The sequence below is a fragment of the Rhineura floridana genome, chromosome 18, assembly GCF_030035675.1.
Source record: "Rhineura floridana isolate rRhiFlo1 chromosome 18, rRhiFlo1.hap2, whole genome shotgun sequence".
In the NCBI taxonomy this organism is placed as follows: Eukaryota; Metazoa; Chordata; class Lepidosauria; order Squamata; family Rhineuridae; genus Rhineura; species Rhineura floridana.
The window spans coordinates 16,752,751-16,896,053 of NC_084497.1; the positions used below are offsets into that span (position 1 = coordinate 16,752,751).

At 43.9% G+C, this 143,303-nt stretch overlaps 5 protein-coding genes across 8 annotated transcripts; 3 read left to right on the forward strand and 2 right to left on the reverse strand.

Annotated features, from left to right (window-relative positions):
• Positions 1-3,560: 3,560 nt before the first annotated feature.
• Positions 3,561-28,112, forward strand: OTUD3 (OTU deubiquitinase 3). Of its 2 annotated transcripts, XM_061601510.1 has the most exons (9): positions 3,561-3,856; positions 9,214-9,362; positions 12,537-12,649; positions 13,306-13,428; positions 14,291-14,419; positions 14,867-14,963; positions 16,421-16,596; positions 17,217-17,301; positions 26,134-28,112. In XM_061601510.1, the coding sequence occupies exons 1-9, from the start codon at positions 3,669-3,671 to the stop codon at positions 26,310-26,312; spliced, it is 1,239 nt and encodes a 412-aa protein (XP_061457494.1). In that variant the 5' UTR covers positions 3,561-3,668; the 3' UTR covers positions 26,313-28,112. The 2 variants fall into 2 exon arrangements, with proteins under 2 accessions (XP_061457494.1, XP_061457495.1); XM_061601511.1 differs by lacking the exon at positions 26,134-28,112 and having other exon boundaries at positions 3,565-3,856; positions 17,217-19,722.
• On the reverse strand, positions 27,908-35,384 carry LOC133372819 (group IIE secretory phospholipase A2-like). Its single transcript, XM_061601899.1, has 4 exons — positions 35,345-35,384; positions 33,663-33,849; positions 30,941-31,047; positions 27,908-28,096 (listed from the first exon to the last, which is right to left on the reverse strand). Exons 1-4 carry the CDS (start codon positions 35,382-35,384, stop codon positions 27,960-27,962), a joined length of 471 nt encoding a protein of 156 aa, XP_061457883.1. The 3' UTR covers positions 27,908-27,959.
• A 14,414-nt stretch (positions 35,385-49,798) lies between these two features.
• Positions 49,799-74,457, reverse strand: LOC133372635 (basic phospholipase A2-like). The gene is made up of 5 exons (XM_061601513.1): positions 74,370-74,457; positions 65,630-65,673; positions 60,793-60,937; positions 59,173-59,273; positions 49,799-49,957 (listed from the first exon to the last, which is right to left on the reverse strand). Exons 2-5 carry the CDS (start codon positions 65,667-65,669, stop codon positions 49,815-49,817), a joined length of 429 nt encoding a protein of 142 aa, XP_061457497.1. The 5' UTR covers positions 65,670-65,673; positions 74,370-74,457; the 3' UTR covers positions 49,799-49,814.
• Positions 74,458-86,874: 12,417 nt separating this feature from the next.
• LOC133372820 (basic phospholipase A2-like) lies at positions 86,875-104,329 on the forward strand. Its single transcript, XM_061601901.1, has 4 exons — positions 86,875-86,914; positions 95,410-95,554; positions 98,881-98,987; positions 104,076-104,329. Exons 1-4 carry the CDS (start codon positions 86,875-86,877, stop codon positions 104,327-104,329), a joined length of 546 nt encoding a protein of 181 aa, XP_061457885.1.
• A 5,417-nt stretch (positions 104,330-109,746) lies between these two features.
• MUL1 (mitochondrial E3 ubiquitin protein ligase 1) lies at positions 109,747-123,293 on the forward strand. Of its 3 annotated transcripts, none has more exons than XM_061601247.1 (5): positions 109,747-109,842; positions 112,106-112,253; positions 114,126-114,213; positions 119,346-119,466; positions 122,004-123,293. In XM_061601247.1, the coding sequence occupies exons 2-5, from the start codon at positions 112,134-112,136 to the stop codon at positions 122,692-122,694; spliced, it is 1,020 nt and encodes a 339-aa protein (XP_061457231.1). In that variant the 5' UTR covers positions 109,747-109,842; positions 112,106-112,133; the 3' UTR covers positions 122,695-123,293. The 3 variants fall into 3 exon arrangements, with proteins under 3 accessions (XP_061457231.1, XP_061457230.1, XP_061457229.1); XM_061601246.1 differs by having other exon boundaries at positions 109,798-109,899; XM_061601245.1 differs by lacking the exon at positions 109,747-109,842 and adding an exon at positions 109,851-109,958.
• Positions 123,294-143,303: the final 20,010 nt, after the last annotated feature.

The following is a 143,303-nucleotide window of genomic DNA, read 5'->3' on the forward strand; positions in this document are numbered from 1 at the left end:
CATACATGTACATGCATCTGGATGCATGGGTGCTTGAGATAAGATGTGTTCATTCCCTAGAGTGACTTCTAGAGACCCTGAGGGCATAGAGCTGAACCCTGAAGACAACTCTAGCAACTCACACTATTTTAACAAGAGTTCCCCAAATTGCAAAAATAGGGAGAGTTTATTATTTAATTTATGCATATAGAGGCCCACATGGTTCCATCCATTGGCCAGAGAAAATGCTGCAGAGTTTACTTCTCCTCCTGACCCTGAGAAAAAACACTGTGATCCATCTGCAAGTTACCAAGGAAAGCAGACCTGAAGAGAGGCAGTTTCTGGTCTCTGCCACTAGCCAGGTGACCCATGGGGCCACAGGGAGGCTGCAGCCTCTTGCCTCCAAGGAAGAACATCATGGCAAATGGGAGACTAACCTGGCCCCATCTATCAGCCAGAGAAGGAGCAGCAGCTTTGCTTTCCTCTTCCCTCCTTGGTCATTTTTTCTTAGGTATTGTCTCTCTTACAATTTGTGAGCTAATGAGAAGAAAATGTCTAGCACTGTTATGTTAAATAATGACTACAACATAATAGCAGCAGAAACAATAAAACAACTGAGATTTAAAGTCAACATAATCAGTTAACAACAACAAAAATCGCAGATGACATGCTGGAAAGCCTGGGCCAACTTCCATGTGGCTCTAAAAAGCCTCCTTTGGGAGGGTATTCTTCAGATACTCAAGCTGTTTAGGCTTTTAACGATTAGGGGCAGCACTCTGAATTATGCTTATAAATAAGTCAACAGCCAGCAGAGTTTTTAAAAAGTCTGGTAAGATGTGATCCATTTGTCCAGTCCCCTAACTGGCAGCCTCGCAGTTGTACTTTGAATTACCAGTAGTTTCCAAGATGGTCAAAACATCTGAGTGCATAACCCATTGGTCTGGAGGTTACCAGGCCATGGAAGACACTTGCACGTGATCACCACCCGAACACAGCCATGTGTCTCAAAGAGGGAGAAAACAGAGACTTTGTTACAGCACATAAAGAAACCAAATGTTATTTTACAACTGCTTTAATTCTGCTCTTATGTCCTTCTTTCACATGTCTACCGTCATCTTTTGAGACACACAGAACTATAAACTGACTGGAAAGAGCCAGAAGGAGAGGTCATGAAACTGGGCAAATTCTATTAATGTCAGCAGGCAGCTAATAAGAAAACAAGGCAATAAATAAAGGGCGGAGGTCGGGTGATAAACTGAACATGAGATTGATTTGGGAACAGCATATAATTCCAGCTGGCAACAGATGACTTGGCTTTTAGGAGACTCGAGGATGGCAGTAATGGTTCCCATTGCCTCAAAGTAGATCACAACCAGGTAGCTTGCAGGACTGTCAGGCTGAGTTCCATGAGAGATGGGGCGTGAGGAATCTTGTTTTTGTGTATAAGGAGAGTGATGGTTCTGTAAGGTTTAGGGAGAAGGAATGGTTCAACTTGAACCCTAGAACTAGCAAGTACTAGATACAGGTGCTTGGAAGTATGATGCCCTCTTTTTTTCAGCCAGACTACCTCATTTTCTAAAAAGTGTTATGTTTTGTGGTTAACACAGTGGCAAGGTATGACAGGTTCTCTGCACATGTTCAGAGGCACTTGATTCCAGGGCTCAAATTGAGCCAACATCCTGCACAGTTATAAGGTGGGGGATACTTGGCTCAGAAATATGACACGTGAGAAGGATCTTGGAATTGTCGTTGATCACAAGCTGAATATGAGTCAACAGTGTGATGCGGCTGCAAAAAAGGCAAATGCTATATTAGGCTGCATAACGGAAGTATAGCTTCCAAATCGCGTGAAGTATTAGTTCCCCTCTATTCAGCACTGGTTAGGTCTCATCTTGAACATAAGAGACCTGATGCTGGATCAGGCCAACATCCTATTCTCACAGTGGCCAATGAGATGCCTGAATGGAAAGCCCACAAACAGGATCTGACCGCAACAGCACTCTCCCCACCTGAAGCTTCTCAGAGGTATACTGCTTCCAACACTGGAAATAGAGCACAGCCATTAGGGCTGGGAGCCACTGATAGCCTTGTCCTCCATGAATTTGTTTAATAAACTATGTAATATTTTGAAAGGGTTGGTGCCTGAATTGGCTTATCTACCTCTTCTTCCCCCTTCTCTTTTCCTATCTGTATTATGCCTAGCAGAGTGAAAGCCATTATTTACGCTGTAAAGTACATTAAGCATGCTGACAGAAACTTTAAATCTAAATGTAGTTAAGAAAATCAAAATATATCTTGACCAATTCCAGTCTGGGTTCAGGCCTGGTTATGGGACTGAATCTACCTTAGTTGCTCAGCGTGAGGGTCCCAAGCCACGCCCACCTTTATTGGGAGAAGGACAGGGGGAGTGCGACCCTGTTATTCTTACTTGATCTCTTGGTGGCTTTTGATACTGTTGCGCACCTCCCCCAATCTCCGAGCGGTGAGATTTCAGGGGGTTCCTGCGCCCATCCAGGGTTTGGTTTCCTTTGGGAAGAAGGTCAGCGAAGACTGTGGTGTCTTTATGAAATATGGTTTATTTATGTACACACATTCCAACCTGAGCTTAGGGTGGAGGGGTTCAAGGCATCAGCAGTCTAATATCCAGCTTTTCCATCTAGGTGCAGGGGCATCCTATCGCCACCATGCAGGGAGCCAGCCTCTCCGCATGCCTGCAGCCCTAGTTCTTCAGTACACCCACTTTCAACTCCAAACACACTTCTCCCCGCCCAGGAGTGGGGGGGAGACTCTCCTCCAGTAGAGTTTAAAATGACAAAAAGGATCTTCCTAGCCCCATTCACCAGTTGCCGGGGCACCTAAATAGGACCATTAACTACCTAGCCACTCTATTTGATTAACAAAGGAGATTCATCTGGCTAGCAGAGCCAGCCTCCCAGGCATAGGATTCCAAATCAGAGGCTGGAAAGGTGACCCACAGAAATCATCCATTCCAGCCCCCCCCCAATGCTCATAACAATACCATTGACCATGGTATCTTAACTCATCCCTTTTCTGCTGTGCTCTTTCCCCAGTGAAAACACCTCCTGCCTAAAGCTACTTTCACCACTACTGGGGGAAAAACAACTAAATATGCATTTTTTTCCAAGTAGAAGTAAAAGCCAAAGCAGCTTGTGTGAATTTCAAGCAGGAAGACTGTTAGGAGAACAAATGAGGGGGAAAGAGGCTCCCCCAAAAACATCAGGGGGCATCAGTAACGTGTAACCCTCCACCTGGTCTACCTCACAGCGATGTTGTGAGAACAAAAAAAAAAAAAGAGGAAGCCCCATACTTTGACTTCCTTGAAGGATGAACAGGATAAAAAATATAATCCATCCAACATACAGCTTTTCACACACACCTCCGCTCCTCCGCGCCTGAAAAAGTCCCACCCACAATACTATTCCCTTTAAAATTTTAAGACAAGTTCCAAAGAGGCCTCGCACAGGCTAGGGCAGCTAACTGTTCTGGAACTCCTCTCTATGGCCACATCGCTTTATCTTCCTCTCTATGGCCACATCGCTTTATCTCTATGATCCCCCACTTCCGGGCTACTTCCTCTCTATGACCCCCCCCCGCCTGTTCCTACTTGGGGGAGAGTGTTTGTGCGTGCGGAGCGCGCGCATGCGCGGTAGCCAGAGCAACAGAAGACGATGTCTCGCAAGCAGGGGTCGAAGGCTCGGCCCGGGAAAGCGGAGACAGAACGTAAAAGAGACGAGCGGACGGCCCGGAGGGCGCTAGCCCGCGAGAGGCGGAACCGACCGCAGGCCCAGGGTGAAGGAGACCTGGCCGGGCAGCTCCAGACGCTCGGGCTGCGCCTCAGAGAAGTGCCGGGCGACGGGTGAGGCGAGCCCTGCCCCTCAGGTGGCTGCGAAGGGAGGGGGAGGGGCTTGTTGTTCCCCACGGCCCGCCCACAACAGCTCCTGCGCGAGGGTCCCAAGCCACGCCCACCTAGCTGAGGCGCCGGCCGCGATTCTGCCCCGCCCTCACTCAGCCGCGTTGCTGGAGAAATAAGCTCCACCCACCCCGCTCGTGTTTGGCTTCAGGGCCTGCCCACACGTCCCGGCGGCTCCGCCCACAGCCCTCCATTCGTAGGTTTTTCACGGGGAGGAGGGGCGAGAGGAGGCTGAGGTGTTCCCGCCATCCTATCAGGCCCGCTTTCGGCCCGCCCCGCCCCCACCCTCAGCATCTCTTTCTTAGGGGAGGAGCCCAGGGCGGCAAACAAAAGCCCTGTAAAACATCATGAAAACAGACTTTAAACTATGTTAAAAGAAAACATCCCTAAAAACATAAAAAACTTCTTCTCAGGCCTTTTTTCGAGGTTCCTCTACCTTCAAGAGTGTGAGGAGTGTAGCAGGTAAAGATTCCTCTATGATGGGGAGGACGACATGCTGCTGAATTTCCATCTTTCCTTCAGCATAGGAGCAAGTGGGGAAAGGAAGCAGAATTCTATCTTTCCTCTCTCTAGGTGGCTTTGCTCAACTCTCCCCCCTTTTGTCATTTAGACAAAAGAATTTTGATCCCACTCTTCAGCCAAAAAAGGCTCCAAGAGCAGCTTGTGGAATGTTTTTAAAAAAGAAAAGAGTGCCCGGACCTCAGGCTCACAGTTTAAAGAGACACAACACAAAAGGAAAATAGGTTGGGGTGGAGGAGGAAATAAGCAAACTCAGCTACCAGTTCTTAGTTACAAGTTTTTCTAACGACCAGCTGGGGTGGAAAAGTTCAAAAAAAGAGGAGGAGGCAAAAGCTGCTGGCCTCTCAGCTGTGACCATGAAGTGGGCCTGCATCCCTTCTCTCCTCTATTACAGCCTGATACATTGGCTGCTGTCAGGTGACAGTTGATGGATGGGAAGCCTCAGCAGAACGGGCAAAAATAATAATAAAATTTTATTTTTAAGCCGCCTATCTGGCCGAACCAACGGCCACTCTAGGCGGCGTACATAAAATGAGAATTAAAATACAAAATATGAATACAAAATAACATCTCTGATCAATCAACCCCCCCACATCAGGGTCCGCCAGATTACCCAGGAGTCCCGTAGGCTCGCCGAAACAACCAAGTTTTTAATCCTTTGCGAAAACCTACTAGGGAGGGGGCATGACGAAGTTCATATGGCAGAGAATTCCAGAGGGTGGGGGCCACAATCGAAAAGGCCCTCTCTCTGGTCCGCACCAGCTTAGCTGTTTTAGCTGGTGGGACCGAGAGAAGGTCTTGTGAAGCAGCTCTCGTCAGGCGGCATATTTGGTGATGCTGAAGGCGCTCCTTTAGATAAATTGGACCGAAACCGTGTAGGGCTTTAAAGGTTAAAACCAACACCTTGAATTGGGCTCGGTAAACAACTGGTAGCCAGTGTAGTTCTTCTAACACAGGAGTAATATGATCATAGCGGCAGCCGTTTTTAATCAACCGAGCCGCCGCGTTCTGTACCAGCTGTAATTTCCGGACCGTCTTCAAGGGTAACCCAACGTAGAGCGCATTACAGTAGTCTAAGCGAGAGGAGACCAGGGCATGTACTACCCGTGGGAGCAGATGGACAGGAAGGTAGGGTCGCAGCCTCCGTATCAGAAGTAGTTGATACCAAGCTGCCCGGCTCACCACAGAAACCTGAGCTTCCATGGACAGCTTGGAGTCAAGAATGACCCCGAGGCTACGAACCTGGTCCTTCAGGGGCAATTTTACCCCATTCAGCACCAGGTCAATATCCCCCAACCTACTCCTATCTCCCACAAGCAGTACCTCGGTCTTGTCGGGGTTCAGCTTCAGCCTATTACCTCCCATCCAATCACTTACGGACTCCAGGCACTTGGAAATAGTATCCACAGCCAACTCTGGTGAGGACTTAAATGAGAGATAGAGCTGAGTGTCATCCGCATATTGGTGACACTGCAACCCAAATCTCCTGTTGATTGCCCCCAGCGGCTTTACATAGATGTTAAATAGCATGGGAGAGAGGATAGAACCCTGTGGCACACCACAGTTGAGAGGCCAAGGGTCTGAAACCTCATCTCCCAAAGCTACCCGTTGATGCCTGTCTGAGAGATAGGAATGGAACTACCGTAGAACTGTGCCCGCTGTTCCTATTCCCCTCAGGCGATCCAACAGGATACCGTGGTCGACGGTATCGAAAGCCGCTGAGAGATCAAGGAGGATGAGGAAAGAATGTTCTCCCCTGTCTAACGCCCTCCTCAAATCATCCACCAGAGCGACCAAGGCTGTTTCAGTTCCATATCCAGTCCTGAAGCCCGACTGGAATGGATCTAGATAGTCTGTTTCCTCCAAGTGTGTCTGTAACTGCTTGGCCACCACTCGCTCAATCACCTTGCCCAGAAATGGTAAGTTAGAGACTGGGCGAAAGTTGTTCAACTCTTGGGGATCCAAGGAGGACTTTTTTAAAATAGGTTTTATTACCGCCTCCTTGAGGGCAGATGGCAGTGCACCCTCTTTCAAGGAAGCATTTACCACTGCCTTGATCCCTTCGCTCAGTCTCTCTTTGCAGCCCACAATGAGCCACGTGGGGCAAGGGTCAAACAGACAAGTGGTCGGCCTCACAGTAGAGAGCACCTTGTCCACTTCCTCGGAGGGAAGAGGCTGAAACTGATCCCACCGGACCGGGCTACAACTAGCTGCCTCTGGCACGCTACCTGTATCCACGGCGTACGGAATCACGTTCTTTAGGCGATCGATTTTGTCAGCAAAGTGTTTGGCAAATGTGTCGCAGGAGGCTTTAGAATGTTCCATGGGTTCCTGTGCAACTGGACCGACCAGGCTTCGGACCACTTGGAACAACCTCCTGGGACAACACTCTGTGGATGCAATAGAGGCAGCAAAGAAATCCCTCTTTGTTGCCTTTGTTGCCACTTGGTAGGCAGCTATTGCTGCTCTCACCAGTGTTCAATCGTCTTCAGAGCGAGATTTCCGCCACCGGCGTTCTAGTCGTCTCACCTCCTGCCTCAGACCCCGTAAGCGTGGTGTATACCAGGGTGCAATCTGAGTTCTATTCAGGGGGAGAGGACGTTTCGGAGCCACCCGGTCTATTGCCCCGGCGATCCTCCTATTCCACTCAGCCACCAGGGTTTCGACCGGGCGACCTTCTGACAACTCCAAATCTCCCAGCGCATTCAGGAATCCCTTTGGCTCCATCAGGCATCTGGGGCGGACCATCCTAATAGGTCCCTTTCCCCTGCGGATGGTGTGCGGCAAAGAGAGATCCATGTTTACCAGATAGTGATCTGACCATGACACGGGGTTCGAAAAAATAGCCCCCATTTTCAGAGCACTTCCTTCCCCTCCCGAGACAAATACAAGGTCAAGAGCATGACCGGCTACATGGGTGGGCCCAAAATTACTAAGGTGCAGTTCCCAGGAAGTCATGGTTTCCAAGAAATCCCGAGGAGCTCCTGTGAGGGCCAACTCAGCATGTAGGTTAAAATCCCCCAAAACCAAAAGGTTGGGGGAGAGAACCCGCACGTCTGAGATAACCTCGAGCACCTCAGTCAGGGAGTCAGCTGTGCAGCGGGGCGGGCGGTACACAAGCAGAATCCCTAAACTGCCCTTAGGGCCCAACCTCCAGTACATGCAATCAACAAACTTGGTCTCGTGGAGAGGAAGTCTGGTAAAACTCAAGGACCCTCGATAGATGATTGCCACACCCCCTCCCCGCCTACCAATCCTCGGCTGCTGCGCAAATTGGAAACCGGCTGGGCACATGGCCTCAAGCATAGGGGCTGAGGCCTCGTCCAGCCAGGTCTCCGTAATGCATAATAGGTCTGCATGTTCATCCACGATCAAGTCATTGATGAGTGATGTTTTTTGCACTACAGACCTGGCATTACATAACAGCAGTTGAAGATTGGATGGAGTCGTACATCCCCCATTTATCTTCTGGTGATGGGCAGGCCCGGAACAAGGGATAGATATTAAGCATCTATCCCTTGTTCCCCTAAACTGGCCTGGTCTGCTCCTCATACCCCTCCAGCATCTTTTGCCGCCTAGCCTCTTAATATTGTGGCCTCCCACCCGCCCCCCAGGAGTCCTCTCTGCTATACACATGTCCCCCTCCCGTCTGGGACTCAAGCAAGAACCCCTACCCTCAGATAATGCCACGCAAAGTGCTAAAGTGCTTCGTTGTCTTCCACCCTCTGCCTCCTCCTCTCCTCCATATACAGCCCAGAGAGGCTAAATAGCACCACAGTCCACGGGTAGTGGCCCCGTGCCCCTTGTCTTCCATCCTCTGCTGCGGCCTGATGGAATGGCTGATGGACAGCTGCTTCCTCTTCCCTTGTGGTCTTTGAACACACATCTTGCCCCACTTGGCCACTTTTCAGTCATCATCAGGGATTGTGTAAAACAAAGCAAAACATTTACATGCACTCTGTTAAAGTGTTTCCTGTTAACAGGAAGAACGGCACAGAAAACAGGCTTGTTATTTTGTTTTGTTGATGAAGATTGCAGTAAAAAAGTGTTGGACTAAATAAATTAGAAAATTAGAGTACTTTAAGAGGTTTTCACTTCATATGACCTTGAACTTTCCTCAATGTGCTGTGTGGAATTTTGGGGATTTTTTTAGCTTGTTATTGCCTACACTGACTGGCAGTGACTCTCCAGGACTCCAGACTGGGTGCATTCCCTGCACTTACCTGGAGATGCTGGGGATTGAACCTGGGACCTTCTGCTTACAAGGCAGATATTCTACCACAGAGCTACGGGGCTTCCCAAAGATGAGTACAATGAGGAGAAACATTTTAAACTCTGGTTCCTACAAATGCCAAGATCGAGGGCATGCGATTAACTAGACAGAAAGGAACAAATCTTCATTGTACTAGAGGCAAAACCATGCATGGTGCGATTCAGCAGTGAAAGTCAGTGTAGCTGTCTTAGAGAAAGGGTGTAGCTCAGTGGCGGAGCATCTGCTTTGCTTGCAGATGGTCCCAAGTTCAATCCCTAGCATCTCCAGATAGAGCTGCCTGAAACCTTGGAGAGCCACTGCCAGTCAGTGTAGACAGTACTGAGCTAGATGGGTCAATGGCCTGACTGTAAGGCAGATTCCTATGTTCCTGTGTTGGATCGCTGCTCAGTCCTGCCCTGTTAGTAAATCATTGACATGATGTCAGTCCAGCATTCTCTGTCTCCCCTGTCCTGTCCCCCACTTGACAAATCTGCTTCGGATAAAACTCAGTTGGGAATCTGTCTTCCCACAGGAACTGCTTGTTCCGGGCTCTTGGGGACCAGCTCGAAGGCCACTCCCGAGATCACCTCAAACACCGCCAGGAAACAGTGGACTACATGATCAAGCAGCGGGAAGATTTTGAGCCTTTTGTGGAGGATGATGTTCCTTTTGAGAAACATGGTTAGTACCCTTTGTGAGGCAAGACGGTTGTGTCTGGTGCCCTTGAAGAGGGCTCAGAAAGAGTTGTTAGTCCAAAATACAGCTACTAGCCTACTAGGTGGAATTAGCCAATGGGAATATATATTTCACCAGTTCCGAAACATTTTCATTGACTGCTGGATTGATGCCAAGCTCTATTCAAAGTGCTTGTGCTTATCTTTAAAGTCCTTTATTACAGGCTACCCTGTGGCCCTCAAATATTCCTGGACTACAATTGCTGTCATCCCTGACAGTGCTCTGGAGTCGGAGTCGGAAGCAATTTTGGGTGGAGTCGGAGTCAGTAGAAATGTACCGACTCTGGCTTCAAAATAAATTTTGATTGACAATTTTTTTAAAATATAAATTCAAAATGTCAAAGAAGCTTCCCATGAAGTCAGCTGTAGTTGAGCATTTCACCATAGCTCAAGATGGGAAACATTTTGTGTGTCAGTGTATGACACAGGACCCAGATGAAGACAAATGCTGCGATGCCAAGATCAGCGCATAATAATAATAATAAATTTAATTTCTGTGTCGCCTATCTGGCTAAAGGCCACTCTAGGTGACGTACAAAACAGTTAAAACACAATGAGATAAAATACAATAATACAATAAAAAACAGTATGAGAATAATACAGCAGCAACAATATTAAAACAGGGTAGGAGGCATTTCAGTCACAGTAATTAACCCTCCCCGGAGATCCCAAAGGCCTGTTGAAAGAGCCAGGCCTTTAAGGCTTTACGGAATACATTTAGGGAAGAGGCGTGCCGGAGATCTTGTGGGAGGGAGTTCCAGAGAGTGGGGGCCGCCACTGAGAATGCCCTCTCTCTTGTACCCGCCAATCTAGCTGTTTTTGTCGGCGGGATTGAGAGAAGGCCTTGAGTGGCTGATCTTGTCAGGCGGCATAATTGGTGGCGTTGAAGGCGCTCCGTAAGATAAACTGGGCCGAGACCATATAGGGATTTAAAGGTTAATACCAACCCCTTGAATTGGGCCCGGAAAACAACTGGAAGCCAGTGTAGATCGAACAACGCTGGTGTGATGTGATCCCGGCGGCGACTATTCGTAAGTAGTCGAGCCGCCGCATTTTGTATCAGTTGTAATTTCCGGACCGTTTTCAAGGGTAACCCCACGTAGAGCGCATTACAGTAGTCCAAACGAGAGGTGACCAGGGGGGGAGCTGATGAGCAGGAAGGTAGGGTTGCAGCCTTCGTATGAGGTGTAGTTGATACCAGGCTGCCCGGCTCACCGCCGAAATCTGAGCCTCCATGGACAGCCTGGAGTCAAGTACAACCCCAAGGCTGCGGACCTGGTCCTTCAGGGGTAAACTCACCCCATTGAACTTCAGGTCAACATCTCCCAACCTTCTTTTGTCCCCCACAAGTAGCACCTCGGTCTTATCGGGGTTCAGCTTCAGCTTGTTCCTTCCCATCCATCCACTCACGGATTCCAGGCACTTGGACAAGGTCTCCACAGCCAACTCTGGTGAAGATTTAAAGGAAAGATAGAGCTGAGTGTCATCTGCATATTGGTGACACTGCAGCCCAAATCTCCTGATGATTGTCCCCAGCGGCTTCATATAAATATTAAATTACATGAGAGAGAGGATAGAGCCCTGTGGCACACCACAATTGAGAGGCCAAGGGTCTGAAACCTCCTCCCCCAATGCTACTTGTTGGTACCTATCGGAGAGAAAGGAACGGAACCACTGTAATACAGTGCCTCCAATTCCCAATCCCTCCAGGCGATGTAAAAGGATACCGTGGTCGACAGTATCAAAAGCCGCTGACAGATCGAGGAGAAGAAAGGTGAATTCTCCCCTATCTAATGCCCTCCTCAAATCATCTACCAGAGCGACCAAGGCTGTTTCAGTTCCGTGACCGGTCCTGAAACCCGATTGGTATGGATCCAAGTAATCCGTTTCATCCAAGTGTGCTGACAACTGGTTGGCAGCGATAAAAATGCTCCTATGAGAGCTTCCAATGTAAAAAGACATTTACAGCCCTTTCCAGGGCTGTGGAGTTGGAAGCAATTTTGGGTGGAGTCGGAGTCAGACAGTAGAGAAATAGAGGAGTCGGAGTCGAAGGTTTGGCGTACCGACTCCACAGCCCTGATCCCTGACTATGAGCTGTGCTGTCAGGAATTGGAGTACAACGTCTGGAGGGGCCAGTGGTTAGCTACCCCTGTTTTATGTCTTTGCATCGGGGTCCATGCATTGAGGTTTGCCTTCAGAGCTACAGTGGTTGGTTCATCTCACCTTTGGAACTGCTTCCCTACAGAGGTTTGTCTGGTGCATGTCTCTTTAATTTCTCAGGCCTGTAAAAGCCTTAGTTAATCTATTTTTATTTTGCTGTTGTGGTCTTATGCTTTATTTGCCCTGCTCTTTGCACTGTTGTTGTTTAACTATTTTATCCACAAGTTTATCCACTTGTTCTGATCCACTCTTCCTCAACCTGGTACTCTTCCAACAAGCAGTTGCTGGCTGAGGCTTATGGGAGTTAGAGTTCCAAACATCTCAAGGGTGCCAGGTTGAGGAAGGCTGTTCTAATAGTTTTTGTCAGCTGTTAGCTACCCTAGGGGCACAGATCCCCAAAATGCATACGGTACGAGGGTGCTTTCAAACCAGCAGGCCTGAAAGAGACTTGTTTGTATCTCTTTGTATGAAGATGTTTGTCTGTTGTGTCCCAGAGCGCTATCTTAAGGCTGGCACTTGGGTTTCCGGTGGAACTGCATTGGAATCAGTCTTCATACACATTCACATTGTATTGTTGCAGGAAACCATTAATGTCTCCACACATAATTTTTAGCTGTTTTAGAGTCGTGTGTGCGTGTGTGCACGTGCATGTGAAGGAAGGTGCTGCAAACTGATTTTGGAGTTTGCTGTATTAAGCTGGGAGTAAACTTCATAAGTAACACAGACAAGTGTATTGATAAAACTTCTCTACAGCCCTTTCCAGGAGTTGCATTGGATCCTACAGCTGTTAGTTGCTTGGTGTTATGCCAAGAGATTGCCCCTTAGTGACTGTTCCTCTCTTCCTGACTAAAGGGTCTCTTCTGTGCAGTCACCTTTGCTGTATCTGTGTGGCATCTTTCCCCATGTTTGCTTTTTCTCACTCTCTAACATCGGTTTCCCTCTTCTTCTTTATCTCTTCCAGTTGCCAATTTGGCACAACCTGGAACTTTTGCTGGCAATGATGCTATTGTAGCCTTTGCGAGGAACAATCAAGTGAATGTTATGATCCACCAGGTCAATGCCCCTCTGTGGCAGGTACGCCTCAAAACACCAAATGAATAATAATGTACTATTACACCACAATGCAGATTTTTCCTCCTGTTTGCAAAAGAATTTTCTAAATTTTGGAAATGCAGGGAGTGGGGGGTGGGAAGGGATGACGCCTTCTTATGCAAAACAGATGTCTGAGTTAGATTCTTGTAATGCATCCTACATGGGCCTGTCTGACAACTTGTTTGGAAATGATATCTAGTACAGAATGTGTCACCATTCAATTTGTGTTATATGGGGTTGGTATAATCATATCTCCCCTGGTCCTGAAATCCTTTGCCTTACCACAAGCTGAGCTTAAGCCTGTCCAAATTCAAATCCGGGCCTTTCTTTCAGTGCGGCTGCCTGTCCAGCCTGACCTCCCTGACATTGTTCACCCTTCCATGGAAACTTATCCTTGCTAAGGATGCAGATGCTGGGCGGGGGAACAGGCATGGGGAGGGCTTATTGTGGGCGTCCCCTTCACTGAGCCAAATGGAAGGTATAGATCATACAAATCCTGTGAATCCACGTAGGGAATGCAAGTGTCTGCCTTAGTGAAAGCCTAGCTTTTTTCTGAGGATGTTGTATGCTCTTGAGAGCATTAGACATAAAGCCTCCCTCATGTAGCCTCTTATCAAGTATCACCCCTCCTTTCTCAGATTCACGGAACAGACAAAAGCAATGCACGAGAGCTGCACATTGCGTATCGGTACGGAGAGCACTATGACAGTGTCCGAAAGATTAACGACAATTCTGAGGCTCCTGCCAGACTACAAACAGAGGTTGGTTCTGTGATCCTGGGTCATTCAGAAGGCTTTTGGGATTTGGGAGTGCTAGGTAAACTCCAGAAACATTCCTGGGGTGGGCCTGTCCCTGCTTCATGCTTCACTGTGCAAAACAGTGTGCTTGTAAAAGTAAAATTGTGCATGTAACAGATTTGCTACCCTATTTAACACACATAGTGGAGCGGGTCAAGCATAGGGTGGGAGTCTATGATTTAATTCTTCGAAGGAGTTTGACTAAGCCACAATGGAAAAACACTTCAAAGGGTGGGATGGAAATTCCTTAACGAGTAAATAAGGATACGTAATCACCCTTGAGAATAAACTATTATCAAAGCCGGGTCAGACAAGGGCTTGGAAGAGATACATAACTTGGCTATAGTGCACTTGCTTTGCGTGCGACGGACCAGCTTTGGTTCCTGGTATCTCCAGGTAAAAAAGGATAGCGGGTGCCAGAGTAGACCAACTAACCATCAAAGGTAACGGATGCTTTCCCTAAAGGGTGTGACTACTGAGTTTGATGTAGGATAGCCATCATCATCTGCTGGTGATTGGCTTGCAACTGAAATTCCTCAAGAACACGCACACTTTCTCTCTCGCCCCAGAGTGCAGAAGCCACTTTAGTGTGGGGGTGTCCTCTAGACAACACTTGAGCAACTGTGCTTGGTTCTTTTCCACCTGGTGAAGTGCTGATTAGGCAGGGAAAGTGCATAATTTATTTATGTTTTTGTGAACCAATCTGAGAAATATTTGTTTAAAATAAATAAATCTGTTTTGGGTCCTTGCTCACATGATGGTTTAATTCACTTCTGCCCCTCAGTGGCATAGGACAGCATGTTGCAATGCTTTTGTGTTATTCCAGATGCTGTGTAAAAATCAATCCAATAAAAAAGAGAAAATCCAGCTGAAGGAGGAGGCAGAATCTGAAGGGGAGATACAAGATGAAATTGAGGATGCAGTCCAGAAAGTTCGGAATGCAACTGACTGCCTGGTTAGTCTTTTGTTGAAGCACTCAAGGCTGTTTACAGTAATGGCTTAACACTTAACAGACGTGATACAAAAGGAATGCAGAGGGAAGAAGAAAACAAAGCAAAATCCAGGTTCCAACACTTTTGTGCTGTTAACTGATGACGCCACGTAACGACCAGGTGAAACAGTCAGCGCAGGAGGCAATTCTGGGAGAGGGGAACTGAACGGCAATTGGTCTCAGCCAGGCTGATGCATGGGATTTCTCTGTCATGTCTTTCCCCTGATGCAGCCAGTGGGGAATGTGTCGCTCTGGCTACTGTAACCCAGGAGTATTTGCTTGGCTTACATCACGGGGATAAATAACACCAGCCTACCTTCCAAGGGATTCCTGAGAGAATGCATTTGAAGAACTGTTGCTAAGTCTGATGCTGATAGTTTCCAAGAACAGTGTATTTTGTTTGCCTTTCAGGATGCTGATTTAATCATCCGGATCCTTGAAACGGAGGACTACAATATTGAATCTACAATATTTGCTGTTCTTCAGATAAATGAAGTGAAAAGGCTCCGTAAGTATCAGAGCGTTCTTTCCTTGCTTCTTGTGTTGGAGCCTGCGCAGCATTTCTGTTGAGTAGAAGAGTGAGCAAAGCAGCAGCAGGTTTCCTTGTTCAGCATCTTTTGTGTTCTTCAGCCCCCTCCTCTCTTTTTTGGGGGGGGGGAAGGGAGTGGTTTTCTATCCCTGCTCAGCTGTTGAATGAGTCCAGAGGGAAACCAAACTGAGCACTAGGAGATCATCTTGCTAACATCAGAAATATTAGCATAATTGTGTTCTGGTTTTGAGGTGCTGGATTTTTTTTTGTTTTAACATAGGGTTGGAATAACTGAGGGCATCATGTTTGCTTATATATTTCCCATATTTTATAAGTCACCTTTCAAGACTACAGTCTCCGACACTGGAGGCATTCCAGAGGTAGCTGGACGGTCACCTGTCGGGTATGCTTTAATTTGCATTGAGCAGGGGGTTGGACTCGATGACCTTATAGGCCCATTTCAACTCTATGATTCTATGACTACAGTCTTCCCAATGCGTGTTACCATGATGAAACAACCTAGTTTCGTTCATGACAAATATTAAAACCACAAAATTACCAATTACATTGAGGAAGACTAAGGAAAAAACAAGGAGTGGGGCAACGTGGAAACAGAACCTGGAACCTTCTGGAGGCTGAGATTAAGTAAGTTCATGGTTCACAGATATCCACTGGGTGCCTCTCTGACAGGCAATCTTTGCGTGTTATAAGACAGATGCAGGATTCTTACCCCCTGCCCCACCGCCAAATGTGCCCTGTCACGTCTGGGCTGGCAGGGATCTGCTGGAGAGACAACATGAGATAATAGGTTATTGGCCTGATCCAGCAGGCTCTTATGTTATCTGAAGAGCCCTGCTGGTGGAGGCCAAAGGCCCATCTAGTCCAGCATCCTGTTCTCACAGGGGCCAGCTAGATGCCTCACTGGGAAGCCCACAGGCAGGACTTGAGCAGAACAGCACTCTTCCTATTTGTGATTCCCAGCAACAACTGGTATTATTGAGGTACTCTGCCTCCGGCAGTGCAGAAAGAACATAGCTGTTGTGGCTAGTAGCCATTGGTAGCATTCCTCTCCACAATTTAGTCTAATCCTCTTTGGTGACCGTTACTATGTCTTGTGGCGGGTGTGAGTATGCTTATTCCTTCCACCTACCTGCCGCATTTCCTTAGCGAACACCCTGTCCTGGGCAGCTGCAAAACCATGAAATAAGATCAGCTGGGGAAAAACTGCTTGTGTGTGTGCAGGGGGGAGATTGGTGGATGGGAGAAAAGCTGCTTAGCCTTTCTGCTAGTTGGCTCTGCCTTGCAATCATGGCCCATTCCTCCACCTCTTCTTTATGTGGAGGCTCCTTAGCTTTCGTGCCTCTTCCTTGGTTCTGCGTGTGCCTAGATGCCGAGGCCTGGGACGTGTCCCTGAGAAATGGCCCTTCCTCTCTTAGATGCTGAGGCAGCCCAAGAAACCCAGGAGGCAAACAGGCAGAAACAGCATCCCAGGCCAGTCCTGTGGGAAGAGAATGGAAGCGGCACCAGGATTTTTGGGAGCCAGGAAATAGGAAACAAGCCCCAGATGAGCTCCGTGGAAGGAAACCAAGCCAGTAAAAAGCAGGCGCCAAAGGTATCTTAAGGAGGAGGAGGGGAAGGGGAGCCTGCTTGGGTACTATAAGAAGGAGTTCCACAAAGGAATCTGCCTAGATGACTTCTGAACCGTGTCCCAAATAGAAATTGTGAAATCTGCACTCTCCCCATTCCTCCTTGCACCATTGCCATCCAGCTTTTTGTCCAGACGCTTCAATGAGTCTTTTTTTAAAAAAGTCCCTCCTCCAAGCCCTTCTCTTTTTCCCATCTAAAACAGCCTCCCCCAACTTTGTGCCCTCAAGCACGCTGGGCTGGGGCTGATGGGAGTTGTAGTCCAAAATGTCTGGAGGGCACCAGGTTGAGGAAAGCTGATCTTAAAATGTCGGTCTTGCCAAAATCGGCTTCTTCCTTCCTACAGCTCCTACTCTGCTTCCCAATTGCAGCAGCTTCTGTGCTTCTTTTGTGTTATGTCATCACTCTCTCCTCACCCTCCACGATGTTGGTAAGGTCCCTTCCTGCCTTGATATCCCCTTTCTTAAGGCCTTGGGCCCTGCGTCAGTCAGTGGCTTTCGTTGCTCCTGCCTTCTTCTGACACCTGCATCCACAGACTCTGCTGCCTGGTTTTCCCTTCATCGCTTTGCTAATTCTCCCCTTTGGCAGGTATCCAGCAAGCAAAAGAAGGAGCAGCAGCGGCTCGAGAAGAAGCGGCGGCAGGAAGACAGGCACCGGCGAAAAGTCCTGACAGGCAAGAGCAACCTCTTGGACAATAATAAAAACGCGGCAGAGTCTGAGTCGCAGGTCACCCTGGTGAAGACCTTTGCGGCTCTCAGCATTTGATCTAATGGTCTTTCCCCTTTTCTGATACATGGGGAAAGATAAAACTATGGGTGCTGAACTTTGCACGCAAAACCACCCTCTTAAGAGCGAATTCCTCACTCCTGTCGGTCTTTGTAAGCAGAGGTATCTACTAGGCTCTTTTAAATTGATGGTTAAACAGATCTTTGGTCACGCACATAAACTCTGGCACAGGAGGGCTGAGCAGGTATGATGCTGGAGCCTGGACCACAGAGGCATTTGACACAAATCCCCCGTTGTGGATCCCATCACTGCAGATCTCATGGAACTTGCTTCCAAATCTTCAATAGCTGGCTCCCAGTTTGTCTTATTTTAAATGACAACCTGCAGCAGTGTTAAAAAACGTCTTTAATCAGAGATACCTCCTCCGAAAATCAATAGGAAAAAAACTGTTCCCAAGTCAGATCCCAAAGTGAGAAGTATCTGCCAAAGTTTCTACTGAGCCTGTCAGGCTGTTGCTTTTCTCTCTCCCCCATCCCCCGTTTCAATATTGTTAAATTCTACACAACGATCAACCTTGCATTTCAGCATATGGAAATAATGTTGGCTTGTGGGTGGAGGTGCAAAGTAGCAAATTCTATACAAACAGGAGAAGGTTAAGTGCACCATCGACCTATCCGTAACAGGGTTTGTAAGATACATTACTCGTTTGCAGCCCCATCAGAAAAGGGGAGGTCTGCTTCTCTCTAACTCTTGAATCTAACCTAGAAGATTAGATTGTTCTGAACCGTAAATGTAATGAGATGTGACCAAGGGGCTTTGTCACCTACTGTCAGTGATGCCTTCCTCAGGTAGGTACAATTGTGCTACAGCACCCAGTAGGCAGCTGTTCACTGTTATGGCCTTGTAGGGAAAGAACCAGATATTGGAAAGCGCCTGTCCTTGTGAGATTTTAATCCTGCCCCACTTACGTGGTGGAACATGCTCCTCCTATAGAGATGGAACAAGACAGGGATGGGAAAGTGAGTGTGTTAGGTATGAAGTGGCTGAGCAGAGCTTCCGAAGTTGGCTTCTAAAGTGTGGCTACTTCACTGAGGAGGGGGGTAAAATGGGCAACACCCCCCCCACATACACAAACACAGTGCAAGCTAGTAGTGTATGATACAAGCAAGGCCAACCAAAATTGTACTTTCATCTTCTGAATGTTACGGCCTTCGTCCAAAGACACTAGCAACTCAAAGTGCCTCTTTCTTCTCATGTTAGATTTTTAGACTCAAATAATTATGATGGTAAACGTCCAAGGCATGTTAGTTCCTTATTTTTGTTCCTTGAAAAAAAATTGTCTTCCTCCCTGGAGAGTGTTGTTACGTTAAAAAAGGCAAATTCCAGCAGTTATTGCAGGGGTGGGGAAGCTGTTCCCTGCCCCCCCCCAGCAAGCTGCTGTCAGATTCCAACTCCTACCATTCTGGACCATTTCCCATGCTGACTGGGGCTGAAGGGAGTCCAACAACAGCTGGAGGGCCACAGCTTTCCATCCCTACATTCGCTGATCACAGTGGATGGAAACTCAAGGAGCAATATTAGACTAGAGTGTGCATGTTTGCTTTTTTAAAAAATATATTTAGTGTGTAATCTAGAGTTGCCATAAAGAATGGATCTAGTGTATCTTCATTGATTGATTAGAAGGAGAATTCTGGGTGAATGCAATTTTTTCTCATCCTAGTTCTATAGCAGTGGGAAAATGTGACCTGACATTGGTTTGGGAGTAGGGTTTTGGTGCCTCTACATAAGAGCCAAAGGAGGGATTTATCCAACTTGTACTAGAAAATATGCCATTCAGCTGGAAGAAAGGGGGAGCAGAAGCTTAGGTCAGAGTCTGATTGGGCCTCTGGTAGGAGCATTCAGCATCAACCTCGCTGGTGTCCTCCAGATATTTTGTACTGCACCTCCCATTAGCATGCTGATGGGAGTTGTAGTCCAAACTATCTGGAATGCAGCAAGTTGGTGAAGGGTGCGCTAAAGCAAGTGGTGGCACTTGCCCTTGAAACAGAAACTCAGGCCAGAGCTGTAGATCATGGGTTCATCTGTGCCCTCAAGCCAGGTTGATAGGCCAGCTTTATGGGTTTTCTCCTTGCAGTTAGTTACACAGTGCCACCTATCTGGCCAGCTGTTCAGCAACCCCACCAACCTTTTCATTTGATAACATAAAGTATGGACAATCATCTTGGTTCCGATAAAGGGAGGTGTAGTAGTGGTTTAAGCCTGTTGGGGGTCATAAAGCTATTTGATGGAGTACTGGAGGGGCAGAAGTTCCATATGTTTGTGGTTATCAAAATAAACTTATCCTCGTTGAGGCTGTTGACCAGTTAAAGCACCAGCATCTCCCTTTTACTGGCCCATAACACTTACTTATAGTAGTCCACGTCAGTATCCTGAGAACAATCTCCTGTACTGGCATAGAATTTCACAAGCTGTAGCGTTCCCCATCATGCTTATTGTACACACTGTTGCCCCACCCAATGGCATGTGGCCCCTGGAAAGTTCCCCAACAGGCCAAAACAAAACCTAAGCAAAGTAAAAAGCAACAATAGAGGCAGTGAAGACACTGAAGGCAGGAATAAAAAACAATCTGTTTTAAGTTGCCTTCATGTGGTGCAGAAAAACTGAGTAGATAGCTGCTGAATGTCTCTGGGGAGGCTATTCATAAGGAGGCTTAACAGTTACAAGGCCCCAACGTTGTTTTGTATTTGGTTTTTTTAAAATTACGTTTATATCCCACTTTCACCCCAAGGTGGCGCACATGATTCCTCCCTTTTATCCTCACAACAACCCTGTGGGGTAAATTAAGCTGAGAAACTGAGTGGTCAAAGGTCACGTAATGAGCATCATAACTGAGTGGGGATTTGTTCCCTGGTCTCCCAGGTCCTGGTCCAACACTCCAACTGCTATACATCACTGTCTCCATGTGGTATAATGGGTTGCCACTGGTTGCCACTGGTCTTACTTTTGAAGATAGTTGAGTCTTTGACTCGAAACAATTCTCAAATTATATCTTGGAAGAATAGGGGGATTCATACAGGAGCAGCACCCTTCACATTTCCTAATGAAAGATATGGTAGCCACAACCAAGATGGACCAGTCCACTTGATGTGAGGGACAGTTTGCAATATATTTTGAGAATCATCAGAGGAGACATTCCAGTACTAACCTAAGTACAAGAAATTGCAAAACTAACAGAATATGTCCATTTGAAAATAAATGTAAATATATACTGCCTTCAAGTTGATTCCGACTTATGGCGACCCTACGAATAGGGTTTTTATGAGGCTGAGAGGCAGTGACTGGCCCAAGGTCACCCAGTGAGCTTCATGGCTATGTGGGGATTCGAACCCTGGTCTCCCAGGTCATAATCCAACACCTTAAAGACCGTAAATTATTTTGGTTAAATTTGGAATCCCAGTACTGACTTCATGAAGTCAAGCGACAATATCAACATTGCACTGAACTAATGAACTGATGTCACCCTGAACTAATGTGAGCTAATATCCCAGTGCAAACTTGTTTTGATGAACTCAGCTGTGCAGAGCAAATATTTTCTTGCCTGCTGTACTCTGTAGAAATACTGTTCACAGCCTACAGTGTTTGACCTGTGAAGTTCTCCTTTGGGCCATGAATAACCCTCAGCTCCCTTATTTAGTCTGTTTTGGTTAAATAAATATTTGGTATTGACATTTGTTCAACCTTTGAGGCAGGGCAGGATAGCAAATCACCCAAGAAATATTCTTTCGTCCATTTTGGGATCACAGATTGGACTCTGCTTGCTAACAGTAGCTGCTGTCTTCATTAATTTGGGGGTATAATCCAGCAAAGCTTCCCCCAAATGGATTCTTTATGGTTGTCATGAGTACTGATTGGCTAGTACCCCTGCCCTCACTGGTGACGTGTGACAAACACCTCCCCTCCATGCTGTAGTGGTAAAGCATCTGCTTTGCATGCAGAAGGTCCCAGATTCAAACCCTGACATCTCCCAAGTAGGGCTGGGAATGTCCCCCACCTGCAACCCTGGAAAGCCGCTACCAGTCAGTGTTGACAATACTGAGCTAGGTGGACCAAAGGCTCCTAACAACCTCAGTAAATTAAAACCTCTTGCAGGGTAAACAGCATTGGCAACTGGTGCCCACTAGACCTGGTAGGGCTGCCAGCATGTCATGGGGGTGTGGCCCAGTTCTGGTTTTCTCCCCATCTCCCTCCCTTGCAATACTGCACATTGTGAACACTTAAGCATTGCAGTTTTACAAAAAATCACCTAACTAAACTGCAAAGTGCCTTACTTTGGTTCAGAACAGGGCCCTGCTGTCACAGTTGCTACGCTTGTTCTCGTGGGTAAGCCCCACAGAACACAGTGAAGTTTACGTACTTCTGAATAAGATGAACAGAATTGTGTTAGTAACCAGCAGCGCTTGGTGTTAGAGTTTTCGTTGCCGCAGAGTGCAGAAATCTGTTAAGACTGGTAGTTGAAAGAATGAACTTAAGATTTATTACTACAAAGTGGTAAAGCCATGCATGCTGAAGCAGCCATGCGGCTTGCGTTCAAGGAGCCATTACTAACAGAGCAAGGAAAGAAGGGAGGAAAGGCCTACAAAACAACAAACACTTTTAGAGGAGGAATCAGCAGAGGGAAGAATAGATTGCCTTGCTTTCTGTCACCCCTCACTGGTTCAGGAAGCCACATGAAACATGGGCTGGTGCTTTACTCCCAACACTTGGAAAGTTCTTTTAGAAAAGGAACAAAATAGTTCAGTTCAAGTTCATTTAAATGTGCTTTTAGTTCACAATAATTTCTGCCTGCCACACAGTTGTTAAAGGCAATAAGACTGCTGATCTCCCCCAGTGCCAACCCTGATCCATGCAAAAAAGAGTAGAAAGAAAAGAAAACACATATTTGGGCAACTTAATAATAAAGTTTTAAATAAAAATATTTAAAGTGAGCATCTGTAATTATATAATATGGTTAGACCAGGGGTTCCCAAACTGCAATCCATGGACCACCAGCGGCCCACAAGCTTCATTCAGGTGTGTCTGTAATAAATATATTGATTTTTTAAACTGTATTTTTTTGCTTCTTTTATTTCTTAATATTTTACTGTATTAGTTTGAATTCCATGGAATAAAATATATAAGAAATAAAGAATGCAATTAAAATTCCTGCAGGAGTGATGGGCAGATTAAGTTGGTCCACCCCTGGAGACTAATGGAATCCATAGGATTCCTGAATGCCCTGGGAGAGTTCCCAGTAGATAGAGCACGTGACCCTGTTAAAGCCCTTGTCACGCTGTGGAACAGCAAGACGCGTCGGGCTCTTGACACGGTTGCCCCCGAGCGCCCTCTCTGGCTTTGTGGAACCCGGTTTGTACCTTGGTACACCAGTGATCTAAGGGCAATGAAACAGGCTGGACGATGGCTAGAGTGCAAATGGCAAAAGACGTGCATATTCCCTGGTATGCAGAGAAAACCTCCCTGACCTGGAGCAGTGTATTTAAGTATCATGGATAATAGTCATTGGTTAAATATCTCCAGAGTTTGTTTTTAAAGAAATAAACCAGTCCTGAACACTAAACTCCAGTAGCTCAGAGAAGAATATATGGCGGGGGCGGGACAAGAAGCCAAAATGCTAGAAAAAAGAGTCTTTCACACCATATGCTCAGTTCTAAATACTGTAGCAGGACTTTCCATAAGTTCCTCCGCTTTCCCAATGACATTCACACAAAGTGTCTTTGTAAGTTTCTTGGCTTTTATAAATCAGGGATTTGCTCCTTCTGATCAACCACATCCACACAGGTCAAGATGCTGTTCCACCTCCCCACTCAAAGTGAAATTGGACCTGGAAGTGTGATACACATGCTCTGCCAATACACATGCTCTGCTAATTGGATTACTAATGCCAGGATGTCTGCTAGCTGCTCTCTTTTCTCCACTCCCCCCCCCCCGCCAAAAATCATGAAAGAGACAGTCGTGGGCTCAGAAAAAATAAACATCTGGACCTCTTCAAAGTACTGCTAAGCTTTTCGTTTTAATTAAAATAATTAGAATAAGTTCTTGGTCTTATCCGTAATGGGAGTTAATTATCTTGCAATAAGCCCTATCATATTTTCAGATACTTTAAATAAATAAATATAAATAAAAAGGTCCAGCCCAGTTCATTCTTGAGCAGTATGCCACCAAGAATCTCCTCCCCACTGTGACAATAAATAGGGCCTAGTCTGGCCTATGAAGAACCCAGATTCTGTCCCCCCCATGCCAGCCAAACATGCTTTTTGGGGTAGTTTGCACCACCCTTCTCACTGAAATACACCTGTGTATATATTTATGGCAGTGATGAACCCAGAAGTTGAATAATGAATTTACAGAGATGTATTGTGGATTTCAAAAACTGGTAGGCTGGCTAGCAGGGCCGGCACCAGAGGATGGCCAGGTTGGGCCCTGGCTGAGGGCCCCTGAAGGGCCCCTCCTTAGGGTGAGTGGGTAGTGCTTCCTTCTGCAGCCATGTCGGCTCCCGACCCTGCCATGGATCGCAGAGAGGGAGCTCTCAGACACCCCCCCTACTGCCATGCAGGCCCCACCTACCTCTCCCGACAAATGTTGGTTGCACTGTGGGCACAAGCCTGCCATCAACCAAGATGGCGGCTGAGGTTTCCTTAAGGTGCTGATTCCTCTTCCGCCATGATGGCAGGGATGAGTGCGCATCCATCAACCAAGATGGTGGTGGAGGCATCAGCCTCTTAAGGAAACCTTGGCCGCCATCTTGGTTGATGGCAGGCTTGCACCTGCAGCACAGCCAACATTTATGTCAAGGGAGAGGTAGGTGGGGACTGCGCGGCAGTAGGGAGGGTGTCTGGGAGCTCCCTTGCTGCGATTCGTGTCAGGGTCAGGTCAGGAGCCAATGCTGCTGTGGATCAAGGAAGGTAGGTAGGTGGGGTGTGCATGTGGGTGCCAGGGTCCGGGGCAGGCTGATGCCAGCCTTACCATAGAAAAGGAAAAAAAAGAAAAAGACTGCACTTGCTGCCACCTTAACTTGGCGCTTGCAAGAGGATAAAAGTAAGTTGGTCTCAGACAAAAGCAACAAGCAGCTTGCAAATGCATGTATCTGATTGGCTCAGATTGAAATGCATCCATTTGTGTCGTTGGGGAGGCTCCTCATAGTCCTGCACTAATGCTATGGAACTTTCAGTGCATTTCTGAGGGACTCCTGATTGGCTAGAGTTTATTCCAAAGGGGAAAAAATCAAAATAGAGGTTCAGAGGGGTCCCATGCCCTTCTTAAGCCACTCCTGCTGGAATTTATTATTTAAAAACATATTTTCTACCTCTGGATACAGGAGTGGGCTATAGGAATGGTTTTGACTGGCTATGCTGTCCAAAGATGATTGGCCAGCACAGCATATGGATGGAAATAAGTCCAGATTGTCTGCAAATGAGAGGGAATGTACTAAAAATTAATGTAAGAAACAGAGATGTGACTGAGGGGGCTGGGGGTTTAGGGTGGGCAGTGTCCCATTTGCAATTAGTGGGGGGCCTCCACTGGTAAACACTGGTAGTAGTAATGGGGGACTTCAGTTACTCTGATATCTGTTGGGAGACACATTCTGCCCAGCACAGCCCTCTCCTACAGAAAGTGGAAGGAGGAACTAGAGGATCAGCTATGCTTGACTTGATAGAGATGACTTGGTGGATGAAGTGGCAGTTACAGGAACTTTGGGGGAAAGTGACCATATTATACGAGTTCTTGATTTTAAAGGAAGCAAAAGCTGAGAGTAGCCATACGTGTACTCTGGACTTCAGGAAAGCCAATTTTAATAACCTCAGAACAATGATACATAAGGTCCCATGGCTAATGACCCTAATGAGAAAAAGAGTCCAAGGTGGATGGGAGTTTCTAAAAAAGGAAATTGTAAAGGCACAATGGCAAATAATCCCAACAAGGGAAAAAGTGGGAAGCCAATGTGGCTTCACAAAAAGCTTAGAGATGACCTGAAACCCAAAAAGGACACATACAGGAAGTGGAAAGAAGGCCAGACAGGTAGTGCAGAATTGCAGAGATGGTGTCAGGAAGGCTAAAGCTGAGAATGAGCCCAGGTCAGTTTCATTTATCGTAAGCATGATTGTACAGGAGAAAATCCCGTGGAATTCAAAAAGCATGCAAACAATCAAATCTGTCCTCCTCTGCCCTCCTCCTCCCCTCTACTCATGTTACCTAATTCTTGCAAGCTACACAGAAGTGGATTTGACCGCGAAAGATGAAATCAAATTGTGTTTGCATTTTTACAGATTTGTAGGGCAGTACACTATCTCAGCGAGGTCAGGTCTCCTGCTCCCCTGGTGGTGCATTCGCTATAGCTGCCCAATTTCCTTGCTTTTTAAAGTTTGGTAGAAATATCTGTTGGCTATAGGTACGTTCTTAAACTGCAATGTTTTTTTTGCCTATTAGTGAATATAATTTAACAGTGCAACCCTATATATTTAATTAAGCCCACTGAGTTCAATGGGACTGACTCCCAGGTAAGTGAGTATAGGATTTCAGGCCTAAAAGTGATTCTGAGCCATTTGGAAGCTGGCCGAAATGGCAAAACTATATCTGTGCGAGAGACAGTAAATAAGGTTGCCAATTACATATCATCAAAAAAAGAAAATGGAATATGCTTATATGCATAATATTTGTATATGCTAATTTGTCCCTATAGGTGCAAGTTCAGAAATAATGCCCTGTAATTTAAATCACTGAACAGGTGTCCTGCAAGATTGTTGTTCAGACGCTATTGATGGACCACTTAAAGGCCCCGCCTGCTCTCCCTTCTTTGCGTTCTTTGTCTCTGAAGCGGATTTTGACAGGACAGCCTGCAAGCTGAGGACTACTTCAAACAGAGTACTATCCTTTGTAAAGTATGACACATGGTCACCCTACTGACAGATTATTGCGGGAACGATTGCCATTCCCTTATTGACTTTATGAAATCAGTGTTGACAATGTCAGCATTAAATTGGACAAACATTGTGTTAGTGTTGAAACCCATGAACCTAATTGGGTCCCTTCCACTATGTTACTGTATGTTTTATTTGTTAATTTATTGGAACATAGGAAACTGCCTCATTCTGCGTCAGACCATTGGTTCATCTAGTTCACTACTGTATACACTAACTGGCAGCCAGTGGCTCTCCTTTTCTGACTGGCAGTAAAAGACAACCCAATCTTCAACAATTTAAACCCAGATGAGCACACAAATCATGTTGGTGGTTCATGTCTAAGGCCTGGACTATAACATGCAGCAGAATGAAATGGGAGGGTGGTCTGCACCACTTCAGATCACAGGTGTGAGCTTCTCATTTTTTAATTCTCCTTTGAGAAAAACAGCTGCCTGTCAGTAGAAAGCTTGTCTCTCATGCATACAAATTCTAGCCTATCTCAGTCTTTGTTGTGCTGATTCTCTTTTCTATTTGCATTAATTTTTAACTGCAAGGAATCATTCGAAAATGTTTTCTCCCACTTGCAATTTAAAGTAGCAGTGCATTCTCCTAACCTCATAGACAAGAGCTAACATTTCACTAAAGTTTTATTCATCCCAAAAACACTCTGTCCCAGTTTGGGAGAGAACAGAGGAGACCATGATTCCATTGTATTTATTTATTTATTTGGGCAACTTCTAAATCACCCTTCATCCAATATAGATACTGGGACAGTTTACAAACATTTATAAAAACAAACAATTTATCATTAAATCATTTGACAGTTGTGAAAACCACATTTTTGCAGTGGCGTTTGGGGTTGGAGCCAGATTAGGTAACAAGGCAGTTCCAAGTCTGGAGGGTGGGAGAGGCTGTAATTTAAATTTCCTGTAGTACCCTAGTGTGACACTACATCAAGGCCATTGTGGTAGATTAAAATAGCCGGCACTTTGCAGACAGGGCCGCCGCCAGGCATGACTGGGCCCTTGGGTCCGCAGCACCCCCTATACAGGCTGCACAGAGCTAATAAGCCAGCCCATGTGGCGCACCAACTCGTGTCATGCGAATGACTTGAGAACATAGTTCACATGCCTGCAATCAACCAAGATGGCCCCTTAGGGAAGTCCCCACCACCATCTTGGATGATGGCAGGCACGTGCACATAGCATTCGTTCTGATGAGAGAGGCAGGTGGGGCATGCATGCAGGCTTATCAAAGCCTGCGCTGTCTGTATTGGGGGGGCGGCTGGGGGCTTCCTCTCCACGATCCACAGCAGGGTCGGGTTGTAGAACCCGATGCTGGTACAGATCATGGAACGGGAGTACCACCCTCCCACCCTAAGGAGGGGCCTTTAGGGCCGCAATCTTGTGCCAGCCCTCCTCCCAGACCTAGTTGTCTGGTGCAGGATGTCCAGGGAAAGCAGGATTGGTGCTCCCTGCCAGGTTGCTCAGGCCTCTCAGGGACTCCAGGTGATGATGTCAGCCCTGCGAGGTTGAATTCCAAGAACTGATGAGCTGAAATAAAAATTAAGCAAGAGGAGTAAAGCAGAGTGATAGGAAATTTGTAACAGCACCCCCTTCAGGGAGGTTGAAGCAAGGCAGTTTCTGAGGTCCTAGCAAGGAGGAGTGGTCCCCCTGCATAGAAAGTTTGGGTAATAGATGTTTTTGATATTATAGGTGGCTTTATGGAAACAGAGGCCGGCGGCTTTATCACATTCACAGATCATCTTTTGGCACATAGTTTCTCCATCTGGAAAAGAAAAGAGCAAAGAGTTTGGATAGACCTATACATTATGCAACCAGAGTGTTGACTGTTCCAGTCGTTGCACAGGTAGATGCTATAAAATGTGTGAATGAGAATATGTGTGTGTGTGTAAACAGTATGGGCACGCACCATGGTTCTCCTTGGGGTATATGTCAGCTGCTTCCACACTCACAGGCACACAACTTTGTGGTTTTACCCATTTGTAAAAGCACAACAAATGTATATTTAAAAAGTAAAAATGTCATCACACTGCAGTTCTCTTGGCCACAGACAGCTTTGTGATCTACAGTGTGACAAGAGGTGCTGGGTGGGTGGCCAGGTGAGCTGTGGAAGGACAGCTAGGATGGGCTGCAGCAACCCCCAGCTCTGCTAGCTGCTCTGCCTGCCAGTCTTGGGATTCCTGCCTCTGGGATCCAGATCCCCAGGCCAGCTGGGGCAGTTACTGGCCACGTTTCTCCTCCCTGGTCACCTTGGGGGTTACATTGCTTCTGCCTGGCCGATTAGGATGAAGAATCGGTCTGGCAAGAGGATCAGCTTGGGAAGGAAGAAGGTGGCCATAAGCAGGGGTCCGCCAGCTTGCTAATCCTCCCTACATCTCTCCATCCTCCTCCTAGACAAGCGGCATAATCACAGTTCAAGACGGAGAACGATGCAAGGAAGGTGTGGAGTAGTGGGTAGTCACCTGGGGAGAGTCCCAAGGGCTAGAAAGAGTGACCTGGAAGTCTGCATTTGGACCCCAGGCCTGACATTTCCCACCCTTGCCTCCGAGGGAAAAAGCTGTACTAAATAGCTACATCTGAGCATAGAGGGAGCACCTTTCCCTCACCGTTGAGCTGGTTCCCACAGACTTCAGAGGTGACCTGTTTTGAGACAGGGATGAAGCTATCTAAGCTAGTGAACCGAAGTGATGGGTGGGCTAGTGATTTATTTTGCTAGCCAAAAGGTGCTTTGTTGGCCATTTGTTGTTTGACGTGTACTTATTTTGAGTCCTGTGCTTAGGGAAAAAAAAGGATGCTGCAAATGGCATAAATCATGCAAATCAAGCCAGTTTGTGTGTATTGGCTTATTTTACACAATTCGTTCTGCTTCCCTTTGATCCCTGGGAAATCCTGTGGAGTTCCTTGGCTTCTACGGCACTGGCCATGCTCTCTCAAGCTCATCTACACAACCGTGAAGGCTAGAAATTTGCATTTAAATAGTGAAAAACAATGGAAAGCAACCAGTTGAATACTGTGCCTCACTTCTCAATATATATATATTTAAAAATCTAAGTATTTAGATTTGTTTTTAATATTAAGCCCAACATTTTATTTACAATTAAATGTCACAATATTTCAATTATTTTGAAAATTAAAGTAAAATAATTAGGGGGACCAGGTTTGAATACGGCTGTGGGGTTTTTATGTTGGCTAAAAGGGGGCATGGGTTAAAAAAGGTTGAGAGAGACTGTCTAGATGCTGTGACTAGGTATGGTCAAATTCCAATCTTATGTTCTCTGCATAAGTTTGTAATTTTTTAAAAAATAAAACTCATGAAAATTCATCAGCATTTTAGTGTGAAATTCTCCTAATACATAATTTTGCCTAATACGTCATTTTAGCAGGTGAGGCCTTGGTGGTGTCGCCACTGAGCACTGCCCAGTTGGTGCTATCTTGTGACAGGGTCTTTTTATTGGTGGCTCCCCATTTGTGGAATGTCCTCCCCAGTGAGGTGTGTCTCCATCACTGTTTATTCTCAGGAGGAATGTGAAAATATTCTTATTTACCCAGGCATTTAATGGCTGAAGGGGACTGTTGCTGGCAACTCAAAGATCATTGATGAAATAACATTTTTAACTTTAATTGTAATTGTGTTTTGAAATGCTTTGAAATATTCTTAGTATGCTTTTTCTTGTTAAATTGTTTTGTTTACGTCTTCCGCCTTGGGCTCCTTCGAAAGGAAGGGTGGGACATAAATTCAATAAATAAATAAATAACACTCAGGTTTTTGCAAAGCAGTTTTGTATATTATTTTCAGTAACATGCATTTTTGCACAGCCTGGAGAACCGCATTGCAAATCTTGGAGAATGTCAAAAGATTCCTACGTTTCAGTTTGCATATTGTTCAGGAAAGTGCAAATTAGATAGATTTGCTTTTAAATGAGAACTGAATTGAATTTCTCCTCCAATCCTAGCTGTGAATCTATGTATTATGTGTCCATTCATCCATATATTATACTTGCTAATTTCCATCAACATCAATATGTTTTTAAAGATGTTTGTTTATATTTTAAAGTCTGTTTTTATGATGTTTTAGAGTGTTGTTGTTTGCCACCCTGGAATGGTGGAATATATATCTAAACCCTAAACCCTAAACGGTTTCGGCCCAGTTTATCTGAAGGACCACCTCCAGTATCATCAATTAAGCCGCCTTACAAGATCAGCCACACAGGACCTCCTCTCGGTCCCACCAGTCAAAACAGCTAGGCTGGTGCGGACCAGGGAGAGGGTGTTCTCGGTGGTGGCCCCCACTCTCTGGAACTCTCTCCCTTATGATCTTCGACATGCCTCCTCCCTGATGGGTTTCCGCTGAGCTTTAAAGACCTGGCTCTTCAGGCAGGCCTATAATTTCGGGATGGATTAGCTTTTTGCCATACTAATCAGATGTTGTGATATCAGTTGTACTGTATATTGTAAATTGTATTTTATATATTTATATTGTATATTGTATTTTAATTGTTGTTGTAAATTGCCTAGAGTGTCCGTAAAGTTGGACAGATAGGCGACTAACAAATAAAAATTATTATTATTATCTATATCTGCAGCCACCCCACTCCATGATTACACATACCGCAAACTACACTGCCCTTCTTGAAAGAGTAGGAGTATATCTCCATTTTGGGGTTGCAGCCAAGCAATGTCATCTTTTCATAGCAACAATCGTGGGTATGGCAGCACCTGGGAACAGCATAGATCAAGTAGATTATTTCAGACAGGAAGAGACAAAGAAAACAAAGGACTATCAAGACCGTGGTGTTAGATGCGTATGTATTTCTTCATTGCTTTTTGCAAAATGTCTCAAAGCAACATACAAATGTTAAAATACAGAACAATTTATCAAACGTTTCAAATCAGTAACACAATCCATCAACAACAATAAAAAGGAGAAATTCTGCTCCGCTAACAGGTGAGCACCAAATCAGGCCAGAATCATCCCACATTATGATTAAATTAAGATCCAAAAGCCTTGGTAATTGGATTGTTTTTGCCTGGTGCCTAAAGGCCAACACTATTGGTGCGAGGTGAGTTTCTCTGGGGAGCGTTCTATACATTTATCAAGAATAAATCCTGCTAATCTTATCTCATTTTTTGATTGGGTAACCTCCCTGGTAGACTGTGGGCATGCTGTGGACATAATTGCTCTGTTATTTAATATACTGCCTGCAGGCTTGTAGGCAGAATTCCCTTTAACAAATCTGTGTTTGGGGTGCTTCTTTCTAGAAGGCGGACATCCTCCCTCAGCTTGGTTCTCCACAGCTTGGAGGGCTTGGCTGTGCATTATCTTTTCACCATGCAACCATTCTATCTCCTTTCTTCAACTGAATCCTCTATTCATCATCTTCGTTTTCTTGCTAGATGTATTAGTTACTGTTCAAGATTACATATGAATAAAACAGAAGATTTAAGTTACACAAAGTATGGATTGGACATGCTTGGATAGGCACACGGCTTAACGTGTATTGAGACCAGAACAATAATATATCTCGATTTTAGCAAAGCGCCCCATGATATTCAGATTAGCAAGCTAGTTAAATGTGGGCTGGACGGAACAACTATCAGATGGATCCACAGTTGGCTACAGAATTGTACTCAGAGTGCTTATCAATGGTTCCTTCTCAAACTGGTGGTAGGCAACGAGCGGGTTACTGCAGGGCTCGGTCCTGGGCCCAGTGCTCTTCAACATTTTTTTTAGTGACTTGGATGAGGAGGTGCAGGGAATGCTTATCAAATTTGGAGGAATAGCTAATACCTTGGAAGACAGAAACAAATTTCAAAGGGATCTTGATAGGCTAGAGTATTGTGCTGAAAACAACAGGCTCAAAGGAGGGCAATGAGGCAGACTGGAAAAAAAGCCCTGTGAGGAGAGACTGAAAGAACTGGGCATGTTTAGCCTGGAGAAGACAAGACCGAGGAGGTATATGATGGCACCCTTCAAGTACTTGAATGGTTGTCATACAAAGGAAGGCCAGGATCTCTTCTCGATCATCACAGAGTGCAAGACACGGAATAATGGGTTCAAGTTGCAGGAAGCCAGATTTCCACTGAACATCAGGAAAAACTTCCTAACTGTTCGAGCAGTATGATAATGTAACTAATGACCGAGGGAGGTGGTGGGCTCTCTGACACTGGAGGCCTTCAAGAGGCAGCTGGAGAGCCACCTGTTGGGGATGCTTTAATCTGGATTCCTGCATTGAGCAGGGGGGGTGGACTTGATGGCCTTATTCCAACTCTACTACTCTATGATTCTATTATTTAGGTGTAGAATCTAGTAGGATTTTTCTATATGTGTGTAAGAGAAAGAGTTTTGTCTTGATAGTTGTAAAAATGAAGAGGCACAGGAGAATGAAGCATAATCCCAGCATTTACAAAAGTACAGAGAGAACACAACAATGAAAAAATAAAGTTTATAGGGTTGTATCCAACTAAGTTTTACACAGAGAAGACCCTAAGTTAGTTATATCCATTGATTTCAATGGGTCTGCTCTGAGTATGACTAATGTTAGATACAAAATATTCTTTTCCACTCGCTTAACATGGTTTGTGAACTGTAATTGTTGGGACCTGGATGGCATACTTATGAAGCTGCCTTAATTATTGGTCCATCTAGTTCATGGTTCTGAATAAAGTGTTGATTTAATTTTTTAAAAAAACAACAACAACTCAGAACTGTCAAAACTGATTGAGAGCAGTTGCTCTTTAGGGTTTTGGGCAGGAACATTCCCGGCCCTGTGCTATGTTCCTGTGTAACCCTTTCTCCACCCCAGAAGTATGCTTTTAGATTGGAGACCAATGAGGTGAGGTCAGTGGGAGTTCTCAAACAGGTACAGGTGAATCTGTCAATTTAGGTTTCTCTCAGTTTCTCTGTTTTCCAATCTTAAATTCACTTTTCCACATCAGGTTGTGATTTAAAAAATGCAGTGTCCTCATCAGCATTTTAGTGCTCCTAATCTACATATTTTGGTATGCAATTTTGCCTAACTTGCACATTTTTGCAAAGCAATCTCCCTTATTGTAATGCATTTTTGTGTGTCGTTTTCAGTAATACATGCATTTTATGCAAGGTTGGTACTTGCACACATTCCTTGGCTGGAAAACTGCATTGCAAAATTGGGAGGAGTGCAAATTTCAAAGGGCGGCTGGATTTTGGTTTATGTGTTGTTTTGGAAAGAGAAAATTAGGCAGGATTCCCTATAAATGCAAACCGAATCTTGTTTCCTCCCCATCCATAGTCCTTGTTGAGGGGGAAAGGTTCTGTTCTGGGGTTTCTCACTTCCTCCTTAAATCCCACTCACCAGTCAGTTTCATCCAGAGGCTGTTTGGACCCTCCGATTCCACAGTAGCATCCGTACCCGTTGTAAAAGAGAGATGGCAGCTTCCCAGTTAGCTGTCGAATAATATCTGCAAACTGGACGAGGTTGCTGCTTGCTAATGGGAGAACTGAAAGCAAGAAGGCTGTTTCAGTCCCGCTGTGTTGTGTTGCTGTTGTGTTTGCATGGGTCGAAAGTGTGTGTGTGTCAAAATTTCTCCCTCAGGGCCCGCTTGAAACAGCTGAAAATCATGGTGCATCATCACCCACAAAATGCCATTGCAGGGGCGTGCAGGGTGATGGTGTTTGGGCTAATCAGCTGGCAGTGGCCAACAACATTTTCTGTTAACTTCTAAATCCTCTTTTAAATGGCTTTCCCCCCTTAAGATAGGGAGTTCCATAGTTCAGCTTTCCTCTTGCCTTCACTTGTCACTTGCCTTCCCCATTTTAGGCAGAATTTGCTGATCCAAGGGCTCTAATTTTAGTATCCTTTTTATTTTTTATTCTTCACCTGACCCTCTTGTCTCAGACTTCTGTCATTTCTTCTCCTCCCCACCCCCCTTTACTTGCATTTTTGCATCTCCAAATGCCCATATCTTTCATCTTTCCTCCCTGGCTCCTTTTTACATTAAGCTCTTCCTCTTATAATGGGGGTGGGGTGAGGAGGCACTGGTCAGGCTGTGGTACTGAGGCCCTCCTGAAAGTACATTTGGGCCCACTGGTGGTCTATACTCAAATCCTTACCACTTTGCACAAGTGTTGCACTTATGAGCCTGGGTACTTGGGAATTACTGGATCATTACATACAAAACACAGTTTCTGCAGATGATCTAAGTGATCATACAGGTCTCTACAGGGGCAGGTGTGTATGTCTTCCATTTATCATGCTACAATAAAGGTGTCAAATGCAAAGAGTTGCAAACAGGCTAAAGTCCATGCACTTGTTAAAAACTATTGTATAGTTAACTTACAGTACAACATATATATATGTCTACTCAGATACAGGGGTGTAGTCATACAGGGTCTTGGGGTAGCAGGTCTAACAGATCATTACAACATCCAGATACACTGCCCCCTGTTCGGCAATAGATTTATTAGACCCCCTTAAGAAGGGTACTCAAAAGGGTCTCTAAGGCTTAACCGGGAAACTGCCATACAAGGAGATAAATAGTATGTTCTCTAACTCTGTTAAAAATTAAATCTACAGAAGAATAACACATGAGAGTCTGTTTCAACCACTAAATGGTTGCAAGGAGGGCACCTATCCTTAAAGGGAACATTGGCAAATTGGCCATCTAGGATCTTCAAGGACAAAATGTTAAAACAGGCCAACAAAACTGCTCTTGAGTGATTTAGTTTATTTATATACTGCCCTTCCACAGAAAACTGGGCCCAAAGTGTCTTACCACAAACATCCACTTATTATCAAAATACAAAACACTGGGGGGTTGAAATTAAAATACAACAAAAAATCAACAATTTAACAAACAGAATAAATTCAGTCTTACAAAGAAAAGAATTCCACTTAAATGCACTTAAAGAATTACACGTAAAAGCACCGTAGATATTTAAGTTTAAATTATTTCCTTTAGATTACTGTCTTGTTAGAACATTTAGATGTGGTGTACATTACAAACACAACACATACTGTCTTGAACATGTACTTACCACAGAGGAGAAGCAAAGGGACCCGAAATGCACCCTTCATAGTTGCACAGCTACCCAAACAAGTAGAAAACAAGTATTCTCTATAATAGGACAGAAGAGTTCAGGAAGTTGTGAGCCAGATTGTGATTCTGGTGTATGTCTCATATATATATATATATATATATATATATATATATATATATATATACACACACACACACACTTAGGCTATTGTTCCATGCCACTTTAATCCATGCCCTTAGGAAGGATATATCAATATTGACAGTTCTCATAAAGGGCTATTTAATACTTTATTTATTTATTTAATATTTGCATATAGCCATAGGCTGTTACAAAAGGATAACAAATGTTTGTACAGAGTAAAATATAAGATAAAATAAAATACAATAAAATCCCCTGTCTGGATTGAGATAAATAAAGTTCAAGCAGTTTGGTTACAGCATCTGTTCGTAACATAAGTAGCTCTGAGTTTCTTTGCTGCCAAGGCAAAGTTAGCAATAGAGAATATTATATGTGGCTGATTGGAAGATAATAAAAAGGTCACTGTCTGAGTCTTGGTGTCGTCATTATTTGAGTGGATTAATGGTAGTATAAATCTAGCTCTGGGGAGAGAAAACAATGGACAATCTAACAAATAATGTGTTAGATCTTCTGGAACTTTACACCCTACTATGCAAAGCCTTTCGGCGTAGGGGATACCGAGGTATCTACCGTGAAGATATGCCGAAGGCATCACCTGAAAACGAAGCTCAGTATATGCTTTTCAAAGGGGTGCACTAGTTAGAATGTCCAGATAGGGAGGCCACGCATAGTTGGATTTGATCTGGGGAAACCATTTAGAAAATTTGGAAGTGGCGATTACTACACTATCCTGGTTAGCATCATGATCATAGATCTGTTGTCGCAGAGCCTTAGGGTTTAGGTTGGCAAGCAAGGGAGGGGTCAAAAGATACTGGACGCCCAAAACAGCAAAATTTTTAGCCCAGCCCCCTTTTTCCAGCTGGTCCTCCCAACAAAGTTTGGCCAGAGAAGGAGGATCAGCGACCAAGAATTTCTTCCATAGGCGTAAGTACGCTAAATCGACCCTAGCCATTAGAGAAGGAGAATTAAGTTCGGCTCTTAGGTGAGCCGCCGGGGTACCCTTGGGTAGACCCAAAATTTGTTTGTAAAAGGTGTTTTGAATCAGTTCAAGGGATGATCGCAAATAAGGGCCCCAGATCTCACATCCATACAAAATAGTCGGGAGAATTTTTGTTATATAAAGTTTAGACATAGGTCTAAGCAGCTGGCCTCCCTTAGAATAGAAAAATTTCTTCAGGAGGCCAAGAGCCCTGAGTGCTTGCAATTTAATATGTGCCAATTGATGTGACCAGGACAGTTTGTTATTGATGTATATCCCCAGATATTTAAAGGTATGGACCTGGTCTAAAATATGGCCATTTAAACGCCAAATATTATTGGCTTTACTATGTTTCCTGCATATCATTATTTTAGATTTGTTATAATTAACACATTTTCTTCCTCATCTCTAAAACAGCTGCAGTCTGCTTTGATGCCTTCCTGATTATCGGAAAAGTGCTTCCTCAGGATGTGGTTTTTGGGGACCAGTCCATCCAGCATCGTACCAACTCCAGTGGTGTGTCCATCTTGCAGGAAGTAAGACTCGTAAGGTACTAGATCCAGGTAAGCAAGGAAAACTCCTTCGTTTAAGGAGCATGGGTTCGGGGGGACAGCCTGGGAAGTCCCTCTGCTCAGAGGCAATGAAGCCTTTGTCAATAAACCATGGGAATCTAGCAGGCAAACGGAATAACGTTTGTCACGCTGCCACTGAGCCACACCACAAGGAATTGTTTGTTATGTCTGTTGAAAGAGAAAAAGAGAGGAGAGGAGAGAAACAGAGGTTAGTACAGGCAAAAACAGGGTGGTGAACATTTTTCAGCCTGAGGGCCGCATTCCCTCCTAGACATCCTTGTGGAGGCCTCATGTCAGTGGTGGCTTGAGACGGAGGCAAACGTGAGCGGGTCAACTCTTCCTTTTGTACAGTAGGCTACATTCCAGCCATGCAGTGGCTTTTACGCACCCATCACTCTAGTTGCAAGAGGCATTATTGCACCTCACGGACACATTCCAGTTGGGCAAAGGATGATGTGGAGTGTTTGTGTGTGTGTGTGTGCGCATCCTGAAGTTATGGATGTGGCCTGGGGAGAGAATGTGGTCTAGGGAAAGTCTTGAGGGCCAAATGGAGAGGCCTGGGGAGCCTGGAGGCTCTCAGCCTTGAGGTTTCCCACTCCTGGACAGGGAAAGAGCTTGTGCAAGATTATGGCACTACATGAGGGAGGCATTGCTGCAGCCACTACTCCTTTCCCCCCTGTTCTTCCTTTTTCAAGACTGCTGATAGTAGTGCTTGAAAAGAGTTGCTTTTTGCAGCAGAGTTCATTGGAGATATAAAAAGAATATGAAAGAGGATGAAGAAGCTTCCATTTTCTCCCCTTTCCATCTGGATTCCAAGATAGTAATAAAATAAAATAAGTTTATTTTGTTTAAGATAAACACCACTCTCTTTCATATTCTTTTATATCTCCAGTGAACTCTGCTACATAAAGCAATTCTCTTCATAGGGTCATGGTGTGGTTGTGTGTGTGTGTTATGTGTGTGTTATGTGCCTTCGAATCAATTACGACTTACGGTGACCCTATGAATCAGCGACCTCCAATTGCATCTGTTGTAAACCGCCCTGTTCAGATCTTGTAAATTCAGGTCTGTGATTTCCTTTATGGAAACAATCCCTCTCTTGTTTGGTCTTCCTCTTTTTCTACTCCCTTCTGTTTTTCCCAACATTATTGTCTTTTCTGATTCCATGGACTGCGAAAAAGACAAATAATTAGGTGTTAGAACAAATTAAACCAGAACTATCACTAGAAGCTAAAATGATGAAACTGTGGTTATCATACTTTGGACGCATCATGAGCAGACATGATCCACTAGAAAAGACAATAATGCTAGGACATCTGGCATTTCTTGCTCCATATATGGTAAGAGCCTTTGTTGTAGAACCTTGAGCATTACTTTACTTGCATGGGATATTAAGGCAATAGGTCAATAATTACTGCATTTCCTGGGATCCCCTTTCTTTGGAATTGGGATGTATATTGAATGCTTGCAGTCTGTGGGCCATTGTTTAGTTTTCCATATTTCTTGACAAATTTTTGTCAAAATTTGGACAGATTCCGTCTCAGTAACTTGTAGCAGCTCTATTGGCATGCCATTTACTCCTGGTGATTTATTTCTTCCAAATATTTTAAGAGCAGCTTCCACCGCACATTCTAAGATTTCTGGTTCTTCTTCATACAAGTTCCTCTGTGAATGAATCTGTTATCCTTGCATCTTTTATATAATTCTTCCGTGTATTGCCTCCATCTTTCTTTTATTTTATCTCGATCAATCAGTGTGTTTCCCTGTTGATTATTAAACATCCCTACTCTTGGTTTGAATTTCCCTTTGATTTCTCTAATATTTTGGAATAGAGCTCTTGTTCTACTTTTTTATTGTCTTCTATTTCTGTACAATAGTTATTGTAGTAGTTCTCTTTGTCCCTACATACTAGTCGCTGTATTATTGCATTTAGGGTTCTAACCGTGTTTCTCTCTCCTTTTGCTTTCCTTTTATCTTTAACCATGTGAAGAGTTTTGTCAGTCATCCATTGAGCTCTTTCTCTCTTTTTAATTAGAGGTATTGTCATTTTGCATTCTTCCCTGATAATGTCTCTGACTTCACTACATAGTTCTTCCGGTTCTCTGTCAGCTAAGTATAAAGCCTCAAATCTGTTCCTTATTTGATCTTTATATGCTTCTGGGATGTTATTTAAATTGTATTTTGGCATTACGATTGCTTTGTTTTCTTCTTTAGCTTTACTCTGATTTTCGATACAATCAGTTCATGATCTGTACCGCAGTCTGCTCCTGGTCTTGTTTTTGCAGAAAGTATGGAACTTCTCCATCTTCTGTTTCCAATTATATAATCAATTTGATTCCTATATTGACCATCTGCTGATGTCCACGTGTACAGTCGTCTTTCTGGTTGCTCAAAAAATGTGTTGGCAAGAAACAAATCATTGACTTCACAGAATTCAATAAGTCTCTCTTCTGCTTCATTTCTAAGCCCCATTTCCCCACAATTTCAAATTCTCTGTTCCCTGCTTACACCTTCCAGTCCCCCATGATTATCACAGCATCCTGTTTTGGTGTGTGTTCAATTTCTTTCTGTACTTCTGTGTAAAATCTCTCCATTTCCTCTTCTTCTGTGTTTGCCATTGGAGCATAGACTTGGATGATCGTTATGCTAATAGGTTTCTCATTTAATCTCATTGATATACCTCACTCAGACCTTGCGTTATAGCTCCTAATTGCTTTTGCTACATCACTTCTCACTATTGAAGCAGCCTTGTTTCTTCTTAATTTCTCATTTCCTGCATAAAATATTTTGTAGTTGCCTGATTGAAAATGTCCCATTCCTGTCCATTTTAATTCACTCACACCAATTATTGTAACATTGATATGTTCCATTTCTTGCTTGACTTTCTTTCTAACTCACATTCCGTGTTCCTATTATGTGCATTGTACAACTCTGGACTCTCTTTTCACATCTGTGCACTTCAGTCTCTGGGCTTCCTTCCAGCTTTGACCCAGTTGCATCATTAGTCGCAGCGCTACTCATACTTGTCTGTTGTTCTTCCCCAGTAGCTCGGTGAGTGCCTTCTGACTTGGGGGTCTCATCTTCCAGCACTGTCTCATGTCGCATCTTGGATATTCTATTCATAGGGTTTGCCTTCCTCTGAGTCTGGATGCATCTTAGTCTGGTGTCTCAGCTTTGACCATTCTGCCTTGGGTGCCCCTGCTAGGAGTCTAGCCTCTTGGTCTAGGCTCCTGACAGCATTGCTCTCAGCTACTTCGATACTCTCAAACCCCCTCACCATGTTAAGGTGTGCATCATGGGCCCAGACATAATTGGAGATTTATAAAAGGAAAAAGGAAAAGGATTCTGTGGAGTCTGTAATATAGACTGTTTAGATAAGAAAGGATGGCTATTTCTGAATTTGCTAGGAGGCCTGATGTCATTGAGCTGCTAAATGACTCAGACTACAGATGATGGTCCTTTGAGATGAAAATTCTGCTGAATACTTTTGGGTTAGTCTTTGTCCTCGAAAAACCAAGGCCAAAGGCATCTGGAAAGAAACAAGATGAATGGGATGCTGCAAGCAGGAAAGTCATGGGACACATATCTCTAGCTGTATGTGATAATTTAATTTACCATATTGAAGATTAGCAAACTGCAAGCAAAATGTGGAAAAGGTTGAGGCAAGTTTTTAAACAAAACACAATGAATACTCAAGTTTCCTTGATGCTAAAACTCTGTAACAAGAGGCTTAAAAGTCCAGATAATCTATCAGAGCATATTTATTCATTTATTTATTGCATTTGTATACTGCCCCATAGCCGAAGCTTTCTGGGCGGTTTACGGCAATCATATGAGCTCTTTCTCGGGAACAGTAAGAGAACTGGAGCAACAGAATATAAATTTACCCGAGGCAGTTAAGATTGGCCTTTTGCTCAATACTTTGCCTCCAGAGTATGAAGGAATGATTAATTTACTTCAAGTTAAGGAAAATGTAACTTTTGAGTTTTGTCCAGGAACGTTTGCAAGAATTTAAGCTAAGAAAACAGATACAAAATGAGGAAACTAAAAGCGAAGCCTAGAGACTGACTCAAGGAAAGGATTGTTTCCTTTGTGGAAGTAATCAATATTTGAAAAACCCCTGCCCTCACCTGAGAAAACCCCTTCATGGCAAATTCCAAGGGAACAAGTCAGCAAGGAGTAAGTATTCACTGACCTTCATTCCAAGGAACCCAAACCCTGGGTAAGTGCTGGCACCCCTGGAAGTCTCACACCACTCAGATTGGGGTGTGCACAACAGCATACTTCATTGGCTTTTGATTGTGGAGAGCACAGAAAATTTCCATTGATCAGTTGGACCATCGGTCCATCCAACTTAGTGCTATCTGTTGGTGTTCTTCAGTTTTGGGATTCCAGAAGTTGTTGCAACTACATCATTCCAAGCCACTTTAGCCAATAGTCAGGAATGATGGGAGTAAGTCCAACAATATCTGGGATCCCAAAGTTGAAGATCACTGGTGTATATTGACCAGGAGTGGTTCTTTCCTAGCCTTACTTGAGGATGCTAGGATCAAACCTGTGACCTTCAGTATGCAATGCAGGTGCTCCATGTACGGAAATGGATGCTTTTAACAAACATAATAACTTGCCCTATATAGAATCCAACCACTCATGCATCTAGTTCAGTATTGTCTGCACTGACTGGCAGCGTCTCTGCAGGATTTCAGACAGTGTCCTGGATATGCCAGGGATTGAACCGGGGACCTGCATGCAATCCAAATGCTCTACCACTGAACTATAACCAGGGGTGTAGTCCTCCAGGGTCTCAGGGGGTCTTAGACCCTTGACTTTTTTGGGAGCAGGGTTCCTATGTCTCCAGCATCCTGTGACTGTGAAAGGGGAGTGTCTTAGCCACTGAGAAGAACCTTCTAATATGCTTCCTTGTCCTTTCCTTGTCCCAATCAGAGTGAAAGGAGGTGAGTCAGCCACAGAGAAGACTCTTCTCAGTAGCTAACACTCTCCCCTTTCATGCTTAATGGCTCCTAGGGATGTCCATTGTAAGAGAAGGCATTAACAAGGATCTCATTCTCAGTCCTGCAGCAAAAAAGGGGAAGGGGCGTGGCTATGACTAACATGAAGGGACCCTGCGCTTCTGAATTTGCCACTACAGTACTGACTATAGCGCTTCCCTAAAGGTTGACAAGTGAGAAAGCCATGCAGTCAATTTATTATCAGAGCTCTAGATGTTCAGGCAAGAGGCACAATGTTCAGGCACAACATGGTACAAAAAAGAGCTCCCATTTCCTGGAGGGCCTGTGTAAAAAATATTTTTTGCACAATGGAGTCTTGATACGGCAACTTACAAAAGAACAAAGCCGTTCTCAGAATCAGGATCAGCATGTGCTGGGTGAGGAAGATGAGGGTAGTTGCCACAGGTCTTTGAATCTCAAAAGGACACACAGAGACACCCTCCCTGAGCAAGCTTAACTTGGCTTCACAGTCTGGCACTGGTTGCTTCCTCCTGGAAAGGGTCACACTTACGGCAGAGGTTGCTTCTGAGTAATGAAACACAATCTGCAACATTTCAGTTCACCTTTAAGAGCTAGTGGCATACAGTCCTAAAATCAAGTAAAGGGGAACAGTGATGTTGCAGAGATTGATAATTTGAAAATACAAATTGTGACAACTTGGAACACTCATCTCAAGTAGGTAGCAAACATTGCAGTCCCCAAGAGTTCATCTTTCGGTCTGACACAGAAAATGGCTCCCCCTGCACACGACCCACCTGCTTGCCGTCAAACTTCTTTCCATTCCCCACACACCTCAGGGCATTCTTTAAAGAATTGTTTCTGAGTGTCCATTTTTTCATTCAAATGACTTGCACATGGAAGCTTCTCTACTATGCACAAGCCCTGACATTTGGATTAAGGCTACAGTGGTTTAAACTAAAAACAAAAACAGGAAGGGAATAACAGCCTGGCAAATGCATTTATGCAAGTTACTAGCCTAACAAAATTCTTCCTAGCCTGCCTACCCACCAGTAAATACATGAATTAAAAAACATAATCTTAATATCTAAAACTCTAATTTCAGAACTTAGAAAAATTTGTTAAAAACAGTAGTGTGGTCAAAGTGTTGGACTAGGACCTGGGAGACCAGATCCCCATTCAGCCATTGAAGCTTGCTGGGTGACCTTGGGCCAGTCACAGTCTCTCCACTTAAGTGCTGGTTGTGACTATGAGGATGGTTGTGAGGATAAAATAGAGAGGGAGGAGAACCACATAGGTGACCTTGCTCTCCTTAGAGGAAAGATAGGAGATAAATGTGATAATAAATAAATAATCAATCAAACAAATTGTTCTGGTATTACAATTTTTTTTTTTTAGGGATTATTGTTGTTTTTGTTTTACAGTTAAAGAACATTTTTTAAAAAAATTGTAGAGCACACAGTGAAATCTAAAAACACTGAATCCTCCTAATGCCAGAACTGTAAGGTACAGAAAAATTGTTCTGGGATTACACGGGACTGAAGAGAAAATATTTTATTTCATTTTTATATTTTGTAGTAAAACAGATCAATGCTTTACATTTCTGCAAAGGTTTTCTCTCCTTCCACCAGCCCCCAACATCTCTTTAGAAGAGCAAGGCTTTGCAGTTGAAGCTGGGCGCATACACACAGAGACACCGTATATAATTTCTCTCAGAACAAGTACGGGCTGAGTTCATGCTAGATTTCAATCCTGGAGCAACATGATTTCAATACCGAGTTACTAATAAAATCCCTCTGGACCCTCTAAGCATACTTGGAGGGCAGGCCCTCCCCTACCCCCCCAAGTAGATATGTACATTAAATCAAATTAAGAGCAGGGTTTCCAGGGCAGATGGCATGGTCTTCAGGCATCTTTAAGCTTTTGAGCCCCAACATTTTCTTAGGAATTAAGGCCTGGCCTCTGAGCATATACAGAATTCTCTTCCCATATCATAGAAAGTAACCTTAACCAAAACAGAAAAAGCAACCGCACACGGAGTGGGGTGAAATAGTTTTTCTAGGTCACTTTTCACAGATCAGATAATCACTCATTAGTCAAACCAACATCATACATCTTGGGAGGGTGATCGTAAGAGACACCCTGCCACTGTCATAAAAGAATGATAGGCCCAATCTGGTGTTGCTGGTCAGCCAGCAAATCAAGTTCCCTGTCCCCCTGAGCACCCCCTTAGTGGCTGAAAGATGGAACTAGTAGCTCTATTTGTGCTGTACAAAAGGGGATTTTTGCCTCTAGTCTGCCCCATGGATGAAAGAGGTATTGGCTCTTTTAATATGACTCCTATGGCTCCCTGTTTGGGATAAACATCCCTTCCATCCCAAGAATCCGTTAGGCATCCATAGCTTGTAAGGTTGCAATGAAGCTTGTAAGAACAATATTGACAATATGAGGTATTCAAATTTGAGTGATTTGGACAAGGAGGAGAAGGAAGAAGAAAACTGTGGAAAGATACTCAACAAACAATTCAACAGAAAACAACCTTAGTCCAGAGCTTGCCTCTGCACCACTTAAGCCAAAATCAGACTCAAAATCAGCTGTACTACGCATTTCTCCAGAACCCACTTCAGAGAAAACCATCATTGCTGCAATTTCGTATGATCTGCAGCCACAGGGTGAAGGGTCATCTGTAGTGGTGAATGCAAGGAGTTGATTTGTTCAGAATCTATTGAAACCAAATCTAAGTCTCAGTCAACTGTTGTTGCAAATGTACATATTAACATGGTCACCCATACAGAAAATAAGGTAACAAAAGAGTCACAGCCCACAACCATGACAAAAATAGATTATTTCAGTAATCTTGTTCTTGAAACTTCAAACACATCATCATTTTGGTATAAAGGTCATAAAATGGACTTGGACTGGCTATTGAAGAAATACTGTTTTCTAAACAAGTCAGCTGAAGTTGATGGAAAGCACAGAGGGCCTTACATCTACTGCATTACCTATAAAACATATGAAACAGAAGCTGCTAAATTTTCCAAACATGGGATTGTTCTACTGGCCAATGGGATCTGGGTTGAAAGCAAGCAGAAACTTCAAAGAATGAAATTTAACAGGTATAAGTGTGAAGTTCTACACCTAAGAAAAAGAAAATAAATGCACAGTTATAAGATGGGGGATACTTCGCCCAGCAATACTACATGTGAGAAGGATCTTGGAATTGTTGTTGATCAAAGCTGAATATGAGCCAGCAGTGCTATGTAGCTGCAATAAAAGTGAATGGTATTAGTATAGTTTCCAAATTGCATGAAGTACCCTGTTTGGCACTGCTTAGGTCTCATATCAGAACCACTGTCTATTATTTCTGCAAAACTGCAGAGGATGAAGTGCCAGATGACTGGAGGAAGGCTATCTTCAGACAGGACAAAAAGGAGGAACCTGAGAACTACAGACCAGTCAACCTGACATCAATCCCTTGGAAAATTCTGGAGCAGATTATAAAGCGGTCAGTCTGTAAGCATCTTGAAAACAATGCAGTGAGTACTAGAAGCCAATATGGATTTATCAAGAACAAATCCTGCCAGACTATAATCTTATCTCATTTTTTGCTCAGGTAACCTCCCTGGTAGACTGTGGGGATGCTGTGGACATAATATATCTTGACGTCAGCAAAGCTTTTGACAAAGTGCCCCATGATATTCTGATTATTTATTTTATTTTATTTTATTTTATTTTATTTTATTTTATTTTATTTTATTTGTATCCCGCCCTTCCTCCCAGCAGGAGCCCAGGGCGGCAAACAAAGCGCCAAAAAACTTTAAAACATAAAAACATATCTTAAAATACATTAATACAAAACAGTATTAAAAACAATGAAAAAAACAACCTTAAAAAGGGTTAAAAACATTATTAAAAACATATTAAACAATTCTAACACAGACGCAGACCGGGATAGGTCTCTACTTAAAAGGCTTGTTGAAAGAGGAAAGTCTTCAAAAGGAGCCGAAAAGATAGCAGAGATTGCGCCTGCCTAATATTCAAGGGGAGGGAATTCCACAGGGTAGGTACCGCCACACTAAAGGTCCGTTTCCTATATTGTGCAGAACGGACCGCCTGATAAGATGGTATCTGCAGGAGGCCCTCACCAGCAGAGCGCAGTGATCGACTGGGCATATAAGGGGTGAGACGGTCTTTCAGGTATCCTGGTCCCGAGCTGTATAGGGCTTTGTACACCAAAACTAGAACCTTGAACTTGTCCCGGTAGCAAATGGGCAACCAGTGCAATTCTTTCAGCAGCAGGGTGACATGTTGGCGATACCCTGCTCCAGTGAGCAGTCTCACCGCTGCGTTTTGCACCAGCTGCAGCTTCCGGACCAACCTCAAGGGCAGCCCCACGTAGAGCGCACTACAGTAATCCAGGCTAGAGGTTACCAGTGCGTGGACAACAGTGGTCAGGCTATCCTGGTCCAGAAACAGTTGCAGCTGTCTCACCAGCCGAAGCTGGTAAAAGGCACTCCTAGCCACTGAGGTCACTTGGGCCTCTAGCGACAAAGATGGATCCAGGAGCACCCCCAAGCTACGGACCTGCTCTTTCAGAGGGAGTATGATCCCATCCAAAGCAGGCAACTGACCAATTATCTGAACTCGGGAACCACCAACCCACAGCACCTCCGTTTTGCTAGGATTCAGACTCAGTTTATTGGCCCTCATCCAGCCCACCACCGAGTCCAGGCAGCGGTCCAGGGCTTGCAGGGCCTCTCCCAGTTCAGATGTTATGGAAAACAGAGCTGGGTATCATCAGCATACTGCTGACACCTCACCCCAAAGCTCCTGATGACCGCTCCCAAGGGCTTCACATAGATGTTAAACAGCATGGGGGACAAGATGGTACCCTGAGACACCCCATAGCACAGTTGCCAGGGGGCCAAAAGACAGTCACCCAATGCTATTCTCTGAGAACGACCCTGGAGATAGGATCGGAACCACTCTAAAACAGTGCCTCCAATACCCATCTCACCAAGTCAGCCCAGAAGGATACCATGGTCAGTGGTATCAAAAGCCGCTGAGAGATCAAGTAAGAACAGGGTCGCACTCCCCCTGTCCTTCTCCCGATAAAGGTCATCCATCAGGGTGACCAAGGCTGATTCAGTCCCATAACCAGGCCTGAACCCAGATTGGGATGGGTCAAGATAATCTGTTTCATCCAAGAGTACTTGCAATTGCTGCGCCACAACCCTCTCGATCACCTTCCCTAAGAAGGGGGTATTTGCAACCGGTCGGTAGTTGTCACAAACCAACGGGTCCAGGGTGGGCTTTTTCAGGAGTGGTTGAATCGCTGCCTCTTTCAAGGTGGCTGGAACCACTCCCTCTCGCAATGATGCTTTGACCGCACCCTGGATCCACTCAGTCAGACACCCTTGGCGAGCTTTAATAAACCAAGAAGGGCAAGGGTCGAGAGGACATGTTGCTGACCGCATCATCACAAGCACCTTGTCTACATCATCAGGCCGCATCAACTGAAACCGTTCCCAAGAAGTTGCAGCAGACGTTGCACTGGACACCTCATTGGAGACTACAGTAGATGTGGATGGGGCATCAAGACTGCTACGGAGGTGAGCAACTTTACCCTCAAAGTGCCTTGCGAACAATTCACAGTGGGCCTCCGAAGGGTCTAAGACTCCATTTCCTGGAGTTGATGTCAACAGACCCCTGACAATATGGAAAGGCTCCACCGGATGGCTACTTGAGGATGCAATGGAGGCAGAGAAGTGGGCCTTCTTCGCTGCGCTCGCCGCCACACAGTAGGCATGGTTATGATGTTTTACTCGTGCCCGATCAGCCTCACAGCATGTCTTTTGCCACTTGCTCTCTAGCCATCGTCCAACCTGTTTCATTTCCCTTAGCTCACTGGTGTACCAAGGTGCAAGCCAGGCTCCACAGTGCCGGAGAGGGCGCTCGGGGGCAACCGTGTTGAGAGCCCGACGTGCCTCGCTGTTCCACAGCGTGACAAGGGCTTCAACAGGGTCACCTGCTCTATCTACTGGGAACTCCCCCAGGGCATTCAGGAATCCAGTGGATTCCATTAGTCTCTGGGGGCAGACTATCTTAATCTGTCCACCACCCCTGCAGTGGAGGATCGGAGCCATAAAGCTCATTATCTTCCTGAGCAGAGTACTGCAGGGCTTGATCCGGGCCAAGTGTTATTCAACATTTTTATTAATGATTTGGATGAGCAGGTAGAGGGAATGCTTATCAAATTTGCAGATGATACAAAATTGGAAGGAATAGCTAATACCCTGGATAGGCTGGAGCATTGGACTGAAAACAACAGAATGAAATTTAAGAGGGATAAGTGCAAAGTTCTACACCTAGGAAAAAGAAACCAAATGCACAGTTATAAGATGGGAGATACTTGGCTCAGCAATACGACATGCAAGAAGGATCTTGGAATTGTTGTTGATGACAAGCTGAATATGAGAGAACAGTGTGATGTGGCTACAAAAAAGGCAAATACTATTTTAAGCTGCATTAACAGAAGTATAGTTTCCAAAATATTTGGCACTGCTTGGGCCTCATCTTGAGTACTGCGTCCAGTTCTGGACACATCACTTTAAGAAGGATGCAGACAAACTGGAACTGGTTCAGAAGGGGCCACAAGGATGATCAGGGGACTGGAAACAAAGCCCTGTGAGGAGAGACTGAAGGGAGTGGGCATGTTTAGCCTGGAGAAGAGAAGACTGAGGGGAGATATGAGAGCACTTTTCAAGTATTTGAAAGGTTGCCACATAGAGGAGGGCCGGGATCTCTTATTGATTGTCCCAGAGAGGGATCAAGTGAAAGGAAGCCAAATTTCCTAACAGTTAGAGCAGTACAACAATGGAACCAATGACCTAGGGAGGTGGTGGGCTCTCCACAGGGCCGGTTCTAAAGGCGGCCAGGTTGGGCACTGGCCCGAGGGCCCTGGAGCTACAGGAGCCCCTGAGGGGCCCCTCCACTCCCCTTCCATGATCCGTGCCCCCCCACGCCCCCACTTACATGTCAGTCGGCTTTTTAGCATTGCCCTTAATGAAGATGGCGGCCATAGCTTCCCTAAGGTACTGAAGCCGCTGCCGCCATCTTAGTTGATGGCATAGATGTGCACGCGTAGCACGCAAGTGTGCCATCAACAAAGATGGCAACAGAGGTTTTATTCCCCTTAGGGAAACCGTGGCCGCCATCTTCATTAAGGGCAATGGTAAAGACTAGAATCATAGAATCATAGAGTTGGAAGGGGCCTTGTAGGCCATCGAGTCCAACCCCCTGCTCACAGCAGGAAATCCACAGCTAGAGCATCTCCTGCAGATAGCTGTCCAGCCTCTGCTTGAAGACATCCAGCGAAGGGGATCCCACCACCTCCCTAGGCAGTCGGTTCCATTGCCGAACTGCCCTTACTGTCAACAGGTAGGGGGGCCATGGGGGTGCATGGGGGGGCCCTCGTGCATGCACGTATGAGTGCACATGCACACCCACCCACCCACCGGGGGCCAGGGCAAGCTGAGGCCCAAGGGCCCCCGCATGCCTGGAGCCGGCCCTGGCTCTCTCCAACACTGGAGGCCTTCAAGAGGCAGCTGGACAGTTCGGTTCCTGCATTGAGCAGAGAGTTGCACTTGATGGCCTTATAGGCCCCTTCCAACTTTATGATTCTATTATTCTATGAAATGAAATTATGAATTCATTTTATTTCATTAAAAGAAAAACATAACACTATGGTTGAAAGAACTTTATTTTATTTTGGAATACAAGTTATAATGCATCTTTTGCTGAAGGTTAGCTCAACATTTCATTGTGCTTTCTTTGCAGTTGATGTTGTAGTAAAAGCGATACTTCACATCATAAGTGTCCAGGTTTTCGCGAAAGCAGAGAGCCGCTGTCTTGTCACATTCACAAATCTGCTTCTCGCACCAGCTTCCCTCACCTGTTGAGAGAATGGATTGGACTATGTCTATCATGTCATCAGGCCATTGAGGAAGGGCCATAGCTAGGTTTTAGGCAGTCTATCCCAGTACGGAGTTGCCAAGGATTGAATTCCAATTGCGTGTTTTACCACTGAGCTACGGCCCTTCCCCTAAAAATAAAGTAAGATTCCAGTCCTTGTAGTTCTGAATAAAGGAACACAGGAAGCTGACTTGTAGTGGTTCAGACCATTGGTCCATTTAGTTTAGTACTGTTGACACTGACTGGCAGTGGCTCTCCAGGATTTCAGGCAGGGAGTCTCTATCAGTCTCAGTTGAAGGTGCTATGGACTGAACTTGGAACCATCTGCATGTAAAACATGTACTCTAGCACTCAGCTACAACTAGGGTCACCAGATCTCCAGTTTTTAGCCGGGGACTCAGGTTTTTGGGGGTCCCCTCTGTTGGGCTGTGACCCATAGGCATTACTGTTTCTAGTAGTTTTCCATAAAGCCTACAAGTTTGGAGAAGTAACACTGTTATGTCTTTGCTGGCTTGAGAGCAAACACTCCAAGGCCAGCCGTTGTCATGGTAACGTGAGATAGCAACTGGAAAAGTTCTCACAGAGTCTGTAAGTTGTGTCCTTCTGTATCATGCCTCTGAACTGAGAGGTTGTGTTCTGTGTTTACCTTTGGAGAGAGATGGACCAGAAGGGGGGGGTGAATGAAGAAACTCTACATGTGTTTACTCTTAAGCAAGTTGGCCTTAATGTCTTGGAATAAAGACTCTTAACCTGATCTAATGCATCTGATAAGTTTCTTGAGCAACTTAACTCCAACGTAACGTATGCTGTTTCATGCAAGAACCACCACACGTCAACAAGGGTTATGGGCCCAGATCCACAGCGTGTTACACAAGAGTAAGTTGCTGGTCTGAATGGCAGACGGAGTTCCAGAGAGGGCAGCGTGATTGATTGTGCCAGACAGAGGTGAGCAGGATAGCTACTATAAACATGTCTGGAGGCTTGCCGATGGAACGACTTAATGAAATGAATTATGGCAGTTGGAGGCCAAGGATGCGTGCTTTGCTGATAACAGAGGATTTATGGGACATTGTTGATGGAAACCCCCCGGCGGTACCGACCGCGGCCTGGAAGCGTCGAGACCAGAGGGCGCAGGCGTTTATAATCTTGGCTCTATCGGATTCTCAACTGATGTGTGTGAGAGATGAGCCGTCGGCTAAACAGATGTGGGACGCGTTGCAGGATTTGTCCCAGGAATGGCAGGGGAGGCAGAAGGCGCAGAGAGCCGAGCTGATGGAAGCTGTCGGAAGCAAGGAGGCAAAGAAAAGTGCCGTGCCGAAGGAGGCAGTCAGAAGCAAGCAAGAACAGCAGAGGCTAAAGGCGTGTTATTTTTGCGGAGCTTGTGGGCATATCCAGAGGGACTGTGCAGTCAAGCGAAACTCCAGGGACGGAGGCTGGAAGACGCATAGCGGCAGTGTGGACTTTGTTTGTAAACAGAAGTCTCAAGATTTAGGACCTATTGACTGGCTTCTTGACAGCGGTGCAAGCCATATATTAATCAAAGACAGGAGTTTGTTTTACTCTTCAGAAAAAGTGCAGGATTTTGTGCAACTTGCGGATGGATCACAGAAAAGGGTGGAGGCCCGAGGACTGGTGAGATTTGATAAACTTGGAATAATGTCAGAATGTTTGTTTGTTCCAGAATTAGCTCATAACATTTTGTCAGTCAGAAAACTGGTGAGTTGTCAATTTTCAGTCTTGTTTGATAGAGGGAAATGTTTTGTGCAGAGAAGAGACAAAGTTGTCTGCCAGGAATTCATGACACAGGGGCAGTTTAGAATGACCGTGGGTGTGAAGTGTGCTGATGCCTTGAGTTTAATGGGGCGGAAAGAGAATGACGGTCAGAGCTGTAAGAAGACAGCTGTTAAAAGCTCACAGCCACAGTATTCATATAATGCAGTCAGGCTGATGCCTGAAAGAGTGCATCGCAGCCGAGTTTACAAGCCACAGGGTAAGAGACATGGCAAACGTGCACCTAGAGCACAAGAGAATGCATATTTCTGAGTTTGGTGTCCAGAAACACAAGCACAACCATTTAAACCAGATCTTGACATAAATCTGAAAGGCACGGAGACAAAAAGTCTGGTTTTGACAGGAGCAAAGACAGGAGGTCTTGAATGTTTTGTGGATGCAGATCATGCAGGGGAGCTGAGCAGTCGTAAGTCAACCTCTGGCATAGTTGTGATGTGGCACGGGTCATGCATTGACTGGAGCAGCAAGAAACAAAATGTAGTAGCAACCTCAAGTGCAGAAGCAGAGTATGTGGCTCTATCACAGGCCTGTAATGAGCTACAATGGTTCGCAATGCTCATGCAGGAGATAGGCATTGATATGCAATTTCCGATTACTGTATATGAAGACAATCAGACCTGCATCAGGATAGCCACATCAGAAGCTCATACCAAAAGAACAAAACATATTAGTGTCAGATACTTTCATGTAAGGGATTGTGTGCAGCAGGGGTTCGTTAACCTGACATTTTGTGACACTAACAACATGGTGGCTGACATAATGACCAAGCCTTTGTGTGAGGAGAAATTTGGCAAACTGGTGACAAGGCTTGGAATGAGCCGAAATTTGATTGAATAAAGTTCTAGCTAAATGTACAGAGATGTTCTGAAATGTACTGCAATGTATTGAGATGTAATTTGGATATGTATGATGCAATGTAAAGTGTTACTGTAGTCCAATGTATTGTGGAGATGTATTGCTAAACATGATGTGTATTATGCAGTCTTAATGGAAAAAGGGGGATATGTTGGGCTGTGACCCATAGGCATTACTGTTTCTAGTAGTTTTCCATAAAGTCTACAAGTTTGGAGAAGTAACACTGTTATGTCTTTGCTGGCTTGAGAGCAAACACTCCAAGGCCAGCCGTTGTCATGGTAACGTGAGATAGCAACTGGGAAAGTTCTCACAGAGTCTGTAAGTTGTGTCCTTCTGTATCATGCCTCTGAACTGAGAGGTTGTGTTCTGTGTTTACCATTGGAGAGAGATGGACCAGAAGGGGGGGGTGAATGAAGAAACTCTACATGTATTTACTCTTAAGCCTGTTGGCCTTAATGTCTTTGAATAAAGACTCTTAACCTGATCTAATGCATCTGATAAGTTTCTTGAGCAACTTAACTCCAATGTAATGTATGCTGTTTCACGCAAGAACCGCCACACGTCTGGGGTCTCTGGGTGACACACCTTAATCTCCAGACTTTCAGCTTTCATTTAAAAAAAAATTAAATTTGTAGGTGATCTGGTTCCAGAGATATACACCAAAACATCAGCCTCCCCCCCACAACTTCTTAGTTGCTCTAAGTTCTGCCCTAATACCTGCCCTTTCAGGTTTTTAGCCAATAAGAAGTCAGGGTTGTGATTGACAAGGAATTATAGAGCCAAAAATATAGAGTCAAATTGAATTGTCTGCCTTCAAGGCTATTCCAATTCGATTCAGTTCTCATTTAAAGCTGAATCTATTAAATTTAAACTTTCTGAAACTCTCTGAGTACTGAATTGCCATCCTTTCAAAATTCACATGTGTGTCTGTGGTATGTATGTGTGCAATGAGTGTGTGCATGTGCTGTGTGAGTGTGGAAGAGACAGTATGTGTGCTGTGGCCACCTTACATGTTTTTCCTGGCACAAGGGAATGTTCCCTGTTTAGACAGCAACAGCATTAAGTGTGTGTAATCAATATTGTGTGATCTCCACAATCAGGACCAGCAGGACATAGTAGATGTCCCATGGTAAGCATGAGGTTGTCCAGGAGGCTGGGTGGAACAGCAATCACTATTCACTAATAGGCAAAAAACCTTGCGGTTTAAGAACTTACCTATACCCGACAGATATTTCCATCAAACTTTAAAAAGCAGGAGAATTGGGCCCCTATAGTGAATGCACCAGGGGAGCAGGAGACCTGACCTCCTCTCTGAGATATTGTACTGCCCTACAAATTGGTCAAAATGCGAACACAATTTGGGCTGGTCTTTCATAGTCCAATCCACTTGCTGTGTACCTTGGAAGAATTTGGTAACGTGCCTCTGAGCATATGGGGAGTGGTGTTACCAAATTCTTCTAAGCTACACAGGAAGTGGATTGGACTGTGAAAGACCAACCCAAATTGTGTTTGCATTTTGACAGATTTGTAGGGCAGTCCAATATCTCAGAGAGGAGGTCAGGTCTCCTGCTCCCCTGGTGCATTCACTATAGCTGCCCAATTTCCCTGCTTGTTAAAGTTTGATAGAAATATCTGTTGGCTGTAGGTACATTCTTAAACTGCAAGGATTTTTTGCCTATTAGTGAATTACTCTGCTTTTTAATCCGGGAGGTAAGAAATAGGATCCCATGCAAGTTTGCTGAGAATAGATTGATCATTTGCATGCTTATTGAGTTCAGTGGGATTTACTCCCTTGCAATCATGCTTAGGATAGGTGAAACTGACCACAGGGAATGGGAAAGGGAGGACTGGGATGGGAGCAGGCAGGAGGGGGAGGAGGAGGGCATGTTTGATCATTTGCATGTTTATTGAGTTCAGTGGGATTTACTCCCATGCAATCATGCTTAGGATAGGAAAAACTGACCATGGGGAGGGAAGCCTGGAGTGGGCAGGGGAGGAGGAAGAAGAAGGGAGGAGGAAGAGAGAGGGGAGGGGAAGGAGGGGAAAGGCAAGTCTGATCATTTGCATGCTTATTGAGTTCAATGGGATTTACTCCTGTGCAATCATGGCTAGGATAGGTAAAACTGACCATGGGGGAGGAGTGGGGAGGGGAGAGTAGAGGGAAGGAAAAAGAGGGAAGAGGGGAGCAGAAGGAGTGGTAGGGGAAAGGAGGGGATTGGAAGGGGAGGGGGGAAGGTGAAGAAGGGGAGGGGCAGAACGGAGGGGAGGGGAGGCAGGAGGAGGGAAGGGCAGGTTTTATCATTTGCATGCTTATTTTGTTCAATGGGATTTACCCTTGTGCAATCATGCTTGAAAATGAATTGAACTGCATTTAAGTCGATTCCGACTTATGGCAACCCTATGAATAGGGTTTTCATAGTAAGCTGTATTCAGAGGAGGTTTACCATTGCCTTCCTCCGAGGCTGAGGGGCAGCGACTGGCTCAAGGTCACCTAGTGAGCTTCATGGCTGTGTGGGGATTTGAGCCATGGTCTCCCTGGTCATAGTCTTAGGATAAAACTGACCATGGGGGGAGGGGGGAGGGCAGAGGGGAGGGGGATGGGGAGGAGAAGGAGGGGGAAGGAGGGGTTTGGAAGGGGATGGGAGAGGAGAAGGGAGGAGTGAAGGACTGGGGAGGGAAGGGGCAAGAGGGAGGGGATAGGAGGGAGGACGAGGGGAGGGCAGGTTTGATCATTTGCATGCTTTTTGAGTTCAGTGGGATTTACTCCTGTGCAATCATGCTTAGGATAGGTGAAACTGACCTGGGGGAGGAGGAGGGCAGGAAGGGGAGAGGAGGGGAGGCGGAGGAGAGGAGATTGGGTGGGTCGGCACTGGGCACAGGGAAAGCCCCTTTCCTTTCCAAAAGGAAAACATCGTGAACATGAAGCAAGAGAGGAGGCTAGAGTGCAGGTGGAGGCGAACTCCTGACGGATGTAATCATTCCTTGGTAAGTGCTTCCACTAAGTTGTACGTAAAAGCGGTTAGGGCAGCGAAAAAGTCTTATTTTGCTACCACCATTAGATCATCCCTTTGCCACCCAGCGGAGCTTGTTAGGGTGGTACGAGGGCTCCTACATTCTGGCCCTCATGATACTAAGGAAACATCGGAAGCCCGCTGCAACGAATTTGCGGAGCACTTCCAGGACAAGATTGCGTGCATCCGTCAGGACTTAGACTCTGATGTTATGACAGATGAATCCAGTGAAGTGTCCAGAGCGCGACCTTGTCCTTTATTATTGGATGAATTTCAGTTGGTGCAGCTCGAGGAAGTGGACAAGGTGCTTGGAATGGTGCGAACGACCACCTCTGCTCTGGACCCTTGCCCATCTTGGCTGGTGAAGACTGGCAGGACTGTAACCGCCGGCTGGGCCAAGGAGGTAATAAATGCCTCCTTGAGAGAGGGAGTAGTCCCTGGCAGTCTCAAGGAGGCAGTAATAAGACCTCTTTTAAAGAAACCTTCTTTGGACCCAGATGTTTTGAACAACTATAGACCGGTGGCGAATGTCCCCTTTTTGGGCAAGGTGTTGGAGCGGGTGGTCGCTGGCCAGCTCCAGGCGCTCTTGGATGAAACCGATTATCTGGATCCGTTTCAATCCGGTTTTAGGTCCGGTTTTGGCACTGAAACAGCCTTGGTCGCCCTGTATGATGACCTTTGTCGGGAGAGGGACAGGGGGAGTGTGACTCTGCTGGTTCTCCTTGATCTCTCAGCGGCGTTTGATACCATCGACCATGGTATCCTTCTGGGGAGGCTCGCGGAGTTGGGAGTTGGGGGCACTGCTTGGCAGTGGCTCTGCTCCTACTTAGCGGATCGTCGCCAGAAGGTAGTGCTTGGGGAACATTGCTCGACACCCTGGACTCTCCATTGTGGAGTCCCTCAGGGGTCGGTTTTGTCCCCCATGTTCTTTAACATCTACATGAAGCCTCTGGGTATGGTCATCCGGAGTTTTGGAGTGCGTTGCCATCAGTATGCTGATGACACGCAGCTCTACTTCTCCTTTTCACCTTCTTCAGGTGAGGCTGTTGATGTGCTGAATCGTTGCCTGACCGCAATAATGGACTGGATGAGGGCTAATAAACTGAAACTCAATCCAGACAAGACTGAGACACTGTTGGTGAGCTCTTTCCCTGCCCAGATGGTGGATGTTTATCCTGTTCTAGATGGGGTTACACTCCCCTTGAAGGAACAGGTTCGTGGTTTGGGGGTCCTTTTTGACCCTTCCTTGTTGCTCCAGGCTCAAGTGGCCTCGGTGGCACGGAATGCGTTTTACCACCTTCGCTTAGTAGCCCAACTACGCCCCTATCTGGACAGTGATGATCTCGCCTCTGTTGTCCATGCTCTGGTAACTTCTAGATTGGATTACTGTAATGCGCTCTACGTAGGGCTGCCCTTGAAGACTGTTCGGAAACTTCAGCTAGTGCAAAATGCGGCAGCCAGGCTGTTGACAAGGACCAATCGGTCTGCGCATATAACACCTGTCCTGGCCCACTTGCACTGGCTACCTATTTGTTTCCGAGCTAGATTCAAGGTGCTGGTGTTGACCTATAAAGCCTTACATGGTGTGGGACCGCAATACCTTGTGGAACGCCTCTCCCGCTATGAACCTACCCGCTCACTTCGTTCAGAATCTAAGGCCCTCCTCTGGGTACCAACTCACCAGGATGCCCGGAGGACTGCTACTAGATCTAGGGCCTTTTCTGTGGTGGCCCCCGAATTGTGGAACAGCTTACCGGAGGAAATACGCCTGGCGCCTACGGTTCTTTCCTTTAGGCGCCAGGTTAAGACCTGGCTATACTCCCAGGCATTTTAATGTTTAATGTTTTATGTTTAATGTTTTAGTTTAATGTGTTCCTTTCTGTTAGTGATTTTATTCTATATTGTATTTTAACCTCGTTTTGTACACCGCCCAGAGAGCTATTAGCTATGGGCGGTCTAGAAATGAAATAAATAAATAAATAAACAGTATCATTCTTTTTCAGGGTTTCCCCCACCTTTTTATTCTACAGTAGGCACATGCAGCCTTCCACCCAAACTTAAACCAAAGCTGTCATTGGCAACATCCACACGAGACCTTTATTTCACTTTAGGCAGTCATGGCTTTTCCCAAACAATCCTGGGAAGTGTAGTTAGTGAAGGGGGCTGAGAGTTGCTAGGAGAGGAACTTTTCCACTCACAGGGCTTCAATCAGAGCAGCTGACTCTTAAACCACTCTGGCCACTGGAGCTCTGTCAGGGGAATAGGAGTCTCCTCTTCACAAACTATCTTCACAAACTCCCTTCACAAACTACACTTCCCAGAATTCTTTGGGGGAAGCCATGACTGTCTAAAGTGAAATAAAGGTCTGGTGTAGGTGTGGCCCCGATTAGGCAAACCAAGCAGTTGTGAGTCTGGCTTTTAGAACACTGAGAGTTGGTTCTTACTGAGCATGCCCTACATTATCATTGAGTTCAATGCAAAAATTCTTAAATTAATTAAAATTAACTTTTAAACTGCAGAAGATGATGGTCAGAGTATGGGGCAAGGTCACTAATAGGATTACAGGTACTCTGTGAAGATGGCTGATTTTTAATGGATTTCAACAGATTATGAGAACTCTGAAAGAAAGAAGTCCAAAAGGGGTCTGGTTTTTCTCTCTTTTTACACTTTGAACTCTCGATTCTCTCTGAATGTTTTGTGTATCGCCATGAAAATTTAGAGGGTTGTTAAGCAAGCGTTTCTGAGATCAGGACTATAAGTTTTGTAAGGCTTTGTTTTGAAATGAACGTATGGGAAGCATCAGAATGGCACGTGGGGGTATTTTCAATTTAACATTGCGGAATGCGAAAAATCCATGCTGTCTATAGTCACTCTTGTGGCTGTATAATACTCTGTCTACCTTTGTGTCGTGTTACGTCCCTGACAGCCATTTTGAGTTGTATCCACTGTTAGTTGCATTCAGAGAAGACCTACTGACATTAATGGAGATGACTGACTTAGTTGGATACAACCTTTTGTTCTACAGCACTTTCTCAAGGCTGGTCCGAAAAGGTTAGTGGTCCTTGCTACAAAGGATTTGAAGCATAGTTTCCAAGACAACTCACATCACTAGGGATAGATGAATCTGTCATTTCAGTATCTCATTTTTCTAATATAAAATTCAGTTCTCTACAATTCCACATCACTTTGCAATTTTTTTTAAACCCCTCATGAAAACTCATCAGCATACTAGTGCACATTTCTCCGCTTATAAAAGTTTGCCTAATATATCCATTCTTGCAAGTAATTTCCCTAATATAAAGCTTTTGTATATTATTTTCACTAATACTTGCATTTTCATATATGCTTTTCCCGAATACTTGCATTTTTTGCACACTGTTTTTGGTTGGAGAACTACACAAAATTCAGAGAAGTGTGAAGTTCGGATGGCTGTATCTTCATCTGTGTACTGTTCTGGGAAGTGTGAATTGGGCAGGTTCACAATATTCATTTGTTCTTCCTCCAAAGTGAACCAAATTTCTCTCCTATCCCCACTTACCACAAGTGATTACTCCGTTCTTGTTGGTATATTGATATCTGTCTGTTTTGGTTTTACAGTCGCTCAGCTTTCCGTAACAGCAGTCATGGGCCTGGCAGCAGCTGTGCAGAAGAAAGAGAACTCTCCTTTAAACAAATCAGTCACCACCACCATCTAATTTATATACTGCTTAATGCCAAAATAGGCACATCCCATAGTTTAACTGTGTGAAGAACTGTGTGAAGAAGTATCAAAGGACTCAAGTGCATATCTGCATCTGGAAAACACTATTAAAAAAACAAAACCTTGTTACAATCATGCATGTGATCATGTTGTGCATATATTCCCCTCCCTTTCACATCACTGGTGCTCAAATGTGCATTATTTTTTTTTTAAAGTGGAAAAACAGCAATCTGGATGTCATATCATATGGTTGTACCAAGATTCTTTTTGTGCGCGTGTAAACATCAGTAGAACACAACAGAAAAAGAATCATGATAAAGGCCAATCACACCCAGACTGCTTGTTTGCAGCTTTTAAACAATGCACACTGGTATGTATCAAAAATTACAGCATGAGCAGGGCTTCCCAAACACTGATCTGCAGACCACGGGTAGTCTGTGAGCTTCGTTCAGGTGGTCTGCATCAATCTGTACAAATACAATTAGAAATCATACAGCATCTAGCCCAGTGCATTACAGTTGCTACAACAGGCAGAAAAATAATCAAGCAGTCCATCAAGTGATCCATGGGAAATATTTTTGTTTGTGGGAAACCACTGATCTAATTCCAGAATTAGATACAAGGAGAGACTTAATGTTGACTACCATTTGACTTGGCACAGCCATTTTGGTTAATGGAGACAACAGCCAAGAAATTAGAAGGCTAGGACTGGGGAGGGTAGCTATGAGAGAACTAGAAAAGGTCCTCAAATGCAAAGATGTATCACTGAACCCTAAAGTCAAGATGATTCAGACCATCGTATTCCTGGTCTCTGTATGGATGTGAAAGTTGAACAGTGAATAAAGCAGATAAGAGAAAAATCATTTGAAATGTGGTGTTGGAGGAGAGCTTTGCGCATACCATGGACTGCGAAAAAGACAAATAATTGGGTGTTAGAAGAAGTTAAACCAGAATTCTCACTAGAAGCTAAAATGATGAAACTGAGGTTATAATACTTTGGACACGTCATGAGAAGACACGTTTCACTAGAAAAGACAATAATGCTGGGAAAAACAGAAGGGAGTAGAAAAAGAGGAAGGCCAAACAGGAGATGGATTGATTCCATAAAGGAAGCCACAGACCTGAACTTACAAGATCTAAACAGGGTGGTTCATGACAGATGCTATTGGAGGTTGCTGATTCATAGGGTCGCCATAAGTTGAAATCGACTTGAAGGCACATAATAACCGTTTGATTTCCTGTTTGAAAAAATTTTGACTCTCCTGTGGAGTTTCTGAAGTGTAACCCAGTGCATTATGGGATATCCTAGAGAAAGCTCCAGTGTGGTAAACCAACCCAGCCCCTGGACTAGCCACAACAAATGATTCCACACATAAACAAATCCGTTCCAGGCAGCACAGAGCTGCTTTGCTATGAGGTGAGTGCATGATATATTAAAAAAAAAGCACATTCATTTACCGGTCAGTAGCATCTCGGGCTAGACCTTGGCCACCCAACCCACAATAACACCCATATGTGGAGTACTGGGGGAAAGCGCTTTTCCCAGTGACTTCTTTGATCATGCTTCCAAACTCCAAGAGGCTCCCTTTTACCCCCGGAATACCTGCAAAAAAAGGTACACAGCATTAGCTGCCAAGATTATTAGGAAAGGGGACTGTCGTAGCTGCTCCCTTGCTGTTCTGTTTCACCCCCCCCATATACACACTGGTATTCAGTGGTGTTTTCCTTCTGAAGATGGAGGCTCCATTCTAGCAAATATTCATTGGCTTCTAATTCATGAATTTGTCCGAATCACCTTGTGCAAAGAAGTACCATTTACCTGATGTATGATAATATACTGGCAACCTTTTTTTTATTTTGAGGGCTGTATCCCCCTTGGGAGTAATCTGTTGGGGGCTACATGCTGATGATGGGTGGAACCAGGGCAAAAGTCTTTGTCAGTACTCCAGTTCTTACCTTATCTACCTCAGATAGAATTCCCATCCTTACACAGGTAAGAGGTAAGTTGAACCCCCCCATACACTTTTAGTACAATATACTAAGCAATGCAGAACAATGCAGCTATTGTTCTAGAAAGAAAATGAAAGTAATTCCTTTCTGACTTTTGTGTACTAGATTCAGAAACACAGCTGAAGCCTGCCAGTTTGTTCTCAGACAGCAAAGGGGGATTTCTTTTCCCCAAGCCAGATCACCAGGAAAAACATTTTTTTAAACTGTGTTTATTAATTTTCAATCAGTACAGCATACATCATACAGATAATAATGGTAACAAACAAAGTGGATAACAATAAATTTACAACAGTAAAGAACAGAAAGAAAGATGTATCACTGAACACTAAAGTCAGGATCATTCAGACCACGGTATTCCTGATCTCTATGTATGGATGTGAAAGTTGGACAGTGAAAAAAGCGGATGAGAGAAAAATGAACTCATTTGAAATGTGGTGTTGGAGGAGAGTTTTACGGATACCATGGATCGTGAAAAAGACAAATAATTGGGTGTTAGAGCAAATTAAATCAGAACTATCACTAGAAGCTAATGATGAAACGGAGGTTATCATACTTTGGACACATCATGAGAAGACATGACTCACTAGAAAAGACAACAATGTTGGGAAAAACAGAAAGGAGTAGAAAAAGAGGAAGGCCAAACAAGAGATGGATTGATTCCGTGAAAGAAACCACAGACCTGAACTTACAAGATCTGAACAGGGTGGTTCACGACAGATGCTGTTGGAGGTCGCTGATTCATAGGGTCGCCATAACTTGAAATCGACTTGGAGGCACATAACAACAGTAGTAATATAGCATTGGAAAGTGGCTTGTTAATAAAGGTACATAATATAGGTCAGGTAAACAAGAAATTGCAACTAACTTTCTTCAGTTATGTTTTACAGATTTCAACCAAGAGTTGATCACCAATGGTGTCCATGAGTGGCTGTCAGGTCACAGTTACTTGTTTGTTTGTTTATTTGATTTATATCCCACCCTTCCTCCCAGTTATTATTTTTCTTGCATGCATGAACAATGAAGCAATACCACATCTCAAAAAATCTCAGTGGCACCGTTTCCTTGTCTCATTGCTGTAAGGCTATTTAGCTTCTCCATTAGAGCAAGCTTCCAGACTTCCCGCTACCATCCCTGCAGTAAATGAGAGCCATGAGATTTCCACAAAGCAGCTATCACTAATCTGGCAGCAATGAGGCGAAAGTTAATTACCTGTTTGTGTAAAGCTTGCCCGTTATAAATTAATAGTAGCTCTCATTGTGGGTCCGGTGCTAATGATTGCTGTGCCGTTATATTACTTGAAAGACATCCTTCCAGAATACCTCAATTACGGGGCATGTGAAAAAAAATGTACCTCTTTCCCCACACCCCCTCCAGCAGAGTGGCGAAAGAGTTATTTATTCTGTGGAGGGTGTGGTGAGTGAGGTACCCACAGAATATTATCTTCAGAGCATTCTCTCTCTATTCCTAGCAAAGAATGGGTTATTACGCATTGCCTGCCAAGAGCCATCATCAGTTTTTTGGTTAAGGTCCAGTCCTCAAAGCATCTTACAAGTTTCATTAGAACCAACTGTTTCTTCCAGCAAAATATTGTAGTTATAGATAGTGCCCCTGACAAACCTAGAAGGTTGTCAGGGGTCTTGTAGTTTGTGCTTTGACTGTAAAGCTATAAAATGGTAAAGTTATAAAATGGCAGAACTGATGTAATTGAAACTAGGGTGGATTGCCTTTAAGTTGATTCCGACTTATGGTGACCCTATGAATAGGGTTTTCATGGTAAGTGGTATTCAGAGGTGGCTTTACCATTGCCTTCCTCTGAGGCTGGGAGGCAGTGACTGGCCCAAGGTCACCCAGTGAGCTTCATGGCTGTGTGGGGATTCGAACCCTAGTCTCCCAGGTCCTAATCCAGCACCTTAACCACTACACCACACTAGGGTACTGCAACATTTTTAAACTGATTTCTCAATTGAACAGCAGATTTGGGGATGAGCCCCAGGAAGAACATTCTTAAAACCCATCCGTTTATGTCAGATAAAATATTGCCCCTTGCAATTGTTTTGAAATAACAGAGGGGGAAACGCTTTTAAAAGCCAAGGATAAGGAGGTAATGAACATGGAAGGAAGGAAGCCTGATAGGGTGGGAGAGTGGGGCAACTTCAGCAAGAATTGAGGCCACATAGAATGAAGTTGGGGATGGCATGTGGCCGCCAGGCTGCAGTAGCTCACCTGTGAAACATACTAAGTGAATTATATATTTGTTTGACTCAAAATGTGTGGGGTCGCAGCAGCCCATACGGAGATCTCACACCAACAGAAACTGGCAGATAATCTCTCAGTTGATAGGTGGATGGGCAGGGTGTGGCAAATCTGTGAGGTCCAAGAAGGTTTGTGGTTTAACAAAAAGTGACAAATTTGATTTTGTATGGTATCCGTTTCATAGCTTATAGCTCATAGCAACAGAACTTTGCCGATTTTCTCCCCTCCCATTTCCCATGTCTCGTGGAGTGGAAAGGAGGTCTAAATAATAACTGAGTGATGGGGGGGGAGAAAACAAGATACTTTTACTTGATTGAGTGGGTGTGCATATTGAACTATCGTCATTGTATCACTGCTGCTTGTTAAAGTTTTACTGTTTGGTTGTTGGCATTTTGCTCTCTGAAAACTTAATAAAATATAATTATTTTTGAAAGTGTGGTTTCTGTATACCTTTGACAAGGCTGACGTTAGGGCCTGGCAGGGACCACTCTTAACGTCTGCTCCTATAACTTGCCCTATCTTTGAGCTCTAGGCAGCATCTGAATTTCTCACAATGTCCCCCAACATGGTGTCACTGGGTCACCATGGGGCATTCAAATGGTGCTGCCTCCCAATCTGCTGGCACTGCCTTGTACATAGTAAGACCCTTGGTCTGTAGTTCAGTAGTGTCTGCACTGACTGGCAGCAGCTCTCCAGGTTCCAGACAGAAGTCTGTCCCATCCCCTCTGATCATTTCTGCTCTTTATTTTAGTCACCCTAAATAATGAGGTTCATAATTTCCTGAGTTTGTAAAATATGCATTTTGCATTGCAGTAAAGTGGGCTAGACAAAGTAGATAAATTCATTGATAATCATGAAGAAGAAGAATTTTTATTGTACTAGCCATTGGCCTTGACAACATTAAAATATGCTCCATTGGGTACAACAAAATAAGAATAGATGTTATAATTATAACATTTAAAACCCAATGTAATTTTATAAAACATTTAACACTATACAACAAAATCCAGCTGAAACTAAAAATGGAGACAGTCTTAAAACCCTTAACCATCATCTTGTCACATTTCGCTAACTCTTTGTGCTCAGAGTTTCCTTGCAGCTAGAGCAAATAGTGCTGTTCTGTATGTTATGTTGGGATAAGCATTTTCTAAAAGAAAGCAAATAATCTTATTTTCAGAATAGGCTGTTAAACTTGTTGTTATGTGCCTTCAAGTTGATTTTGACTTACGGCGATCCTATGAATCAGCAACCTCCAATAGCATCTGTTACAAACCACCCTGTTCAGGTCTTGTAAGTTCAGGTCTTTGGCTTCATTTATGGAATCAATCCATCTCTTGTTGGGCCTTCCTCTTTTTCTACTTCCTTCTGTTTTTCCCAGTATCACTGTCTTTTCTAGACAAGTTATTGTCCAGGAATTTTTCCCTTGGGCCGTCATATAAAGGATATTTCAATATATAGTGGGTTAGGTTTTCCACCTGTTTTAAACTACAGATCCGTTGGGAAGCTGGAAGCTTTCTGTATCTGCCATCCAGCATAGCTGAAGGCGTGATCTGTAAACGTAATCTAGAAAAGCCCTGTGACGTGGAAACACTGTCAGTTCTTCTAAGTATCTGGCTTGTTGGTTGCCCTTTTTAAAGAGGCGGTACCATTGGGCAAATCTGGATTTCTGCATCAACCTCCTGTCCTCTCTAGCTTGTTCTTCATCTACACTATCCTTTCATTCTTTTATTTTTATCTAAATGGGTCCAGAATGAGTCTGACAGCTTTAATACAAAAATGTATCATTTGGGTTTCCCTTATTCCTTGAGAGAAAGATAATCACGAATACCAATGCATTTGAAAGGCAAGCTGTTTGTCTATTGTGAATCAGTATTTATGGTAATTAATACCTGAGTATAATTAAATCATGAAATATGTTTGTTATGCCAATATTACCTACTGACAGCTTGTGTGTTATATGTAGAAAGATGGGCCAAGCCTATCAGTGGGTTGTCCTTTCTTCCCTCACCTCATCCTACCCCTTTTTACTTACTGAAAACCAGCAGCACCAGCAGTCCCCAGAGGAAATTCATCTTCCTTTGATAAAGACATAAAAGAGAGAGAATACATTTATTCAGTTGTTTATAGGGGTTTATTCTAGGTTCATATGGGAGGGAGTCCTTGGTATACCCCTGAGTTACCACCTCAACAATGAGCCAATGAGGTTTGGACTTAAAGATCAGCTGACAGTGGACACGTAGTCCTCTGAAAACACGAACAATGTGGACAGGGGAAAAGAAACTTCATGATAGACTGTACAGATCACGAAAAAGCTTTCCTCTCTGTGTGGTTACAGAGTCATGGTTAACTATAATAATTCCACGAGCAACGTATTAAAGTTTGTTTGTTTATCATCTCGCCCTTCCTCCCAGAAGGAGCCCAGGGCAGCAAACAAAACACTAAAAGCACTCTAAAACATATTAATACAAAACAGCTTTAAAAAACAGCTTTAAAATTCCAACACAGATGCAGACTTGGATAAGGTCTCCATTCAAAAGGCTTGCTGAAAAAAGAACTTCTTTAGTAGGTGCCAAAAATATAACAGAGATGGTGCCTGTCTAATATTTGAAAAAATGGAAATGGACTGCCTTCAAGTCGATCCCGACTTATGGCACCCCAATGAATAGGCTTTTCATGGTAAGCGGCATTCAGAGGAGGTTTACCATTGCCTCCCTCTGAGGCTAGTCCTCCCCAGCTGGCTAGGACCTGCTCAGCTTGCCACAGCTGCACTAGCCAGCCCCTTCCTTGTCTGCAACTGCCAGCTGGGGGGCAACTGGGCTCCTTGGGACTATGCAGCTTGCCCACGGCTGCACAGGTGGCAGGGCACTTAACCCCTGAGCCACTCACTGTGGGGTGATCTTTAGCTGGCCCTTTACACCCAGGAGACATGAGCGGGGACTTGAACTAACAGACTCTGGACTCCCAGCCAGGCTCTCCTTTTTGCTATACCAGCTATTCCAGTCTAATATTTAAGGGGAGGGAATTCCAAAGTGTTGGTTTGACAAATTCTGAGTCAATGTGACAATAAACTGGAAGATGGAATCTGGCACCATCAGGGCAGGTCTCTGGGGCAGATGATCAGGGCCCCACTCAGCAGAATGAGTAGGAGGGCACAGTGGGGAGGAGAGCCTGGCTGGGAGTCCAGAGTCTGCGAGTTCAAATCTCGCTCCTGGGTGTTTCCTGGGAGAGGAGAGGGGAAGGAGGAGAAAGGCAGGTCTGATCATTTGCATGCTTATTGAGTTCAGTGGGATTTACTCCCATGCAATCATGGCTAGGATAGGTAAAACTGACCCTGGGGGAGGAGGAGGGAAGAGTAGAGGGAAGGATGAAGGGGGGAAGAGGGGAGGGGAAGGGGAGGAGATTGGATGGGTGGGCACTGGGCAGAGGGGAAGCCCCTTTGCTTTCCAAGAAGAAAACTTTGTGAACAGTATCATTCTTTTTCAGAGTTTCCCCTATCTTTTTATTCTACAGCAGGCACACGTAGCCTTCCACCCAAATTTAAACCAAAGCTGTCACTGCCCACATCCTCACCAGACCTTTATTTCACTTTAGGCAGTCATGGCTTCTCCCAAACAATCCTGGGAAGTGTAGTTAGTGAAGGGTGCTGAGAGGGTGCTAGGAGATGCCCTGTTCCCCTCACAGAGCTTCAGTCAGAACAGCTGACTTTTAAACCACTCTGGCCACTGGAGCTCTGTCAGGGGAATAGGAGTCTCCTCTTCACAAACTATCTTCACAAACTCCCTTCACAAACTATCTTCACAAACTCCCTTCACAAACTACACTTCCCAGAATTCTTTGGGGGAAGCCATGACTGTCTAAAGTGAAATAAAGGTCTGGTATGGATGTGGCCCTGGTTAGGCGTTGTGTGCCCCTGTTTTCAGAAAAGAACGGTGGAGACAGTCTGGAACCAGCAGAACAGTGAGTGTGTGTCTACCCTGTATATTATACAGCCACAGGAGTGGCTGTATATTATAGCCAGCGTGGATTTTTCACATTCTGTAATGTTAAATTGAAAATACCCCCCATGCCATTCTGATGCTTCCCATAAGCTCATTTCAAAACAAAACCTTACAAAACGTATAGTACTGAACTCAGAAACGCTTGCATAACAACCCTGTCAATGTTCATGGCGATACACAAAACAGTCAGAGAGAATCGAGAGTTCAAAGTCTAAAAAGAGAGAAAAAAACCTCAGACCCCTTTTGGAGTTTTTTCTATCAGAGTTATCATAATCTGTTGAAATTCAATAAAAATCAGCTATGTTCACAGAGTACCTGTAATCCTAATACTGACCTTGCCCCATACTCTGACCTTCATCTTCTGCAGTTTAAAAGTTAAAAAAATGCCTGGCTGATTTTTAATTAATTTAAGAAATCTTGGCTGGCAGCCTATGATAACGCGGGCATGCTCAGTTAAGAACCAACTGTCAGTGTTCTAAAAGCCTCACAGCTGCTGGGCTTGGCTAATCAGATGGCCACACCCACACCAGGCCTTTATTTCACTTTAGACAGTCATGGCTTCCCTCAGAGAATCCTGGGAAGTGTAGTCTGTGAAGGGTGCCGAGAGGAGACTCCTATTCCCCTGACAGAGCTCCATTGGCCAGACTGGTTTAACAGTCAGCCACTCTGATTGAAGGTCTGTGAGGAGAACAGGGCGTCTCCTAGCAACTCTCAGCACCCTTCACTAACTACACTTCCCAGGATTCTTTGTGAGAAGCCATGACTGTCCAAAGTGAAATAAAGGCTTGGTGTAGATGTGGCCAGCTTTGGTTTAAATTTGGGTGGGAGGCTACAGGTGCCTGCTGTAGAATAAAAAGGTGGGGGAAATGCTGAAAAGCAATTATACTGTTCACAATGTTTTCCTTTCGCTCTCTGCTGTCTTTTTGGCGTCTTTTGAAGACTTTTCCTCTTAACAAGCTTTAAGTTGGGACCTATCCCAGTCTGCATCTGTGTTAGAATTGCTTTTAATATGTTTTCTTTAATAATGTTTTTAACCCTTTTAAAAAAATGTTTTTAATGTTGTTTTGTTTTAATGTATTTTAAGGTCTTTTTATGATGTTTTAAAGTGTTTTTATCATTTCTGTTTGCCGCCCTGGGCTACTGCTGGGAGGAAGGGCGGGATATAAATAAAATAATAAATAAATAAATAAATAAAGGAAAGGGGCTTCCCTTCTGCCCAGTACCCACCTGCCCAATCTCCTCTCCCTCCCTCCCTGCCCCTCCCCCAGGTCAATGTAGGACTACGACCTGGGAGACCAGGGTTCGAATCCCCACACTGCGTGACCTTGGGCCAGTCACTGCCTCTCAGCCTCAGAGGAAGGCAATGGTAAAACCACCTCTGAATACCGTTTAACCATGAAAACCCTATTCATAGTGTCAACATGTCAGGATTGACTTGAAGGCAGTCCATTTCCATTTTCAAACATGATTGCACAGAAATAAATCCCATTGAACTCAAAAAGTATGCAAACAATCAAACCCACTCTCCCTTCTCCTCCTTCCTATTCCCTCCCTCTTGCCTCTTGCCTCTTCTGTCCCCCTTCCTTTGCCCCTCCCTCCCCATCCCCAACCCCTTCCAATCCCCTCCTCCCTCTTCTCCCTCCTCCCCATGGTCAGTTTTACCTATCTTGAGCATGATTGCATGGAAGTAAATACCATTGAACTCTATAAGCATGCAAATGATCAAACCTGCCCTCCCCTCCCCCTTCCTTTGCCCCCTCCAATACGGTCCTTCCCCCTCCCCTTCCCCCTCCCCCATTGTCAGTTTTTCTTATCCTAAGCATGATTGCATAGGAGTAAATGCCATTGAACTCAATAAGCATGCAAATGATCAGACCTGCTTTTTTCCCTCCTTCCCCTCTCCTCTACCTTCTTCCTCCCCTCCCCTCTTCCTTCTTCCTCCTCCCCTGCCCACTCCAGCCCTCCCTTCCTCCCCCCCGGTCAGTTTTACCTATCCTAAGCATGATTGCACGTGAGTAAATCTCAATGAATTCAATAAACATGGAAATGATCAAACCTGTCCTTGTCCCCTCCCCGTCCTGCCTGCTCCCATCCCAGTCCTCCCCTCTGTGTTTCCTCCCCTCATCCCCTGTGGTCAGTTCCACCTATCCTAAGCATGATTGCAGGGGGGTAAATCCCACTGAACTCAATAAGCATGCAAATGATCAATCCATTCTCAGTAAACTTGCACAGGATCCCGTTTCTTACCTCCCGGATTAAAAAGCAGGGAAATTCACTAACAGGCAAAAAAACTTGCAGTTTAAGAACGTACCTATAGCCCACAGATATTTCTATCAAAGTTTAAAAAGCAGGGAAATTGGGCAGCTATAGTGAATGCACCAGGGGAGCAGGAGACCTGACCTCCTCTCTGAGATATTGGACTGCCCTACAAATTTGTCAGGATGCAAACACAATTTGGGTTGGTCTTTTACAGTCCAATCGACTTGCTGTTTAGCTTGCAAGAATTTGGTAACATGTGCCTCTGAGCATATGGTGAGTGGTGGCAACACCTGCAATCAGCCTAAATAATAGAAAGAAGACATGTACTATGCTGATCTTGTTTTAGCAGGGAGGAAGCAACATTATTAAGACTGTTGATGTAGTTCAGGTGGTCACTTTAAAAGTCTGATTTACTTTGCAATTTTAGTGAAGTTTCCTATAAGAAATCATTTTCTTTTGTTTCTATTTCTGTGAATATGTGAAGTAGAGCAAAATTTGCACTAAAAAAACTCCAAACATAATTGTGGAATAATGGCACTGACTTCTGCAGAATAGTCTCCACTGGACCTCAGGAGTGTGTCTCAATTTGTACAAGATAAAACAGTGGAAGGTGAAATATATTCTAGCAAAAGTCTAGGTGTGCTCTATGTTTTTAATTGACCGTGCCCACCTTGCTTTAAATGAAGTGGTTTAAACATAGCAGGCTGAAAACATGCATCCTCTTTTTCCCCACAGCTAAGAGTCATTGCTGAAGTAGCAACATATTGTAATCAGTCTGATTTTACATCAAACTGCAGTTTCAGATTCAACTGTTAATGCACCCAAAATAGAAATAGAACATAACCTCCAATTTGAAACACAAAAGGCTGTCTTCACCATCATATGGCACTGACCAATAAAAAGGCTTTGAAATTAATAAAATAAATATGACACAGATTTCTAGGATGAATAATGAGGGAAATAAAATTTTCTAGTTTAGATTCTCTGTAGAAACATTAGTAACACAGGAAAGAAGCAAAGTAAGAAGAACACCAACATACACAAATATAATTATTTTTGGAGATGGCAGGTGTTGCCACCACTCATTCATTCTAACACCCAATTATTTGTCTTTTTCGCAGTCCATAGTACCCTCAAAGCTCTCGTCCAACACCACATTTCAAATGAGTTTTTTTCTCTTACCCATTTTTTCACTGGCCAACTTTCATATCCATGAATAGAGACTGGGAATACCATGGTCTGAATGATACTGACTGTAGTGTTCAGTGATACATCTTTGTATATGAGGACCTTTCCTAGTTCTCTCATAGCTGCCCTCCCCAGTCCTAGCCTTCTTCTAATTTCTTGACTATTTCTCCATTTTGTTTAATGACTTTGCTGAGGTATTGATAATCCTTCACAAGTTCAATGACTTCGTTGCCAACTTTAAAGTTACATAAAACTTCTGTTGTCATTACTTTAGTCTTCTTAACGTTCAGCTGTAGTCCTGCTTTTGTGCTTTCCTCTTTAACTTAAATCAGCATTCATTTCAAATAATTACTGGTTTCTGCTAGTAGTATGGTATCATGTGCATATCTTAAATTATTGATATTTCTCCATCCAATTTTCGCACTTCCTTCATCTTGGCCCAATCCCGCTTTCTGTATGATATGTTCTGCATATAGATTAAACAAGTGGGGTGATAAAATACACCAGTCTCATACCCTTTCCGATGGGGAACCAATCGGTTTCTCCATATTCTGTCCTTATAGTAGCCTCTTGTCCAGAGTATAGGCTGCGCATCAGGACAATCAGAGGCTGTGTCACCCCCATTTCTTTTAAAGCATTGCATAGTTTTTCATGATCTACGCAATCAAAGGCTTTGCTGTAATCTATAAAGAACAGGGTGATTTTCTTCTGAAATTCCTTGCTCCATTCCAGTATCCAACATAAGTTTGCAATATGATCTCTGATACCTTTTCCCTTTCTAAATCCAGCTGGGACACCTGGCATTTCTTGATAATAGCCATTCAAAGCCTTATCCTCCATGAATTAGTCTAATCCCATTTTAATTCCAAGTTAAACTTTGTTTCCGGATCATGCCAAAGGCCCATCTAGTCCGTCATCCTGTTGTCATAGTGGCCAGCCAGATGCCCCAATAGGAAGCCTGCAAGCAGGACCTGGGGCCAACAGCAACACTCCCCACGTGATTTCCAGCAATGGGTATATGGAGGTAGACTGCCTTCCAGTGGAGGAAGAATATACAGCCAATCATGTTTGTTAGTGAAGTTAAGAAACTGAGAATGGGCTAAGTATAAAGATTAGACAAAAAGAGGGGAGGAGGTAATTGCTTACTTGTGGAGATTTACCTAAGAAAGATGCAAAACCCCAGGAAGATCAAGAAATGAAAAAAGAAAAAAGGAAGGAAGACTGAGGGGTGGTTTGCCTTCCCACACCCTCCTCTTCTCTTAATACCTGGTGAAGAAAGAGGAGTTGAGTGAAAAATGGAAAATGGAAAAGAGCAATTTGAATTATGTGAGTATTATGAATAAAATGATGTTTTTAATTGAGGTGAAACCAATTCCTTCTTTTATGGAGAAGCTGTAATTCTTTTAGGGGCAAAATATTCCCATCAGGAAATGGTTGGCTAGCCACATCATATCTTATGAACAAATCTGTCACTGGACTGTCTTCAAGTCAATCCTGACTTATGGCGACCCTATGAATAGGGATTTCATGGTAAGCGGTATTCAGAGGTGGTTTGCCATTGCCTCCCTCTGAGGCTGAGAGGCAGTGACTGGCCCAAGGTCACCCAGTGAGCTTCACGGCTGTGTGGGGATTCGTACCCTGGTCTCCCAGGTCGTAGTCCAGCACTCTGGTTGTAAGAAGGCAGGCAGGTGGGAACTAGCTGAGGTTGGTACCCGTAGTGCTCCAATCACCCTAACAGACCAGCCTCTGCTGGTAGCTAGTATGTTTCAGGATCAAAGTCACATCCAGTACTATGCACACTTTTGCCCCACTATTGGCATGAGGCCCCTGGAAGATTGTTAAAAATGGAATGTGGCCATAAGGATTTCTTGCGCAATTCTGAGGGCAGAAGAGGAGACCACAAATTAGTTCCTCTTTTCCATATGTCTTTGGGACAGGGAGGAAATAGCAAAGCCAAAATAAAACGAAACAAAACTACAATGTGTGGCTCAAAGAATTAACTATTTCAGATGAAACTGGGCTTTTGAACCACAACCAGATATATAATGTGAATTGATGTTGAATGTGCAGGTGGCTATTTGTTAGTTTATTTCATACACTTATGTCTTGACCAAAAGAATTCCCTATTTCTTTATAAATGCATTAAGCCCTGTGCGTGATGCATGGATCCATGGCCAGGAAGTGGATGACAAAGAGTCTAAGCCTATGTGGGTGTACTTGGAACTAGGCTGGTCACTTACATACACTTGCAGAAAAAAAGAAAGAAATTCATCACAAAAAATGTATAAATTTGCATAAAAGTGTAAATGTGCTAAACCCATAAATGAATAAATAAATAATTTCCCCATAGTGAGGAAAATTGTGATGAGGTGTGCCTGCTCAGTCTGCAGTCCACGTGTATCACTCCCTCTGCAATGTTGTTGCTGGTTTTGCTCACTCCTTTGATACGGTCTAACAGGTGATGGCTTAGTGATCCACTATGTGGTCCACTTGTTCTTTTAAACTGTATATAGCCTGCCCTGAGACCACATGGTGAAGGGTGGGCTATAAATACATATAAACAAATAAGCAAATAAGCCCAGAGCATGTGCTAGAATCCCTAAAAACTGTCATAAGAACCACTGGGCTGGATTAGGCTAAAGGCCCATTTTGTCCAGTCGGGTCAGCTGGTGGCTCCATCCAGTGGGGCAATGGAATCCGCTTCAGGTTTTAGTCCAAACTTTCAAGGATCTGTCTAAGGACAATGTGTTTCACCTTGGAAAGCACCGTGAAAGTTGGAATAAAACCCGGAGCAAATTCCACTGCCCCATTGGTATGGAGCCACCAGCCACCACTATAGTCCATCCTCCTCTCCTCACAGTGCCAAACCAGACAGCCAATTGTGAAGTCCACAAGCAGCACCTGAGTGCAACATCACTCTCCGCACTTAATGATTCCCAGCAACTGTTATTCAGAGATAATACGTCCCCATGTTACAGAGGCCCAGCTGACCTCAACTTGGGCATTTAGTTATCGTCACTCCCGTGTTGTAGAACACTCTTTCAGTTCCAGCAGAGATTTCGCAGGCGTCCTCGCTTTTCACTTTCACCTCTCTCGTCACTTTTATGTTGCTGTACACTGCCCTGATGTCTTGTTTGAAGGTGGCATATAAATAAATAAATAATGAAATACTGCCTCTAGCATTGCAGGTAGAACCTAGCCATCATGGCTAGTGGCTGTTGATAGCCTTTTCTTCCATGAATTTGTCTAATTCTTGTCTAAAATTTATGGTTCGAGATTGTAGTGCACTGTACGATACGTTTTTTAAAAAATGACAATGGTACTTACTTTGTCCAGTCTTGTAAAACGTCTTGGAAGTTGACACTACAGCTGTGGCTCCTTTTCTTCTTTACAATCTAGATTGTTTATAGCTTCATTCTGTGAGAACTGGAATTTATAGTCAGTTGGAGGTTTTTAACCAGTAGTGATGGGGAAATCCCATTTCCCCATTTTGAGTAACCTGATGAAATAGCAAGTTTCTCCGTGATTGGACTGGCATGTCAAAATCTCTCTAAACAATCCATTTCTAATCTAATAAGAAACCAGATTCTTCTGCCTCTGGGCCTTCATGGTCTCAAAAAGGAAGAGTAACCAGCATCTTTCACAATCCTAGTGGTGACTTTCTCCAGCTACTGTCACCAAATTGTGCAAGAAATGTTGAAGCCAGCATCTGCAAAAATCCCAGTAGTTGAGGTGAATAGTCATCCTGAATTAAAACACCGCTCTTATAACCAAAAAGATTTATTGCCAATTTGGACCAATAATGAAATTATTAAAGTAGTCAATTTAAGAAAATTAATGCAGACATCTTTGCACAAGATCTTTATTGGAATTTCAGTATAGTTAAATATCAGGCATGTTAGGAAATATTAGGAAAGCGCCTACGGCTCAGTTGAAGAGCATCTGCTTTGTATGTAGAAGGTGCCAGGTTCAATCCCCAGAATCTCCAGGTAGGGCTGGGAGAGACTTCATGCTTGAAGCCCTGGACAGTTGCTGCCAGTCAGTGTAGGCAATACAGAGCTACATGGACCAATGGTCTGGCTTCATAGAAGGCAGCCTCCTAGGTTCCTATATTTCTATAAGTCTCAAGCAAGATCTCTGTATATACCAGTGGCAAATTCAGAAGTGCAGAGTCCCTTCATTATAGTCACAGTCACACCCCCTGCCCCCCTTTTTGTTGCTGGGTTGAGAATGAGATCCTTGTTAATGCCTTCTTCCACAACAACAGAGTCCCTAGGAGCCATGAGCCTGAAGGGGAGAGCATTAGCTACTGATAAGAGTCTTCTCAGTGGCTAACACACTCCTCTTTTATGCTGATTGGCTCATAGGATGCTGGAGACATTGGGACCCTGCTCCCAAAAAGTAAAGGGTCTAAGACCCCCCGAGACCCTGAATGACTACACCCCTGGTAAATCCAAAATGAAAATGAATTCTCCACCCTACAAAACAGCAGAAGCTTCCATTTTGCCGATAGCAGACATGATAGCCAGGCCCTGGTAAGGCTTGCTGTTGTGGGTTTTTTAAAAAAAGATGCACCTTAAACAACTGTGCATGCCCAGAAGAGGGAAATGTAGTGGAGGGCAGGGCATTGTGATTGAGTGGAGGCATCAGAACACACAGCACACAGCCATTCCATCAAGGACCGCCTGCTGGGAGGAATGGGAAACAGCAGAATAGCTATGAACAAATCTATTGTGCACACAGAAAATCTGATCTGAATTATGCTTTGTTTCAAAGATTTATGACCCCCTTGTTGACAGTTTTAAAAGATTCCAAAGCAGCACACAAGAAAATGATTTAAAGTGCAGCAAGATGAGCAGGAGCTCTATTGTCTGTTAACTTTCTTTCTGCTTTGTACTTTATTTATTTATTTATTACAGTATTTGATTTATATCCCGCCCTTCCTCCCAGCAGGAGCCCAGGGCGGCATGTATTCAATTATGTATTCAAGTTTAGATAATTGGTCAATTGCTTCCTCTGGATGGGGTCCTACTGCCTCTGAAAGAGCAGGTCCGTTGTCTGGGGGTGCTCCTGGATTCATCTTTGTCACTGGAGGCCCAGGTGACCTCAGTGGCCAGGAGTGCCTTTTACCAGCTTCTGCTGGCGAGACAGCTACAGCCGTTTCTGGTCAGGAATAGCCTGGCCACTATTGTCCATGCACTGGTAACCTCCAGGCTGGATTACTGTAATGTGCTGTGTGTAGGGCTGCCCTTGAGGTTGGTCCAGAAGCTGCAGCTGGTATGAAATGCAGCAGCGTGACTGCTCACTGGGCAGGATATTGCCAAATGTCACCCTGCTGCTGAAAGAATTGCACTGGCTGTTGATTACCTACCGGGCCAAGTGCAAGTTTCTGGCTTTGGTGTACAAAGCCCTATGCAGCCTGGGACCAGGATGCCTGAAAGACTGTCTTATCCCTTATATACCCAGTCGATCACTGTGCTCTTCAGGTGAGGGCCTCCTGCAGTTACCATCTTATCAGGATGTCTGTTCCACACAACAAAGGAAGCGGACCTTTAGTGTTGTGGCACTGACCCTTTGGAATTCCCTCCCCTTAAATATTGGACAAGTGCCATCTCTATTATCTTTTTGGTGCCTACTGAAGACCTTCCTCTTTCAACAAGCCTTTCAAATAAAGAACATTCCACTCTATGTTGGAATAGCTTTTTAAGATGTTTTTAAAGCTTTTTAAAAAAAACTTTTAAAAAGATGCTTTGTTTTAATATCTTTTTAAAGATATTTTAATATATTTTCACATCCGTTTTTAAGATGTTTTAGAGTGTTTTTAATGTTTTGTTTGCTGCTCTGGGCGCCTTCTGAGAGGAAGGGTGGGATATAAATTTAATAAATAAATATTTCTTTTGTAATATTGGATTTATTCTGTTTGCTAAATTGTTGGGCTTTGTCCTATTTGAATTTATTGTCATGTTTTGTAAACTGACTTCTCTCCTCTACCCCGAAGCTTTGTATTTTGATATTCTGAATCTTTGTTGTAAGCTGCTTTGGACACAGCTTACTATGGAAAGGTGGCATATAAGTAAACACAACCAATCAATCAGTCTTCTACAACAGAAGCAAACACCACAACCAGGAGAGGCTGTAACATCTGAGCTGGGGTGACAGACTGTTTTCTTGTTTCTCCCCCACTTTGCCCCCCTTCCTGGAACATCTGCCCTGCTGAGGACTAGTAGCACTTGAAGTGCAATGCAACTTTTCTGGCAGCCCAAGAGTGCAGGTGAAGGCAGATGATGCTAAGCCTGATTTTCAGACCAGCAACACCCGAGCCAGCTCTGGGCACTTTCTTGGGAGGGCTCTGGCTGACTTTTGGGACCGGAGTAGAAGGAAGGTGCCACTGTGAACCCTTTTCCAGGCAGCAACAGCGATGATGTCAGCAATCAACAGAGGCTGTTACATCTGTGCTGTTTTGTTGCATTTTTGCATTGGAATGTTTTTTTTTTATTCTTAATTGATACGTTTTAATTGATTGATAATTTATTTGACTTTGACTTAAATGTTTTAATTTTATGTAATCAAATTGAGTTATTTGTTGGATTGTTACGTTTTGGAATGATTTAATATTTGATTGTTGCTGATATAAAGAAAAAACATTTATATGGAAAAGGGTCATTAAATTTACATAGTAAATAAATAAATAAATAAATTTTATTTTAGAAAACCTTTTTAAAAAAGACTAACCACTAAAAACAAATAAATGACAGTAAAAACCAGTAAAAATGACAAAAGCGTCAGAAAGCAACAATTACAATAGCAAGGAAATAGCGAAGGAGCCTGCAGGTACAACAGCCCATATATAATTAATTATACCACCATCCCTCAACAGATAAGATTGGAGTCACTGTGCATTAAAAGCTTGGACAAATAAGGTCTTAATCTGGCATTTAAGGACTAAAATTAGTCATATTGCTCTTTTTATTATTATTATTATTATTATTATTACATCATCATCATATAATTTATCTTTCATTTTGAGAATACCAAGGTAGTTCACAAACAAAAGCCAACAGCAAAATAACAAAACCATTTATTTAAAAAGTTTATAATTAATACATAATAAAACAATTTCATCAAAAACATTAAAACTTCCATAATTAAAATGTATAATAAACAAGCCCATTACAATCAGAGAATCATAGAGATGGAAGGGGCCTATAAGGCCACTGAATCCAACCCCCTGTTCAGTGTTAACACATACCCGACAGGTGGCTTGTCCAGCTGCCTCCAGTGCTGGAGAGCCCATCACCTCCCTATGTCGTTGGTCCCATTGTCATACTGCTCTGTTAGGAAGTTTTTCCTGACGTTGAGCCGAAAACAGACTTCCTATAACTTGAGCCCATTATTCCATGTCCTGCACTCTGGGATGATCAACAAGCATAACAGTTAAAACAACAATTAAAACAGGAGGTTCAGGTGTGTCTTCAAGAAACGGTGGAATGGGGCCTCTTGTAATTCAGCTGGGATGGCATTCAGCAGCACTTGTGCTACCACTGAAAAAGCCCACCTCCATGTTATCCCATGCTGATAATCATCAGGCCACGGCTAAACTAACCTGGTTCCATTGGTTGATCTTAATGCCCTTGGCAAGGAAAGTTTGCCTATCAATGCATATATTAGTGAAGATAACATGCAAAAATGCATTTAATTTGGGGAAATTACTTGCAAAAATGCATTTAATTTGGGGAAATTACTTGCAAAAATGTGTACATTAGGAGAAATATGCAGTAAAATACAGATGAATCTTCATGAGAACTTTTTTTAAAAAAATCACAAAGTTGATACAGAAATGTGTGAACTGAACTGATATACTTTTGGGGTTGGAGAAAGCATTGCAAAATTCAATGAACTGAACATTTCAAAGGGTAATTGCATTTCACTTTGTGGATTGTTTTTGGAAGTGCAAACTTTTGTGTTAAAATGCAAACTGAACCTAACTTCTCCTGTGACTCCCTTCCCCCCACCCCTCTCATTTTGGCTCATCCATGGCAGGCAACTTTGGGATAGTTGCAGTAGATTGTAGTTCTTCAAGTGAATTTTCAGGCACGGCACAAATTTTCACATTCACAGGCCAGGCTCTCACAGCCCTAGTCAGTTTCCACAACATGGGCTTGTTACCTGACAAGACAACAGAAGAGCTTTTCGACTAAGAATGAAATGTTAGAATCAAGGAGATGAGGGGAGAAGTCTGGCACTTGCAATCTCTTAAACCACCAAGGATTAAGAGGGTCAGCTCAATGTCTGAGGGGTTCCTAGATGAGTCACCCCTTTATCTATTGGTGGGTCCTGGTGGTCGTGATGGTGGCAGCAGCTTGACAGCTGAGTCTAAGCACTCTTTTAATTCCCCACCATGCCCTGACATAGTCTGAATAACCCTCTGCTCATGTGTTTGTTCACATTCTCAAAGAACGCTGACCAGTTCATCAGGCAGGGCTTATCCTTGCAGAAGCCATGCTGGTTCTGCTTCAGCAACACTCTCTTTTCTTTCCGCTTGGTAATTCTGTCTTTAACAGTGTGTTGCTCTCTTTAATAGTATTGCTCTGGGGCACTGTGGGAGATGGTGGCAAGATCTAGTCATTCAGCCCTGCTTGGAGTGCTGGACCAGAAGAGGGTCAGAATCTTTTTTTTTAAAGTGGCCCATTGAGCTGATGCCACTAACGGTCTCTCTCAATGTGCTGGGGCTCTGGCAACATCTCAGTGATGCCATACTGGAGGCATTCAAGAGGCAGCTGGACAGCCATCTGTCGGGAATGCTCTGATTTGGATCCCTGCATTGAGCAGGGGGTCGGACTTGATGGCCTTATAGGCCCCTTCCAACTCTACTGTTCTATGCAATGTTGATGCTGGCCCTGCTATTCTCCTGGGGGTGGCAGACCATCTTCGTACCAGCAATTAGGAGAGGACAATGCTATGCTGCAGACAACACCCAAGCAGGACTCCCTTCAAGGCAGTGCCACTTCAAGTCTTGCTAGTATCATGACCCCAACTGACAATCAGTTTTGGGGGCCATATGTGGCCCTCCGGACCTCTCTGGCCCTCAGGACGCACCCCAGACCATGCTCCTAATTCTGTGAGCACCTTGATTGTGTGGAACCCATACAAATAAGGAGCTGCTCATGCAAAGGGCATTCTTCAGACATTCCTGATTAGTGGGGTGGCCCTGCTCCTAGAGACCCTTCAACTTGTAACGCATGATTTCAACATGATACATGTTTTAATAGAGCATTAGTTTTTTCCTATTATTCTGTATTAAATGTGGTGTTATATGCAGCAGTGTATTTGTACAGCAGTTGTATGCAGGTGTGGGGAACCCTATTTATTGATTTATTTATTACATTTATACCCCACCTTTCTTTGCATGATAGAAACCCAAGGCAGCTTACGTATGGTTCCCAGGTGGTCTCTCATCCAGGCACTCACCAGACCTGACCCTGCTTAGCTTCAGCAAGGAGCTCGCCTTATGTGCCTTCAGACCATAGCCTGGGACCTTGATACTGCTGAGGACCACATTCCCATGGGAATAATCTGTCAGGGGCTGCATGCTGGTGGTGGACAGGACTGAAGCCAGTAGTATGCAGGGCTGGCCCCAAAGTAGGCAGGACCAAGGCCAAAGTGGCTGGAGTAGGATGGCAAAGGTCAAAAGAGGGCAGACATTTGCGCAAACTTGGTATATACTAATTTATCCAGAGAAATGCAGACTTAATTTGCAATAGAAACACAGGCCATGGTGGGGGAGATGGAGCAGGAGACCTGTGTGCCTGCTCCGTCTGCTGTCCAGTCACTGACTGTGGATGGCAACTTCAAGGCTCCCCTGGTCTCTTTCTTAGGGTTGAAACGGAGGACTCCTTCCAAAAGAGGACTGTCCTCTGTAAAGTAGGACACGTGGTCACCTAGGGTGGAGTCAGAAGGAAATGTGAGTGGAGCACCCCTTCTCTCTCTCTGCCACCCTTTCCCTCTGTCTTTTCCTCCTTGTTCCCAGCATGAAAGTAGGCTGAGGGTTGCAGATTCCCCACCCCTGCCCTAGATTTCACTTTCTCTTGTTGTCACAATTCCTGTCCATATTTTGTCAATGACATCACAAACTTCATCTCAACTTCCAGCGTCTTGAAATACTTGCCTCTGGCCACCCTTGTTTACTGGAGTTCTGTTCAGTTGCCTGTCCTTAGCCTTTGGCCCAGACTGATTGCCGGAACTGCATTCTCCTGATCCATTCTACGGGCTTCCACCTCATCAGGGGTGGGGAGGTGGAGAACTCACTCTGCTCAGAATTGCCGCTGGCTTATATGTGGGAGAGGTTGTCATCAGGGCTGGTGCCAGGCATGATTGGGCCCTTGGGCATCAGCCTGCCCTGGGCCCATGGTGCCGTAGCCCAACACCTCCCCATACAGGCAGTGCAGGGCTAATAAGCCCACCTGTGCATGCCACCTACCTCTTGTGAATGACGTGCACACATAGCGCTCATGCCTGCCATCAACCAAGATGGTGGCGGGGATGTCAGCTCCTTAGAGAGGCCCCTGCTGTCATCTTGACCAGGGCCCAACCTGCCTGCCCTCTGGCGCCAGCCCTGGCTCTCATAGCAGCTTGAAGGCTTCTGTGGTGGGCCTAGCAAGCTTCCACAACTGGGATTATGGGTGCTGTGGTGGAACTTGGATCTAAAAGCAGTGGCTCTCTGTGAGTTACAGGTATAGTAATAGGTGTCAAATTTGGATTGATATCCCACTCTGCTGTATCAACAGTCATGGTCATGGCAGCACCGGGGGGGGGGAGAAAAGTGGAGTGATACAGTGTAAGGCAAGGGTGGGTCACATTTTCCAGTACAAGGGCAGGGCATTTCATTATGGGACCTTCCAGGGGTCACATGCCAATGGTGGGCAGGGAAAAGCTGGTGGGGCAAAGGATGCAACTCTCACCCTTGTATAGTAAGCTACATTCCATGCAAGCCATGCAAAAGTGATATCCAGCTAAGTTTTTACTCAGGGTAAATCCATTGAAATTGATGAACTTAAGTTACTTGTGTCCATTAATGAGTTTACTCTTGAGTAGGACCAGCACTGGATACAACCCAGAGGTTTCACACCCACATACACAAATCTCTCCATTCAGGCAAGGAGGAGTCATTATAGTAGTTCAAGGAAACACAAACTGGTAGCCTGGCAGCAATTTGCAGTAGCAAGAAGAAAGAAACAAAAATTATCTGGAAAAAAAGGAATAAGCTGTGCTCCTACCACTGCTAACAGCAACTCTCACTCCCGAGAAACTGTTGGAGAATTTCCCTTGGAGAAACTCAGTGAAGATGTTGATGCTCTTGCAAATCTTGGGATTCTTCCGAGTCTGTCCGCTGATGACGCCTCCGCCACCATCTTTGTTGATGGTATGCGTGCGTGCTTAGGGAAACCTTAGGGAAACCACGGCCGCCATCTTCGTTAAGGGCAATGGTAAAAGACAGCAGACAGGTAGGTGGGGGGACATGGGGGGGCGTGGATCATGGAAGGGGAGTGGAGGGGCAGCTGAGGGGCCCCCTGTAGCTCCAGGGGCCGTCGGGCCAGTGCCCCACCTGGTCGCCCTTTAGAACTGGCCCTGTTCATATTATATGATGTAAGTTTTAAGGACCATTTTCTACTAGGAAGAGAAGAAGAAAAAATAACACATTATGGATCCTAGCTGAGGTTAAGGCAAACTGAAAATCATTGCAACATTATGGAACATTTAAATGATCCAGGCCATGTATTAATGGGACAGAATCACCAGGCATCATCGTCATCTCCTCCTCCTCTTACTGATATGTAATTTAAAAGATGGAATGCTTTTCACAATACTCACATCTCTAAAGTGATGAGTGGATTTTGGGGAGGGGGCAGTGACACCAGAATGTCAGCCGCCCCCCCTGCAACTTCTGTTAAATTAGCTCATAGCTGGCTGCTCTAACCCCGCCCTTTCAAGTTTGTAGCCAATAAGTGAAGTCAGGGTTGTGATTGACAAGAGATTTGTTGACCTCCAGGCAATAGCTAGAACCCACTGCAAGTCCAGAAAATGGTTGTTTTTTCCTGCTTATCTGAAAATCTCATAAGTTAAGTTTATAGCTTTCAGCAGTAGCAAAAGTCTATTTCTGTGTGCAGGAGATCTAAATGCCATTACAATGTGTTATGGTTTTCTATTTGTGAGAAGTCAAACAAGTTTAAATTTTCCTGGGCTGTTGAAGAGGGCAGTGTTTTCAAAACCTTCCCAATATGAAGTTTTAATCCTATACTCGCTTTTCTGGGAGTGAACCTACAATGCTAATGTTGGTTTTAAGCAAGCTTGCATGCCGCCCCCCTTTGATAGGGCGATGTTCCCTCTAACTAATATTTGGGGAATATCTCTATGTACCTGTTTACCATGATGTAACTTCCTTAAAGGGTGGGGTTATTTACCTTCTTCTTCCTCCTCCTTTGTCTGGGGATATTGTAGATTCCTGCATATCCACCATTATTGAGCTTAACCTCTGGCAGAGGCAACATAGCCGATGCTCTTCCAGGACCATCATCACCAAAGACTAAAATGGACTACAGTAAGGCCCCGCTTATACAGCGGGTTAGGGACCAGGCCCCCACTGTAAAGCGGAGCCCATAGACTATAATGGGGTCATCATGCGAAAATGATGTGAAAATGTCGTAAAATCGCTAAATCGGCTTTAAAAGGGGGAATTTCCCGCAGCCGCATTAACGGAACGCCGGAATGCGTAGCGCCGGTAAGCGGGGCCCTACTGCACTACTTTTTCATCTAAGCTAGAGCCTATGTTTCCAAGCAACTGTGGTTGATACTTAATGTATCATGCTTGAAGACATCACTAGGGCCCGCCCCTGAAATCTCTAGGTTTGGGGTGCTTCTGACCTGACAACCTTTCTTATGAATCACCTGGATCTGAGTTCTTGGGATGACACTGGGATCCAGATGCAAGGAACATGCCACCTTCCATCTGAGAAATGTTGGGTGATAACAACCTGTTATTTTCTTTTCCCCTTTCTTTTTTTATGCTACACCATAGGTTCCATGGCTGTAAGCATCACAATTGAGTTAGAATCTAGAGGAAAGCACCAGGAGTGGCCAATGTACCATACTTTGAGTTCATGCACCATGGTTCCTGGAGTCAGAAGTGCCACTCAGATGAACTTCTCTCCAGGACAGACAGCAGCTGGCAGCTGACCAGTAATAGGTACCCATCATGCGTGGGACAGAGGGATCGGTTTGTAACATTGGGCATTCATGGGGTGCTAACTAGAGCTAATTCAATTTTTTTCAGAAGACATTTAATGCTTACTCTGACCGTTATATTTACTCCAGAAGCAAGCCTCTTTCACTGAAAGTACACTACCATGTATGTTTTAGTAGCTTCAGCTTTTGCCTGATTTTTCAGGGGGATTTGTCTATTGCACACATGTTTATTGCAAGATGTCTAGATTATAACCCTTCATATAAAATTGTATATATCATGGAGAAGCATATTCTGGTGATCTGTTTAAGGTCTCAAACGCAATTCTACTGCCAGCCTTTCTGGTGTCAAAAGGCAAAGTTCTGTTAAAGGCCTTTAATGGGAAGCTCCCTCCTGGCAGCTTCTGTTCCCTTTTATTGACTCTTGTTATTTATTTTATTTTTATTTTATTTATTGGATTTCTTAGTCGCCCATCTGGCTGGCTAACCAGTCACTCTGGGCGACGTACAAAATAAGCAAAATAGCACAAACTGACACATCAATACAATAACATTAAAATCTAAAAGCAATGATGTTAAAATCTAGCCCACCCCAAAGGCCTGCCTGAAGAGCCAGGTCTTCACGGCCCGGCGGAAACTCATTGTAGAGGGGGCCTGGCGGAGATCATTTGGAAGGGAGTTCCATAGGGTGGGGGCCACAATTGAAAAAGCCCTTTCTCTGGTCCTCACCAGTCTAGCTGTTTTGACTGGTGGGATAGAGAGAAGGTCTTTTGAGGCCAATCTTGTTAGGCGGCATAGCTGATGATGCTGGAGGCACTGCTTCAGATAGGCTGGGCCGAAATCGTATAGGGATTTAAAGGTCAAAACCAACACCTTGAATTGAGCCTGGCAAGCAACTGGTAGCCAGTGCAACTCTTTGAGCACTGGAGTGATGTGATCTCGCCGGCGGCTGCCTTTAATCAGGTGCGCCGCCGCGTTCTGAACCAGTTGCAGCTTCCAGACCATTTTCAAGGGTAGCCCTACGTAGAGCGCATTACAGTAGTCAAGGCGAGAGGAGACCAGGGCATGTACCACCGATGGGAGCAGATGATTGTTCAGCCCAGCAACAGTATTACTGACCAACAGCTTCTTAATTGCACCTTAATTACTTAGTTGTCATTCTCAATACCTTAAATAAATACCTTCTTTTCAATTTTACCTTCTTTTCAATTTTAACTGCAAAATAAATCCCTTCTGATCATTGACCATGGTATCCTTCTGGGCCGGCTTGGTGAGATGGGTATCAGAGCACTGTTTTACAGTGGTTCTGATCCCATCTACAGGGTTGTATACAGAGAATAGCATTGGGTGATTGTCTTTCGGCCCCCTGGCAGCTGTGCTGTGGGGTGCCGCAGGGTATTTTCTAATGCTGTTTAACATCTATATGAAGACCTTGGGAGCAGTTATCAGGAGATTTGGGGTGAAGTGTCAGCAGTGTCCTGATGATACCCAGCTCTATTTCTCTGTAACATCTGAAACAGGAGAGGCCGTGCAAGCCCTGGACCAGTGCCTGGACACAGTGGTGGGCTGGATGAGGGCCAATCAACTGAGTCTGAATCCTAGCAAGTTGGATCCCAAGTTCAGATAATTGGTCAGTTGCCTGCTTTGGATGGGTTTGTACTCCTTCTGAAAGAACAGGTTCATAGTCTGGGGGTACTCCCGAATCCATCTTTGTCGCTAGAGGCTGATGTGACCTCAGTGGCTAGGAGTGCCTTTTACCAGCTTTGGCTGGTAAGAGAGTTGCAGCCTTTTTCATACCGAGATAGCCTGATCACTGTTGTCCATGCGTTGTTTACCTCCAGGCTGGATTACTGTAAACCACTCTATGTGGAGCTGCCCTTGAGGTTGGTCTGGAAGCTGCTGCTGGTACAAAATGCAGCAGTAGCTCATTGCTGTATCATCACCATGTTACCTGCTGCTGAAAGAATTGCACTGGCTGCCTATTCGCTACCAGGCCAAGTTATGGTTTTGATATACAAAACTCTGTTGGGACCAGGGTACCTGAAAGATCGTCTTACCACTTATAGCCTACTCAGTCACTGCACTCTGCAGGTGAGGGCGTCTTGCAGATTCCATCTTATCAGGAGGTCCATGCTGTACAACATAGGAAGTGGACCTTTAGTGTTGTGGCACCAACACTTTGGCATTCCCTCAAATTAAATATTAAACAGGCACCATTTGTGTTATCTTTTCAGTGCCTACTCAAGACCTTCCTTTTCAACAAGCCTTTTGAGACCTTATCCTAGTCTGTGTCTGTGTTGGAATTGCTTTTAAAGATGTTTTTAAAGCTTTTTTTAAAAAAGTTTTAAAAGATGTTTTGTTTTAATATATTTTAATGTCTGTTTTTAAGATGTTTTAGAGTGTTTTTAGTGTTTTGTTTGCTGCCCTGGGCTCCTTCTGGGAGGGGGGAGGGGATATAAATTTAACTGAATAAAGTTTTGATTGTGGGGAAATCTGTAAATTTTATGCACACTGATGAGCCGCTTGCTTCCCAGTGCATCATACTGATGGGGAAATTACTTCTTCCTCCTCTTCCTCTTCCTTCTTTGTCCCAGATATGAGGCAACTTCTCTTGACAATTATCCTGGGGACAAGCGGTAAGTGCTAAAAAGTCCCCACTTTCTCTGCCACCTTATCCTGAGTCAGACCCTTAGTTCCTCCAGCTCAGTATTGTCAACACAGACTGGATTTCAGGCAGGGTTCTCTCCGAGCCCTTCTTCTACCTGAGACCTTTTGCATGAAAACCATGTGCTTTATCATGAGCTACTGGGAATGGGAATGTAATGACAACCTGGTCAAAGATCAGGTGATACATTGACAGTTTCTGAGATTGTTTCAATGACGTGTTCTCCGACTCAGATGCCTTCAGTATTATCTTGACAGCACAAAAAAGCTAGGTATGACCTCTGTATCCAGTGATCTGGATATGGAGTCTGAGGTTGCAGGGGCACCAAATAGGAAGCCAGGTCAGAGCTCAGAGCTGACTGCTGAAGACAGGAAAGACCATTGCACCTGAGGCTGATGGAGAGGAACCCCCAGAGGAACCTCCCAGACCAGCAGGGGCTACAGGTCTAGAGCCTGGACCTTCATGGGCACCATCATCTTACCCTGGATGACCCCCACAGCACATCACCAGTATTGTGGCACAGGGAGTGCACTAAGAGGGAGACTATGGAACAGAGGAGGTGTACCTGTCTTCAGGCGAGAGGGTTGGCCCTTTGCAGTTCTGAAGCTCTCTGTAGAGGGTGGAGCCTTGAGGAGGTAGGCTAGAAACAGAAGCCTACAAGGCCTCCATCTGCTCCAGACTCTTGTTGGAGCAAGCTATTCAGTTGGAGTTCTCCATGGTCTAGCAGCCTTGCCTTGAACCCAGAGCTTGGAAAAGTTACTTTTTTGAACTACAACTCCCATGAGCCCCAGCCAGCATGGCCACTGGATTGGGCTGATGGGAGTTGTAGTTCAAAAAAGTAACTTTTCCAAGCTCTGCTTGAACCTAGCCCAGGCTCCAGACTGCCCTGCCACTTCCAGCAATGGACCAGAACACGTCACTAGGGTTCCACTCCCCCATCCCAATGCCAAGGAAATCCAGCAGCTACTTATGAATGCAAATAGGTCAGAGGAAGGAGCCATCTAGTGGTCCAGCAACCTGTTTCTCACAGTAGCCAATCAGATGTCTCCAGGAAATCCACAAGAAGGACATTAAGGCAATAGCCCTCTCCCACTGTGTCCCATCTAGTATTTTCCACCTGATAATTTTTAGGATATCACCTCTGAATCTTGAAGCTGAGGGTTTATGCACAATAGTGCATTGGCAAATTCAGAGGTGCAGGGTCCCTTCATCATAGTCACACCATGTCCTCTCACAGCCACACCCCCTTTCCCACTTTGCCCTCATGTCCCTCGCTCTCCATGTCATCTCCAAGTCTACACTCCACTTCAACAGACATCCCTAGGAGCTAATCAGCATGAAAGGGGAAGCTGTGTTAGTTACTGAGAAGAGTCTTCTCAGTGGCTGATTCACCTCCTTTCACTCTGATTGGCTCCAAACAGCACGAAAGGACAAGGATGCTTTCTCACTGGCTAACATGCTGTCCTTTCACGATGGTTGGCTGGGACCCTGTTTCCAAAATAGCAAGGGGCCTAATGCCCTCCCATGACCCTGGATGACCACACCCCTGTTTATACAACCATTGTGGCTGATAGTTCAACAGTAGCACACACATAAAAATGGAAGTCTTTCAACAAAAACACAAAACTCAGTATATCCAAAGGGTACGCTCTCAAATTAAGTTAGGGGAAACATGAAGGTAATATAGCTCTCTCTCAGAGCAGCTGGTAATCAGTGGTATGCTGCCTGGAAGCTGGAAGACCCACATAGCCACCATAGCTATTGTTCCAATTTCATTGGCTGACCTCGACTAATGGCAGATGTGTGTGAGGGTCCTCTAAACCTTTATTATCTTCTGTTATGGTTTTTCCCTAAGGCTCCTTTTTGCACTGTTTTCAATTGCACTCTACAATATCCTTTTTTCAGATGGGGAGCCAGAACTGGATTAAATATCTCAAATGTGATCACAGCATAGTAATATGATTTTAGTTACAGAGACACAATCATCCCTCCCACACAAACACATTGCTGAAGGCAGTTGCAAAGAAGATGTCACCGGCTATTGTTGCATTCCTTCATCCCACTTGTGCCTCCAATGGAAAGGATTTTGTGATTTAAAATGTGCCCTGCTGATTTAATCAGAAACAACAGCAGGACAAAAGAAATATGTATTTGCACGTTGGGATGGGATGCCACTCTTGAACTAGGTACAGACGGATTTGACAATCTGTGTCTCTTTTTTCTCCACTCTTAAGTTCATTTCTCCACATTTCCACATTTTAAATTGAATTTTTAAAAATCATCATGAACATTCATAAGCATTTTAGTGCAAATTTCTCCTAATATACACAGCATTGTATTCAATTTTACCTAATACCACCGTTTAAGACCCCCTGGCCAAATATATATACACATTTTTGCAACATGAGTTCTCCTTCCCTCTCTAGGATGCACACCTTAACGTGGTGAGGGGGTTTGAGAGTTTCGAAGAAGCTGAGAGCAATGCCGTCAGGAGTCTAGACCAAGAGGCTGGACTCCTAGCAGGGGCACCCAAGGCGGAACTGTCAAAGCTGAGACACCAGACTAAGATGCATCCAGACTCACAAGGAAGGCAATGGTAAACCACCTCTGAATGCTTTTTACCATGAAAACCCTATGAACAGAGTATCCAAAATGCAACATGAGATAATGCTGAAAGATGAAACCCCCAGGTCAGAAGGCACTCAAGCTACTGGGGAAGAACAAAGGACAAGTACGAGTAGCGCTGTGACTAACTATGCAGCTGGGTCAAAACCAAAAGGAAGCCCAGAGGCTGATGCGCACAGATGCGAAAGGAGAGTCCGGAGTTCTCTGACACACACAATAGGAACATGGAATGTGAGAAGCATGAACCAGGGAAAGTTAGAAATTGTCAAGCAAGAAATGGAATGTATCAACATTAATGCTTGGCGTGATTGAATTAAAATGGATGGGAATGGGACATTCTCAATCAGGCAACTACAAAATATTTTATGCAGGAAATGAGAAATTAAGAAGAAACGGAGTTGCTTTAATAGTATTTTAAGGTCTGTTTTTAAGATGGTTTGATGTGTTTTTAGCACTTTTGTTTGCCACCTTGGGCTCCTGCTGGGAGGAAGGGCAGGATATAAATCAAATAATAGATAAATAAAATAGTGAGAAGTGATGTAGCAAAAGCAATTAGGAGCTATAACGCAAGGTCCGAGTGAGTTATATCAATGAGATTAAACGGGAAACCTATTAACATAATCATCATCCAAATCTGTGCTCCAACGGCAAACACAGAAGAAGAGGAATTGAAAAGATTTTACGCAGAAGTACAGGAAGAAATTTTTCACACACCCAAACAAGATGTGCTAATCATCATGGGGGACTGGAATGCAAAACTAGGAAACAGAGAAGAAGGAATTGTGGGGAAATGGGGCTTAGGAGATAGAAATGAAGCAGGAGAAAGACTTATTGAATTCTGTGAAGCCAATAATTTGTTTCTTGCAAACACATTTTTTGAGCAACTGGAAAGACGACTACTGTACATGTGGACATGACCAAATGCTCAATATAGGAATCAAATTGATTATATAATTGGAAGCAGAAGATGGAGGTGTTCCATATTTTCTGTGAAAACAAGACCAGGGGCAGACTGCAGTACAGATCATGAACTGGTAATATCAAAAATCATAGTAAAGCTAAGGAAGAACAATCATAATGCCAAAATACAATTTAAATAACATTCCAGAAGAATATAAAGATCACATAAGGAACATATCTGAGGTTTTAAACTTAGTTGACAGAGAACCAGAAGAACTAAGGAGTGAAGTCAAAGACATTATCAGGGAAGAATGGAAAAAGACAATACCTTTAGTTAAAAAGAGAGAAGTGAAGAAATTCTTAAAATGGTTAAAGAGAGAAGGAAAGCAAAAGCAAAAGAAGAAAGAAACATAGAACCCTAAATGTAATAATACAGCGACTAGTACATAGGGACAAAGAGAACTATTCACTAATAGGCAAAAAACCTTGCCGGTTAAGAATGTACCTATAGCCCACAGATATTTCTATCAAACTTTAAAAAGCAGGAAAATTGCACAACTATAGTGAATGCACCAGGGGAGCAGGAGACCTGACCTCCTCTCTGAGATATTGTACTGCCCTTCAAATTTGTCAAAATGCAAACACAATTTGGGTTGGTATTTCACAGTCCAATCCACTTGCTGTGTAGCTTGGAAGAATTTGGTAAAATCTGGCCATTAATTTTAATAGGTCTACTCTGGGTAAAGATTAGTGCAAAAAGCCCTATATTTAAAATGAGCTTGGGACCATGCAAAATGACTCAGATGTGGATCTTGGTCACACCCCCTCTTCCCAGGCCAGCTGCATTTTTATTTTAAATTAAGCTGCCTGTCATCACATGAGATCCCACACTGGGGTTCAAAGGCTGTGCAGCAGTGGGTAGGGGAGGAATCTGTGGGTCTTCCAGATCCCATAATCCTTGACTGTTGGCTAAACTGGCTAGGGCTTACTCTCAGCTTTTGCTTCCTTTAAAATCAAGAACTTGTATAATGTGGTCACTTTCCCCCAGAGTTCACAGAACTGCACCCTCATTCACCAAGTCATCTCTACTGGTTAGAATCAAGTCAAGGATAGCTGTTCTTCTAGTTGCTTCCTCCACTTCTGTAGGAGAAAGTTATCTCCAACACAAGTCAGGAATTTATTGGAGGAAATTTGGCAGGATTTGTCTCCCAACAGATATCGGGGTCATTGAAATCCCCCATTACTACTATATCATGCCTCCTCAAAACATTGGCAATTTGCTTTTCAAAAGTTTCATCATGTTCTTCTTGGATGGACTCCAACTGCCATGTTCCTTTTATTCCTTGCACCAATTATTTTAATTCAGATTCTCTTTGTGGAGCTACCAAGCTCATCCTCCTGTATTTGTATGCAGGGATATATATTTTTAACATATAACACGACTCCGCCTCCCTTTCTATTCCTTCTGTTCTTTTTGAACAAGTTATATCAATTGCTGTATTCCAGTCATGGGAGATCCCACCAAGTTTCAGTTATACCTATCAAGATGTATTTACTCTCCTGTATTAAGAGTTCAGGTTCGTCCTGTTTGTTTCCCATAGTCTGGGCATTAGTATATATACATCGAAGACCATGTGATTTAGGCCTGGCTGCCTTCTTACATTTTTATGAAGGCTATTACTGGTCCCCATTAGAGCCATTCACTCAATTCCTCTTACTGTGCACAGGCCTTTGTTAGTTGTTATCACCAAATTTATGTCTCTCTCCCCCTTGGGATTCAATTTAAAGCTCTCCTGCTGAAGTTCTCCAATGCTATGGCCAAACACATTCTTCCCAGTGCTTGTGAGGTGCAACCCATTACTTGCCAGCAGTCCATTTTCCAGGAATAGCCATGCTGCCAGAATCCAAATCTCTCACGTTGGCACCACCTTCGAAGCCAATCATTGTCCTGCTCAGGGCGAGAGCCACGAGTTGGAGAGGAAGGTGAATGCAATTCTTGTTTTATTAAAGTAACGGATACATCAAAGGCAGTTTGCTTCACAGAAGTTCCTATGCTAACTCACTACAATTCCCTAACTAAACTCTACGCATGCTCTGCAGCGTATGGAGTAAGTTGACTCAGCACCCAAACCTGAGAGCTGCAGTCTTAAGTAGGAATAGTCTGGGATTGTAATCTCTGACTCCTTCGCAAGCCCTGCCTCTGCCCTGTCCGTTTCTTGTGGCGTCGAGAGCGAGGTGAAGGGGGGCGTGCTTCCAACTGCTCATCCGAAAGAACCGGCTCCTTAGCAACAGGCTCGAGGTCAGGGGGTGGAGACGCATTTGAAGCATCCCGAGAGCCGCTTGGTAAAAGGGGAGTCAACGCACGCTCCAAAACATCGCCTAACTGCTCTTTGGGCATGTCTGGGGGCTGCGCGCTGTCCTCTTTGGAGGCAGCGCCGTCTATGGGAATTGGCACAAAGTCAAACTCACTCCCTTCCCCAAGGTCTTGAGGAGACTCAACAACTACTGGGTCCTCCGTGCCTTCTAACTGCTGGGGAACCTGAAACTCATGCCTTTCCCCTCCCTGGGCCTCATGAGACAGCTGGGGCTCAACAATCATTCACCCAGGGCATTTTTCTTTCCCTTCTAAGTACCAGAAGGATGGGTGAGAAAACTATCTGGGCCCCAAAGTCCTTGAGTTTCCTTCCCAGAGCTTCAAAGTTTGATGTGATTTCTTCATACATCCGCTTGTCAGTATCATTAGTTCCCACATGGATGAGAACAAAGGACTATTGTGACGGAAGGGTTCCCATCACTCATATCCCTCATGCATCCTCTAGGGAGACAGCATATCTGGCAAGTCCATGGATCTTCTCAGCATACTTGGGTTTCAATCCCACACAGTAGGAAGGCTCCCACTACTAGTACTCTTCTCTTTTCTTGTTGTGGGGCATGGTCTCATTGCCTCAGCTTGACTGAGCTTCAGCCTCTCGCTCGCTGTTGCGTGGGGTCTCCTGTAATTCTTCCCCTGCATGCTATCTTCTAGTCTTATCCTCAAGTGCCTGGAAGTGGCTCCATAGCTTCACCAGGAGCTCTTCTACTCCTGCCACCCTTTTCCATGGAGTTTCTCCACCTCTCCACAGCAGTCTCCTCTTCTGCTCTAACATGCTGTTGTTCTTCCACCTCCTGTACTTCTCTTTGCTGCTGTTGTTCCAGCATTCTGTCTAAGAGCTCTTTCTCTTCTCTCATACAGCGGCCACCCACTGTTCCAGGCCCCTCACATTTTCTTCCAACAGTGCCAATTTTCTTCCAACCAGCTTGCACTTGTTGGACATGTATGCCACGTTGTTCTCAGGCAAGAAAACAAACATGGCACACACCTTGCAGGTCACCACCCTGGAGTGTCCTTCCCGTCCATAGTCCCTACTGCCTTTTCTTTCTTTCTTTCTTTCTTTCTTTCTTTCTTTCTTTCTTTCTTTCTTTCTTTCTTTCTTTCTTTCTTTCTTTCTTTCTTTCTTTCTTTCTTTCTTTCTTTCTTTCTTTCTTTCTTTCTTTCTTTCTTTCTACTTGTATTGGAATGACCTGTGCTTTGTCTTGTCCTCCTTCAGGGTAGATAGGAGAGTCCCACTGGTATGTGGTGCGCCGTGCAAGGGAAAAAATGGTTAGGGACCTCCCCTGCCAAACTCCTCCACCAAACTCCTGTTAGTTCTCCCTGTTTGCTTGCTCTCTGAGTGCTGGCTTGTTTCTAGATCTTCTGGACCAGCTGACACAGCTTCCTCTGCTCTGCTCAGTTAGGAGTCAGGAAACAGACTCTGGAGAGCTGCATTGCAAAATTTCATAGAATAGTAGAGTTGGAAGGGGCCTACAATGCCATCAAGTCCAACCCCCTGCCCAATGCAGGAATCCAAATCAAAGCATTCCCAACAGCTGCCTCTTGAATGCCTCCAGTGTTGGAGAGCCCACTATTTCTCTAGGTCATTGGTTCCAGTGTTGTATGGCTCTAACAGTTAGGAGGTTTTTCCTGATGTCCAGTCAAAAACTGGCTTCCTGCAACTTGAGCCCATTATTCCGTGTCCTGCACTCTGGGATGATCAAGAAGAGATCCCGGCCCTCCTCTGTGTGACAACCTTTCATGTACTTGAGGAGCGCTATCATATCTCCCGTCAGTCTTCTCTTCTTCAGGCTAAACATTCCCAGTTCTTTCAGTCTCTCTTCAAAGGGCTTTGTTTCCAGTCCCCTGATCAACCTTATTGCCCTCCTCTGAAGCTGTTCCAGTGTCTGCATCCTTCTTGAAGTGCAGAGACCAGAACTGGAGAAGTGCACATTTTGGAGGATAGCTGTGTTTCAATTCACATTAGGGATGGATGAGAAATTCGATTCAGTTCACATTTCAATCTATGAAATTTTCACTTCCCATAACAAAATGAGAACCAGAAAACAGCCATTGTTCAAATTTCACATTTATTAAAGTTGTCACCAACCAACCAATGTTTACAAAAATGCATATGTGCATAAAAATGAATTTATTAGTGATAGCAACATACAAAAATGCATTATATGATGAGAAATTGTTTGCAAAAATGTGTAGATCAGTCAAATCTGTCTGCAAAAAAATTGCTTATTAGGAGAAATTCACATTAAAATGCTGCAGAATATTCATGAGGACTTAAAAAAAAATCTCAGATTGCTGCAGAAATGTGAACTGAATTTAAGATTGGAAAAATGAGAGAGAACTAAAATTGACAGATCTTTCCATCCCTAGTCTGCGTATTGTTTCGAAAAGTGCAAATTAGGTAGGTTTAAATGCAGAAATGAATTTCTCCCTCCTCCCTAAGCTAAACCTAAGCTAAACCTTGACAGATGTGGGATTTACACTTTCTTTCCTTCTTCAAATTCTTGCTAGGAACGTGTGCACTGATGAGGGGTCCCCCTCTTTTCCTCTTCCTACTTTTCCCCTTCCAGCTTTATCTATCACCGACAGCAGCCTGCTCAATTTCAAGGTGATGATCGAAAGGATTACCCACAAAAATGCCCTCATCCATTTCAATGGATATGGGTGCTACTGTGGAAAGGGGGGAAAAGGGAAGCCACGAGACAAGACAGACATGTGAGTTTGCCTTAGTAACACTGTGCCTCAAAAACCACCACAGGCTATCTTATGGATATGCTCAGCAGCAATGGATTGCTCACAAGAGGCAATATGAGATGTTCCTGGTAGGTTGAATCTGGTGCAGAGCTTGGAAAAATTACTTTTTTGAACTACAACTCCCATCAGCCCAATCCAGTGGCCATGCTGGCTGGGGCTGATGGGAGTTGTAGTTCAAAAAAGTAACTTTTCCAGGGCCACTGCTTCAAAAACCAGTGAGTGTCAACAACACATTTACCAGTGTAATGTTGTCAGTGTAACTGTGGGCTCATTCACACGGTGACTTACTGTGAGATTGGTGCTACTTGCATCCCCATTTAATTTGCATGGTTGACATGATGTTGCAAGCAATCAGCAGCTATCACACAGTTTTCCTGTATCAATTCTAATGCGAAAAGGAAAGGAAAAACTGTTTCAGCACCACTGGACTCCTCTGTGTAGGCATTTTGCCTCAATGTTTTTTTAGTGGGCAGGCTCTGTTATGCCTGCTCCCTCCCTTTGCTGTGCAGCTGGCTGTCTACTTTGCTTTTCACTCTCTCTCATATCAGTTTCGTTTCGTGTCAGTTGCACCCCCATGCTCTCTGGCTTCAGTTGGAAGAGGTGTGCAATTGACAAGAAACAATGAAACTGACCAAAAATACCATTCCATTCTCCATTAGCAATATGGATACTCCAGAGGGAGTAAGCATGTAAAATTAGGGGCAGGGCCACAAGGAAACCGTGATACTAAACCTTTCTAGAGGAACACCTACTTGTGTGAATGGAAAACAGCAGATTTGAAGGTAGGAAGTGTGAACCTTGCAAATCTATCGTGATGGCAAAAGCTGCGTCTTTACTGTGAAGTTCAGCTCCCATGTGAATGAGCCCTATGTGTGTATGTGAGAAGGAAAGTGGTAATTAATCCCCCCAAAACAGTTCTTTCTGTTAAAATAGGGCTGAGGAAACCTCAGGCCTGAGTGGGCTCTCTGCTTAGCTTTCAAAACTCTCCCTAAGCCACACCCCTCACTGGCCCTGCTCTGTGCCCTCCTTGAATGCTTTTGCCTGACTGAAATGTGTCCTGGAACTGTGATTATGCCTCTCTTGCTTGCCTGATGGAGGTGTAGAGGGGTGTGTGTGTGTATATATAGACCTTGGTGTGGTCAGAATGTAGCCTACTGTTGTTATTATGTGACTTCAAGTCGATTTGAACTTATGGCGACCCTATGAATCAGAGACCTCCAAGAGCATCTGTCACGAACCACCCTGTTCAGATCTTGTACGTTCAGGTCTGTGGCTTCCTTTATGGAATCAATCCATCTCTTGTTTGGCCTTCCTCTTTTTCTACTCCTTGCTGTTTTCCCCAGCATTATTGTCTTTTCTAGTGAATCATGTCTTCTCATGATGAGTCCAAAGTATGATAACCTCAGTTTCATCATTTTAGCTTCTAGTGAGAGTTCTGGTTTAATTTGTTCTAACACCCAATTATTGGTCTTTTTTGCAGTCCATGGTATGCGCAAAGCTCTCCTCCAACACCACATTTCAAATGAGTTGAGTTTTCTCTCATCTGCTTTTTTCACTGTCCAACTTTCACATCCATACATAGAAATCGGGAATACCACGGTCTGAATGATCCTGACTTTGGTGTTCAGGGATACATCTTTGCATTTGAGGACCTTTCCTAGTTCTCTCACATTGCCCCATTTGCCTTTGGCTCCTCCCATCGCTGGCATGCAACCCTTAGGAGGTTCCCCATGAGGAAATGTGGTCCCTGGGCTGAAAAGGGTTCCCCACCCTTGTGCTAGAATAATAAAGCTAATTTATTAAGACAGTTTACAAGAAAAAGAAATTAGGCTGCTTTCACACATAGAGCTGATTGCATTAGTTTAACTGATTTAAAAGATAGCACTTCTGTCCCAATTTCTAAAATTCCTTTCACACTGCAGTACCTGTTGCGTTAAGGAACAGTAGCTTTTTCAGCCAATATACCAGCATTTTGCACAACTGTCAAATGCAAAGAAGTCGGGATCATTCAGACTATGGTATTCCCAATTTGTATGTAGATGTGAAAGCTGGACAGTGAAAAAAGCGGATAAGAGAAAAATCAACTCATTTGAGATGTGTTGGAGGAGAGTTTGCAGATACCATGAACCGCGAAAAAGACAAATAATTGGGTGTCAGAACAAATTAGTGAGCCAGTGTGACGTAGTGGTTAGAGTGTTGGATTACGGCCTAGGAGACCAGGGTTCGAATCCCCAGTTAGCCATGAAGCTCACTGGGTGACCTTGGGCTGCCTCCCAGCCTCAGAGGAAACGACCGCTGAATACTGCTTACCATGAAAACCCTATTCATAGGGTAGACATAAATCAGAATCGACTTGGGCAGTCCATATCATATATCAGAACAAATTAAAGCAGAACTATCATTAGAAGCTTAAATTATGAAACTGAGGTTATCATACTTTGGACACATAATGAGAAGACATGATTCATTAGAAAAGACAATAATGCTGGGGAAAACAGGAGGGAGTAGAAAAAGAGGAAAGCCAAAGAAGAGATGGATTGATTCCATAAAGGAAGCCACAGGGCTGAACTTACAAGATCTGAACAGAGTGGTTTATAACAGATGCTATTGGAGGTTGCCGACTCAGAGGGCCGCCAGAAGTTGTAACAGACTTGAAGGCACATAACACACACACATTTTTGCAAGTAATTTATCCTAAAATAGTGCATTGTCTATGTTATTTTATCTATATTCATTTTTATGCACATTTTCCTCTACTATATGCATTTTTGTAAACATTGGTTGGAGAATTCCATTGCAAAATCTGAATAAGTGAATTTTGAAGGGTGGCTGTTTTCAGTTCTCATATTGTTTTGGAAAGTGTAAATTTGATAGTTTTAAATTTAAATCAAATTTCTCATCCATCCCGACCACTAAGTGAGTTTAACTAAGCACTACAGTGAATGTGTGTGTCAGTTTACTTCTGCTCCTTCTCTCCCCACCGTCAGCGTTGAGATTGTAAGCACCTTGCGGCAGAGGCCTAAGTGTTTCCATTTGTTCATTTGTTTTTTTGCTTACACGTTAAAATGGCATGCAGTGCTGTGAAATAAACAAAGAACAAAATGAGACAAGGTAAACTTGAGATAAGAAACACACCATTGAATACCTGTGTGGGCAGGACCTCATAACAATGTAGCCTGGGACGGGGGCAAAGTAACACAGGAACACTGAAAACATGGAGAGGGGCTTCCTATCAGCAGCACGTCCTTCTATACTCCTTTTCCTCTCTTGCTTATCTCTCCTTCAAGGTGCTGCTACACCCATGACTGCTGCTATGAGGGCTTACACAGCCAGAATTGTCACCCATACATTGATCACTATAGATACCTGATCATCAGCGATGACGTTCTCTGCAGTGAGTAGCAGTCAGAAAGTTCTGACATTTTTCTTTTTCTCACCCACCTCCCCCACTGCAAAAGAGGGCTATTTTGCAGAATTTTCTCCAGATTTTCTCCCCCAGTTATTTCTGGAGGCCACCCATCTTGCAATGGAACCTCAGGTGTGGGGGCAAATTGTAGCCCTCGTAAGCTCGTCTGTCTGGCCCACAGGACTTTCCCCAGACAGAATCATACTCAGATAGCACATCAACGGTTCCTTCTCAAACTGGGGGGAGGTAATGTGTGGGGTGCCGCAGGGCTCGGTCCTTTCTTTTTATTAATGACTTGGATGAGGAGAGGCAGGGAATGCTTATCAAATTTGCAGACGATACAAAATTGGGAGGGATAGCTAATACCCTGGATGGCAGAAACAAAATTCAAAGGGATCTTGATAGGCTGGAGCATTGGGCTGAAAACAACAGAATTCTACACCTAGGGGAAAAAAGCCAAATGCACAGTTATAAGATGGAGGGTACTTGGCTCAGCAATACTACATGCGAGAAGGATCTTGGGACTGTTGTTGATCACAAGCTGAGTATGAGCCAACAGTGCAATGTGGCTGTAAAAATTTAGGCTGCATTAACAGAAGTGTAGTTTCCAAATCGCGTGAAGTATTGGTTCCCCTCTTTGCAGCACTGCTTAGGCCTCATCTCAAGTATTGTGTCCAGCTTTGGACATCACACTTTAAGAAGGATGCAGACAAACTGGTTCACAGGAGTGCAACAATGATGATCAGGGGACTGGAAACAAAGCCCTGTGAGGAGAGACTGAAAGAAATGGGCATGTTTAGCCTTGAGAAGAGAAGACTGAGGGGAGATATGATAACACTCTTCAAGTACATGAAAGGTTGTCACATAGAGGAGGGCCGGGATCTCTTCTCGATTGTCCCAGAGTGCAGGACATGGAATAATGGGCTCAAATAGCAGGAAGCCAGATTTCGGCTGAACATCAGGAAAAACTTCCTAACTGTTAGAGCAGTACGACAATGGAACCAATGACCTGGGGAGGTGGTGGGCTCTCCAACACTGGAGGAGTTCAAGCGGCAGCTGGACAGTCACCTGTCAGGTATGCTTCAACTTGGATTCCTGCATTGAACAGGGAGTAGGACTCCATGGCCTTATAAGCCCCAACTCTATGATTCCATGACCACACCCCCTTCTTAGTCACACGCCTGACTTTGCTCTCTCCTTGAGTGGTTTTGCCTGACTGGAATGGGCCCTTGAAGTCTTGCTTGCCTGGTTGGAGGATAGAGAGAGGTGTAGAAACTGGCCTACTGTACCAAAAGTAAAATTCACACTTCTTGCTCTCCCCACTTTTGCCTCTGGCCCTGCCCTCCACTGTCACGTGGCTCTTGGAAGGTTGGCCACAAGGGAATACGGCCCTTGGGCTCAAAAACGTTTCCCCACCTTTGCCCTACAATAATACCAGGTCCAGGGCTGCAAAACACAGTTTGCAAAAGCAGCAGCAGGAAAAGCAAAAAGGGAGGATGGGGGATGAACAGAAAGAGAAAAGGAAGAAAATACGCTCCTGCCAGTGGAAAGGCAAACACCTCCTCTAAGAAATTTGGGGAGATGTCCCTCCCCCTCATTTCTCTGCCCACCAAACAGGAAGGAAAATGTCAAAAGGCCATTTTCACACAGCTTTACTTCAGATTTAGGAGGTGAATGTGGCATTTAGTAAGGCACAGAGGCAATAGCTGCACTCCACAATGTGCAGAATTCTGTGGAATAGCCTCCTTTTTCAGCAGGGGAGGCGACTACTCCCAAGGGCTCAAAATTAGCAAGAATCATAGAATCATAGAGTTGGAAGGGGCCTTGTAGGCCATCGAGTCCAACCCCCTGCTCACAGCAGGAAATCCACAGCTAGAGCATCTCCCGCAGATAGCTGTCCAGCCTCTGCTTGAAGACATCCAGCGAAGGGGATCCCACCACCTCCCTAGGCAGTCGGTTCCATTGCCGAACCGCCCTTACTGTCAAGAAGTTCCTTCTAATGTCCAATCTGAATCTACGCTCCTGCAACTTAAAACCATTAGACCTAGTCCTACCCTCTGGGTCAGCAGAGAACAAATCTGTACCCTCCTCGATGTGACAGCCCTTCAGGTACTTAAAGAGTGCAATCATGTCACCCCTCAGCCTTCTCTTCACCAGACTGAACATGCCAAGTTCCTTCAACCTTTCCTCATAAGGCTTGTTCTCCATACCGGCTATCATCCTCGTCGCCCTCTTCTGAACTCGCTCCAACTTGTCTATATCTTTCTTAAAATGAGGCGCCCAGAACTGAACACAGTATTCCAGATGAGGCCTGACCAATGCAGAATATAGTGGGACTATTACTTCCCTCGACCTGGAAACTATAGCTCTGTTTATGCAGCCCAAAACCGCATTTGCCTTTTTTGCCGCAGCATCACACTGCTGGGTCATGTTTAACTTGCGATCCACTACAATTCCAAGGTCCTTCTCACACGCACTACTGCTAAGCCGAGTATTTCCCATCCTGTACCCGTGTATTTTGTTTTTGTGGCCTAAATGCAGAATCTTGCATTTGTCTTTACTGAATTTCGTTTTATTAATTTCAGCCCAATTTTCTAGTCTATCTAGGTCCCTTTGGATTTTATTCCTGTCTTCCATTGTGTTAGCTATCCCTCCCAGTTTTGTGTCATCCGCAAACTTCATAAGGCTTCCCTCCACCCCATCATCTAAGTCATTGATAAAAATGTTGAAGAGTATCGGCCCCAGGACAGAACCCTGTGGCACTCCACTCGAAACCTCCTTCCAGTCCGAAGCAGAGCCACCGACGACCACTCTTAGAGTACGGTTTTCCAACCAGTTGTGAATCCACCTGACAGTATTTCCATGTAGTCCGCATTTGACCAGTTTGCTAATCAAAAGGTCATGGGGGACTTTGTCAAACGCTTTGCTGAAATCTAGATAGATGACATCTACAGCATTTCCACCATCTACTAAGCTAGTAATCCGATCAAAAAAAGAGATGAGATTAGTTTGACAGGATTTTTTCTTGACAAACCCATGCTTGCTCCTTCTAATCACAGCATTGTCATCTAGATAGTTGCCAGTGGACTCTTTGATTATCCATTCTAATATCTTTCCCGGTATTGAAGTCAGACTGACCGGCCTGTAATTCCCCGGATCTTCTTTTTTACCCTTTTTAAAGAGCGGGACGATGTTTGCCCGTCTCCAATCCTCCGGCACCTGTCCCGTTCTCCAGGATTTCTCAAAGATGATGGCAAGAGGTTCCGAGAGTACATCCGCAAGTTCCTTCAATACTCTGGGATGAATTCATCAGGCCCTGGAGACAGAGAAGGGAGAGCTGGGGGTGGGCTTGAAGGTGCCCACGCACAGTTAGCACATGGACAACAGACTGAGTGGACATGCAGCTCACCTGGCCTTGTTCCTCAGTGTGTTGTATTTCTATTTAAATTGTAGTAATAATTTCTAAATTTGCTCCTTTATAAATTGGCATATGCAAGTTATATGAAAATTGGTGTTCTCTTATGTCTTCTAATTTTTGGGTGCTACATTTCCTTCCTTTTTTGGTTAATAATAACAACAACAACAACAACAACAATAATAATAATAATAATTTTCTTTATTACCTGCTCTTCACTAGCAGGTTCCAGGACAGATTACAACAATTTAACATTCCGTATTAAAATCAGTTAAAACAAATTACAGTAACTAGAACAGAAAATGTGTATACAATTTACGTATGTATTTGTACACATTTACACATGCATTTCTCCTCCTCTATGTATTTTTGGAACCAATTTTCCCATAAAAGAATCCATTTTTTGCTGCGTTATTTCCAGTAATATGCACAGATTTCATGCGCTTTTCACTAATACGTATGTTATATTGCAAAATTCAGAGAAGTGCAAATTACGAAGGAAAGCTGTGTTTCAGTTTGTGTCCTGGTTGTGGGAGGAAGCCAGATTTCGACTGAACATCAGGAAAACTTCCCAACTGTTAGAGAGGTATGACAATGGAACCCATGACCTCGGAGGTGGTGCGCTGTCCAACACTGGAGGCATTCAAGAGGCAGCTGGACAGGCACCCGTTAGGTAAGCTTTAACTTGGATTCCTGCCTTGAGCAGGGAGTAGGACTTGATGGCATTTTAGGCCCCTTCCAACTCTGCCATTCTATGGTGTGCTAATTTATGTATAGGTGCCTTTTGGCAAATTAAATGGTGGGTGGGTGCTTTGCTGCCTGTCAGGAGAAAAGGATGAGGCAGAAATTCAATTCAGTTTGCATTTAAAGGCAAAGATACCTAATTCACATTTTCTGAAACACGATGTGATCTGAAACATAGCCATCCTTTGAGATTCACACTTCTCTGAATGTTGTGATGCAGATGTCTAACCAATGTGTACAAAACATTGTACACAGGGGAAGGTCTGCATACATACATTAGTGAAATTAACATACAAAAATGTGTCATTGTTAGTGCCAATGACATACAAAATACATTATATATGTGAAGGGAAACTGCTTATAAAAATCTGTATATTTTCATGAGGACTTTTTAAAAAAGGAATTCACAAACCCATGTGGAAATGTGGAGAAGTGAATTTAAGACTGGAAAAAATGAGAGTCTGGCAGAAAACGAAATGGACAGATTGACTCATTCCTACCAGTAAGTAATGTAAAATTGAAAAATGTTTTGAAAGGACAGGGAATTCTGGGGATTCATAGACTCATAATTCTTTAATTGTAAGTGTGTATTTTTTGCACTGGGCTTCGAGCCAGTGTGGCATAGTGGTTAGAGTGTTGGGCTATGACCTGGGTGACCAGGGTTCAAATCTCCACCCAGCCCTGAGGCTCCCTGGGTGACCTTGGGCCAGTCACTGCCTCTCAGCCTCAGAGGAAGGCAATAGTAAAGCTCCTCTGAAACCGCTTACCATGAAAACCCTATTCATAGGGTTGCCATAAGTTGGGATCGACTTAAAGGCAGTCCATTTCCATTTTCAGTTGGTGGATTTTGGGATTCTAATAAAAAGCAAACTATGTCCTGTAAGTTTGAAGTCTTCTCACCCCTTTTGTCTCCACAGAGTACAGGAACAATTCAGCCTGTTCCACATTGGCATGTGAATGTGATCGGCGGGCCGCAGTGTGCTTCAGAAAGGAAGCCAAAACGTACAGCAAGAAATTTCACCGTTATCCTGCTGTCTTGTGCAAAGAAGCCACCCCTAAATGTTCACATGGCAAAAGTCATACTGTAAGGCAAACTGTGATGCACACCAACCAGAGACAGCCTTTAAGGAAAGGAGTGATTTTGGAGATCTCCAGTGGGGAAGGAGGCTGAAAATCATTCTAAAGCAGAAATGCAATTTTTTTGCACGCATGCAAAATTTCTTTTTTGGAATTTTTGAAATCTCTGAATTTCAAAGCATTTCGAAGTTCGATTTTGAACTTAATGTTGAAGGGACACTTCCCTTCCTTGCCCCCCCCCCCGCCAAGGTACATCTTAAGTAGTGACTGGCCAAACTGATGAATTGACATCTTGGTTTCTCACCACCCTAATCACTAAATCCAAGGACATCCATGACTGGAAGTGTGTGTGTGTGTGTGTGAAAGCAATAAACTGTTACTGTACTTATTCATAGTTTTGTATATCAATATTATTTATTTGTTAAAAATGAGTTTTTAAACCTTGGTTTTCCCATCAAGGAAACACCCAGGATACCTAACTGAAGCAGCTAGAATAGAAATTCAAATATTCAAAAGAATTCCACAGAAAGCAGATAAAATGATTATCTTAATTATATTCTGCTCTTCCTCCCATAGAAGCCCAGGGTGGCAATCAAAGAAATTAAAAAAAAAAAAACATTCCAAACATAGTAAAAAAAGGCCCATTATCTCAAGCAGTGATCTCAAATATACAGTTCCAGAAGCAGTGTCTTTCAAATGCTTGGGTCAGAGGTTGGCAATCTTTTAGGACCAGAGGGCACATTTCAAATTTTGAGAGAGTGTTGGGGGCACCAGTCACAAAACGGCTGCCATGGGGCACATGGCATAACACAGAATGGCTGCTATAGAGGGTATGGCAAAAAATAAAATTAGGAGTATTGGTGAAGCTTTTCCCATAACTGCATTTCCATACTAGAAAAGGCTTGACCTGTTGAATTCCTGCCTGCCATACAGCTGTTAAAGACACAAGAACCCTGTTTCCCCCCAAAGCCAACCCTAAACCAAAGCCTAGGCTGCCATCCTGAACCTAGTTACCTGGAAGTAAGCCCCACACAGAGACTTACTTCTGAGTGGACATGGATACCATTGTACTGTAAGTTAACTATACAGTAAATTCTTAATAGTCTTTAGTTTCTGCAAAGCAGGACACATGCCTAAGCCTCTTTGCAAAGTTTTAATACGCCTTTTGGAGGGAGGGGGATTCTTTAACATTCAACCACACTTACTGTGTAGTAGTATTTGCAGAAAATAACTTCTAGGCGCTATCTGATTTCAGGTGAACCCAGCACAGGAAAGATGCATCCTGGTTGCTAGGGAAAAATGAAAGGCAAACTACAGAGATTGCACGGACTAGAAAACATGGCATAAGCAGGAAAAGTGCACTGAAGTGTAGGGGAAACCAGGAATTCCTATTGACTGGTGTTCAAACAACTCACTTATCCATGACAGCTCTGATTTCACTCGTTGGATAATAACATTGACAGGCGGGAGCAGATAGGCTGGCTCATTTCACAGAAATCACTTAGCAGGATACCTGCATATTTTGCTCCATAACTTTCCTTTTAGGAGAGCTAGAGACTTACTCTTTTTTAAAAAAATTAAAGCTCAGATTCTGGGATACCTGTCAGGTGCACCACTGAAGGCCTTCATGGTTGCCATGGCGCCTGCGGATGACAGGTTGGTGACTCCTGGCCTAGGTAAACATAAATGTTTTCAAACTCTTCCTGAAAGTCAGTTAGTAGATATTTAGCCCCTCAAGGGTTGCGCAAAATCCCAGTGCAAAACGTTTGGGCGTGCATCTCTTCTCTCAAATTACTAATATTCTAAATAAGAAGAAAAAAATCAAACTGAGTTCAATTACAGTAGAACTAAATGGATCTTCATAGTAAAATTATACATTTACTATGAAGATCCATTCTGTTCTGATGTAATTGAACTCAATTTGATTTTTTTCTCATTTAGAATATTGATATCCTGCTTTCCAGCCCCAAAAGGCTCTCAATGAGGCTTACAAAAGATTCTCAAAATAAATCTCATACAGCAACTCATATTGCAAGGCGTATCCATATGGAACCAGGATTATTCAGGCTTGTCCTTGTTCTTCTAGGGTCATATCAGGTAGTATATCCTACCAAGCTCCTCTGAGACAAAGAAGAGCAATTGCTCAGCCCATGATGGGAACAAGTTTTCCTGTCCTATGGAGTGATGATGATTTCAGGTTTGATTTCAGATATAAAACAGGGCTGGGGCTAGGCGGCTTCAATATGAGCGACCTCAAGCAGGCATTTTTAACCTGTATGCAAGCTGTTACTTTTGTGTCTAAGACAGATTGCTCTTTGATCCTGCATTCTTGTGACAGAAGAGCCAACAGAAGAATGGCAGGAGGGAAAGAGAATTGAAAGGAAGGGCAAAGTGAGAGCAAGTGACAGGTAGGAATGGAAAGATGTCAGTTTTGGTTCTCTGTTTCTCATTTTTCCATTCTTAAATTCTCCACAGAAATGGAGCAATTTGCAAATTTTAAAAAAAATCCTCATGCATATTCCACAGCATTTTAGTGCAAATTTCTCCTAATAAACACATTTTTGTATGCAGTTCTCACTAATGTACACATTTTTGCAAGCAATTTCGTCTACTATAAAGCATTTTTGTATGTTATTTCACCAACATGCTCATTTTTATGCACACTTTCCCCTAATATATGCATTTTTAAAAACATTGGTTGCTTGGAGAACTGTGGGCTCCTCTACATGATGGTTTAATGTTTGTTTGGTGCTACTCACATCTCCCTTAATTTGCATGGTTCACATGATGTTACTGGCAAACAGAAACTATCATGCAGTTCCCCCCAGTAAATCCGTACTAACCCAATCCTCTGATAATACGAAAAAGGAAGGAAAAACTGTCTTCATCCTGTATCTCTAGTGCTTGCAGATGCTTTGCTCCAATGCTTTTAGGTGCGTGTGTCAATCGTTCCCCTCTCCATACCCACTTCCTCCTCCTCCCTTTGGTCATTTTATTTCCTGTAGGCTGAAAAATTCCAAGCTCCTCTCCCCATTCTGCTGGCCTTTTTTATCTTGCTGCAAACAGTGCCTTATTTTTCTTTTCCCCCAACTAATGCACAAAGGAATAACACTGCTCAAACAAAGATTTGTATTTCAGCTATATTGTACAGTGAAAATACAAATAATCGCACCTTTGGGGTTTTTTTAAATGAAACTTACTGGTAGAAGAAGCAAAGCATGCTAAGTAATCAGAGGGAATGGAAATGTTAAATTAGAGGGCATGGTCATTAGGAAACTGCATGATTGATCTGTGAATAGAACACACTGTGTTTGCAGCTGGCATTGAGCCTTTACTGTGGACGGTGCAAGTAGAAAACAGAGGTAAAAACAGCATCTTTAGTACAAAGTAATTCTCCCACGTGAATAAGCCCTGCATTATAAAATCTGGATATATGGAAATTTCAAAGGATGGCTACAGTTCGGTTCTCATGTTCTTTCACAAAGTGTAGATTTGATAGGTTTGGCTTAAATGCGAACTGAATTGAATTTCTCCCCCATCCAGAGTGACAGATAGACAGTTGGAAAATGAAAAATAGAGTGGGGCGCTGGGCTTGAGGGCAGAGATTGAGGGGGAAATGAGATAAGGGCAATATTAAAGAAGAGGTAGGGTAGCAATTGTTAAGTTAGTCAGGCCAGGAAGCTGAAACTAGAGCTATAAGAACCCTGAACAGAATGACCGCTTGTGCAGGATGCTCTGTTCCTTAATCAAATTCAGGAGAAACAGTGGGATATAAATTCAATAAATAATGTTTGTGTTCTGCTCTGGTCAGGCAACTGTATCTCAGACCATGTCTCTGGGGTAGACGTAGGAATATAAAGAAAGAGTCCTGCTGCTGCTGCTCTTTGTAAGGGTAGAGAGTGAGACACGCTTAGGGCCCGTCCAAACGACGGGAATGCATTAGGTTGGTGTATGGTGAGTGTGTGTGAGTACAGACAGGGAGGTGTGTTGATGGAGGGATGCGTATCTGTGGAATAGCAAGGCGTGGATGTGTGGAGACCGGGGAAAGTTTATGTCAGTATATGCCAGGGGGGTCGCATGTGTGTAATGTGTATGTGTGTACAAGGGGACATGTGCGTGTGGTTTGGGAAACGTGTGCGTTAAGCAAGGACACAAGAGTGTGTGAATAGGGGGACGTTTCTGTGTCTGGGGGCTGTGTGTATGGAGGGGCGTGTGTGTGCATATAGGGCAGAAGAGTGAGTGAGTGAGTGAGTGAGAGAGAGAGAGAGAGAGAGGGATGTGCTAAAATTCCACCCACTTCACATTTGATACAAAATTTTCCATTAACTCACTTGTTTGCTATCATGGTTCGGATTTTTATGTACCAATTTTGTATGGTCATTTTTGGAAACAGGTTTTTTTTAAAAAAAGCTAAAATATTGATATTATTGATGTTTTATTAATAACTCCTTTAATTTATCTATATTTCCTTTAAAAATATTGATATCAATATTTTTTCCCCAAGGGGAATAAAACGAATCAGTAAAAGCAACGGCTTGCAAAGAACGAACTCAAATCAATATCATCCTGTTAAGTCGATGTGTGCTTTTGAACTGGCACCAGCCAATGGATCTCATCCCCAGTGTGTGTAGATGGATTGAGTGTGTATGTGCTTGTAAGGACATGAGACATGTTTGTATAGATGGGGATGGGTGTGAGGATGGGGCAGGTGCATTTGTGTGTTTGGGCAGTGGGATGCATTACAACAGACCCATAAAACAGGCCCTTGCTTTTATTTATTTATTTAAAGATATAAAACTGGTTTTATTTATAAACACAAAGACAAAACAAGACAGAAAAAGAGAACAAAAACATCAAAATAAAAAGGAGAAAATACAAATACTACCACCAGCCACTTAACTTTTTAAAGATTGCTTTATTGTGTTCGTAATAGTGAAACGTTCTTTTTGCTTGTTATTATATTTGTTGTTATGTTACTGTTTTATTATTTTTGTTATTAGGAAATTGTTTCTGATATGTATTTCTGTTCAAATTGTTGTAAGCCACCGTGAACACAATTTTTTGTGGAAAGGTGGCACACAAATAAAATGAATGAATGATCTTATAGCTATTGGAACTTAATACAATAAATGCATTCTTTAGAGGGACACACACTCATAGGAACACAGGAAGCTGCCGTACACTGAGTCAGACCAATGCCCCATCTAGCTCAGTAGTGTCTACACAGACTGGCAGCAGCTGTCCATGTCCTACCCGGATATGTCGGGAGGGGGGGGCTGAACCTTCTGCATGCAAATCAGATGCTGCCCCACTGAGCTACAGCCCTCTCCCCAGCTAAGCTACAGGTCTAGATCCCTCCAGTTTTTTCGACAGTGGGGCTACTGCTCTGCCCCGCAAAAGGAACCACGAAGTTCTGCGTGCAAAGAAAGTCGTGTCAACTCTACCGCCTTTCAAATCTATGGGCCGGTGGCGTCTCGGCGCATTAGAGACGCGTACGGAAATTCGAGCTGCTCTCTAGAGACTCTATGATAAAAAAAATCCTCCGGGGGGGGGCTTTACGTCATTAGACGGCGCCGCGGGAAGTAGATGGGAGGACCGGAAATAAAGGTGCGGGTGCTGTTTGTGGGGCTTTCTCCTTCCCAGCAGCCGGATGTGTCGTTATGGGTACGGAGGGGGAAACTCTTAGGGGAACTTTTCTTGCCGTAGGGACTCTGCGATGTCGGGTAGGCAGCTCTGCTTGAGATATTACGGGGAAGGGGCAGCTTGCCATGGAAGTCCTTGGCAGGAGGGCGCGTTTCTGAACGCCGTACGTTGAATTAACTTGTGGAAGCCAATTCTTACGAAGGGGGAGGAGGACAATGTTGTGCGTAGGCTCCGCTCATGCGCTCCCCAAGGGGTGTGTGGCGGACTGTTGTGAGAAGCAGGTGTTGGACTAACTGGGACTTTGGGCCACTTCAGTAGGGCTCTGCTTATTACATCTGTTACATAGTTGCATAATATTGGGAAGTTGCTGTTATATTTGTTGCTATGTTGCTGTTTTATTTTTTGTTATTAGGAAATTATTTTTTGCAATTATTTTTGAATTGTACTTCTGTTCACCTTGTAACCTGCTTTGAGCACATTTTTTTTGTGGAAAGGCGGCATGCAAATCAAATGATGATGATTCATATCCTGATTTTTCTCCCAAGTTGTTCAGAGAACATACAAGGTTCTCTCCTCTCCTGCTCCTCCCCATTTTGTTCTCCCCCATCAACCCTGGGAGGTGGGCTAGACTGGGAGATTGTGGCGAGCCTGAAGTCACCAACTGAGCTTGATGGTTGAGAAAGGATTTGAACTCTCCCCAAATGTCAGTGTTTAGTCTGACATTCCAACCCCTAGAACTACATTAGATAATTATGTTCTTATAAGCTAGTGGCTGGGAGGTTCTTTGGAGGGCTGGGTAAGGAAGATCTTTTAGGCTCTGGCTGAAAGAACTGTAACTACATGTAGTTTTTGTTTTCTGTCCCTGAACAGGCCAACTTGCTTGTCTTTTGTACTTGAGATAGCAGTGTGGATCGTGGCACCTTGATAGGAACAGTTTTATTGTGATATCAGAAACAGCAGTCTACAGCCCCTTTCTTAGGTGCTTGAAATGTTGTCCTGCATGAATATATGCGCTTCATGCAACTGACAAACTAAGTTATAGTCTGTGAAAGTTGGTGCCGCCATAAATCTTTTACTCTTTTAGGTGCTGCAAGATTCCTTGTTTCAAGAATAGTAGATAGCCAAGCTAGTTCCTGGAGAGGCGGGGCAGGAGGAATCAATCAATAAATAATAATGTACATTTGCTTCCTTGGTGTGCCAGGTTAAAACTAATATCTTCAAGCTTTTCATGGCAAATCTGTAACCTGCTGTGGCTATTACTTTTTGATTTTATGAAATAGTGGCTATTTTTATGTTGTTCGCTGTTTATTCTTCTTGGTTTCATGATTGTAGGATATTTTGATTGGTTTTATGATATTTGGAGAACTAATGGATCTGAATTTTGTGAGCTGCTTTGTAGACTCTAAAGAGGAACAGCTTTATACAAATACTTAAAGTAAATGGGAAAATCCAATTGCCTAGTACAGGGCCTAGATTGATTCAGATCAAGAATCCACATCTAGAGACTAGTCAATCTGGCAAGTAAAAAGGCAAGCCTTCAATTGAACAGGACCCACAAATGAACAGGCCATGTTCTAGAGACTAGCCACCATCTGTATTGTTTTATGTGCTATGAAAGCTTCCCATAACGAACGAGGAAACATCTCGTAGAGAGAATTCTCCAAGTCATAAGAAACTTTTATAAATTCCTATCATGGTGCCTGCACAGCTCCGGTAACTAGGCTGGATAGTTGTATTCTCATTTTAATTCAGCTTATAGTAGCTGAAAGCAACCTTGATATTGGCATAGACAGGGTATTATATGCTTTTTTATTCCTGATTTATTTATTTGTTTGTTTAAAGAGAACTGTCTCAAAATTTTACTGTGTTAAGAGAAATTTCCCTCAATCCATTATTGCTACACGTGGAATCTTGAAGGTTTTTGCAAAGATATGGGAAACAAGTCTGGGTTGCAGGGTATGGCTTGTGGGCAGGAGAGGTTGTATACAATCATAAGAGCAAGATGTTAAAATGTGGGGCAGGGGCAGATGTGGCGGAAGGAAGATACTGTTGTTGGTTAATACTGTTGTTGCTGAATTTATATCCTACCCTTCTTCCTGAAGGATATGGTGTTGTAAAGAAAATGGACTAGAATATTGCTGATGGGTGGGATGATTGTATTGCTTACAATAATTTGTGTCTTCTGACTGAAGAATCCCAAGACCATTCTCTTCTTTTCTCTCTCCAGGCACATACACCAGAGTTAGACTGTAAGAATGGATGCTGCCGGGTGCCCTTCAACGGGCCAAGTTATTCTCTTAGCGACCAGTTCAGCTGTCACTGCAATTCTGTATACCATTTACAGGCAAAAGTCAAAAATTGTTCACAGCCTAAAGGTCAGTTACTGCTTAGAGCTGGGCTATACATTAACATTATTTTTAATATTATATAGCCATTCTTTGATGTCTGCCCTGCTTCAACGAAAAAGTACTTGGACCAGCTGCAACATCCTTTAAAAATTTGAATTTATAAAAGATAAAACCAATTGTGAACATTATAAACTGAAAGCATTGCATCCAAAAACTTTAAAAGCCAAGAGAAAGGGAAAAATCCCAAAAGGCTAGGAAGAAGATGGGACATAATTATTATATGTACTGTTACATGTATATCCCCCACTTTCTTTCAAGGAGCTCAAGATGGTATACATGGATTTTACCCCATTTTATCCTTACCACAACCCTGTATGGTAGATCACACTGAGAGAGAGTGATTGGCCCAAGGTCACCCAGCGAGCTTCATGGTTGAGTAGGGATTTGAACCTGGGTCTCCCCAGTCCTAGTCCAACACTCTATTCACTACACCGCACTGGCTCTCTAAATGGGGAAGGTCAGTTACATATCCTGTTTTAGGATAATATGAACACCTAAAGAGGAAATTTAAGAGTTCTGCAGGTGTTGATTTTGTTTTGTACTCTGGAATGGAGGGGAGGAAATTGTTGTGGCAGGCTACCTCTACATGCCTGACATCCATACATTGTTTGTATGGCAGAAATCTCCAAATTGTCAAGCAAGGGTCTTTTCCAGGAAAGGCTGAGGACTGAATTTGGGACTTTCTCTATGCAAACCAGGTGCTCTCCCACTGAGATATGGATGCTCCTAACGAACATATAAATCTGCTTTATTTAAGTCAGGCCACTAAGTCTATCTAGCTCAATATTATCTACATTGACTGACAGTGGCTCTCTAGGAATTTAGATAAGGGTCTCCCAGCCCTACCTAGATATGCAAAGCATGTTGCCATTGATCTGTGGCCCATGAAAAAACTGGATGCAGTTAGAGCCATGCATGTGCGCTAATAAATGCATGGGTGTATTGAGGGCGCAGACCTTAATGGCTGCATCTGCACTCCCTTACCCACCAGCTCAGTATTGTCGACACTGACTGGCAGCACCTCTCCAGAATGCAGGTAGGGGACTTTGTCCTGCCCTGCCTGGTGATAATGGTGATTGAACCTGGGACTTTCTGCATGCAGATCAGGTGCTCTACCACTGAGGTACAGCCATTCCCTTAATGTCTGGAGAGAGCTGGGCAGGTGTGCATTCTTCAGCAGAGAAACCTGGAGAGAGCGTGCCACTATGGAAACAGCCCTGTCACAGTATTCATAAGTGACAAGAGTGAGTCCAAGAGAACAGCAGCTGCAACAGTAATGGTATAGGGCAGAGTCCATATATTATCCATTCAGTTGCCAGGATTTCACCTGCTAGATTTACACCTGGATTGTAAAATAGGCACTAAAATACTGCAGTTCTGCTGCTTGTCCTTAACTGTTTTTATTGGGATGAGGTAGGGAACCTCCAGTTTTCGGGTGATGGGCAGGAGCATAAAGAAGGAGACATTCCCCGAGGTATGCAGAATCCCAGACTATTTGGGGCTTTGAAGGCAAGCACTAGCATTTTTATTTGGCCTGGAAGCAACGAGACTTTCCACAGTTCCTTGTATCTTTCCATAAGCATCAGTCCTTGATCTCCTCTCCTGTCTTCCTCATCTATTCTGCTGTTATCCAGCTATCTGTGGTGTTCTGCTCTTTCACAGTTTGGAGCAAAGTGTGTATCATCTAGTGTGCATGCTAGCGTTCAGACACGGAACAGGTTGTGTGGTAGTTGCATGTAATTTGATTTATTAGCTCCGTTATCATTTGCATAATCTCTCTGGAGTGAAGAAGCTGATTGAAATAAGGTTCTTAGAAATGTTTATTTTTTCCCTGCTCAGGGAGCCAAAAAAGTCACCTTGGACCAGGACTTGAAGACTATCCTTATGGAAGCACCGGGGAAGTGTGTTCCCTATGCAGTGATAGAAGGTAGAGTGTGTGTGCATGTCTGTGTGTGTACGTGCACTAACTTATTTGCAATTACACTTCCAACCTGTTCCATCGGTCACAGTGTAGTATGGTATAATCTGCTCACAAAAATATGAATATGCACCTTCTCCCACCCAAGTGTTATTTTATTTGGATTGATTCCATAAAGGAAGCCACAGACCTGAACTTACAAGATGTGAACAGGGTGGTTCATGACAGATGCTCTTGGAGGTTGCTGATTCAGAGGGTCGCCATAAGTCATGGTCAACTTGGAGGCACATAACAACAAACGAAGAGTGGTAACTGGTGCCCATTGTGGCTTGGTAGGGCGGAAGGGAGGGAGCCCAAACAGTAAATAAGTGCAGAGCCAATGATGAGGAGAGTCAACTCATTCTTTTTTTTTTTTCAATAATTTTTATTCAGATTTTCATAAAACATACAAGACAAAATCATAAAACATTCAAAGACAAAAAACAAAATCAAAAATAGTTAAACAAAAAGAAAAAAAGAAAAGAAGAAAAAAAAAAAACAAAAATAAAAAATAAAGAGTAAAATATTGACTTCCCATTTGTCAAAGATCAAATCAGTTATAAGTCTATAATATATAGCAATCCTGTCTCTTAAGTCATATTATAAAATCACTTTCCTCCAGTAGTTATCTTACTTAATCATCAAATCTCATAAACATTACTTTATTCTTTCCACAAAAAGTCAAAGAGAGGTTTCAATTCTTTAAGAAATATATCTATCAATTTTTTTTTTCCAGATAAGCATATCGATTAATCCATCTCATTACTAATTATGATAATCTTATTGTCATAACCATAGTCAAAATAAACATTTCAATTAATCCATCACATCAGAATCTGTTAGGTTCAGTAATTTCAGTAGCCATTGTTCTATTATCTCTATTAGTTCCATTTTCCATCTTCCATCTTCAGTAGTCTTGTTAAGTCCAGTAATTTCAATATCCAATCTTCCATTATCAGTATTCCATAATAATCTTGCTGTCAAAGCCATAGTCATATAATAAGAGTCTGATGGGAATTACCTCTATCCCAAATATTTTCTTGCCATCCATTCTGAATAAGTTGCTGAAATACTGCTGTAAAATCATATCTCTGTTCTTTTTTTCAAAATACACTGGGTCATCTCTTAAAAGTTTTTCCATTGTCACATGGCTGCAGTTAATTCCATAGATTTTCTCTATATTGGGCTCCATCACATCATTCCAGTCCAGAAGATAATCCATGCCATTGATAACTTTATCTCTAGAATCTTCATTAATTTCTTCAGAGATAACATTGAGTTCCAAACAATAGATTTTATTTCTAAAGTCCATAGACTCCAAATCTTGTTCCTGTTCCACGTTTGTTCCAATCTCCGGGATCTCCTCTCTCACAGGGACCCCTATTCCAGTCTCCAGGGTCTCCTCTCTCACAGGGACCCCTATTCCAATCTCCGGGGTCTCCTCTCTCACAGGGACCCCTTCCAGGGTCACCTCTCTCACAGGGACCCTTATATCTTTAATCTCCTGCTTCATTTTACTCAATTCAATTTTCGTTATCTCAATCTCATTCATTATTCTCTGAAACATAGTTATTTCCAGATTCTCAGCCACTTTCTTAATTGCCATTTTAAAAGAAAAATATAGGAAAACCACTTCTTATTTCAGCAACAATTGGGTTAATACTCCAAACTTGGTGACATCACAGTATAAACAGAGCAGACAGCCTTATCTCTCCAATAGTTAAGTAAACAAAATGCAGTTCCCAGGATCGAAGCAATTAATGGCAATCGTCAAGAAACAGATTCGTCAAAATAAAATAGACCAAAAAGAGAGTAGTCTCAAAACAGTATAATATTTTTCAAAATAAAAATCTGGAATAGAAATCCCTCTTCTGTGTGTATCTTTAGAATGCAAATCCAGGACAGCTTTTTGCAACAAAAACAGAGATAAGCTATTAATTAGTGCGTAGCAGAGAGAAGTTACGGCTCCCCAGTGAGATGTCAAAAACCGATCAATCTGGCAAATCTCTTTTAAACAGCAACAATTTAAGTCAAGTAAAAGAAAAATATAGAAAGAAGGGTGCTTGCCTGTTAGTGCGTTCTCTCTTAGAAGATAAGATGAACGTTCGCTTTAACAGATAGAGCTTGCTGTTGAAAATCCGTCCCACCTTCGTCGGCTGGACCTCGTCCCATAAATTAATGAGATCTGGTCGTCCCAACAAAAATAGGCTTTGAGGTTAATCTCTTCGTTTCTCCCTACCCGGGAGAAGTTTAATCAGTCAAAAAAAAAAGAAAAAACTGACTGATATATCTGAATAAGCTTCTTTTGAGGCAGGAGCCCGTCTCAAAAGCAGGCACAGGCTAAGTCACCCTTCCCGGAAGTCTGAGAGTCAACTCATTCTAGTTTTTATTTTATTTATTAAACCATCTCTATGCTGCTTAATAGATTAAGATGTCTCTAGGTGGTGTACAGACAACTTAAGCAACAGGCAATTTACAGCATGACAAATAATACATGTTACAAAACATTTTGTAACTCCTCCTCCCTGCTAAGTTCCACACGGTCAAAACTGAGGCCAGTGGCACACTGGTCAGCTTCCCATGAGTGAAGCGAAGTGGAAGGGATGGAGAGAGAGTGCCCTTATTGTGTTAATATCAGGGACGGGGAAATCTGTAGTCTTCCAGATGTGATTGGACTACAGCTCCTGTCGGCCATCTTAGCGAAGGCAGATGGGAGTTCGAATCCAGAAACATCAGGAGGTTATGCTGTTTGTAGTGTTTCTAGTTTGAGACTAGTTCCTTTCCTACCAGGTTGTCTGATAACATTCTGTGTGGTCAAGTTCTGCCCCTGGGTCAGCCAGAATGTTTTGATTCTGAGCTCATCTGCTCAAAATCATGTAATGGCCAGATAGAATTGTGAAACCTTTTTGGAACATAGAAATCTTATTTATACTAAGTCAGATCATTGCTCCATGTAACTAATATTGTCTACACTGGCTGGCAGCAGCTCTCTAGGGTTTCAAATGGGAGTCTTTCCCAGTCGTACCTGGGGATGCTGAGCATTGAACGTGGGACCATTTGCAGGCAAAGCATGTGTGCTCTACCACTGAGCTGACACTTCAGCTTCCCTTCCCTCTACCCTTCCCCTTTTGTCATCTCAGAGCAGCTTACAAATGTAATAAAGATAGTCCCTGCCATCAGGCTGAATAGTCTGAAAGACATGCCACAAAAGGAAAAGGGATTGGGAGGGAGGAAGAAAAAAAGCGCAGGCATTATGTCTTAGTTACAGAGTTCTTGTGATGGAAAGATTTCTAGAAGAGAGGAGCTAAAAGTGGCAGGTCTTTCCAAAGAGCTGATGGAGAGGCCCTTGTGATGTTCCTGTATGTGGATGTAATGTAAATATGGTAAGTGCAGGTTTATTATAGGAAATATGGTAAGTGGAGTGAGTGAGAAGGGGGAGTACATGGGCTGTAGAATGCTGGATGATGATTGGTTGTGTGTTTGAATGGCTGAAGGTATAAATGAGAGGATAACAGTTGAGTCGGGGTTGGTTGTTGGACGGTGGGGGTTGGACAGGGTGGTTGTGAACAGGGAGGTTGATGTGGAGAGTAAGAGGTGGCTGTTGAGAGATTGGATTGGGAGTTCTGAGGCAAATAGTTGGAAGGAACAATAGAGAAACATATATGAAACCATATGCTTGTCAATGAAATCTATAAGTAATATTGTTATTCTTAGCATTATCAATAAATATCTTCTTGGTTTACTTAAAGTCTGATTCCTCAGCTGGGGTGCACAGACCAGGCAGAGTAACCAGGGCTGAAGAAGAAATAGTATTGAATGGTGGCAGCGGTGAGGGAAGAGACATTATATCAACATCCAATACCACAGAGCAACCCAGAGCTGTGAGCTTCATAGGCAAGAGGCTTCAGGGGGGTTGGGAGTTACCTATACACACAGACACAAGGTATCAAAATAACCAGGAAGAGACTTAGGCACAGTCTAGAGGTTATATTGGATACACAGAGTGTTGGGTAGTGTGGCCTAGCAGGGGGATCTTTTGAGATCTGTGCTAGAGTGGAGAGAGGTAAAAATAAACACGACGATCCTGACTGCTGGTGCCACGAGTGAGAGCGACACAGGTGGTGCCAGGGAAGGACATCACAGCCCTCAGTCCCACCTCTCTCCTTCTACTGTCACCTAATGAAATAGTTGCTCTTTGTTGTTGTTGTTGCTATGTGCGTCAACTCGATTACAACTTATGGCGACCCTATGAATCAGCGACCTCCAATAGCATCTGTCATGAGCCACCCTGTTCAGATCTTGTACGTTCAGGTCTGTGGCTTCCTTTATGGAATCAATCCATCTCTTGTTTGGCCTTTTTCTACTCCCTGCTGTTTTTCCCACCATTATTGTCTTTTCTAGTGAATCTTGTCTTCTCGTTATGTGCCCAAAGTATGATAGCCTCAGTTTCATCATTTTAGCTTCTAGTGAGAGTTCTGGTTTAATTTGTTCTAACACCCAATTATTTGTCTTTTTTGCAGTCCATGGTATCTGCAAAGCTCTCCTCCAACGCCGCATTTCAAATGAGTTGATTTTTCTCTTATCTCCTTTTTTCACTGTCCAACTTTCACATCCATACATAGAAATTGGGAATACCATGGCCTGAATGATCCTGACTTTAGTGTTCAGTGATACATCTTTGCATTTGAGGACCTTTACTAGTTCTCTCATAGCTGCCCTCCCCAGTCCTAGCCTTCTTCTGATTTCTTGACTGTTGTCTCTATTTTGGTTAATGACCGTGCCAAGGTATTGATAATCCTTGACAAGTTCTATGTCCTCATTGTCAACTTTAAAGTTACATAAATCTTCTGTTGTCATTACTTTAGTCTTCTTGATATTCAGCTGTAGTCCTGCTTTTGCTCTAGATGTCAGTTAAATGTTGATGTTGTTGGACTCCCCATCAGCCCCAGCCAGTTGTCAAGGATTATTCTTGTACCACGCAGTCCTTAGAATTGGCCATTTAAAGGGTTACCACCAGTTGCACCTGTTGATCTTGCTGTTCTGGTATGCCACAGAGAGCATTTGGGTGTGCATTTCTGCTGTTCTTCCCCCCAATCTGCTAGGTGTTGTACGGTCGATTAAGGAAACCCTCAACAGCCAGTTTGTGGAAAACTGCAAGGGAGTGGTTCAGAGGCTAACATTGCAGGAGCACAAGATGGTGTGGAACCGAACTACCCACCTCTGGTAGGTACATCCCACTCCAAGGCCTGAAAAGGGGGCAAGAAGGTTGTTGCTTTTATTTGAGGAAGTGGAGAGAAACCATTGGGGCAGGCCAGTTGCCACGTGCACTATTTGTAACCCACCTTTCAATCTGTATCAGGACTGGAGGCTGAATGTGGACCTCCAGGCCTTGCTGTCTGGCCGTTGGGTCTTTACCCAGGCACACCCCTCACCAGCTCTGCTCCACACCCTCCACAATTGCCTGGAATGTCTTATGCATATGCACTCAGTGGTTTGAAATGCGTGTGTGCCAGTGTGTGAGTTTACCTAAGAAAGCAGTCTTTGCATTGAGATCCCTGAGACTTAAGACTTAGTAAAATAAGAAAAGCTACTTTATTTATAGAAATACATAATAGATAGGAAAGGCATATAGATCCTCCGTGGCGCAGAGTGGTAAGCGGCGGTAACGCAGCCGAAAGCTCTCCTCACGGCCGGAGTTCGATTCCAATGGAAGGAGGAAGTCAAATCTCCGGTAAGAGGGGTCAAGGTCCACTCAGCCTTCCATCCATCCACGGTTGGTAAAATGAGTACCCGGCATATGCTGGGGGGTAAAGAAAGGCCGGGGAAGGAACTGGCAATCCCACCCCATATATACGGTCTACCTAGTAAACGTCACAAGACGTCACCCTAAGAGTCGGAAACGACTCGCACTATAAGTGCGGCGACACCTTTACCTTTTCTAGGAAAGGCATACCTAGTTCTAACTAAGTTGGATGCTCAATGCCCAGACTTGGGTCTTGCCCTCGTGGCTCAGGAGAGAGAGCAAAGACAGAGATGTCTCCTCTCTCCTCGGAAGGTAGAAGAAGACGAAGGAGGGGCAGGTCAGCTTCCTTGGGCATATCAGTTTACAACTGAGTATATCAGTGTGGGTAAAGGTAGGCATTCCTAGCCAGCTGGAGGACCCTAACTCTATCTTCCTTCTGGAATACACAAAAGAACCCAGACAGGAGTTGCTCTTGCCCCACTTCCAACAGAATGTGTCCTTAGACTGTGATAATGTCTCTTCCTTGCCTGAATGGTGGATGGAGATATGTGTGTGGAAACCTCTGGCTTTTGTGTGGCTGGAATGTGGCATACTTTTGCCTGTAGCCCCACCCACCACTGGCATGAGCCCCCCAAAAGATGGCTGGTGAGGGAACTTAGTTCTGAAGCTGAAGAAGGTTGCGCCCCACCCAATCTAAAAGGTCCCCAAGGGGCATCACATCAGGGTGATTTGCTGGATTCCAAACTCCTGTCATTCCTGGCTGTTGGCCAGGCTGACTTTGGATTATAGGTGTTGGAGCCCAACCGCATCTGGAGGGCCACAGGATAGCTACCCCTAGATTATACCACCCAGTACAAAGCTGATCTCAGTAGCGGCGCAGCTGAGAGAGACGAAGAGTGGCAGCTTCAAAGGGAGGGTCCAGGGTGAAACAGATGAATAGCAGCTTATCAAGAAGTTCAATTCCGGCTTGAATCGTGACAACGGTTTCCTGGTGTAATTAGCAGTGCCAAGATGTTTGTGTTACTCCTCAGTTACTGCTGTTGTGAATGGTCGCTGTGCTTATTTGACATACATTTCAAGCTGCAATGCAATTGCCACAGACTGCTTATTGCTTTTTATTGACATCTCCCCTCACTGTTTACGTCTTCCCCCTACCCCATTCCCACCAACTGAGGATTTGGGCTCTCATCTTCGAAAGCTTAGTCTTCAAAGCCCCACAAAACTTTTTGTTTAAATTTTCCAGGTCTTTAAGAGGCCACACGATTATAATCGGAAGCGATGGGGGTGCGATTGTCATCTTCAGGGCTGCATTCCCTGTGGGCAACCTTTGAGGCCACATCCCAGTGCTGGGATGGCAAAAGTGGCAGAGCAAGAAATGTGAATTTTACCTTTGCGCAGTAGGCAAGTTTCTATACAGACTCACACAGCCCTCCAGACAAGCAAGAAACATTGTTAGAGCTGAAGGCTGCATTCCAGACAACACTAGGGACATGGGAAGCTGAAGCAGACCCATTGGTCCATCTGTCTCAGTATTGTCTACACTGACTGGCAGCAGCTCTCCAGGGTTTCCGCCCTACCTGGAGATGCTGGGACTGAACCTTCTGCATGCAAGGCAGATGCTCTCCCATTGAGCTACAGCACTTCCCATGGTGAGTGCAAAACAGGGCCAGTGGGGGGTGTAGGTAGGGAGAGGTATAGCCTGGAACAGTCCCAAGGACCAGACAGAGAAGCTTGGAGGGCTGCATTTGTGCCCCTTGCCTTACATTCCCAATCCCTGATCTGAATAGAGATGTTACAAGAGGAAAAAGGGATGGGGAGGGAAGAGGAAAACAAGCAAATTCTGGCACATCTAGGCAAAATCCCCACAAATTCTTCATAAAGTTTATGTCAAATGAAACATCAAAGGACCCATTATTGGGCACCGCTGTGAGACCATGTTGGTGCAGCCCTGCTAATGGGCCACCAGTTTACACTTCTCCTGTTGGTGTTAACTTTTTGTTGGGTTCTTGTTCCCCAGGAATGACTATGAAAAGATCCTTCACCAGAGAACCAACATGACGGCCTTTGAGTTGGTGCCCCAGGAAGGAGGCGCTGATGTTGCCGTGAGGGTGTTGAAACCCTTGGATGCTGCCGAGCTCAGCTTGGAGACGGTGTATGAGAAGTTCCACCCTTCTGTCCAGTCCTTCACAGATGCAATTGGCCACTACCTCAGTGGGGAGCGCCCCAAAGGCATCCAGGAGACGGAAGAGATGCTGAAGGTGGGGGCGGTGCTTACTGGGGTGGGGGAGCTGGTCCTTGACAACAGCACCATCACACTACAGCCTCCCAAGCAGGGCATGCGCTATTACTTAAGCAGCCAGGATTTTGACTCCTTGCTCCAGAAACAAGAATCGAGTGTTCGGCTCTGGAAGGTCCTGACCCTCCTTTTTGGCTTTGCCACGTGTGCCGTCCTCTTCTTTGTCCTGCACAAGCAGTACCGCCATCACCGGGCAAAGCAGCGCCTGCGTCGGATACAGGAAACTATTGCAGCAGGCGGGGATGCAGTGAACGTGTGCGTCATCTGCTTGAGCAACAGCCGCTCGTGTGTCTTTCTCGAGTGCGGCCACGTCTGCTCCTGTGACAAGTGCTACCAAGCACTTCCGCAGCCCTGCCACTGTCCCATTTGTAGGCAAGAGATCACAAGAGTTGTGCCTTTATACAACAGCTGAATTAGCACCAGCGTTCCTTTTGGTTGCCTCTGCTAATTGCTTTGCTATCGTTGAGGAACGTTCGTCTAGGTATCGATGCGGCACAGAGGAGCTCAGGGTGTGGATTTGGTGGCTGGAGCCCTTTGCACAAAGGCAGACGGAGCCAAGCCACGTTGCTGAAAGTTGCCAATGAACATCTGGAGTTTTTAAGGATTGCTGTGAGTTTTGGACAGGATTGCTCAGCACTGCTTTGGTGGATATTTTGCCAAAATAAAGGTTCTTCTCCGTGGAGAATTCACATGTAAACAATGATGCGTGTGTCTAACTCAGCCTTCCCTAACATGTCCCCTCCATATGTTTCGGACTACAGCTCTCATCACCCCATCGTGGCTGGAGTTGTGGTCCAAAACACGTGGAGGGCACCAGATGACAGGTAGCTGCTTTAACTAATCTCGTATTTTTCTTTTTCTTGTATGAGAACTGACGGGATCATGTTTCTAGACTGCTATGTTTCTTTTGAGTTACTTTGCACCAGTGTGCTCTGTCCTTAAAGCATTTCACAGTCCCAAATTCAAAAGAAACTCCGAATTCAGTGCCCAAAATAAATTAAGCTTGCCCTGCGTTTGTTCTAATGTTGCTTTCAAGCATTACCCAGTTCAAGTAATTAAAAAAATGTTTGAGTCAGGAAATGGTTAGAGAGTGGGGAGAAGAGTCTTGAGCGTGAGAGAGGAGGAGGAGGAGCGGCAGGGTAGAGCTGCAACCCTAGGGGGAAGATGGGTAGCTGCTTACCTCCACCCATCCTGTGTGCAACTCTGCTATAGCTTCTGAGTGTTCGCTAAACAAAAGGAAGCCATGTCTTCACACTGTGCGTGGATATCTTGTGGACAGTGCAACTTGGAAAGCCTCCCCAGAAGGTCAGTGCAGGGAGATGCCTGAACAATGTGGAATGGGTGTTTTGGAGAGGGCCTTGGTTGCTAATGTAAGAAAATTCACAGAAGGAAAGAGGTGCAGTGTGCATGCACCCCCCCCCAAACCTCTAGAGAGGCAGCTTCCAATGCTTTGCTTGCAAAGAATCCCAAGTTTAATCATAGACATAGGCAGGTAGGCCTGGGGAAAACCCATCTGAAACTTAGCATAAGGCAACTATACTAGGAAGAAGTCAAGCCCTGCCATCTCTTTTTTTCTCTTGTTCTACATATTTTAAATTTGCTTTTATTCTTGCTGTAAACCTCCCTGAGAACTTGACTAGAGAGTATCATTTATAAATAATTTACAAATAAATCTCCAAGTAGGTTAGGAATGTCCCCTGTATGAAATCCTAGAGAGCTGCTGCTAGCCAGTGCAGACAAGACTGAGCTAGATGGACCAACAGTCTTGTTTGGTGTGACGCAGCTTGCTGAGCTGGGGTGCCGACCAGAGTGCATGGGCAGAGCATCTGCTTTGCATGCAGAAAGCCCGAGGGTCAATCCCTACTGGTGTCTCCAGGTAAGAGGCACCCCTAGTTCAAACCCAGTAGCTGCTGTCTGCGTAGACCAGCCTTCCTCAACCTGGCACCCTCCAGATATTTTGGAGTAGCTTCCCATTATCTCTGGCTATTGGCCATGCTGGCTGGGGCTGATGGAAGGCTGTCGGGCCACCGCACAGTGGCAGAGCATCTGATGTGCATGCAGAAGGCCCCAAGTGCAATCCCCGGCATCTCCAGGTAGGGCTGGGAGCGTTTCCTGACTGCAGTCCCGGAGAGCTGCTGCGTGTCTGACTCGGGCAGCAGCTTCCTGGGTTGTACAAAAATGTCTGGAGGGCGCCAGGTTGGGGAAGGCTGGTTGGTGTTGACGTGCTGGATGGACTGGTGTTGTGACTCTGCATAAGTCACTTGTGGATGTCTTAAAAGGAGAGTCATCTCTGAGTGGTGAAGCATGTCCTTCGCATTCAGAAGTCCCAGGTTCAATCCTGGCATCCCCAGATATGGCTAGAAAAGACTCCCTGGAGAGCTGCTGCCAGCCAGTCTCAACCATACAGGGCTAAGATGGGCCAATGGCTTGGTATAAGGCAGCTTCCAGTATTCCCGTGACTGGAGGTGACCTGTTTCCGGCTTCTGAGCAGTCGTTGCGTCCCTTGCCTGGCAGGCGTGGGCCAGGCGCCTCCTTCTCTGGGGCATTCTTGGTCTTCTCTGCAGCAGCACCTCTTGGCAAGGCAGAGCGAAAGCCCCTGTGCTGACATTCAGCTGTAATTCGAGCACTGACTGTAGGTGGATTTGAGCAGACTGCTGGAGCAAGTAGAGCAATGCGGAGCTGGAGCCTGGCCAGGCATGGTGAGAAGTAGCGGTGAAAGTACTAGGCGGGGACCTTGAATAGGCACGGATGAAGCAAATTGCGGCCCTCCCTTTAAGACAGCTGAACGTCAAGAAGACTAAAGTAATGACAACAGAAGATTTGTGTAACGTTACAGTTGACAACGAGGACATTGAACAAATGGAGACAGTAGTCAAGAAATCAGAAGAAGGATAGGACTGGGGAGGGCAGATGTGAGAGAACTAGAAAAGGCCCTCCAATGCAATGATGTATCACTGAACACCACAGGATCATTCAGGCCATGGTATTCCCGATCTCTGTGTATGGATGTGAAAGTTGGACAGTGAAAAAGGCGGATAAGAGAAAAATCAACTCATTTGAAATGTAGTGTTGGAGGAGAGCTTTGCGCATACCATGGACTGCGAAAAAGACAAATAATTGGGTGTTAGAACAAATTAAACCAGAACTCTCACTAGAAGCTAAAATGATGAAATTGAGGTTATCATTCTTTGGACACATCATGAGAAGACATGATTCCCTAGAAAAGGCAATAATGCTGGGAAAAACAGCAGGGAGTAGAAAAAGAGGAAGGCCAAACAAGAGATGGATTGATTCCATAAAGGAAGCCACAGACCTGAACGTACAAGATCTGAACAGGGTGGTTCGTGACAGATGCTCTTGAAGGTCGCTGATTCATAGGGTCGCCATAAGTTGTACTCAACTTGAAGGCACATAACAACAACAACAGCAACTTTAAGACAGCCCACTTCACAACAGGCAGTTCCCCACCCTTCTGTAATGGGAGGATTCTGGCCACCGGCTCCAGTGGGCAAACAACATTTATTAGGCATGCATGATGCTGTTTTGGCCTTGCCTTGTCCCAGTCAGCCTTGGAATAATGGCGCCAGACAGATAGTTCCTTCCTTTCTCTTCACAGGGTGTGATTTGAGCATTTGTGGGGGGGTGGGGATTACCCAAGCTCATTCTCAAGGGAAGGGGGAGGCTGCCTTTCACATCTGCATGAGTCTGTGCTGTCGGCTGGCTTCCTTCCAATTGGGAGGATGGCTTATCCTGTTGGTGCCCAAACAGGCCTGGTGATTGCAATTAGTAACTGGGCTAAAAGACCTGCTGTGATCCTGATCCTGATCTTCCCCATCCTCTGCTGTAAGAACATATAATGCATTCACACAGTACTAGTTTTGCAGTTACAACATCTGTTTCGGCCCTTGCGTATATTTTATTTATTACTGTATTATTATTACATTTACATCCGGCCTTTCCTCCAAGGGACTGAAGGCGGCATGCATGGTTCTCCTCCCCCCTGCACAACAACCCTATGAGGTAGGTTAGGCTGAGTCTGTGAACTTCATGTCTCAGTGGAGATTTGAACCCTGGGCTTCATTCAGCACTAGCCTACTGCATCTCCCTGGCTCTGATATAATCAGCTGAGATAGCTGCAGGGTTACCATAACTTAATGAGTCAGAAGTCTCTAGTGCAAGCTGTAAAGGAAGTGTGGGGAACCTTAGACCCTCCAGATGTCATCCCTGGCTGTTGGCCATGATTCCTGGGGCTGATGGGAGTTGTAGTTCAGCAACATCTGGAGTGCCCCACCCCTGCTGTAAAATTTGTATAAATTCTGAGTTCTGTATTGTTTGGGAAATGGTGCTTTTGTGTTTTCCGAGATGCTGTGCAGGACTCTAGGTGGCGATGCATCCCTGTGATGGTTCTACCAATTTTTGCAAGCCCGGAAGAATCCATTTCCCTGCAAGTGTGTGCATCCATCCCTTGCCAGGCTCTCTAAGTGAAGATGGAGAGGTGTGATGGAAAACGGGGACGACGAAGCAGAGTGAGCTGCTGCTCTCTTTCTGTTCTCTTATATTAGGGGAAATTGCTTGCAAAAATGCGTCTAAGCAAAATTGCATACAAAAGTTGTGTATGAGGAGAAGTAGGCTGATGAATTTTCATAAGGTTTTTTAAAATTGAAAACTGATAAGGAAATATGGAGAACTGACTAAGATTTGGATAATGAGAAACTGAAATTGACGTATTTGCCCATCCCTACTATCAGCCCTTGCTCTCAAGGTGGTAAGAATCTAATGATCATGTAATAGGCATCCCAAAATTGACACCGTCACTTGATTTTGGGCCAGTCCTAGGAGGTGCGTCAGGCTCAACTCCAACACACAATCTAGTAGAAATGTCTTCATAAACATTGAAAGAAGCGACAGGATCATTGTGCTCTTGCCCAGCTCATGTACGTTCCTGTCCTGGGATCCTTTGGAAGGAAGAGGTGGATACAAATTTAATAAATAATAAAAATTTCCAGCAGATTTAGCAGGAGAGGGAGGACCAAGTGGATTTCCTAGCTTCTGGTTAAAAAGTCTTGAGCCCTGGAATACAAGGAACACAAGAGCCCTGTTGGAGTAGACTAGTGGTTCTCTAACTTCTTTGGTTCGCGGCGCACTGTAAAACATATAAAAAATTTCTGGCGCACTTTGTGTACAAAATTGAAAATATATTAATATATTTTAAACTATGAATAAAAACTTAAACTATAGAAAACTATTACTTACCCTATACAAATGGGTTTCTTCTCATTTTCAAAATATACTTTCATAATATTTGAGGCACACCTAGCCACCTCTTAGGGCGCACCGGTGTGCTTGGGCTCACCGTTTGAGAATCACTGGTTTAGACCAAAGGGACATCTAGATCAGCATCCCATTCCACACTGGCCAGCAAGATGTGTGCAATAGCTGTCTTCCATATCCCCGAGCAACTGATATTTAGATGCATGATGACTCTTAATTTTAGAGGTAGTACATAGACATTTTCTGGCTAGTGCCCTTTCCTCCAAAAATGTGTCTGTTCCTTTTTGAAGCCATCCAAGGTGGTGGCCGTCAGTACCTCCAGTGGCAGTGAATTCCTTAGTTTAACTGTGTGCAGTGTGAAGAAGTATTTCTGTCCTGAATCTCCCACCATTTAGCTTCATGGGATGATTCTCAGGTTTTAGTATAATGAGAAAGGTCCTAGCCACTTTCTGCACAGCACTTAATTCACATACTCTGTTACTCGCTTTTCTTCCAAGGTAAAAAGCCTCAAGCATCATCACCTTTATTTCTAGGAGAGCTGCCGCAGCCCCTTATTTTGCTTGGCCTTTTCTGCACCTTTCCCAACTCTGCAGTTTCCTTTCTGAGGTATGGCGACCTGAGCTGTACACAGTATTCCAAGTGAGGAATACTACACCATAGATTTGTATATCATCATATTGTCAGTTTTATTTCTAATGATCCCTAACATGGAATTTGCCTTTTTCACACACACTGGGTCAACATCTTCATTGAGCTATCTACTACAACCCCAAGGCCCCTTTCTTGGTCACTCACTGTCGGTTCTTCAGACCCTATCAGTGTATACTTTGTATTTTTTTGCCCCAATGTGCATCAATTTCCACTTGCTTACAATGAACCACCTTTTCGACTTCCGGGAAGGGTGACTTAGCCTGTGCCTGCTTTTGAGACGGGCTCCTGCCTCAAAAGAAGCTTATTCAGATATATCAGTCAGTTTTTTCTTTTTTTTTTGACTGATTAAACTTCTCCCGGGTAGGGAGAAACGAAGAGATTAACCTCAAAGCCTATTTTTGTTGGGACGACCAGATCTCATTAATTTATGGGACGAGGTCCAGCCGACGATTTATGGGACGGATTTTCAACAGCAAGCTCTATCTGTTAAAGCGAACGTTCATCTTATCTTCTAAGAGAGAACGCACTAACAGGCAAGCACCCTTCTTTCTATATTTTTCTTTTACTTGACTTAAATTGTTGCTGTTTAAAAGAGATTTGCCAGATTGATCAGTTTTTGACATCTCACTGGGGAGCCATAACTTCTCTCTGCTACGCACTAATTAATAGCTTATCTCTGTTTTTGTTGCAAAAAGCTGTCCTGGATTTGCATTCTAAAGATACACACAGAAGAGGGATTTCTATTCCAGATTTTTATTTTGAAAAATATTATACTGTTTTGAGACTACTCTCTTTTTGGTCTATTTTATTTTGACGAATCTGTTTCTTGACGATTGCCATTAATTGTTTCGATCCTGGGAACTGCATTTTGTTTACTTAACTATTGGAGAGATAAGGCTGTCTGCTCTGTTTATACTGTGATGTCACCAAGTTTGGAGTATTAACCCAATTGTTGCTGAAATAAGAAGTGGTTTTCCTATATTTTTCTTTTAAAATGGCAATTAAGAAAGTGGCTGAAAATCTGGAAATAACTATGTTTCAGAAAATAATGGATGAGATTGAGATAATGAAAATTGAATTGAGTAAAATGAAGCAGGAGATTAAAGATATAAGGGTCCCTGTGAGAGAGGTGACCCTGGAAGGGGTCCCTGTGAGAGAGGAGACCCCGAAGATTGGAACAGGGGTCCCTGTGAGAGAGGTGACCCTGGAGACTGGAATAGGGGTCCCTGTGAGAGAGGAGATCCCGGAGATTGGAACCAACGTGGAACAGGAACAAGATTTGGAGTCTATGGACTTTAGAAATAAAATCTATTGTTTGGAACTCAATGTTATCTCTGAAGAAATGAATGAAGATTCTAGAGATAAAGTTATCAATGGCATGGATAATCTTCTGGACTGGAATGATGTGATGGAGCCCAATATAGAGAAAATCTATGGAATTAACTGCAGCCATGTGACAATGGAAAAACTTTTAAGAGATGACCCAGTGTATTTTGAAAAAAAGAACAGAGATATGATTTTACAGCAGTATTTCAGCAACTTATTCAGAATGGATGGCAAGAAAATATTTGGGATAGAGGTAATCCCCATCAGACTCTTACTATATGACTATGGCTTTGACAGCAAGATTATTATGGAATACTGATAATGGAAGATTGGATATTGAAATTACTGGACTTAACAAGACTACTGAAGATGGAAGATGGAAAATGGAACTAATAGAGATAATAGAACAATGGCTACTGAAATTATTGAACCTAACAGATTCTGATGTGATGGATTAATTGAAATGTTTATTTTGACTATGGTTATGACAATAAGATTATCATAATTAGTAATGAGATGGATTAATCGATATGCTTATCTGGAAAAAAAAAATTGATAGATATATTTCTTAAAGAATTGAAACCTCTCTTTGACTTTTTGTGGAAAGAATAAAGTAATGTTTATGAGATTTGATGATTAAGTAAGATAACTACTGGAGGAAAGTGATTTTATAATATGACTTAAGAGACAGGATTGTTATATATTATAGACTTATAACTGATTTGATCTTTGACAAATGGGAAGTCAATATTTTACTCTTTATTTTTTATTTTTGTTTTTTTTTTTTCTTTTTTTCTTTTTGTTTAACTATTTTTGATTTTGTTTTTTGTCTTTGAATGTTTTATGATTTTGTCTTGTATGTTTTATGAAAATCTGAATAAAAATTATTGAAAAAAAAAAAAAACAATGAACCACCTTTTCCATTTTAATATCTGTTCCTGCGTTGTGAAGAGATCCTTTTGGAGCTCCTTACAATTCCTTTTGTTTTTTTACCATCCGAACAATTTGGTGTTGCTAGCAAAAGGAAAGAAGTTAGTTCCAAATCTGTGGAGCACCAAGAATGCTTTTTTGCAGGCCCTTTTGATGTGAGCTTTGTCTCATTCCTTTGAGTTCTTATGAAAAGAGAAGGCCGTTGAAGCCCATCCTCCCCCACAAAAATAAAACGCCGTTGCCCTCCAGATTTCTCATTTTGGGACATAACATTTCAGCTACAGCTGATTACACATTTTTGTTGTTTGGAAAAGTGTGGTCCATTGAGCTTCATAAGTCAACAGCCTTCCACTTAAAAATGGCATGAGCATCTTTGGGATGGGAGAGGCAGAGCTTTTTGAATCGATGCTGTTGCTTAACCAGATCCCCCCCCCCCGATTTTATTAAAGTGCTAGATGAAGCCAGGCTAATCCATCTGTTAGCTCAGCTGGTGAGATGGAAACAATTTGTTTATTATTTTCAAATGAGGTTTGGGGTGAGATCTCATACATGGAGCGTGTCAGTTATTTGTGCACACGGTGGCTAATTGCAGATGACACTTCAAAGCATGATAGAGCAGCCAATTAAATTAAGAAGTAAGCAGGCGGCCCTCACACCTCCCGCCCTCCGAGTAAGGGAGTAAGGACAACAATTAACTCTTAATTTTTGCAATCATGCTGGCTAAGAGGCATCTCCCCTGCCCCAATTATTAAAACTAACATTTATGACCTGCCCTTCACCCAAAGGTCCCAGGGTAGGTTACAACCTAAAATCACAAATTAGAGTAGGTCCTAAAAATATACATCTTCGGTATCAAAGGCCACGGTAAGCTCTGCCTGGATGACACAGGCAGAGCAATCCAAATCATGGGAACCTGGCAGGAGGGAGGACGACAACGGCAGAGCTGGAGGAAAGCTCTGCAGCATCCACTCCCTGTTCGGGAACCACATGTGGGGGGCAGAAAAGCAACAGCCGGCTCCCGCAAATACCAGGGAGTAAGCACTCCCCATTGATTTTATTTATTTATTTATTTATTATACTTGTATACCGCCCCATAGCCGAAGCTCTCTGGGAGGTTTAAAGTAACCAAAAACAAATACAATTTAAAATACATCTTTTAAAAAACAATTTAAAACACAATTTAAAAATTTAAAACAATATAAAACACATGCTAAAATGCCTGGGAGAAGAGGAAAGTCTTGACCTGGTGCCGAAAAGATAACAGTGTTGGTGCCAGGCGCACCTCGTCAGGAAGATCATTCTATAATTTGGGGGCCACCACTGAGAAGGCCCTCTTAAGGAGGAGGGTGTGCTACTCCTTATTTTCAGGCCTTCTGCTGGCTCTCCGTCCGCTGGGCTGGCTGTCCCCAGCAGACCCCTGGCAGGGTCCCGGGCGGCACTGTGGCTGAGCAGGGGCAAGGGGCTGCTGCCGGTGGAGCCCAGCAGTGCCAGGAGCCTCAGAAATACAGGGTGTAATGATTGGAGGGGTGGCGCATAAGATAAATCTATTCGCAGATGACACCCTAAGCTAAGCAACCGCAGAGTTTTACCGCAACTGAAGGATGCCCTCAATATATTCCGTGAAGTGGTGGGTCTAGAGATAAACTGCTCCAAATCTGTTATCATGCCACAGTATGCTCCTAAAGATTTGCCCCATCTCACAAAGGCTTCAGATATTTGGGAACAATCTTCTGCAAAGACTTATGGCAGGTATGCAGGATGCAAATTGGGGTCATATACTTCTGTACTGCAGGATCTAAAAGGGTAGCAGCATCTAAACCTGTCATGGTTAGGCTGGATTGCAGCTGCCAAATGGCCATTCTTCCAAAATGCTTGTTTCTATTCCAAGTTTTGCCAATTCAGATTTCAGAAAAGTGGCGTGCAGATTGCCAGAGGCTGCTGAATGGGTTCATGGCAAAAGGCGGCAGGGTTAGTAACATTATGGACAGACCACGAGGCACGCCCAATCTTAAATCTTAATGCTTTTTTATGTTGCTGCAAATGGTGCCTTTATCTTCTTTCCCCCCTACCTTGTGCATAAAAGCATAACGCTGCTCAAACAAAGATTTGTATTTCAACTGTTTTCTACCAGTGAAAATACAAATAACCACTTCCGTGTTGTTGCTTTTTTAAATGAAACTTACTAGTAGAACAAACTGAGCGTGCTTGGTTGCCAGGTAACGAGAGGGAGTGGGAATGTTAAATTAGAGGGCATGGTCTTTAGGAAACTGCGTGATTGATCCTTCCCCTCAAGTGTGGCTAGGAAACACTGCATTTGCGGCTGGCATTGAGCCCTTACTGTGGACGGTGCAAACAGAAAACGGAGGTAAAAACAGCATCTTTAGCACAAAGTTATGCTCCCATGTGGAGATCAAGCTGTCCCCTTCCTCACACATCCATTCCGGGCTGTAATCGAAAAGTTGTCAAATCCATTCTTTAAAGCCATGTTATTAGTTTGGAGACACTGGAGAGAAAAATTATCTCTGTCGCCTCTTCTAGATCATCCTGATTTTTGCAGTGGGGATAAATATGGCCAGTTCTTGGGTTGGAAATAACAAGAAGTTCTCCATCAGCTGAAACGCGGGGCCACCCTATTTCCGAAAAGACACATCATGATAAACTCAGAGATATCAAATATGACTGGAATCTGCTGATGCAGGTTTTGGTTATTCATATCTAGACTTTTAAAGCAAGAAGGGCAAGTTTGTTCACACGCTTTCCTTCAAGCATTTATGTTTGACATCTGTAACACAAAGGGGTTTAGTTCAATCTTCTAAAAGCTGCTCATTGACATGGTGATGTGCTCATCAGAAGGTCTAAAGCTAAGTCTGGGAAGGGGACCTGGATGTACAATTGGAGGATTACCAGAAAGTATGGGGCAGGCCTCCACTTCACACCACATTCTCTAGAATTCAGGAAGTTTCTCGTAAAACCATTTTAATTGGGATTGGACTACAGTCTGATTGTCTCACATTAATAAGAATATTTCTCCTGATTGCTGGAGTGGGTGTGGGGTCAAAGAGGCACTAGCCCACCTTTTGGTGGGAAAGTAACAAGGTAGTCAGAAGCCTGCATATGTGTTTGCTGAAATCTCCCGCGTTATAGGCAGGTCTCTGAAGCTGGATCCAGTTCTATCGATAGCCAGCAGGACAGCTCCCTTGTGTTCAAGCAATTGGTATATATGTTGATGGCAGCAGCTCAGGCAGAAGTGGCTCAACAATGGAAAGATGAGGGAGGTCCTCTCCCCTCGCTGGATTGTCACCTTGTAGCGGTGATTGGGCATGCATGTTCCAGTGAACCCTGTGAGCGATGCCGTCGGGAGTCATGCACTCCCAGCAGGGTCACCCATGGCGGTAAGGTCAAGGGAGAGCAGCCAGACAAAGAACAATCCAAGAAAGTCCTCAACGGCAGAACAGGCGGAGGATAACAATGTGTACGTTACAACGGCTGTGAAGGTGGATGAAGGCTTCAGCAGATAAAGGACTTCCAATCGTCGTAGTATCCATGCCATTAGATCAGAGCCTTTAAGATTCTGTGTTGATCGTCGTGCGCCGATCTCCCCACATAAAACAAATTCACACACAGGTGTCTTCCAAGCAAAGACCTTATCTTGGAAGACAATCTTACTCGGCCACGAGTGATCGCCAATGAATGAATGAGGGAGGTCCTCTGGAGAAGTGGATGGTTTGATAAGGTATGGGACATAACTCTTTCAGAACACCTCAGCCAGCACAGGAGAGTGGATGAGGGGCTTGATCAATAAGTGTGTTTAGTGTTTTGCTTACACCCTGTAACAGTGGCAGTTTCTCCATAGAACAGCAACCATTCATTCATTTAATTTAGTTCAGCAACGAACAGGTGCAAAACCATCTACAAGGATGTAATGAAGCATTACCTGCCCAAAGATGAAGGTGCCGAAGAGGAAGTTCCGTCCAAAAAGAAAAAAGGTGTTTGGACAGTTTGTTTTATGTATGTTAATCTGTGTGCATGCTGTCCTTGACATTGCCTGTCATTTAAGTGCTTAATAAATAAAGGCCTAATGTGTCTAATCCTCCCCCTCCATTTTTCAAATTGCACATTATTGGCATTCCAACTGCACAATGTTTCCAACTCCATGTTTTGAGCAGAACTGCACACTAAACACACACACACACGTTCAACAACCAACCCATTTGGCTTCTGCCTATCTGTTACCTCGGGCAGCAAAATATCTTCGGCCAAATAAAGCAGTATCCAATGTTCCTACTGAATTATCTGGGGCACAGTTATAGTTCTTGGAAGGCAGCCCATGCTTTGCATGCAAACAGTCCACAGTATGATCCCTGGCATCTCCAGATGTTCTCCTTCCACTGTTCCACTGCAATACACCTCTGAAGACCAGTTGCTGGTACTCACCAGTGGGGAGAGCACTGCTGTTTCACTCAGGTCCTGCTTGTGGCTTCCCACTGGGGTATCTAGTTGGCCACTGTGAGAACAGGAGGCTGGACTAGATGGGCCACTGGCCTGAACTGGGGCGGTAGGCTTCTTAACTTCATACATCTCTTTAGCTACCTTTTTGCTAAAATAAAATGTCCCAGTTATTGTAGCTTAGGGGTAGCCAATGTAGCACCCTCCAGATGTTGTTTGACTCCAAGTCCCAGCAGCCCCAGCAGCAAGTATGACCAGTGGTTAGGGATGATGGGACTTAAAGTTCAAACCATATTGGCTATCTCTGTTGTAGCTTTTTCTCCTAGGGAAGTTGCTCCGTCACCTTTTTTTCTGCCTCTTTTCCAGCTCTATACATTTATTGAGATGGAGGGGAGCGGAACTTTGCATAATGTTCCATATGCAGCTGCACAATAGATTAGCATAAAATCATTACTGTGCAGGCAGTTTTATTTTCAGCCCATTTCCTAATAAACTCTCACATGAACCACTGTTATTGCTTAACATTCATCTAAAAAGCCTGTGAAATCCTTGGGTGTGACGGGTAGACACAACCTGAGAATTTTAGCGTTGGCAAAAGGTGTCAGACTTTGCAAGCCGACGTTTCGTGTTGCCTGTGCAAACGTTAAAGCACTGCAGAGGTGGTTGGGGCGTGAGAAACAAGGTGTTTTGGCTCTTGCATTCTAAATACATTTTAAATGCATTGGGACAGGAATCATAGCTCAATGGAAGAGGACCCGCTTTGCATGCAGAATCATTTCCAGAGAAAAGGAATCTCTCTTCAGGTATGAAAGGATCAAAGGTGAGGAACCTGAGAAAGATATCTCTTTGCTCAAGACCACGTTTGGGAAAGCTTTTTCAGCCTGACATCCACATTCCCTTCTGCACAACCTTCCAGGGGCCACATGCAAATGGTGGGTAGGGATCAGGGCTGTGGAGTCGTTACGCCAAACCTTCAACTCCGACTCCTCTATTTTTCTACTGTCCGACTCCGACTCCAACTCCTTCATAAATAGCAAATGTATATTAACTAGTAATAACAAATTTACTGTAGTAAAATGGCAGCACAAGGCATTTCATCACCACCACGTGAATCATCAGGCTAGATTGACAGAACAATAAAATATATTTATTTGATTAAAATTTCTGAGCCAGAAAACTTTCCTAAATTCCTATGAAAGTTTTTATTTTGAAACCGGAGTTGGTACGTTTCTACCGACTCCAACTCCACCCAAAATTGCTTCCGACTCCGCGACTCCAACTCCACAGCCCTGGTAGGGACGGAAAGATCTGGCTGTTTCAGTTCTCTCTGTCATTTTTCCAATGTTAAATTCAGTTCCCTACGTTTCTACAGCGATCTGTGAATTTTTTTTTTAAATCCTCATGAAAATTCTCCACCGTTTTAGTGCAAATTTCTCCAAATAAACACATTTTTATAGGCAGTTTTGACAAAGGTACACATTTTTTGCAAGCCATTTCTCATCATTTCATGCTTTTTGCATGTTATTTTCATGCATGTGTACATTTTTATGCACCCTTTCCCCTAATATATGCATTTTTGTAAATGCTGTTTAGTTGGCAAACTACATCCCAAAATTCTAATAAATGTGAATTTCAAAGGATGGCTGTGTTTTCATTCTCAGACTGTTTCGGACATTGTGCAAACTGAATCCAAATTCTCACCCATCCCTAGTGGTGGGTGGAGCCAAAGGCAAAAGTGGGCAGAGCAATGCATGTAAATTTTACCTTTGTACAATAGGCTGGTTTCTACACACACCTGCACACCCCTCTCTCTTTTTGCACCTGGCCCTGCCCATCACTGGCAAGTTGTCCAGAAGGGAATGTGGCTCTTGGGCTGAAAGAAGTTCTCCACTCCTGAACTGCATGTATTCCCCAACTGTTCCTGTTTACCTGGCCCTTAGCCCTATTGAATCACAATCCTTATTTTCGCCTTTTGGACATCCCCATTATTAAAATGTACAAGTGTGAGATGCTGGAAGACTTCTTCTTTGGGATCCAGCCCTTTTCTGGCTATTGGGGATTGGGTGCATCTTGTCTTAAGCGTATATCCATCCAAACACCTGTGGTTGAACACAAAGGCACAGGGCCAGGGCCGTGTTAGACTCTGCAAAGGCCAAAGAGTGTTTTGAACAGCTGACAGATTGCCTATAGTGTTTTCCAACATATATCACTGAACAGCAACTTGATAACATACCATTAAATTAAAAATATTGAAAATCAACATCTGTAATTGTAATGGATAGAGCAGGGGTTCACAGACGGTGATCCATGGACCACCAATGGTCTGTGAGCTTCATTCAGGTGGTCCATAACGTGTGTCCGTATTAACTATTCATATTGATTTTAACTGTATTTTATTTCTTCTATCGTATTACAATTTGAATCCCACAGAATACGATATCTAAGAATAGATGCAATTATAATATAATTAAAAATCAAAGATCTAGCACAATGCATTACAACTGTTACAATGGGCAGAAAAATCAAATTTAAGTGGTCTGCCAAGACCCTCAGCAATTTTCAAGTGGTGTGAGGGGAAAAATGTTTGGGTTAGAGTGTTGACTAGGACCTGGAAGACCAGGGTTCAAGTTCTACACCCACTTGATTAGTGGGGGCTGACTTCTGAGTAAAATGAATAGGGTTAGGTGGTTAGCTACTGCAGCTAAAATCTTACCTCCTCGGTACAGTTAACTGTTACATATGTAAGAGACCATAGCACATCTATAGAGAAAACAGCAAATGTTACATTATGTTTTATTTAAGCTGTGCCTGGCTTATCCCCTGGTACACAGAGAGAACCTCCCTGACCTGGAGCAGTGGATTTAAGTAACATGGATAATAGTCATTGGCTAAAGAACTCAAGAGTTTCTTTTTAATGAAATAAAACCAGCCCTGAAAACTGTAAGTTCCTATTACTCAGGAAAAAGACATGACAGGTAGAGAAAAACAAGAAACCAGAAAGTTAGAAAAAGGAGTATTTTATATTATATGTTCAGTTCTAAATACTGTAGCAGGAAGTTCCACAAGTTCCTCTAGTATTGCACTGGTGCAGGGGCTCAGCCATTCACACAAAGTATCTTTAAGTTTCTTGGATTTTATAAAAGGAGGGATTTGCTCAGAAATCCTTCTCCTTTTGATCAATCACATCTACACAGGACAAGAAGCTGTTCTATCTCCCCGCTGAAATTGGGACTGGAAGGGTGCTACAGCCCTACACATGCCCTGCTAATTGGATTACCAATGCCTAGATGTCTGTGTTAGAGAGTTTGGAAGTAATTAGTTACAAAAAATGAATTACTTGTGATTCATTACTTTTTTGAGGAACGAGTGGGTAATTCCTTTACATTTTGATTGTAATAGGAGTAATTTTATTACTTTTGTGGAGTAATTGTAATGTTTCCAGCATTACTTTTGGGGGGGGAGCAGGGGAAGTCTTCTGCTCCTCTGATTTGTGGATGAAAATCATGTGCCTCAAACTGGGCTTCTGTGCAGCGTCGCTCTTCCCTTGTGCTCTGTGGGTGGGTAGGAGGCGACAAGGGAGGAGGCGGAGAGTGAGACGGGGTGGAGTGGAGAAAACAGTTGTTTAACAAAATGGACGGTGGTAGTGAAGAATGGAGTGGAGGGAAAAAGGAGCCGGAGGGCAAGAACATGGATAGAGGAGGAGAAGGAGGCAGCAGCAGAATGTAGATAAAGAACTGTGGAGGTGAAAGATGACAACGTGTGTGTGTATATATGTGTGTGTGAATACTGTGTTTGCACTTGGCACACAAAGCGGCCTCTGCCGCCCTCCCTGGTTAATTGGCTGCATTTGCAGAGTTAAAACTTTTTTGCATCTCGGGAAAATGTTTGCTTCGGTGCGTGTCCCTTAGTTGGTGGCAGGGAAGAGTCCAGGAGGTGGTTAAGTGAGAGAGATTATGCTTGCTGGCTGAGTGTGCACTTGGTCTGATGTGCAAAGATCTGAGCAGTGGCCTCTGTCTCCCTTACCACCTCCCTTACCAGCAGAGAGACAACTACTGCTATCTTATGGATAAGAAGAATTATTCTACTACCCCCTGTATGTGTGTGTGTATTTTTAATGTTGTTTTAGGTGACTTAGGTGTGCAGCAGCCAAGGCCAGCATCTTGTAGGCACTCTAGATTTAAGTCTAATTGTAGTGATTACTTTTGAGTAACGGTAAAGTAATCAATTCCGTTCAGAACAACTGTAATTGTAATCGTAATTTATTCCTTTTTGGGGCCATGTAGCAGTAATTGTAATTTATTCCTTTTTAAAACTAATCTTCCAAGCTCTGCTGTGTTATCGACTACTCTCCAGCTCTCCCCATCATAAAAGAAAAAGAAAGTAACATCTGGTTCTTTTCAGCTAAGCTTTTTGTTTTTGTTGTTGCTGTTGCTATGTGCCTTCAAGTCGATTACGACTTATGGTGACCCTATGAATCAGCGACCTCCAACAGCATCTGTCGTGAACCACCCTGTTCAGATCTTGTAAGTTCAGGTCTGTGGCTTCCTTTATGGAATCAATCCAACTCTTGTTTGGCCTTCCTCTTTTTCTACTCCCTGCTGTTTTTCCCAGCATTATTGTCTCTTCTAGTGAATCATGTCTTCTCATTATGTGTCCAAAGTAGGATAACCTCAGTTTCATCATTTTAGCTTCAAGTGACAGTTCTGGTTTAATTTTTTCTAACACCCAATTATTTGTCTTTTTCGCAGTCCATGGTATGCGCAAAGCTCTCCTCCAACACCACATTTCAAATGAGTTGATTTTTCTCTTATCTGCCTTTTTCACTGTCCAACTTTCACATCCATACATAGAGATCGGGAATACCATGGTCGGAATGATCCTGACTTTGGTGTTCTGTGGTACATCATTGCATTTGAGGACCTTTTTTAGTTCTCTCACAGCTGCCCTACCCAGTCCTAGCCTTCTTCTGATTTCTTGAGTATTGTCTCCATTTTGGTTAATGACTGTGCCGAGGTATTGATAATCCTTGACAAGTTCAATGTCCTCATTGTCAACTGTAAAGTTACATAAATCTTCTGTTGTCATTACTTCAGTCTTCTTGACGTTCAGCTGTAGTCCTGCTTTTGGGCTTTCCTCTTTAACTTTCATCAGCATTCGTTTCAAATCATTACTGGTTTCTGCTAAGAGTATGGTATCGTCTGCATATTATTATTATTATTATTATTATTATTATTAAATTTTATTTATACCCCGCCTTTCGGCCAAAGGCCCTCAAGGCAGCTTACAAAGAAAAATAAACACAGGTATAAAATACAATAAAAATACAATAAAAACTATATAATTTACAAAACTTAAATAACAAATAACATTATCATAATGTTGTTAATTAATAATTTAATATCTTAAATTATTGATGTTTCTCCCTCCAATTTTCACACCTCCTTCATCTTGATCCAATCCCGCTTTCCGTATTATATGTTCTGTGTATAGATTAAACAAACAGGGTGATAAAATACTCCCGTCTCACACCCTTTCCGATGGGGAACCAATCGGTTTCTCCATATTCTGTCCTTACAGTAGCCTCTTGTCCAGAGTATAGGTTGCGCATCAGGACAATCAGATGCTGTGGCACCCCCATGTCTTTTAAAGCATTCCATACTTTTTCATGATCTACACAGTCAAAGGCTTTGCTGTAGTCTATAAAGCACAGGGTGATTTTCCTAAAGGGGGCTTTTTGTTTTAATTAAAATAATTATAAGTTCTTGCTCTTATCTCCTTAATAGGAGCTAATTATTTTGTAATAAGCCCTTATCAGCCCAACACTGGACACCTTCAAGAGGCGGCTGGACAGACACCTGTCAGGTATGCTTCCTCTTCTCCCAGGCATTTTAGCGTGTGTTTTTAAATTGTTTTTAATTTTTTTTAAAAAATTGTGTTTTTAAATTTTTTGTGTGTTTTTAAATTTGTATATTTGTTTTTATTGTTTTTAATTGCTGTAAACCACCCAGAGAGCCTTGGCTATGGGGCGGTATATAAATGTAATAAATAAATATATAACTTGGATTCCTGCATTGAGCAGGGGTGTTGGACTCAATGGCCTTATAGGCCCCTTCCAACTCTACAATTCTATGATCAAATTTTCAGATAATTTAAATGAATAAATATAAATAAAAAGATCCAGCCCAGCCCAGTTAATTCTTCAGCAGTATGCCACTAGAGGCAGTGACAGACCCAAGGCTCAGAAAATGTGCTTTTTCCTGCTTCTGCAAATCTCACAAATTGAATAAGTAAGTTTTCAGTATTTTTCTCTCTTGTGTGTAAGGGTCAGACAGGTTTACATTTTGAAGGGGGCAGTGTTTTGCAAACCTTCCCAATTTGAAGCTTTAATCCAGTACTTGCTTTTCCAGAGTAAACATACCCAGAGTCAACCCCATTGAATTCAATAGGATTTCCTTTTGAGTAGACATGGTTAGAATTGTGCTGTAAATTGATGGGGCTTTTGAGTGAACATAGCAAAGAATTGTGTTTGTGTTGTACTGTATATCTTTCTCTCCCCCTCCAATCCTATTTTTAAAGCAGTTAGGCAGGGCTTACTTAGGTATCACTGTTTTTATTATGTAGGAAACTAATACTGATTTTATTTTTAAAAAATGTTCTGCAATCATCAATTGGTTTTGACAATAAATTATTATATGGGGTGTATGTATTTTTACATCTCCAGTGTGTGTCAGTATATGGGAATCTTTTCAATAACCCTGCGAGGTAGGGTTGCAGTCTGGAAACCAAGGCAGCTCACAATAAGAAATAAATCCCTTTAAAATCCAATAACCAAACAAGTATAACCAGTTGCAAAACAGCTTAAAGTGGCATGATTCTGAATTTTGGGTTGCGTGAATGAAGTTGTTTATCACTTGAGGTTGCAGTTCTGTCCCTGTTTGAGTAAGCCCCACTGAATACTTTGGGACTTGCTTCTGAATAAACAAATGTAGGATTGCACTATCAATAGCTTTACAGGTTGTGTAAATAATAAACATATTTGATAGTCATGCTTATATAAATATTTCTTCATACTATGTCCTGATAAGTATCTGATTTCACACTATGGTTTACAATACTTCCCCTCCATTTTAAGGGTGCCCTTCTTCCTTCGGGTGTTCTTGGTTCCTTTGTGTTGTTTTCATCCTGAGGGGCATATTAAGCTGAGATTTCATCCTGAGGGGCAGATTAAGGCGTGTGGCCCATGGTCACCTAGTAAACTTTATAGATAAATGTTTTTGAATTAATTGTATGTGCCAAGCAACTGTGGTTGATGCTTAATGTATCATGCTTAATGACATCACTTGGACCCACCCCATGACATCACTCGGGCACACCCCACACTCAGGCACGCCCCATGACATCACTCGGGCACACCCCCAACATCTCAGGGTTTGGGATGCTTCTGACCTGGCAACTCAGATTCTGTCCCCCGTCCCCCCCCCCCCAGTGCCAGCCAAACATGCTTTTGGAGTAGTTGCCACCACCCTTCTCACTGAAATGCATCTGTGTATATATTTATTATGGCAGTGGTGAATCCAGACGTTGAACAATGAACTCACAGATTTCATTGACTATGGATTTCAACAACTGGTAAGCTGGCTAGCCACAGAAAAGAAAAGGCAAAAAAAGCTGTACTTGCTTTAACCTGCTGGTTTGAAAAAGAAGGGGAAAGGAAGCCTCAGTCTCGGAGAAGTTCAACAAGCAGCTTGCAAATGCATGCATCTGATTGGCTCAGATTGAAACGCATCCCTATGAGTTGTTGCAGAGGTTCTTCACAGTCCTGTACTGATTCTATAGAACTTTCAGTGCATTTCTGAGGGAGTCCTGATTGGCTAGAGTTTATTCCAAGAGAAATAAAATCAAAATGGAGGGTCGGAGGGGTCCGCTGCCCTCCCTAAGCCACTCCTGCTGGAATGTATTATTTAAGAACATGGGGGTTTTTTACCCCTGGAGACAGAGGTGGCACCGCAGTGATGATTGTGTTTGGCTGTGCTGTCCAAAGATGATTGGCTAGCACAGAAAGACAAAGACAAGTCCAGAGTGTCTGTAAATGTGAGGTAATGTACTGAATATGAATACAAGAAACAGAAGGGACTGGGCTATAGATGGGGGGCTGGGGGATTATTGTAGGCAGTGCCCCACTTGCACTTAGTGAGGGGCTTCCAACTGCAAACATCTAGAAGGCCACAGCTTAGCCACCTTTTCATTCATTCATTCATCATTTTATTTGTATGCTGCCTTTCCACAAAAAAATGTGCTCAAGGAGGCTTATAACAAGAACAGAAATACATCTCACAAACAATTTCTTAATAACAATAATGAAAGAGCAACATAACAACATAATAGCAAGTAAAGACA

Excerpts from the sequence above, each read along its gene's own strand:
- OTUD3 (XM_061601510.1), top strand. The coding sequence starts at position 3,669 with ATGTCTCGCAAGCAGGGGTCGAAGGCTCGGCCCGGGAAAGCGGAGACA. Across the intron at positions 3,857-9,213 it reads AGAGAAGTGCCGGGCGACGG|GAACTGCTTGTTCCGGGCTC; the intron begins GTGAGGCGAGCC and ends GTCTTCCCACAG. Across the intron at positions 17,302-26,133 it reads CCGGCGAAAAGTCCTGACAG|GTGTCCTGCAAGATTGTTGT; the intron begins GCAAGAGCAACC and ends ATCACTGAACAG.
- LOC133372819 (XM_061601899.1), bottom strand. The coding sequence starts at position 35,384 with ATGAAGGGTGCATTTCGGGTCCCTTTGCTTCTCCTCTGTG. Across the intron at positions 33,850-35,344 it reads CCCTTTGCTTCTCCTCTGTG|CAACACAACACAGCGGGACT; the intron begins GTAAGTACATGT and ends CAAACACAACAG. Across the intron at positions 28,097-30,940 it reads GAAGGGCAGTGTAGTTTGCG|ATGGAGAAACTATGTGCCAA; the intron begins GTATGTGTAATC and ends TTTCTTTTCCAG.
- LOC133372635 (XM_061601513.1), bottom strand. The coding sequence starts at position 65,669 with ATGAATTTCCTCTGGGGACTGCTGGTGCTGCTGGTTTTCA. Across the intron at positions 60,938-65,629 it reads GCTGGTGCTGCTGGTTTTCA|GTATTCCGGGGGTAAAAGGG; the intron begins GTAAGTAAAAAG and ends CTTTTTTTGCAG. Across the intron at positions 59,274-60,792 it reads GCCCGAGATGCTACTGACCG|CTGCTGCCAGGCCCATGACT; the intron begins GTAAATGAATGT and ends TCTTCTGCACAG.
- LOC133372820 (XM_061601901.1), top strand. The coding sequence starts at position 86,875 with ATGAGGCAACTTCTCTTGACAATTATCCTGGGGACAAGCG. Across the intron at positions 95,555-98,880 it reads CCACGAGACAAGACAGACAT|GTGCTGCTACACCCATGACT; the intron begins GTGAGTTTGCCT and ends CTCTCCTTCAAG. Across the intron at positions 98,988-104,075 it reads CAGCGATGACGTTCTCTGCA|AGTACAGGAACAATTCAGCC; the intron begins GTGAGTAGCAGT and ends TTGTCTCCACAG.
- MUL1 (XM_061601247.1), top strand. The coding sequence starts at position 112,134 with ATGGATGCTGCCGGGTGCCCTTCAACGGGCCAAGTTATTCTCTTAGCG. Across the intron at positions 112,254-114,125 it reads AAATTGTTCACAGCCTAAAG|GGAGCCAAAAAAGTCACCTT; the intron begins GTCAGTTACTGC and ends TTCCCTGCTCAG. Across the intron at positions 114,214-119,345 it reads TCCCTATGCAGTGATAGAAG|GTGTTGTACGGTCGATTAAG; the intron begins GTAGAGTGTGTG and ends CCAATCTGCTAG.